A 139,862-nucleotide genomic window follows, 5' to 3' on the forward strand; every position below is an offset into this window, starting at 1 on the left:
CTCTGGTTAGCAGCAGAGGCTTCATTAAAGCCATGTTCTACTTTATAACTATGGTAGAAATGACCTCCGCTAAGGGTATTTCACCCTTTCTCTAACTGGGAATGTTGGTATTCTAATGGTCCACCCCACAAATGTTTGTTGTTTTTCTAACAAATGCAGTGTGTTCCCCGAACTTCTTTAATGAATGATAATGCACCATATTCTAATTGTTATATTTTGTGAGTCAAATTGTAATCTGCAATGTAACCAGTAACATGTATCTTAGCAGGTAAATGTAGTACTACAATGTTTCTTCTCTGAAGTAGAAACAAACAGGAAGTAGCAGGCTATACAGTTAGTTGTACATTTGTAGGCGCTTTGAGGGGCCTTTTGTAAGTAATTTCACAGTATAATGAGTTAGAATGCAACATCACAGGCCAGTGTAAGCATTAGGCAGGTGTGTTTTGAACAGGGAGTGCACTAGTATAATATATATTAACATATGTTATCACAATGCTTGTGTTGTGGGGCTCATTATGGCTATTAATAGTATCATGAATATCAAAGTAAAATGGATAGCCCATGTCATAAAATATAAATCATGAAGCCTACTATATAAGCCTACTATATTTACCATGTTCACTCAGTCCACTACGTCATCATTTTTCATATACCTTTCGGTCTCTCTAGGTAAATAGAAGTGTAACTTTTTAACCGCACGCATAAACGTGTTTTAAGGCAAACAATAAAAATATTTTGATATCCAAAAACCCTTTCAATCGATGGCGCAGACAATCGTGCTGTTGGAGTGACGACATATAGCAAGACATCGGTTCAGGCCGCGGCAGCCAATCACAGCGACGGCTCCTTGACGGACACGCGGTCAGCAGCCAATAGAAAGCCTCCGTTGGTCAGGCGGGGGCAGGGCGAGCGTTGACAGGTAGAGCCAGGAGGGAAACGTTAACATCAGATGCCCTGGACTTGTATCGGCCGCGGAAGCTGTGCTAGTGGGACTGCTGCTCAGAGAGGACACACAACATGGCTTTCCAGTTGTATGAGTTGAGCAGTAGACTGCTCGGGGACACTTTTGGGAAAATGAGCGACAACCTGACCTCCGTGGTACTGGCAGCTTCTGTCATCACTCTCGCGCTGGGATATATCTCCAAGTTGCTGCTCAAACAGTCCTCTGACAACGACAAAGATCTGGTAAGTTGGACAAACGTTTAAAAAGTGCCACAAATGGGGCCAGCTTGTATTCATATTGCACTCTTATCATGTTTCTTTTTGCAGAAATATCCACCATACATCCCCTCCAGCATCCCCTTCCTGGGTCATGCCATTGCATTTGGGAAAAGCCCCATTGAATTTCTTGAAAATGCTTATGAAAAAGTAAGTGTTGCAGCAAGAATGAGAAGAAATGTCACTGTTCCAGTTAAATAATAGACCTTGAGAAATTATATGTTTTGTATACCAAATGATTCATCAATTTATCGAGAAAGTACTAGGCAAGTTAATTGGTAATGCACATTGATGTTAGTTTCACCCTTATTTACACACAGTCTACTTGTGACACAAGTTGTATATGCATGGTTTATGACCAGCAAATATAATACGAATAAATTCCATTTAAATACGTCTTCGAAGCCGGAAAAGCTGAAATTCTATGTGAGATTAATTGTCTTGCAACCTCTCACATGATCCACCCCGCGTCTCTGCTGTCCCCCCACAGTACGGCCCTGTATTCAGCTTCACCATGGTGGGAAGTACGTTCACCTACCTGCTGGGCAGCGAAGCAGCCACGCTGATGTTCAACAGCAAGAACGAGGACCTGAATGCAGAGGACGTCTACTCCAGACTGACCACTCCAGTGTTCGGCAAAGGAGTGGCTTATGACGTGCCGAACCCTGTGAGTAAAACCACGTGTATTAACAAATCCACATGGGTACATTAAAGACAGCAACATAAATAAGATCCAACCAAGGTAAAACATGCTAAAAAAAAATACTGAATATTGCAGCTACAATGCATGCATATGTTTACAGATCTTTCTGGAACAAAAGAAGATGTTGAAGACCGGACTGAACATTGCTCATTTTAAGGAACATGTGAAAATCATCGAGGCAGAGACCATTGAGTATTTCCAGAGATGGGGAGACAGCGGGGAGAAAAGTGAGATCCTTCACAAATAACTTCATTAAAACACAAATATTACAAAATGAACAAGTGACATAATTCCCTTTCTGGCTCTGACTGAATGAACTCGTCTTGTTTCAGACCTGTTTGAGGCCTTGTCCGAGCTGATCATCCTGACGGCCAGCAGCTGCCTTCACGGGAAGGAGATCCGCAGCATGCTGAATGAGCGAGTGGCCCAGCTGTACGCCGACCTGGACGGAGGATTCAGCCACGCTGCCTGGCTCCTGCCCGGCTGGCTGCCGCTGCCCAGCTTCAGGTAGGACACATCTGTGGAAAGAAAGACCTGAAAAGAAGCTGGAGCGATGGCACAAGAGAAGTCCAAAGTTACTGCAACGTTAAAGGATCGTTAAATGTTTATTGTTATTGTTAAATATTATGCACCTCCCGCCAGGACAATTCCTACAATACATAGATGATTGTTCACCATCCCACCTGATTTGATTAAATAATAACTCAAATGTTACTGTTTTGCTTTGGTTAGGAAAAGAGACAGAGCTCACATAGAGATCAAAAACATCTTCTTCAAGGTGATTCAGAAGCGCAGACAATCTGCAGAGAAAGTGGACGACATCCTGCAGACCCTCATCGATGCCACCTACAAGTAAGATAGCTTCAGTGTCCGAGGACAAACATGTCAAATGTGAGCTCATGCTGCTGGATCACATTTTTGCTTTTTTACATTTAATTGCATTGTTAAATTACATCTAGACTTTTAAAGATAAAAGAAAGAAAACAAATCTTTACTTTTGTGATTTTTTTTGTAAGCTACATGATGATATAACTTTCTCAATTTCTTTTTTTTCTTTATTGTACATTATATAATACTTTATTTAAATATATAAGCAAGAGGCAACTGAGCTGAGCTGAGGATACTTTTTTCTGATCTGGTAAACCACACTGCATTAAATATGGACACTGTTAATATTCTCAGATGTGGAAAACTGATATCTCCGTGTTAAGTGTCTGTCGCTAAAACTACTATCAGAGAAAATCAGGAAATAGTTTGAACAGTTGTTTGTAGAACGTTCTCTGCTTAAATATTTAAAACTTGGTTACAGCTCTTTAAACTCTCATCAGTTCTGAAAATGACTCCGTTTACTCCTCAGAGACGGACGACCTCTGAACGATGACGAGATCTCGGGGATGCTGATTGGTCTCCTCCTGGCGGGTCAGCACACGTCCTCCACCACCAGCGCTTGGATGGGGTTCTTTCTGGCCAAAGACAAAGCTCTGCAGGATCGCTGCTACGCCGAGCAGAGGGCTGTGTGTGGAGAAGGGCTGCAACTCGACCTCGATCAGGCAAGGCTGATTTCACAGTGTGATTATATTGACCAGCAGTATCGCAACAAAAATAAAACACCGTACTGAATATTCTTCAGTAACTTCTTTGGCCATTCCAATGACAACTTTAGGACCTTACCAACATTTTTGTCAAACATGACAACAACTATCCAATTTAACAAAGTGATAAACAGTAATTAAAACAAGTAACGCCACAGTACAACATTGTATCATATCATTTGCAATGATATAATAAAATAAGTCACAATTGCAGCACATTGACCAAACAGAAGGAGGTGCTCTTCCTCCTGGTTGAAGGGATTTATAACGACCATTGTGTGATGTAGTTTAAAGGCCTCTGCCGTTACTTTGATCGTAGTCACTAACACCACAACCATCCAAACAGATCACACTTTCTGAAAGGAAATACAGCAAAAGTCACAGATTTTGCATCAGAACAGGCGATCTGCTGGCTTCTGACTGAGTAACAGCTACTGAGAATAACAGATACACTTCAAATGCTTTCCACTGTTGTAAGTAAGCGTTCCTCTGGGCTGTTCTTCAGAGTAAACTAATGATCAGTCTGTTATTGTCCTCAGCTGAAAGATCTCAGCTTGTTAGAGCGCTGTTTGAAGGAGACACTGCGGCTCCGCCCGCCTATCATGACCATGATGAGGATGGCTCGCTCTCTACAGGTAAGAACACCTGCTTAGTTTTTTTGGGGCGGGGGTATTTCTTTTTAGTACATAACATCAGCAAAGAATTAATAGTTGAACCCTTTTCATTTGAATGCTCCATTTCTCAGCACAGTATATGTTTTTTTCCCCCCTCCATTCTCTCAGACTGCAGCAGGGTACACCATCCCTGTGGGCCACCAGGTCTGCGTCTCTCCCACTGTCAACCAACGTCTGCAGGACACCTGGGTGGAGAGGATGGAGTTCAGTCCTGACCGCTACCTCAACGACAACCCTGCTGCTGGGGAGAAGTTTGCTTATGTGCCGTTTGGAGCCGGTGAGAAATAATCTGGAATTTAGTAAATACAGTCTCTTTCATGAAATAAGTTATTTCTGAATAACCAACATGACCAATAGAGGCCAATTGTAAATCCTAGTCAACAAAATGCTGTTAAAATTCCTGTGCTTTCACAACTTGTACGGTCTACAGCACATTTTTTATATTAGCTGTTTAAAACGGAGCACGCTAGAAATAAAATTGGCCAAAAAACTTCAAATCAAAACTGTATCCGTCTTCTGCTCTTCAGGTCGCCATCGGTGCATCGGGGAGAACTTTGCTTACGTCCAGATCAAAACCATCTGGTCCACTTTACTGCGCATGTACCACTTTGACCTGGTGGACGGATATTTCCCCACGATCAACTACACCACAATGATTCACACCCCTCACAATCCCGTCATCAGATACAAGAGGAGAAAACAGTGAGCGGCGAGGAGCAAAGACACGAGGCGACTGTCCAACTTCCTGGGACTTGAATTTAGGAACACTTAGATGAATACTCTGCTCTGCTTCAATGCCATGCCGTTTAGTTTGTGTGCTTCTTTCAAACCTATTTTCCCCTGAATGTCAACCATTGTTGAACCTTGTGTTTCCAGAGATGATTACAACTGCACGACTCTGACTTGAACACATATGCTAATATTCACAATGTGAATTCTTAAAAGTGGTCAGATACAAGGTTCATTGATGGAGGGGAAACATCTGTTGAGTGAATGAAGCCTTGAGGCCCGAGCAACTTTTATTCAGTGGATAACTGTAAAACCAAGCAGTGTCTTACGTCAGTCCATATTCTACATTTGGGTGGAAGCTTGAGGGTTTTCTCAGCAGTTATCCAGATAACTTCATCATGCCTGTGTCATAAGACAGACAAGTGAATTTGCGGCCTTTCTTGCATTAAACAAAAAACAAGCTTAACAGCGCCGTCTGTAAACAGCTGTAAGCCCCTATAGTGCACAGTCTGAATTAAGAATCAGCTGTTGTGGGATGATGCAACACTGTCACAGATAATTTTCCTTCAAAAATGTCTTAAATCTTAAAATGACCTTAATGAGGACTTGAACTTTGAATGAAGGGTTTTAAAGGTGACCTGCGCTATTTAAGAACTTTCCACCTGAACCTCGTTGAGTTAACGAGCACTGACGATCAAGAGCAAGTGAAACGGCACAAGCTGCTTTCTGTAAAATGTCTTTTCTCATTCGGTGTGCCGATGTGCAACATAATAATAAACCTCATCATAATAATACTCAGTCCCGCACAAAACCTTGCAGCGTAACTCGTCCCCCAGCTTTGCACACACAACGCGTGGACTGATCGTGAATCGTGTGCTATGATTTATCTATGAGATTTGCCCGGCGGTTTCCCCGAAAAAGAGTGTGAAAATGGCCCATTCACTTGAAGGGGGTTTCGGCGCGAAGAGATCAAAAAACACTCATCTTTGTGCCCATAGTGACGCGCTATAAGATAAAGTATACAGAAATGTTACTTTAACATATATCAATTATTTAAATTTCAAATGTTAACAAAACTCTGGACTTTATTTGGCCAAATGGGCAATTTGATAGCTAGCACAGTTTTCATGTAATCATTGTTCAAATTTAGGAACATTTCAGAGTTTATAATGGGTGTGTATTGTGCGATGTCATCGCAAAGTGAAGACGAGCAGCAGAATGTCATGATTCTTTTTCTTATTTTGCCTTCAGCCCCACAATTTTCACTCTTCATACACCATTGTTGGATAAAAACGTAGGAAATCTTATGCTCGTCGTACACATGTGTCAATGGAATCCAACAGACTTAATTATTTTTGTCAAAAACCCTGAAAGTGACATGAACTCCAACCATCTGCTCCACTCCATGTTAAATCTGACCACAATCTTCTCTCATGAAGCTGCCCTGAAGCTCTCATTTCTAAACCCCACAAACATTTAAAGGACATTTCTGCGTTCACGAGTCTTGTCTCTCTCATGATTCATATATTTTGGCATTCGGAGTCATGCTTTTTTTTAAATCAAATTTAGAAGTTTGACAGGTTTGTTTCTTTAAATCCTCAGTCTGCTTCTCCATTTAATCAGTCCCCCTCTGCCCCAGGTGCTGGCTCACCATGCCAACCAGTGACACACACAAGCACTAAGGGACACAGGTGCTTCATATGAGCTAATCAGTGCAGTTTGACACACACAAACCAACTGAAATCTTTTGGAGGCGAGGCAGAGTAGTGAATGTAATGCTAGTATGGCGCTAGCTTTGGTTAGACAGGACAAAATGGTTGACTGTGTGTATGTGTGCTTGCATGCGTTCGTGCTTGGGTCAAATCACCAAAACACACGAGGCTTTGACTGAAAACATTTGACAAACACACACAACTTGTGAAACACGAGGACGTTTCATTCTTACATCCAGGGACTTTGAAGGACAGATTATGCAGCCACTTTAAATACAGAGAACATGGAAGAGTAAAATGCATCGTTATAAAACTGAAAACATTGTGATATTCATTTAGATATTTTAATACATCTACTATCACACCATTTCTAAGGATTTATTTTCATGCATCCAGTGTTTGTTCTTTTAACACAGTTTGTGGAATTATTTAAATGTCGAAGCTAACAAATGCATTTTTATATTCACATGGATTTTTGATGAAAGATCTTTTGCAATAAAACGGTGCATCCTAAATGTTACGTTCACTGCACCTAAAACACCTTGGTGCTTATGTCTTGAAAAGAACACAATTGAAATTGGAAACGGGTTGTTTTGTACTATTCAAAGTATAGACCACCTCGCACGGGAGATATTTCTGCTCAGACTTCTTCACGTCTATGACTTTAAACACCTCGTACGGAGGAATCAGAACCTCTCCTTCGTTCTCGTATATGGCGTATAGACGTTTCCTCCCATCCACCTGAAGATCTCAAAACACGACTTGAACATGGGGGACTTGAGGTTTAACCCCGAGCTCGAGGCAAAAGAGCCGAAGCGAACCTGCGAGTTGGCGGCAAAGTTCTGGAAGGCCACGTGCATTTTATACGGTAGACGGTGAGACATGGCGGCGTGTAGGCGGTGAATCTGCTACCTCTGAGGTTTTGAATGGCTCTAGTGAGGTAAAAGTGGAGTGAGTGAAACTTGACTTGATAACGAGAAGAGAGCGTTGTGCGAGATGGACACGGCCGAAAAAGGTAAAGGAAGGGCTGGTAAGGTTTCAGTCTATGAAGATTTGATCAGTGTTTAGTTACTGTTTTACTATTATGTTTAACATTTCTGTTAATATCTAATGTGTGTGTTCTTGAATTAATAGCGTTGTGGGGACATGCTGATCCCCATAAGTTTAACTTAATTTTAGGGTTAAAGGCCTCGTACACAAAGCGGGTCACAAACAAACGTCTCAAGACCTCGTCTGCCCTTCACCCCGGTGTCCCAATCACCATGGTAACCAGTGACCTGTGTCTATGAGGCAATAGCTGCTCTCAAGTCCATCACAAATACAGAAATGACACCTCAATAACACATCTCACTACCAGTAATGTTGCTGTATATATTTATTGCAATGTCTTACGGCAGTAGCCCCCACACCAACATTTCTTGAGAAATGTTCTAGTTATGAATAATATTGTGCTCATGACATTTTGGATCATGTAATCCTTTTGCGATTTTTGATATTTTGTTCAAGAAAAAAATATATTTGAATGTTCAATAAAGAAACTGGGGAAAATACTTGATGCAAAATGTAATGAATAACTAAGTTTGGGTACAGTAACCCTTATCTTTTAGTCAGTGGACATGAAGAAGAAATGAAAAATACACATCTCTTTCAAATAATGTAGTCCTCTTTATTTCAGTTTTTGACAAAATACCCAGAAAATTCAAAGCTCCTACGCTTTACAAAAATACGTTCTCTACAAATGTCCTCTGTAGTCCGTCTGGCCTAAACAAAACACAGTGTAGTGTAGAATATCCAGTAGCAGCCTCCTTAACAATAAACCCAAACATTCTCTACATAAAGCTCCACCCATACAACACAATAACATATAAATTAATCACAAGGTCTTAAATTAGCATGAGACAAATATACATGATTGCAGTTCATCCACAACAAAGAGGCAGATTAATTTACAAACATAGCTGTTTTTCAAGTGCTGGCGACAAAAAGCCTGAATACAACATGTCGTACACCAATAAAAAAATGTGTTTTGGTCCACATGGAAAGATACAGTCCACACCAGAATGATAGAAAACAGCAGAGCGCTCAGCACGAGAAAAGGCAACTGAGTTTCTTCAAGCCAAAGTAACATGACAGCATCTATCTTCTCAAGCCAAAGTGCAATTGAGCATATGAAGAAGCACCTGCGGAGAGAATAAAAGGTAGTTGGATAAATCTGAGAATCACTTTATAGGAAATATTGGGATACTGCACAGTAATTGATGGATAATCAACACACATTTTATAAAGCCAAACATTGTGTTTCTTTGTGTGCGCATGAGTGAGAAAGTGTCTCAAAATGCAGCTGTGATTATCAGGTCAATATAAACTTTGGTATACACAACATTTAGGGTCATTTTAGTATACAACCGTAACATATGCTGGTTTCTTGTTCACTGACTAACTGTAAAGGTCTACCTGATGTCACACTCCCCAGCCTCCTCTGCAGCGCCTCCAGTCTGGAGATGTAGTCCGTGAGCGCTCGGTCTGGGTCGTAGCTCTGCAGGTGGGAACAGGTGAGAGCTCCGTGGTCTCCAGCCATGTGAAACCTACACAACACAGAACTTTCAGTATCAGAGCTGACACAATACGTCACTATAAACATATCATTACATCAATATCAAACAGGTATATCCAAAATTCAAGTCAATTTAAAAGGAATGCTAAACGCTTAGAAAAGTAAGAAATTTGGGCTGATAACTTGAATTTTTTTTGTCATTTTATTGACTAATCTAGATGGACTTAATTGATAATGAAAGTGATTGTTAGTTTCATCCCCATTTCGTGCTGCACCTGTGGTGTGTGGAGGAGACAGCCGATCGGGGAGATTCACGTCCACTTCTCCCCCTGCCGCCGGACACTCCTCCTCCACTTCCTCCTCCACTTCCTCCTCCACTTCCTCCTCCACTTCCTCCTCCACTTCCTCGTTCTCTGTACATGTCCTCGCTGCCGGGGTGAAGATAAGGTGAGTCTCTCACCTCTGTACCTGAGAGAGGAGAAGAAAAAATGATATCATTCCCGTTTAAACGATACTCTACCATGTAGAAGTAAAACCTGATGTGTTCTGCTTACCTAAAATCTGTCCTGCTCCGTTCTTGTTAACGCTGTAGGAGGTTGTGGAGCTCATCCCCGTCGTTTTGTGCCACCGCCTCACTAGGAAACGCATTCTGAGCAGAAGATGTGCAGGTTTTACTTTTAGAAAAACTAGTTTGGAAATTCTGTGACTGCATATACATCTGTTGTTAAAGTGGCCATCTCAAAAATTTCGCACACCATGCCTTTATTTCTAGCGCTGTTTGTAGCTGCGATAGTGGAGAGAAGCTGCAGTTACACTGTGCATGTGCCATACCCCATAGCTCAAGACCATGTCCCAGCCTGAAGTTTTGGAAAGCACTACCCAAAAACTAACACAGAGCAACGGCTACCTACCTGGAGAGAGCGATAGAGACTCGGACGGCAGAGCGGAAGCGCATCAGCCCCCGGCTGCGCTGGTTGAGGGACTCCGGGCCGGGGAGCGCCGGCCGGCCACCCATCCTGGAGAGGAGCGACAGCGTGGCTTCCTCACACTCCTGGAAGCCGCCCAGCAGTAACAGCAGATACTTCTTCTGGTAGATCAGAGCTTTGCGGAAGCTTTCTGACCTCAAGTACTTCCCGTACATCCTCTGGAGGAAAAAGGACAGAAGTCAAAGCATGGGATTACACAGTGTGTTCTCGGTGGAAGTTACTTCAAGCAACTGACTAGCAGCTCCTCAGATATAAGCTGAAATACAGAGTCGTGAGCAGTTTTTTGCTGACCTTCAGTGCAGCATTGTCAGCCTCAGGTCCCGTTATCTCTCGCAGGGTGTCGGCCCTGATCTCCCCTCGGAGTCGGGCCACCTGGGCCTGGGCCAGAAGTAAAGCTTTCTCCAGACGGAGCTTCTCTCTCGTCCAAGCCTCCCGCTCCTGGGAAAGTATCATACCTGACGAGTCCGCCTTCGACACTCCTCTCCTGTTGCTTAGCTGCAGGACGAAATGAAACAATAGAATTTAGTCTGAGTCTTCTGCATGAAATGACAAACAAAACTAAGTTTATATTTTATCTTTCCACATCCGGCTTCTTCTAGTATATGATATTATCTTATACTTTTGGCTGCCACATCTGTGGTAACATTGATTTCCGTGTCAGCAGAGTGTTGTAATATTTAGAATAATATCTGTACAGCCATCTCAATCAGTAGTATTTCCTGCCATGTACTCACACTGTCGCCTGATCCCAGGCCAGCCTGCCGGTAGCGTCGGAGCTCTTCCTCCAAGCGCAGCGTGTGGTTCCTCAGATCGTTCTTCTCTTCGGTGAGACGGCTGACAAAACCAGTCAGCTCGGCGTTCTGCCTCAGCAGCCGTTCCGTCAGGGAGTTGGAGGAGCTGGTGGAGGAGCCGCCCGCCAGCAGGGAAACACTCTGCTGGGAGAAGCACACAAGCAGTCACAACCATGTGTGTTCCCGTCAGATTACAGACGTTCGTAAAAACAAACAGTCGATTGGAGCTGATCAGCGATGTGGACATTCTTCTTTTGATCAAAACTAAAAAAGTAAACAGTTCCTCTTCCATGTTTTACTTCTGTATGTCATACATTTAAACTTGACTAAGCCACACAATCCACAAATATTAAATAAAACCCCAGTAATATACAAATACTAATATTATAAATCTAAATTCCTGACCTCGGGAACGGAGGGTAGACCTGGGGATTGCTGCAGCATAGTGATGACCTCATTAACATTAGACTGCACCCAAGATAACTCTTCAGCGTCGACCTCTGCAGTCAGCCTGCACACACACACACACACACACACACACACACACACACACACACACACACACACACACACACACACACAAATGACAAACATTGGGTTAATTCTATAAGGCTATATTCAACAAGTCCTGCATATAATAGTACATTTATGGATTCTGTTACAGCTTATTATGTGTTACTTCTATTAAGACTGTATTAATGCAGTACAGTTTATTTTTTGCAGAACAAGCGGTTAATATCATCACCTTAAACCAATATGGTCAACTTATTCATGTTAATATAAAAACATGAATTACCTGCCCGTATTCTTGTTCGCCATGCTGCGGATCTTGGAGGAAATGAGGTGGAGTTTGTCCAAGAGCTTGTCGACTGTCCGCCAAGGACCGTGGTGTGCTCCTCCGGAGGGACCTGTTGGAGAGGCCTCCGGGTGGGGTGCCGTGGCGGCGCTTGCTGACTGAACATTTCCACTCTTCTGCTGGAACACCCAGTCTTTGGTGCGGTTGGTGGACTGCTGTGTGGGAAATAACAGCACCGCTTAAATAAGAATGTCTGAATCAAAGCACTAATAAATAAATACTTTTATATTAAGAGTATGTGACTAGTTGATACTCACACTGTGGCCATCGGCATGCAGATGTCCGCTCCCCTCCCTCCCTCCTCTCTGCTCCGCTAACTGGTTCAACCTCTCCTCCAGTCTCTCCTTCTCTCCTTCGAGACTCTTCCTCCTTCCCATCTCTCTCTCCAGCTGCTCCTGGGTCTCAGACGTTTGCGCTTCCAGCCTCTCCAGCTTGGCCCGAGCCTCCAGCAGCGCCTCCTGGTCCCGTCTCGACCTCTGACTCCCCAGAGTTAGCTCCTCCTCTTTCCGTACCACCTCGAGCTTCTGAGCCTCCACTTGACTGAGGAGGTGCACCACCTAGAGAGGAAAGACGAGGAAGAAATACAGACTTGAGATACAAATTATTTTACTGATGAGGATAGATTTTACAAATAGTTTGATACAAGACATTTTGACAATGACTAATAATATATACTTTTTTTTTATCCCCCATCTTTTGGTCATTTGGAGCAAATTCTTTAGAACACATCCCACCTGTGCATGTTTGTCATCCAGCTCCCTCTGCAGTCTTTCTAGCAGACTCCCGTCCTCGTGGAGCCCCGTCCTATCCCCCTCGACCCGCTGCTCACTGGAGGGGCCGCTGCCTGAGGACACACCCGTCCGCAGCTCCCGCTCCCTCCCCAGCGCAGTGCTCATCTCCAGGGCCTTGGCTCGCTCCGTCTCCAGCTGGACCTGGAACTCCTGGAGGCGTCTATGGAGGCTGAGATGCTCCTGGTCGGTTTGCTGGGAGAGCTGAGAGGAGGCCTGGCGCTCCTGCTCCAGGGTCAGGGTCAGCTGGGCCACGTGGCTCTTCTGCTCCTCCAGACTGAGGTTCAGGTCCTTAGGAGGAAAACAAAAATACACTTGATTTTAGAAAGTCTAGCTGGCATAAGAAAGGGCAGGATGAGATGGGAATATAACACTAGCAGATGTGCCTCTGCCCAGGTTATCTATTTATTACATTTTTCTATTTAAATGGGGGCAATAAATAAATATGAATCAGGTGGATGGATGGAAGATTGATGAATATTGTTTTACAGGTAGAAGAAAGGCAAGAGATCTAATGTACATATGACGTCTCACGGAAGTTAATTTGTGGCCCCCCATCTCTGGTGAGCTTTCAATTCTGGCTAAACTATTCCAACATACAAAAGGCCCCAGTGTAAAGGCTCCTACCTCCAGTTCTTCTCGTTTACTCTCCTCGTTTTTCCCAGTTCGACACCTCTCCTTCTCCATGGCCCACTGAAGATCTCTGCTTTTCTTCTTGTCCTCAGTCAGCTGGTCGTTCAGTGCGTCCACCTCAGCAGCCTTCTGCGATACCTCCGCCCTGGTGACAGATACCTTAATGAGTTTAGCTGTAATGGATACTTAAGGGCTAAGAAAGTTCCAGAAATGCCTGGGAACTTTGTTGCATGTATTAACACCCTCTCTCTCCTCATATGTCCCACCTATAGCTTGACTGTAAACACAAGATGAATCCAGGTGTGCTGGTTACACGTCTGTAAACATGTCTGACCTGAGTGTGTCCAGCTCTTTGAGGTGTTTGTGCTGGGCGTTGAGCGTCGTCTCCAGCTCCAGTTGAGTCTGAAGCAGTTCACTCTTCAGCTCCTCCACCAGCAGCCCGACTGCCTCCGCTGCTCCATCAGCTCCTCCTCCTCCCTGCTCCTTCACGCTACGTTCACTCTGCGATGATGCAACAGGTAGAGCACCTAAAGGACAATCAGAAAATATCAACATCAGGACGTCCTACTTCTTGTGAGAAAATATCAAAATGCTTGAAGAACATCATCAGTAGAGTGACCTTGATGAAGCTGCTCTAGTTGACCTCGGAGCTGATGAATCTCAGAGATGAGACTGGACCTGTCCGCAGTGTGGAGCGACCCCATAGCCTCTCTGTGTTGGGTGTCCTGGATCAGGATTACAAAAATATGGTTACTGACCAGAACAAATCATAATCAAAGGAGAAGAAAGCCAAGAGAAGGTTGTTTCTGCCCAAAAATATGCAGATTTGTCTCTTCTGTTGGGTAAAAGCCAAAGATTAAAATAATCTCATATGAATCATTGAGTAGGGTTAGTTTTAAAAGCAAATAAAATAGATCACACTTGTCAACTACTTGTGCATGGTGCACTGAAAACGATACATTGCTCAATAATTATTTATTATAAAAAGGAACCAAAAAAAACCACTGTTGTTCTTTCGGACCTGTTCAGCCAGTCTGCGCTCCAGCTGATTGAGGTGGATGATGGCGTCGCTGGTGTCCAGCAGGTCCAACTGGCTGTAGAGGGCGCTCTTCAGAACGCTGCGCTCCCTCATAAACAACTGCCGCACTGCATCCAGCAGCTCCGCACGCCAGTCCACACCGCCAGACTTCTGCAGCAAGTCAGAGACACACAGATAAACACACAAGCGCACACAATCAAAACACATAGAGTTGAAAATGACAACTTGAGCTCTGACAAACGGTAAGCAGTGTTTTGTGAATACTGGTGGGGGTTCTTCTACCTGTGTTTCTCTGTGTGTCTGCATCTGGGTGATGAGGCCTTTGAGAGACTCCACAGTCGCCAGTAGGGCGTCTCTCTCCTTCAGCCAGCCGGGGGCGTCGACCTGGCTGCCCGGCTCGCCCTCAGTGAGAGGGAGCTCCGACAGAGAGAGCACCTGCATGCCCTCCTGGTGCACCTCGCGGAGCAACGTCTAAATACACAATCATGTTGTTGGATTTACCCCCATTCTTTTCATCACTATAATAATTTAAACTACAATCATAATTTAGTGTAACTATGTATTGATGAGCGCTTGGACAACATTCATTTCTAGTCGTACCTTGATCCGGTCAGGCAGTGGATCATCAGTCTCTCTCCTCGCGCCCTCTGGGGTCGACCTTAACTCCTGCTGCAAGTTTGGGAAGTCAAATCCAGTCCGCTGGCTGTAGTCTGAGCTGCTGTCTGCAAGACGAAAAACATTTTCTTGAAACAAACTTCTGAAAAAGGTTTTTGGCATTCCCAATACGACTAGAAACGTGTGAAATGAACACAAACAGCCATGACGAACTATTTTACTATTTTACGCATCTGAAATAAACAGTGAGGCAGAAACAAGAACAGAAGACTCTCAGGACTATGCCATTTATAGAACTCTAGATTATTTCTGTAGATTGCTTTTTTTCAAGCAAAATCTCAAAATGCTTAGAGAATGCTGGAGAAATAAAAATGTTATCATTGTCAGTTGTCTTTATTTCTAGTCAGTGGAGGAGATCTTAATACTGGAATGAAACAGACTTAAACATTTTAAGCGGTAACGTAGACAAAGGAGTTGCTGTGACTGTGCTGCATCAACAAGTTGTTTCTTACCACTTGTGTAGCCATCTTTGAACAGTGACGAAGGGGCCTGGAAAAGATGAAACATGATTCAGATCCTTCCTTAACTGTATCACTTAAAATGACCGTAGTATGAAACACCTTGAAAACATAACTACTGTTAATTTGTTGTATGCAGGTACAATTAATCAATTAGTTGATTGACCAATTTTAATAATTGCCTTATTTTGAGTCATTTTATATTTTTCATCATTGGACATTGTACATATTTTGGTTTTGGACTGTTGGTTAGACAAAATGAGCAATTAGGTGGGGAATTTTACGAGATTTTCTGACGTTTTATAGACCAAATGATTACCTTTGTGGAGCGCAGCTTGTCGATGACCGCTTTCAGGGCCTTACACTCGTCCTCCAGCGCCTGCGTGTCCCTACGAAGGCTCTCGCTCTCTGAAATATGCCGAGCCTCCATGTCCAGGATTTCTGCAGCGTGAAGCTCCTGCATCTGTACAATCTTCTCCTGGAACTCTCCGATCACCTCCTCAATCTCGTCTTTGTTTGCAGACTCGCTTTCCGGATCCAGGTCAGACATTTGGAGAGGTTCTGTCTGCGTGAACGAGTGTGCTACCGCCACATGCTGCTGCTCAGAGCTGCTGTTTAGTCGAGAGCTGTGAGATTTGTTGGACGACTGGCTGGAAGGGGCAGAATTTTTCCTGATCGATGGTTTATCTTTGGCACTGCTTCCTTTACCTGCCGGCTGTTTGCCTCCTTTTCTTTTAGGTTGGGTAGTGGAGGAGGAGGAAGCAGAGGAGACGGGCTGAGGAGAGGGAGATGGAGATGGAGAACCAGAATTCGCTGTCTTCATCCAGGCTGTTTGTACCTCCTGGAGCTCCTCTTTGAGCTTAGAAATGGAGAGCTCACGGACGTGTAGTTCATTCTGTAGTTTCTCACTGTGCTGCCTGTGGCTGTGGAGCTCTTGTTTGGTGGTATCCACATTCTTTCTCATCTCCTGGAGTTCCTCTTTGAGTTTAGAAATAGAAACTTCGCGGACTTGGAGGTCCTCCTGAAGTTTCTCAGTATTCTGCCTGTAGATGTTGAGCTCCTCTTTGGTGGAAGCCGCCTCGTTTTTGACCTCCTGGAGAAGCTCCGTCATGTTGGATCTGCTTACTTCAGCTTGCACCTTGAGGGCGATTGGACAGGTGGTCAGATACTACAGATACAGGCAAGTAACACATTATTTTTCATCAAAAACAATAGATCGGTTTTGGAGAAATGTAAATATACTGATGATACTGCACATCATATTTCAGTAAAAAAAATTCTGACTCACTTCAACAAGTTCTCCTTTAAGGTGAGTGATGGTAATTTCCCGCTCCTTAAAAAACACAGTTGTATGTCATTAAAATGATTAAAGAGGAGCTTATACACATATACTGTATTTATGAATAGTGATATAAAATTTGACAGAGTATGGATGAAACAAAAGTTGACACACTTAAAGAATAGTTCAACATTTTGGGAGAAACAGTTATTCCCTTTCTGAGAATTAGAAAATGAGATTGGTTCCAATCTCATACCAGTCTGTTAAATATGAAGCTATTACATGGTTTGGAGTTGGACGTGCTAATCAGTGAGCTTTAGCGGTGTTGGAAGGTGGATTTAAGGATGGCTTCGGACAGAGCCGATTAGCCCTTTCATTGTGTCCTGCATGCTAAGCTAATGGCTGCTGGCTCCAGTTGGAAAGTACAGATGTTTTCATCCAACTCTCAGTAAGAAAGCAAATGGCAAATACACGTATTTCCAAAAATATCAAACTGTAACTATCAGTTACATAAGCTTAAACTCCCCGGGAAAAAAAAATATCAACTTCAAATAAATTGTAAAATGACAACTTTTTCATTGTAAAAATCGTAAAAAATTGTAAAAAAAAAAGAGAACATTATGTTTGTGCAGAACTGAGGTTTCTAAACATGAATGTCACTGAACTCTGCACCCAAGGCGGGATGTGATTGTTTTAATTTTAAATGTCCAACTGGCTCTGTACCTGCAGCAGCTCCTGGAGCTTCTCCAAGCTCTCCCTGCTGCTGTTCAGCTCCTCTTTGGTGGCAGCTGCTTCCCTTTGAGCCTCCATTAACTCCTGCTGAAGCTCAGACACGTTGGTCTCCTCAGGACCGCCAGATGATACCTAAAGCCAAATAAAGTTGAAATATTAGAGAAAACTTTGTAAAAAAAAAAATGTAAACTGTAGTTTCAACTGTTCCTACCTTTTGAAGTTGGCCCTTTAGTCTCTCTATTGTAACGGTTTTGTCCTGGAAGAAAAGCACATGTTGGTCAGTCTCACCAAACAATAGAAACACTCTAATGTAGGAACACTAATGGACAGTCGCATACTTGGAGCTCCTCCTGTAGTTTGCTGCAGCTCTGTTTGTAACAGTCGAGCTGCTCTTTGGTGGCCGAGGCCTCGTCTCCGACCTCCTGCAACTCCTGAAGAAGCTCTGACACAGCAGCTGGCTGAGCAACAGGAATTGACGCCTGAAAAAAAAGGTCAAAGATTCAAACTTATGAGAACTGTGTGGGGCAAGGGACAAACATAGCCCGACAATTAATTACAATGACTGCTTCCGGTTTTCACTAGTTAACCATTATTAAGGGTACAGAGATAATTCCAAAATAATAATAAAAAAAAGTTTTTGGAAAAGGATTGTACTCTACTATAAATGTGCAAGTGTAAAAACAAGCTTCATTGTCTCATCTTCTCATTTAGATGAGAAGATCGATACCACTGTTGTGTCTGTATGCTAAATATGAAGCTGCAGCCAGTTAGCTTAGCAAAGCATAAAGACTGGAAACGGGGGGAAACAACTGCACGACACGCTTGGTGCTATGTGCAGGACTTTTTCTAGACCTCTATGATTTATTGGCCAAACTCTTACCCCCACAGCCGGCGACGTCCTCTGGTGTGTCCTGGACTTCATCTGACTGAGCAGATCCATGAGCACGGCCAGCCTCCTCTCGTACTCCAGCACCTCCTCCTCAGAGCTGGAGAGCAGCTGCTTCTGGAGCTCCTGGTCTTTCTGCATCCCACTGAGTCCCACCTCCAGCTCCCGAAGCCTCTGAGTCAGGTGAACCACCTTCCCTGTGGGAACTTGTCTCGTTTGACCAACACCACTGAAATCCATTTGGGGAATACCAAAGTCACCAAAGTCATAGATGTTTGACTGCACATTTGGCTCAGAAGGACTCTGATGGTCCTGGTTTTCTTTGGATCCTTGTGACTGCTGTTGCTGGAAGGCCTCCAGTGTGGCCTGGCTGACAAGAGATGCAGCCAGTTTCTCCCTCAGATTCTCCTCCAGAGTAGCGACCCTCTGTTGGAGACCAGCTGCATAGCTTTTCGTTTGCTCCACGAGGAGGAGACAGCGGCTTAACTCGCCGTCCTTCTCACCGACGTCGACCTTGAGCTGCTGGATGCACAAGTCCAACTCTTCCACTCTAGATGTTGCACTCTGCTCTAAAGCTTGAACTTGAGCCTGCATGACCACAAGGCCTGCAGTTTTCTCTCTCAAAGCGTTTTCAAGTTCGCCCTCTGAGCCCTCCGTTTTTTCTGTTTCAGCTAAAGCTTCTGTGCTCTCTTTCAGGTGCAGATATGTCTCCAACAGCATGCTGTGCTTCGTTTTGAGAGTGTTGATATCTTTGGTGGCCAGGTCCATTCTCTGCTTCAATTCATCGTATTCTTCTTGACTTGGCCCATGTACGGAGCTCTCTGCCTTGGTGTCCTCGTCCTCTTCTGTGGTCTGTTTTTGCTCGATATTGGCCAGCTCCTGCTGAAGTCTTTCTATGACTGCATTCAGTTGGTCAAGCTCCTCCTCCTTATTCCTCTTCAAGTGTTCTTGTTCACTCCGCAGGCACTCCACCTGGGACTCGAAGTCTTTAATCAGCTCATCCCTGTCATTAATTTCCTAAAGAGAAATATGCAGATATTCTTAAAACATAAACATGTCAGATTTGAGGAGTCCATAGTTGTCCCGCTATTCGGATAAACCTCTGAGTCCCTTTGGTGCTTGGAGAGATTCTTTGGACCCAAGATAATGTAGTTTTCATTGGCATTTGTATTTTAAATGTCGGAAATTTATCAAATTGTAGAAACTCTTGAGACTCAGAGGTTTAGTAAGGCACCTCACATGAGCAAATGATCACCTCACAAAAGACAATGGTGCCGTGGAATTACTTACCGAGACCAAACAAGCAAATACAACCCAGCAAAAAAAAATAAAAAATGGAGCAGACCCAAATAAAAGCGTACACGAAACACACACACTAACACGGAGCTATGCGTATTCGAAATAGACTTTCACACCATTTCGTATACGCATATTGCGTTACCTTGTTATCAGAGGCTGTTTCCATGTGTTGGAGCTTAGTGATCTGTTCATTAAGAAGTGCTATTTCCCTGTCCTTCTCCTCCATCACCTTCAAAAGTCAGAGATTATAATGTCATGGTCGTCAATGAACACGTCACGCAAAAGTCCACTCAGATTCAGTCTCGTGGTGGATGACTGAAAGTACACTGGTTGAGTCAAAGAAGAAACGTGCTGGCAGTCTTGCATGGCAGAGAGTGCAAACTTAAATTAGCAGCATTGAGCAAATATCTTATACAAGGTGTTTTCGCAGTTTAATAGCAAGAATATTAATGTTATGTGGAAAAGTGGTTTATGAATTAAATTACAATGTTCCTGTTTACAACACATGTGTTGTATTGTGCAGTTGAAGTATAAACTGATCAGGCAATGTCACACATCAGTCAACAGCCTTAAAGTCACCAACAACCAGTGGTGCATATGTTGCTCTTTAGTACAACAGTTTTTGAGTAGAAAATACGGGCTAATCATAAAACTGAAAATACAAGTGTACACAATGTGTCCAGCGTCTGTCTGATAATCACATCCACAGTATATAAGAAGCGCGGCTGCAGTACACACACAGCCAACACGACTCAACCGCCTCTGGAATTCACAATTTTACATAGATACTGTAAATGGTTATTGCAGCAGAATGAATCTTGACCTGGAGCAGGCTGTCCCTCGTTTCTAGATATTGCTGCTGGCTGCTGATCTCCTTCGTCTGGATCTCCAGCTGCATGTGAAGCTGCTGCACCTCCTCGCTCTTGTTCTCCAGCTCCTCTCTGAACTGCTCCAGCTGCTCTTCCAGGTTACAGATCTGAGGCGACAGGTAAACATGGCAAGCCCTTCAGAGGAGACACCAGACAACTACAGATGTTTGCTATAAATGTTCTACTACTCCTGTGAATGAACAGAAATGCAGATATCAAAGGATACTACAGTACGAATGTTTTAGCAGCACAGAGAGGGACATTTATATATGCATTACATCTAGTCACAAAACACTATTGAAAACTAAAAGAGACAAACATTTCATTCCCAGACTATGGTCAGATTGAAATATTATCCAATCAAAGGAAGCTGTGCCTGATCAGCACAGTACCTCTTTCTCTTTCCGCTCCAGAGCTTCTCTCTCCGTCTGTAACTGAGCCTCCAGTGTGGCGTGTTTTGCCTCTGTGACGGATGCATGCTGCTTCTTTTCTTCAACCTGCAACACGTACAACAACACACATGAGAAAAATAACTATTTAGCGCAGCAGTTATGGACAACAGTCACAGAAAAGGAACAAAGGAACAAACTCTTGTGATGAACAGATTTTCAAGAATGTTCGGCTCCAAATGCGTTTAGTCCTTTATCATGCAACTGGAGCTATGTGCCATTTGTCAGCTGAGCGGCGGCACTAGCAGATATATGAGCATTTCCTTCACTGCTCATTTTGTTCACTCACAGCAGCCCTTCACAAACACTGAGTGGCAATCTTGACAGTTGCTAGCCATCGCTCATCACCAGCAACAAAACTGCCGCGTGGGTGAAGTAGACCCACCCACACATTGTTCTCCCTCTCCGTGCATCCCAACCCTCCTCCTCAACGTTCTCTCACATACACCCACCAGCCATTCTGCACAGCTATTGTTCAGACTGCCTTTTCTCTCTCTTGTCGTCCCTGACTCAGTCTCCTGCACATCCTCCATCTCCCGTTTCTCCCCACCCTCCCCCTCCCCTTCCTAACCTTCTCCAGGGACTCAGCGCTGGCCAGCAGGGCCTGCTCCAGCTCGCGGATGCGGCTCTCCAGCTTGTCAATCTCTTCGTCGCGCTCTTTCAACTCACGACGCAGCTCCTCTGAGCTGAGCAGCAGCTCACTGCACCAATCCGCCTTCTCCTTTAGCTGGGTAGTCAGCTGGTCCACCTGGTAGTGAGAGAGGGAGAGGGAGAGACGAAGGGAGAGGGAGAGAGAGAGGGGGGTGTTTAATGAGAATCGCTCTCAGACACCACTCGCTACAGCATAGCTGGTACATGTACCAGCTATGCTGGGAGGTCAGCTGATCCACCTGAGAAAGGAGGGGGCAGAGAGTGAAAAAAGGTGCAGGGACAGAGAGATTTCATTCAGGGTGACACAAACCACAGAGCAGTACATTAGCCAGGAGGACCGCTGGCTGGTAACTGATCCATCTGTGAGACGGGGAAACATCAGCAGATCAATGAAGGGGAGGAAGAAGGGTCCACAGGAGGAAGGTTTGTTTCAAGTTATCTCAGAACGGGGGAATAACTCTATATCTAGACGGTACTCCTGCTTGATTAAACAAGAAAATAATGTTGTTTCATAAACGACTGACTGACCTTTATGTATCTTGTCGTTTCAGAAATGCATCTTTTGGGATGTTATAACAGAGCTTCAAACAAAAAGACACTGTAGTAAGGCAGATGAAATGCACTCTTCGTTAAATATTAATGTGACTAGAGAGTAGGATGGACTCTTCATGAGAGTACTTCAGCTCTGAATGGTCTATTTATATTTCTTTGAGCTATACTTCATTTGAGGATGGATTTAGGTCAACTCAAATGGGTTTCTATATGCAAGTTCTTGCTTGACAGTCTTAATTTAGCCAACTTACACAAATGAATATTGATGTAAGAAAGTACATTGAAATACTACCATGTCAAGTATGCAAAAAGTGCGTATAATTGAATCAAAAAGGCACTGCTCTTTAGGGAGGATACTTTTACGTTTGTTTACGTTTTTGCTGTTGAGTTTTATGCTGGGCATTGAAAAGGGAGAAACCAGAGGAAGGAGCAGAGTGAGAAAGGACAAGGTTTTGAAGTCGCTTTCAAATGAAGACAAACACAGCAGACGGGGATCAAACTGGAGAAAGGAGGAGGAGAAGGATGAGCGAGATGGGAAGGCCATTAATTGCTACAGGGTCGGGCGGGATTACTAAAATGCACTAAATGCTCTCTGGGGGAGATTCTACGTGTAGCTAGAAGCAATACCTTAAAGGTTACTCCATCCACCTGCAATAGCCACGGAGAGAGAAGGCATAAAGGATCAGAGGATGGACAGTTTAAGGGCAAGAGGGGGAAGAAAAAGCACTTCGTGATCAAAAAAAAAAAAAGCGTCAGGAGTCTCTGGAAATTATAGAGAGGTTATCTTTGGGGTGAGTTTAAAGCAAGAGCGGGACGATGTATAAATGATATGCTATAAACCCAAGGAACTGAACCAACAGCTATTGTAACTACAGTGTAGCATTAATCAAAGCTGCAATCATAAATGATATAATTTAGGAGGAAACAAACTGGTTAGACTGCTGAAAGGCTAACAAGCCCTTCAGTTACAAAGACATTAAGGAAAGAACAGGGATCACTATGATTCCACTGAGCATCAAAATCATTGTCCCCTAACGGAATAACTCACTTATCTTGTCAAATTATGTTTCAGATCGAGCGAGTGAAATGCTCCGAGGGCCCAAAAAAATCGCTTTGGCTTATTTACTTTTATAATATCAAAAGAACAAATGAGTTCAAACTAACAGTTTACTGTGACGGCATCATGTTTATGATAAAGATGAAACAGGGTGTGATGCATTAGTGGTAAATTACTTTGTCCTGTGCAAGGACTCAGTCGATTGGAGGACATAATTAGCGCTTCAAATGTGCCGCAATACAATGACGACAGTGTCGATCAAAAGTATATTTCTCCTTGCCCTAAGAAGTGAACTGGAGGCTAGATTGTGAGGGATGAAAAATGACAGCCAATGACAAAATCCTGGAGAAGCCAAAGAGTAACAACAGCACGGACAAAGCAAATAAACAACACTAAGGTTAAAATTGCGAGGATGAACAAGGCTGATGCACAAAAAGTGTGTCATATTGCATTTTGGTAACTACTTAAAAAAAAAAGCAGGTTAAGACTTCTATTACAGTCAAAAACTGAAAAATATGACAATCAAAATTTAAGCCAATTCAAAACAGGAAGTTACACCGATCGGACTTTTGATAGTCGTGGGAATCAAAGATTGCCAGAAAGACGAGTATATATGTGAAAGCTTTTCAGCAGAAAACAGCAGCTGGAAATTAAGTTAATGAGAGAGAGAGAGAGAGAGAGAGAGAGAGAGAGAGAGAGAGAGAGAGAGAGAGAGAGACAGACGTCCTCACTTGATCCGTTGTTAACACAAACATGTAATCACTTGAATTTAGCCTGAAAACTGTGAGCAGTTGGTGTCCTGACACGAGCATTCACTTCTTAGGGGTTAAGGATATACATTACATGTTATATAATTATCATCAAGTCACAATGTGTCTGTTACAAACACATGGCCTTACGTTTGACAACATTTTGAGTGTAACAGCGCAACGATTAACTTAAACTAATCTTATCACTCCCACTGTATTGTGTATTTCACGATTGTGTTAATAACACCCACTGTTACACAACTTTTAAAAAAGGAACACAAGGACAAACGTTAATCCCACTCCCACTTTTTGGTGACAGTGCAGGTAATTCTACCAGCTCTATTGTTCTGCTGTGTGACCCTCAGCTCAGTGCTCACAGCCACGACGACAGTGTGATGTTCAGGAAATGAGCATCTCTATAAATGCCTGGTCCTCTGACAGAGCGCAGCTTGCTCCGGTTACCTCTTTGTTTTTTAGCTCAGAGCCGGCCTGCAGCTTCTGAGGATTCTTCAGCTGTTGTTCCAGTTTCTGGATCTCCTGCTGGAAGAAATCTCTCTCGTGTTCCCGGTCCACAGCTTGTTCCTGGACACCAAAATGAAGACAGGAATATGACAATGTTGAATCACATCTTCATTACAGGCTTGCCTCATTTGCAAGGACAAATTCACCTGTTGAGAAACTGGTTTCCTTTCCGACAAACTTCTCGATTTATCTTAGTCAGAGGCTCTGAGAACAAATGTCTATGTGCTGAATTTAGTTGAGCGGGTGCAGACGTGTTTTGGATGCTGTGAAGTTTGCAGATTGCACCCCTTTGATTGACCATCTGATGAGGTAAGCACCGACATACGGAACGGTTGTCGTCACATAAATGTAGATGCATAGATGAATGGGCCGACACATCAAGTTTATAAAGTCAAAGTCTAAATTTATGTGGAAACAATTCATTTTTTTTCTGCTACACATAACCTCGGATTTAGATGACCAGTGAAAATGTTTACACAATGTAATTTACCAAATTATGGAGTTTTTCATGCCGAGGTAATTATGACATACTAAACAGACAAACGTGTTTCACTATAGATTGTCAAAATCGAAACACAAATAAAATCTGATTATATTACTGCACACTACAGAAAATATGATAAAGAAAAGTTAAAATAATCTAATTATGTTTACAAATGCGCTAATTACATATTTGTGTGTGCAACCAACTTCATGGGACAATAGAGGGAATCTGCACTCAAACCACACCGCCACAATTACGTGCCGACTCCTGGTCAAGTGGCCCAATTATAATGATGGGAACAAACTCATTAGACCGCGAGTCAAATATGAGGGAGGATCCTCCCGAAAAAAAAAATCATGAAATCATCAGCTCAGCTTTTAGATAGTTTGGATAAGCTGTGATATTAAATTGAATACCTTTCTACTTTAACAAGATGGTGTTTGAAAACAACTATTTGTTTCATGTCACTATGTATATTACTAATAAAGGATAATAAACTGAACGTAGATCAGAAAAAAGTGAACTTTGCATGAGGGACTATTTTTTTGATTAGTGGTTTGGATCAATTGGAGCCAATTTTCTGCCAATCGACTAATTAAAGTCTTTGTCACTCACATCGAGGAACCTCCGGTTCTTGTCCAGCTGTTTCTCCAGAGCTTGGACCTGCTGTCGGAGGTCTCCGCTCTCGGAGCTCTGAGTGTTCTCCAGCTCGATCACCTTGTTGACCTGCTCCTCAAGCTCCGCCTCCAGCAGCTTCACCTGCTTCAAGAGGTCGGTGTTCTCCTTCTCCGCCTGACGCTGGACCTCCACCTTCTCTTTCATCAGCTTCTCCGTCTCCTCCAGAAGGTCTACATCGATACAGCGGAGGACGGAGGGCAAGTTAGGAATCACCGGCGGACTTCAGTTCATGACTCGTTCAGGTTGGATTTCAGTGACAAACAGAATGCTGAGACAAAGCTCCTGAAGAGTCTGAAGTGTGAGCCACGTTGCCATGTTGTTATAAAGTTATCAACTTATATCTCTGAAATGTAGCAATAGTAAATGCCGTGGTCACTTTTACAGCTTGGTCAGAATACATGGCTACCTTCAGACTCTTCCAACAGCGCAGTCAACTTCCCAACATAACGCCCCGTTACCGAACATGATTCCCCGTCATTGATGCCTCTTTGGCCTCCCGCTGCCACCGGTGAACAACCCACAGCGGTTTAGCCAGGAGTGAACCCCGCAAGATTAGTGCAAAAGTAACAAGATGAGAGTGCAGATGACAGAACAAACACAAGTGGAAAGCCCAGACATTGCGATGTCCATGCCCAATAAGCATTTACAGGCAGGAGAGGGACTTCCTGAACAGCCAATCATCTCACTCAAAGAAATGCTGGAAGCACAGCATCTGCAGATCTAAAATATACATAATAATTGAAAATGTCTAGAGTGCAGATGATTGACAGTTCGGGAATAATGACTATGTATAAGTGTTTGTAGATTACCTTCATTTCATCATGCTAAAATGAGTGCTAACATCGACTCCAAGACATTAAAAATTATGAATCAGGACAAAAATCAATCAAAATGAAAAGCTGAAGCAAAGGTTAGTGATTGAACAGAGTGAGTTTGTGAGCCCATAGCAAGCAAGCTCCAAGCGTGGTTGGTGAGTTGCTGGATTAGGGTTGAAGAGGTATACTTCCACTCAGATACAGTAGACGATTATAGAGAACATACAGTAGATATGACTGAGCCATGCTCAAAGTGGACACACCTGCTTCAGGTGCTGCAACCATTGCAGCTTCAACTAGGCCTACAGGAGAATAAGAAAGCACAGGAATGTAACATGCTCTTGTTTTTGTCATGAACAGGAAAACTCTGAGATAAAGAATAGCAAAGAGTGAGGATAGAGGACGCAGTGCTTTTGTGCCTTTTTCACAGTAGGAGGTTAAAGCTGGAGAAAGGATGCTGTGAAAGGAAAGCTTCTGGAATAGCCCTCTTGGTTTATACCCTTAAATACAGAATACTCACCATTTTAATCAGAGAATGTACTCATGGGAAACCTTTTTCATAATACAGGAGTTATAATGCGAATTAGCAGATACAGTTATCAAGCGCCATGTGTATGGAGCACTTTTAGGAAAATACCTGTATTTGTAGGACCTGGGGCATTTCATTCAAAAAATACACATGTCGACTTTTTTACCCTGGGTCTGAATTATTTTCGCTGACAACGCAGTCAAGTTATGGCTCACATTTGTTTGTTATCAGTTCCATTAGGCTACAGCAACACAAGAACTGCAACAAAAATAAATCTGAGGCTTGTGCACCTTTAACATTGGACTGGAAGCCTTTCCCCAAAAGAGGAGCTGAAACAGTGATAGCTGCATGTCACGCAAACAGCTGCCGACATCGACTCTGGGTCCATATCAAGCTGTGCCGTATAATTCAAGGAACAATTCATGTTGTAATTTATGTGGATCCCTTTTTGAATAACCGTACCAAACAAACAGTTCCTTGAAACCTGAGCCATGGTAACGGAGAACGAAAAACCTTTATAAAAATCTCAGTTTCTTATTTAAGCTTATTTTTGATAGACTACGATTTCTGCAAAGCGATTATGTTCACAAAATCAGACCTATGTTTAATGTTCAGACCATGTTATATAAATACATTTCCTAACAATGATGACATTCTGTGATTGGTCTATAAAAACTCTGTACATATCTCCGGTGGGGGCGCTCTGGGATACGTACGGAGCTCGCGGGGCCCGGCGTGCTCCCTCATGGCGTCTTGTTGCCGTGACAGCAGCTCCCGATCGTCCTGCATCTGAAGCTTCTCCTGCTCCAACTCGTGCAGCCGGCTGCCTGTCACCTGCAGGAAATGACATTCAGTTACAGACGGGCACAAAACTCTAATAAATATGTTGACTAAGCAATAGCTCACGACAGGTCTTGGTATTTTAAGGGCTGTTCGGCCCGACACGAAGCTTTTGCTTTTTATTAAACGGCCATAAAGTTTGGCAATATCAATGTTTAGCAGGTGGCTTTTTTTCTGGGGATGTGAAAAGTGCATAGGAAGTCTTGGTATGTGGTTATTATAGCACAGCTATGAACCAATCAGCTTGATTGTTCATTTGTTTTGTAATGGGCTGGTGATAATCAGTTGCTCATTGTATAACTATATTTTGCTACACATTTTTGGTTTCAGCATCAAAAATAATAAATGTCAACACACTCATCCTTTTCGCGCTGTAGCCTGAATTTATACATTTGTACACATTAAGTATCTTCTGATAATTGCACCGCATGTAACTGTGCTTGCACTGGAGTGTCTACTGTTCAGCACCAGAGACAAAATAATAAAAATTGACCTTAAAGTGTTGTCAAGTCTTGTGCAGTCTCACGAAAAGAAAAAGTTAATTATCTTTCCTACTCTCTGCAGCTGGAATGCCTCACCTGCAGCTCTTGCTCGAGGCTCAGCTGGAGCTCTTCCTTCTGGCGCAACTGCTCCTCCAACCCGGCCCGTTCACCCGTGTAGCCATCAATCAGACCTGAATGTGGACGACCAACAGTTATAAAGGGCCTGGAATAGAAATCTAGAATTCCCTTCCTTCAAATTATGACACCTCCTGATTACAGAATGCAGAGAAGAACACACGTGGGCATGTCTGACCCATTTTGCTTGACATGAAGTACAAGACTGAGCTGTAAACACAATGAAGTGCGATCATTACTGTACTCTGTCACAGGTCAGCAAGCATTATGCACCAGGATGGTATTCAGCTCATAGTTATGGGTCTCACAGACTAATGAGGAACCATTGATGCATTTACTGTAACTTTGGTGTAGAATGAGACCAGTTTAAAAAAGAAGGTGGAATTCATAAATATTCTGCCTTGATTCTTCTTTGCAGCTCATACCGGCTCAATGAGCGCTAATCTAAAGCTAAGAGAGAGGCAGAAGGTAAATGTCAGGACTAGATTATCATGTCAGACTTTACACAACGCTGTGTGTAAACTTTGACTAAGGAGGGATCCCTCTACGATACACAGCCATCAGATGCACATGACTACCGCCTTTAAAAAAAAAAAAACATTGTTTACCAACTATAAACCGAGCTGGAATCTTCAAGTCACACGTACTCTGCAACATTATAATTCCACATCTTCACATTGCCCAATTAAACCGTTCCACCTTGTTAAAACATAACAAAAGACCTTTCATTCTTTTCGCTGTCATATAATATTCTATCAGTCCGTGAAGAGGATCTTTTTCCAGGTTGAGCCCATGTCTAATTCAAAACCAGTTCGAGAAGGCCACACCCTGCGTGGTTCATCCACACAATAGGAGGAGAATTTCAAAGTAGAGTAGGGACACACAGGTTTAGCAGATTCTAAGCACTCCCTGAAAGTCAATGAAGACAGGTGACACGTGACCAGATCAGGGAGCTGCAGTTTAGGGAGCTGCATTTATTCTCCATTAGCGCTGTAATGGTTAGTCGATTAACGGATTAGTAGATCAACAGAAAATTAATTGGCAACTATTTGGATAATTGACAGATTGTTTCAGTAATATTTTTAAGCAAAAATATGAAATATCTTCTAAAATAAGATAATCTGCTGCTTTTCTTAGAAAATATTAGAATAGTAATAGTTAGTCGCAGTCCTAATCTGTACAATGTTGTTTACACAGTTTACCACATTGTCACCCTCTTTGGTAATCTATCCTGTAACTTTTTATTACAGCAAATATTTGCCGTTCTTTGGCACCTCTATAGGATTACAGAAAACAAACAACATAACAGGATACGACTAGAGATGATATGCAATTAGTAAAAGCTATAAACTCACCATTGTTCAGTGTGTACATAAAGCCAGAAACAAAGAAAGGACTGTTGTAGTCTACTTTTGTCAAATTGTGAGAGAGACCGATAGTCAGCCGTGTCGACTAGTGTGTGAGAGAGCGGATGTAGTTGAAACAGTCGACTCTTGTGGACCAGCTGTTTCTGACATGGATGGGACATCGAGTTCCCCAATGAGATTTCTCACAGCGCTTAAACTGTTGACAAAAATTAGCCACTGACTTCCTGGTGAAGCGAGGTTAATGAAGCTTTAAGATTGTACTTCACACCTCCATAAATAGGCCCTCATTATTTAGTTGCCACACACGCAATCAAACATCCAAAACACAAATCAGAGAGGCTGACAAACAGAAATGACCATTTGTCAATTTCACACCACAGATGGTCTCGCACTCCTTTACTCTCCCTTTCAAACAGCTGATCCCATCACTCCCTGTAACACCCCCTCCCCCAAACGGATGCACAGACGCTTTTTCACTTCACATCCTCCTCATGCTTTCTGTTTTCTGTAATCATTCTGACATACAGACACACATTGTCACGTCATCAATTAAGAGTCCACAGGAAACAGCGAGCACTGCATTTCTTCTATAAGGAGGCTGCATTGAAGAAGATGGCTTTAAGACGTTTGAGCACAACTGTCATCACTGAGGTATACCTCAGATAAACTCGTATTTATTGAGTGTTGATTCCTAAAAAAGCTTTGTCATCAGAGAAACTCACCCTCAGCGTGGTGAAGTTCCAGAGCCAGCTGCTCGCGTGCCTGGGCCTCCTCCGACAACCTCTCCTGCAGCTCCTCCTGCTTGAGCACCAGCTCGCTCATCTCCTGGTTGTGGCGGAAGGACTCCCGCATCAGCTCCGTCTGGGTCAGCCGGGCATGTTCAAGCTGAGAGGGGAAGAGGAGAGAAGAAGAGTTAGGACTGCATTGAATGAGCTGAGAAGAACCAACATGGTCAAGGAATCGTTTGACCCAAAAAAGGTGCAATTTTACATATGAAGATCAATTTACTTGTTGTTGCAAGACAACCACTCAGCCAATAAAAACAGCTGTTTTATGCTTTTAGTGGTTGATTATGCCATCATCAAAATCCAGTGGTACAAATTGGAGGATCGAATGAAAGACTGCTTTATGGGAAGTAAGGGATCTGGTATTTTTGCTTGACAAACACTAAGAACTAAAAGTCAGGATCTCCCAGCCTTTGACCAATATTTTATAAATTGGCATTTAAAACGTCCCTCAGCTGAATGGAAGTTATTTAAAATCGTGATCCCCATAAATGTAAAGATTTGGCAATGGAGCTGGGCCATGATTTCATTCACTCACCATTTTCAGCCAGAATCATAGTGTTGAAAATTGAAATTGAAAATCAAACAAATAAAGTTTCTGAAATGATTGTTTTCTACATATAAAATGTTCAGTCTCATGTACTGTAATTCATAACACTGGACCACAGTTCATAGCTCTCGATGCTCATTTGATTATTTTACCCATAACATACATTTACAATAACAAAATATGTAAAAAAAAAAAAATATATATATATATATATATATATATATATATATATATATATATTCAACCTATTCCTGTGCATTTGAAAAACACATTTTGTCTACTTAAATACATGAGCTACATTTAAGTATAACACCAGTATGATTCATCTAAAAGCTAATTGCTATATCAAGCTATATTTTAAACTTAATTAGAAAAGCATTTGGACGTCACATTTAAGAATAAACAACTACTTTATAGAAATTATTTGACAGCACAGGTCATGTTCTTCATGCATCGTGTGCAGACAGACTGCAACATAAGTGCACAGGCCTGAGACTAAAGTGAAACTTGTACAAAAGTCAATAACAGAATGAGGTTATGTGCAGATGTAACAGAAACGCACTGAGAAAATGATATCACAATCGTTTATTGACCTTCGGGTCAGGTGACAGAAGGCAGCTTTTCTGTGTGTTACAGCTATGAAATCATCGAGCAATAACCCGTCAGCACGCTCACATTCATCCCACAGATACTTTCCATACAGCCTATCTATCCGAGCAAAGGTCTTATTGTATAACTATGAGAACCAGGAAGTGGTGACGTGACCCTGACCGCTAGAGGTAATAATCCTTCACTTACTGCTTCATAAAGCGGCACAGAAAGAGCTGATGTGCTGCTACAATGGAGTGGCATTTAACTTTCATCACATGAACAAACTAAAACAGGCGGTGGAAATAAGAAACTTACTGTATACGGAGGAGTGGGCAGGGAGATTTTGGAGATGACTTTAAGGAGGTGACCATTATGCCGGTGATTGATATGAGAGATTTGCGTATGTACCACCACAGCATTTCTTTCATTCAAGGTGCTGCATAGTGGGAAAGGTCGGGGAAGGGGTACACGAGATTCCACCTCGTACACGTCCTGGTCCTCCCCTTCCACCCACGTCTTGCTCTGCATGCCTGAGTTCCAGTAAGAGCGGTACGAATCCATGGTAAAAGATAAATGAATGAATAAAGGGAGAACTTCCAACCTCAATTTGTTATGTTGGAGCTAATTTTCTGGAGTTATCAAATAAGGTTTCCATTTGACATGATCTGCCGGGCTGAGCTGTGCAGCCACAAATGAGAGTCCAGTGGGAAATTAAGCAATGAGCGTTGTGGATAGCTCCAAGCAACAGTTTCTGTGTGTTTTCCACAAACACACAGGAAGAGTAAACAACAATTTGAGAGGGTGGCATTCACGTCCTCTCAATCACATGCTGCCTGGTGGAGATAGAACAAGTCCAGGGTAAATATTGAAGAGAGATAGTCATCCGGCAACGGTGTGAATTTTCATGATCCTACCAACAAAACAAAAAGTGTCATCCTCGACAGCAGGTGGAAGCCACATCTCGGTCCGACAGCTTTAAAGACATTCCTGAACACGGCCGCAGGAGGTTTGTAATCACAAAGGAAAGCATTTCTTCTCTCCGTGTCGTCTTTGATGATCTCCGACCCTCTCTTGCTGTTGTCTCTGACCTTCTTTCTTCAGAGTGAAACCATATCATGCCGCTCAGTAAAGCTTACACCCCCAACGCCTGCTCCGGTTTGCTCTCCTCTCTCCCTCCCTCTCTCTCTGGAGATCCATTAACAATACTATGACGCCGTAGCAACCCCGACCTGCAGGGAAGCCTCCCAGGGGCCCCTTTTAATTGTTTAGTCCGAGCGGCAGCCTGCCGAGGTTGGAATGACAGCGCTTGGGTCTCAAGTCTTTCACGCTTTCCTTCTTACTTCCTTCTAGGATTGCGGTCATTCCCTCTCCACGCATGCTCCCCTGCTCAGACTATATTATTACTCACTGAAGCCGGATCTCTCTCCTGTCAGGCGAGCTCTTCTTACCCCAGGCAGGCTAGCGTCACTCCTTTACACTCACTTTGCCTCCGTCTACACACGTGCTTTAAAAAATTCATTCAAATTCCAGACTTTCAGGGCTGTTTTCACCTCTCAAGAGAGAAGGATTGTTCTTCCACTTCCTACATTGATCCCACACAACAGGAAACTGTTCAGAAAAGTGGGAGGGAAGCAGGTGTGGCTTCAGTAATTAGAGCTGGTGAGCCAGGTAGATTTGCAAATAGATCACAGGCTCTCTCCATACACACACAAATAACCAGCAGACCACATACGCCCTTTACACAAAAAGTTGTCAAACTGGATTAAATTCCTATGTAGACGCAGAAAGAAGCAATTACGGTGTTCTGACATGCTGCCTCCTGGTCCCAGCCACTGTCTCTGTTTGGCATGTCAACAGTCATACTGATTGCACACAAACTATTTCCACGTCTCACTGGCAGATAATGGGAATAAGTAATGAGTGAGCGAACACCTTCAACAGGAGAATAATTTACAGCGTCCATTGAACAAAAGATACTTCACATTCCCGACCGGCTTGTTGAATAAATCTTTGTTCAAGACGCTGCTTCTCCGCAAAGACGTGGCGCTCCAGCTCCACTCAGAGAAGAGTAATGTAGATCAGATCAATAGCAGCAGGGAAAGCATTGAACAAACCATTAAGAGGCTTTGTTGATTACAAGTTTATTGTGCTGTTAATGGTGTGTACTTGGAAATGTAAGATGCTTATGAAATTTACAGTGGGCTTTTAATGGGGCAGCAATTAACATTAGATCTTTGAATATTTTCTTGACTCAATAAAATATAAAATGTTCGGAACAACACATTATATATTTCGATTTTTGAAGCTTTTCAATTTTGATTAATGATTAATCATTAATCAAAATGTAATACATGTATTATGTTATTATCATCAGTAGCCTTTAAAAACAGCCAAACTATTCAATAGATATTGTTCAACCAACAGTCACTCTGCACTGCAGATGGATGCTGGAACAACAGTGATGCTCGGCCTGTGATTTCTTTAAAGCTATTTTTAGATCGGCAAGATAAAAACCCATCTCAGCGTGAGTAATGCATGAATTTCAGCCAACGGGAAGATGTGCTGTGCAGTCAGTTACAGTAATACATTCAATGGCCCAGTTAAACTGGCCACGTCTCTGTGGGCGGACACTGGACACAGTGGGCGCTCTACATGGACAGCCTGAGGGGGGGTGGAGTTGCTCTGTGCAACGCTGACGATGATAGGCTGATCGACCACACAAAAGCTCCATGTAAATACAGCTCGTGTCTATAGGCAACCGCTGGGAATGAGGCGGCTCTTTTGTGTGTGAATTCTAGACCGGCCAACTTTGTAGCCGGCCACATTCTGCAGTCTCATCTCCATTATGCCTCCATGAACAGGCGTAGAAAACTACAGAAGGGGTTAACAGTGTCGAGTGTAGCCATTTACATGTTTTGTCAATGCCCAAATGTGTCACTAGAGCGTTCTGCACAAACACAGGAGCGCTCATGACAGGAGCATTTCACTTGACAAAAGGACTTAAAACTACGATACTATACATAGTTTGCATTTTGAGAAACATGCATATTTGCATTCTTGCTGAGAGTTCGATTGATACTGCTGGCTGCCTGTCAACTGGTCCCAGCACTTAAAACCCTGTTAAACTATGAATTATTGTTTCTACATGTTGGTTTGTGTTTGGATTTATTAACGAGATAAAAACATGGTGAGCTCCACAGATGTTATCGTCTCATTTTAGTCTCAGCAAGAAAGTCATTCCTATTCCTTTAACATTGATGCATTAAGCAGTTCATCATATTGGTTATGATCAATTAAAAACATTTCTGTTGAGCAAACTAAAAGTATTGTTTTGGTCCAGAAACTCCAAAGTAACATTTTCAAAAAACTACGCAGCCCACTATGAACCGTACAAAAACACAATGCAGTCGATTAAACACTATAACAGTTTCTTAGTGAGCAGAAAGTGCCATGCGCTGTCAGACAAGAAAATAAAGTCAGTTTGCAGAGCAATGCTCTGAATATGAGCAGAGAACAGCACACTGATCCCACGAGACGAAGGTTTGTACCTGGTTGGTGGTGTCTGTGATGGCCATCAACATCTTCTCCAGAGCCGTTTGGAGCCGGCAGCTGATTCCCATCAGGTACTCCTCGTTCTCCAGCTGTGTTCCCGCCCCCAGCAGCAACCTTTCCATCATCTGCTGAGACACCTCCAGACCCTCGTCAGCCTCCGTCAACCCGGCGGTCTCGCTGCCCTGGAAACCTTCTGCAGAGGGACCTGGTACGACCAGAGGAACAGAGATCAGACACACATCACACACGAAGCTGATGCAACCTACATTGTCAACAGATTTAAAGTTCACGCACTGCGTTCTGACTAATAGGTCTATCACAGCTTCTTTGAGATGCTTACAGATGTTTTTTTTAACTACTCCAACTTTAGATAAATAAACCAAGACACTAAGAAAATAATCAGCACAATCAAAAAACATCAAATTCAGCAGAAACAGTAAGTAATTAGCTTCTTAAAACCATTTTACGCTTGTGTGACGAAAATAAACGGTGTACGGCTTGGTGCAGGACAAGTGCAACCTTTAAAAAACATAATACTAAACGTGCAGTTTATATTCATAACAGAACAGGATGCAAAGCAGTGCTAAATATATAACCATAATAAGTGTTCAGGCGCATTCATCATCCGGTTCAAAAGAGAACACTACGCTCACATGACTGCGCCTTTAAACTGCAGGACGTATTCTGCATTTAGTGAGTCCACTCTGAAAAACCTGCGTTCACATTCTCAGAGAATTTAATGACAGTAGCACAATATGGCTCAAACTTTTCATTGTTTTTACATTATTTCATATAGAAACAACACACCAAGATAGCAGCAGCTCTTTTAAAGCATAGAGGCAGATTAAAGTTATTATGATGACAGCATTATGAAAGTCCCTGGTTATTATTCATTATATTCATTAGAATCTTAGGGATTTGACTTCACAATAATGGTCACAATGTTTAATATTTCAACAGGTCTATGGTCAAACCCAATAAGTCATACGCAACCAATACAATGACATGACATATTTTAGGAAATCCTGAAACAAACAAGCACTAAAGTGTTGCATCTACCTAACCCACCTATCTAGCTACAGTAAATATTAGGATTGGCCTGTTGACATGAGACTTTGTTGTCATTGGCTCCCATGGAGTCACCACCTTCAGTTATGCAGAACCATTCAGACAGCAGGCAAATCGGATATCTTTCTGACTCACAGGACTAACTGTCCAAGATATTATTTGCATTTTATCCCTGAATGTGTGTATTACAACTTAACCCTTGCATACATAAACTAACTGATGGTGTCTTTTTCTTTTTTTCATAAAAAAGAAAGAAGAGGAGGATCTACTCTTTGTTCATGCAGAAGCATTTTGTAGCCATGGTGCAGCATTTCTCCATCACAACAGACTACATCAGAAACAGAAGAAGTCATTAAATTGCAGACATGAATGCCAGCAACACCCGGGAAGTGTTGAAGTCCAATTAAAAGATTTAAAAACTCTAATAAATGTTTTTTTTAAATGCACACTTCGTAAATGCAATCTGATTCAAGAATGTTAGATACCAGTCTAACAATGACCCCAATGCTAATGCAGCTCCAATGATACAAGATCAGAAACGTGTTTTTTAAAGTAAATACTGGAGTGTTGTGAAGTGAGTTTTATAGTCTGTTTCTGATGTCTCTTTCTTCTTTGTTCACTAAACTACAAATCTCACCTCCAGCTAAATACCAACATATTTGGGTGGATGGGCTTTTGAACCTTTTGTCTAAACTCCAATCTTTTACCGAGACCTGATGTGACTTACCTGCTGCATAAGGTCTGGCTGCCGTCTGCGTGGTGGAGTCGGGCGGTGCAGCCTGCTGCCCTCCGCTGGAAGCATCGCGCAGGCTCTGCATGTGGAGGCCCATAGTTTCCTCCGCTGCTGCTGTGGTCTTCAGGACGTCAACCAGCACCTGACTGAGTTTCTCGTTTGCTTTACGCAAGACATTTCTGAAAGCAGCAAAAACAATTATGTTAAAAACAACCGCTGTGACGTTATTGAAAAACAAAATGTCAGTTGGCTAAAAGAAAGGCTTGATCACAAACCAAAATGTAGTCTATTTAGGCTTTAATCAATATACATCTTCTCTAATTTATCTACAGCACTAAAAAAACAGGTTATCATAAAGGACCAACTCAAAAGGTAGTTTAAGAAATTCAGAATGCTCTCAAAGATTCATTAGTAGAGAACAGCATGAATGTAGTTTCTGTCACTACCTTTCAGTGTCCTCATCGGAGAACTCTCCATCATCCTCTGATGACAGTTTGCCTCCACCAGTCTGCTTCACTCCTGGCCCGCCTGGGTCTTCCCCTTCCTCAAGCTCCTCTCTCTTCTTTAAGGCCTGGACAGGCAGGAGGGAGAACACAGACAGAAGCCCCGTCATGGCAAAGTTGCAGTTGGATAAAAAGACTCCTAAAAACTCTGCACGACAAGCAGCAGGGTGGCTGTATGTAAAAGTGCATTCAAATTGGCCACATAGACACGCTGCCCTTTAACGAGCACACAGACGCACACACACAAACACACACACACACACACACACACACACACACACACACACACACACACACACACACACACACACACACACACAAAGACGCACTTATAACTCGCTTAGGGCCGAGAGAAACACTACTATCTTTGTGCTGCTATGGCAACAGGTGCACCTGAGGCACAGTGACTTGCAGAGCCAATAGCGCCATCTTCTGAAGGAACAGCAGAAATGCAGCTCTGCTTCTCCAGCCACTTCACTCCCAGAATCTATGCCACTGCTGATGAGTGAGCGCAGCACTGACCTCACTGACCTCAGTCTCTTCTTTAGACAGATGAGAGCACGCTTTAAAGTTTCCGGAGTAACAGACAACATACGGTACAACGGTTCACATTTTTGACTCCACATTGTGAAGTAATGCATCAGTGGTTTCTATTGTAATGAAAGATGTTCCTCATGTTTTGTCAATCAAAATGTACATACATTTATTTACATGCCAATATATTTCTTTCATGCATTTTAACCGATTTAAAGTAGCATGAACTGGTATTACAGTTTGAATGAAGTTATTGAGAACCAAATAAGTCTTTTTGGCTCTGTAATATTAGCTTAGGAAAAACAAAAAAAGAATTGTTTCATAATTTGTAATCTCTCCACTTAGCTTGTTTTTTAAACTCAAGAATTTTTTTAAATGTTAAATCGTAACCTGCTCAACAAAGTTCACCTTGATGAAATTCTCAACAGAATTTAGATAATTTAGCAGAATATAGGCGAGAATAACATAATGCATGCAAACATCTCAACTGAGTTTTCAGGGAAAGTACAGGCATTCACTCATAACTCATCAAATTACTGAAGTTTAAGAACTTTCTTTTACTAAATTATCTTTACTGATTCGCTGTGTTGGAGCAATTAATTTCACAAAGAACACTGAACCTGACAGCCACTGCGAACACACACTTAAAGCTTAATCATGCAATAAATGGTTAGTGAAAGCTGGCAGGTCCTGGGATTAGCTCTGCAAGGCAGAACAATAACCCCAAATCATCATGAGGAAACCAGTGCATGCAGCGTAGATAGAAGAGAAAGTATGTACGATAAATATACTTCCTGTGAAATCATTAATAGTTTTTCAGTCTCTCACAATAGTTTTGATATGGATTTTGGTTGTTTATGATTATTGAAAAGAAAATGTCAATGCTAGTTGGTTTCTTACATCAGTAATACATCACAACTGTGATAAGTAAGTAAGATAATTAGGATGCTGTACTCTTTTTAAAAAGAAGAGAAAGTGTGTGTGCATCCACATTGTGTTCCTCGCTTTTGAAATAAAGGGTTCAGATGAAAGATATGCAGTACATGCATTTGAAATACTAGGTAAACAACTAAAGGAGGCTAGAATATTTGTGTGCACATCCTCTAAACCTCAGTGGATTAATACTAAAATAATCATGTAATGATGTTATGAATAATGATTACACCTCAAACACAACATGATAAAACTACATAATTATTTATAGTATTTAAAAAAAATATTCATCGCAACCTTCGGTCATTTTAGTAAAAACGCATTCACTAATAATCAATGGTGGGAATCGATGCAACACCTGCATTGCGACAAAGTGTATCTGAAACTTAATTCTGAAATGTGTGATGTGGTGAAAGTGAAATCAACACGTTTCGTCTCGACAGCTCAATGACACCGACCTGCTCAGGTCTTGATTCGGTTTTCTGCAGCTCCTCTTTTAACTTTAGGATCTCGGCGTTCCTCTCCTCCAGCTCCCTCTCCAGTCTCTCCTTCTCCACTTCCTCCAGCGAGGCGCCCGGGGTGAGAGGAGCTCTGGGAGTCATCCGCTCCACGCTCTCCCTCTCCTCCACCTCCTCTTTATCGGACCGGGTCTGCATGGCGGCGGTCCTCTGGCAGGCGTGCTTGTTGATTCGAGCCAACTCAATCTGCTGTGCGAACTCCACAGACATCTGAACTATGGCCTGTCAGAGAATATGGACACAAGCACAACGTCTCAGGATATTGAGAATCAGACTACGGTAAGTAGTGCTGATACAATGTGATTAACATTTCTGGGATAAGACTTTACAGAATAACAATGAACGCACTGTATCTGGGGCTGCACCTAATGATGATTATCAATTGTTTTGTCTAAAAGACATCAAAACATCACATAAAAGTGAGCTCAGATGATATTTTTTTTAAATGTCTTGATCTGTCCAACCTGCAGTCAACAACCCAAAGATATTCAGTTAAAAAGGATAAACAGCAAATATTCAAATCTAAGAAGCGAGATTAGCCAGTTGAGTTTGGGAATGATTAATCAAATGTTAATTAATTGACTATTAATACAACTTCAACTGTGTCATCACATCTCTTAAGGCAATTTATCCATTACCAGTTGACTGACTAGACAAGACTGCAGTAAGAATAAATACATGGCCACCTACCTTGGCAACTTCCTCCTCCACTCTCTCCCAGTGTTGCTTGTCTTCCAGCCCAGCCTGCCCAGCTGCCCCGAGGCTCTCGCTGGAGCTTCTCGCTCCGTTAATGCCGTTGAGATCCTGCCCTCTCCTCTCTCCTCCCTCTTCCTGGCCTTTCAGGCCTGCAGACCTGCCGGGCCAGCGCAACTCGCCACCTCCCTCTGACAGCTCCTCCTCACCCAGCACCTGCAAAGAGGGCGGAAAGCAGAAAGGGAAAAGTATAAGTTAAAAAATGTAAACTAATGTGGCAGATCACAACAGCTGTAGTGTGTTGAAATAAAAGTTCCTCGAGGCTGATCCTGAAATAAACCTCACTTTACTGTAGCCAGAGCCCACCCGCTCTTTAACCACCATTAATACACTGTTTTGTTCCCTGCACCCCGCAGGATGATAAAGAGATGACTTGCATTACAGCTACATTTCCCCCAAAGACAATACCACCCTGTCTTGTGATGAATCCCTTTCAGTAATTCCGCTTCTTCAGTACCACTCGCCTCAAGCCAAACATTTCCAATCCAAATGTCTTAAAGACATTCAAAGAAGAGCATCGTGCCCAGTTTCTTTCAGTCTCTCCCCCGTTGTGGCTCTTCCTGTGCTTCCGTCAATCCTTTACTCTATCTTCCACTCCGACCTCAGCACAGACACGCGAGCTGTGGAAACTTTGTGGTTGGAGGGAAGGGAAAGCAAAGTTGGAGTGACGCGAGTGAGAGACGGCTCCAACGGAGTGCAGCTCATTCACGCGAGGCAGAGTCCTGCATTCATGCAGCCGAGTACGTCGGCTTGGTTCTAGAGTAACACACTAAAGCGGCAGATTATGCCCAACCCTTTTAAAATCGTTTATATAGGACCGTTCATGACGCTGCTTCCGAAGCAAAGCTAGAGAATTCAGGGCACGTTTTAGCCTAAAGGCTGCAACTGCCCCATCCCACCCCCCCTACTGTCACAGCGCCTTAACGCCTGTACACGTATCAGCACGTAGTAAGATGGGATGCGTGCGACATAGAAGATTTAGATGAGGACACAATGTAGCAGCCAGACCTTAAGCTCCTCTGCATCCTCCTCCATCCGCTCACAGCTGGACTCTGGAGCACTGGATAGCCAGAAAGAGAAAACGAGAAGTCAAAAATCGACAACATCAAATAAATTTAACAGTTTTTCTCGTCTTTCCTGTAATTAGTAAGTAAAGTGTAAATTCTTCAAATGTTCCAGTAAGGACCATAAAGCAGTTACTGGTGCTCCTGTTTCTTAAAACATTAACCTTTATTGCATACTATTCTGCAATAGACAACAATATGTTGAAGGTGAGTGTCCTACCACACCTTCAAACTAGCTCAGCTCAGTTTACGTGCTTTTTGGATGCAAAGTATGAAAGTGTGACAGACATTTGACCAGCCATCCTCAAGGATAATATAACAAAACAATGCCAATAAGACAATATTACATTACTAAAAACATAGATTGCACAAGTATAAAGACAAACTAAATTGGGCTGACTAATGATTATTATATACCAATCCAGTGATCACATTTACTATATCAAACAGTGGAGAGCAGCATCACCTCAGGTTTCATAGAAACAGAAGGACGCTGTGAAGGAGCTCACCCACAGTCATATAGTTTGGTTTTGGAAAACTAAAGTTATAGTACATGTATGTACATAAACATAACATAGATATGGGGCATCTCCAAATTGATTAAAGTTGTATTTTAGAGACCTGGAGTCGTTCAGCAACCTCATATAAATCAACATAATGAGTGCATTCTTAAAAGGTCATATTCATCTTGTTTTCTACACAGCACATCGCACGGTAAGCCGCCTGGAGACGATACCTTTTAGGTTAGTGGGCGAACAAATAACGTGCATGAATAACGTGAATATTTCATCAGTTGATGCTTTGTTTTCAACTGAACTGGGTCAGGGAGCTTCCACATGCTACAGCGGGTGTGCATACCAGCCTCTAGTCAAAGTTAGTCTGCTGTTCTCTCTCATGTGTACTTTAATCAATCAAGTGGAGGGAAACGATGAGCATAGGTGATGTGTGCGGGAAGCAGTTGAACAGTGGGAGGCTGTGTGACTCCAGTGATAGTGCTCAACAACAACAGCAGCAACTAATTAGACAGCATTTGAAGTTACGTTGTCAAAATCAAAGAAGTATAAATACTGAATGTTTGAAACAGTTTTAATACAAATTTTTCACAGTAACGATAAAGTCAAACCAATTATCCTACTTACTGTTTCAGTACCATTTTAAAAAATATATTCTGTCCCATTAAACAAAACAATGGTGTATCTAAATGTCATCCTATGAGTTTCCTGTGGTTAAATTGTATTTTGCACTTATCACTATTTACCTAAGGAGATCCTGCTGTAAATTTCCCATTGCCGTAACCTAAATGCATACAAATCGATCCCATATGTGGAAAGATTAATGTCATTGTGTAGTCACGGCGTCGTCACCTGTCGTGGGTCCGAGTACTTGCAACCTCCTGCAGTCGCTGCTGCAGCATGAAGAGCTCGGTGGCGTATCGCTCCTCACTCTCTGTGGCCTGCTGCTGGTAGTGAGCTCGCAGACGCTCCATCTCTTGTCTGTGACTCTCCTTCAGCTGGAGCTGCTTCTCCTGCTCCTCCGCCTTCAGCTTCTGTAGCTCCTTGGTGAGGGAGGTCGATGGTGCGCCAGCCCGCTCCTCCAGATCTAACCGACAGAGAAGGGGAATGAGAAATTCAACACACATAGCTGGATAGCGTTAGGAGGTTAGAATCAATTACATGAAACTGTAATGTTCCTACTGGGAGAAACCTGTCACTGCAGTAAAAGATAAGAGCATCTAGTAAGACCTGAAAGATCAGAGGAAGGTGAAAGAAACACATCACAGAAAACAACAGGGCATAACACATAAAATACATTAGCAAACCCCTTTTGAAAGAAAAGGAAGAGCAAGTTGGCATATGCTTGTAGTCTACAGATAAACATATTACATTATATATACACACACACACAATATATATATATATATATATATATATATATATATATATAAAATATAATCAAAGTAGCGAGTGTTTATTTTCTGTTTGCTGCTGAACACAGAGGTAAAGATGTGTTTGGACTCAGAGACCAGACATTAGTGATTGACCTGCTAGCTTTTCCTTTTCTGCAAAAGAGGATAACGTTACATTTACCTTTACTTGTAGAGGGGCTTGAGCTAGAAACGAGCACACGCAGGTCGGAGACCTCCTTCTCACTGCTGCTCTTCAGTTCATCGTATGCCACCTGCAGCTCCGTCATCTAGGAGACCAACAGATGTGTTAGTTCAGTGGTTCTCAAATGGGGATACGTGTACCACTGAGGTTACATGAAGGCACTCCAGGGGGTACGCAAGATTTTTTTAAATATATATTTAAAGTGAGCATCCATTTAAAAAACCTTTGAAATAGTTATTTAATAAATATTCAATAAAATATAAGTGTAAGTTAAACTAAATTGTACATATTCTATATGAAATAATATATATATTAAACAGACTCTTGGCACATCGCTGTGAATTACATCTTTTTTCAACCAAAAATGCTTTGCACTGGTCAGGGGGTACTCGGCTGAAAAATATATTTCACAGGGGTACATCACCTACAAAAGGTTGCGAACCACTGTTAGTTTGCCTCTGATTGTGTTGTTATCCTCTCTATTCCTCAAACTGTATGCCAATCTCGTACGACATGCTTAATACAGCACAATACAGGTAACATTGCATGCACATCAAACTGCTGTTTTAAATCTCACTGCCAATTAAACTTCATACATATACAGACATTGTTTTGTGTTTTGCAAGATGTACTGGTAATTTGTGTTTTTCAAATTAACCTTTGTTACAATCCAACATTATTGTATTACTTCTTCCAGCTCTGAGCTGCTCCTTTTTTTGCGAAAAAAAGAAAGAAAGAAAATATATAATAAATTAGCATATGTTATGGTATTGAGCCACTTGAGCAAATGTGTTTTTACCTTGTTGCCATCAGCTCTCAGCAGAGTCTGCAGCTGCGACAGTCGATGGTGTTCCTGTTCAATCCTCTCCCTCACCTGCTGAAGGTCTCTGTAGAGCTCTAGATGAGAGAAAATCATTTAGATTTTTTAAAATTAAGTTGTAAGGGTTTTAATGGAAGCAATTACAAATATTTTTTTCTTGGCATGTACATTTTTTGTTATCGTTTCAATATTCAAAATGTGTTGTGCCATTGGTTGCAACTTTGTTTTTTAATCTTAATAAACATTTGATCGCAAACAATATATGTCATCTAAAAGCCCTCTGTAGGCACAATGGGAATTAAATAATTGCCGACAGTGTTTCTTACATTTGAAATATGTGTTATGTGTGTAAATATACTCTCGTAATACTTCTACAGTTTATTTGAGAGACAAATTACCTCTGGCCTCCAGTATGACGCAGCTGGATTCACTAGTGTCTGGTCTTTCTATTGAAGAGGGCAGCCGGTCCTCTGCAGCAACACTCAAAAACTCTTCACCAAACATCCTTTGAAAACACTGAGCACAAAATGGAGCGAGACAAGGTGAATTGATTTGGTAACATGGCAACACACATGAATAAAATTCATTCGGAAAACCTCACTTTACGTGAGGTTTTCCAAATTAATTTGTCTTCAGTAATTACCTGAATGATCTCACTGCATTCTTCCGACACAGCTTGTAACATGTTTTGGTATTTGAAGATTTTTGGCTCATCTGAAAAAAATTATAATTGAAAATTGTAATTAATTGAATAATTAAAATGTTTCACACAAAGCAAAAACAGGGTACAAAAACAATGCTAGTTACAGCAACTGTCTGTGTTGATCCATCATGAATGATAAATGAGACGATGCTCACCCTGGTCACCATGATCTTTCCAGTGCTGCAGTTTCAGCTCCAGCGTGTGTGCGCGGGCGTCCGAGTCCACCTGCAGCAGCTCGAGTTGGGCTGCGTGGATCTGAGACAGGCTGATGCGCTGGGCCTCCATCTGCAGCCGGCACTCACCCTAACCACGGGAAGAAATATCACCGCATTAGAACAATGGATTAAACCACAGGGGAACATAGATAATGGGACTTTACATTGGGAGTGTTGTCTTAATATATTTGGAATAGTTTGGAAAACTGTAAAAAGAAAAAAAAGGTACATGTCACCAATTTATCAAAAATTTAATTGTGCAGCATACTACATCCATTTGGTAATTAGAGGAGATATACAGTATGATTAAACAACATCATTCCATCAATCCTATTATTTCTATGAGCGTGCAGCAGCCATCTGTGTTCGGGATGAGAGGTTGACTATTATCACGTCTGTAACAGAACAAAAGGCAGACGGGGCTCTTTCTCTGATTATGCATTAGCACAAATTTGTTAGGGTTACAAAAAAATGAAATTGTGATTCATTTACCTTTGATGTGAGAAGGGTTTTAAAGCCCACTCTACATTATAATTAGGCTGCATTTAAAACGCTTTGTTATGATACAATCTCAACATCCGCACTACACACGTAGTGCGGACAGTCCTTTTAAACCTGCAACCGCTCAGATGTTGCAGCTTGAAACATGCAGATGAGCATCACAAACACACAGCAGCTGTGTTATGATGTGCCGCTGCTGCTCGCACAGCAACAGCAAAAACAGAATCAAATGAAGATTATTCGGTTTACTAAGAAACAGAGCACCTACTATCTGAATAAATTTGTAGTTTTAATACTGTATGTCACCAAATTAAAATATAATAAAATAAACTTAGTAGTTTGCCCACCCCTGACTTTGAGACGGATGTTTTGAGCATCTATGTCGAATCATTCCTTCTTTATTTCTGTCACTCTGATAACTTTAATACCACGACTGACACCAACCAATAAACAAACAATATAACAAACTTCACAGATATCTAACTGCAGGACTTTATGTTCTTCTTTTTACTCTCGGGTAACAATTTGGTCGATGAAACTTGTCCACTAACAGGTAAACCTTGTAGAGCATTTTGGGGGCGTGAACAATTTAAATCTCATGACCGCACAGCTTATCATGAACATGTGCCATTCAACAGGTTAAAAGGCTGAAATTACAAGATTGTTAAATCTAAGTAAAAGCTATTTAGGACAGGACTATGAATATGTTCATGCCTTGTGTTTCAGCTGTATGAGCACCAATTTATAGACCTTTACACCACAATGTATGATGTTTCAAAGCAATACTGAAAAGCAAAGGGCAGGATGTGAGCTTAAGTGACATTTACATGCTCAGTCGTCTCTCCCTCGGCTCCCCGACACACGACAGGCTCTTTGTGGTGATCCGTCCCATGTCTGCTCACCTAAATAAGCAAGCAAAAGACAAATATTGTACTTTACTTGAAACCGCCTCACATATTACCCCCCGAACAAAAGCAGATCACTATGACATTGATGAACAGAAAGACAAGATGCGCCATGATCGATCACTTCCTGAGGGGGAGTAGAAAGTATCTGTTCAATTAAGTGCAGACATTCTTCTTCTTAGAATGATTCACTATGATTTACAACAAAAGAACTCTGAACATCATCTAGTTTGCCTTTATTTCAATTTAGTTTAACGAGTGTTGTTTATTAAGATTTTATAACAGTTGATCTGTGCGTTTGACAAGATTGAACCTCATAAAACAAAATATAAAAAACTGCTTTAAGTTCCTTTGTTGATTGTAATTTCCCCATGCCATTAAGCATGGCAGGCACATTTTACAACTATCTTGAAAGACTTAAATACATTAAACATGTCATTCTGGACCATATGTTGTGTTCCAACCCAGGACGTGATCAAAAAAAATAAAAACGAAATGAAACATAGATATGAAATGGCAGACAGACACTGCACAATATCTTTTGACTGGTATAATTGACACAGCTTGAAGTGACAGACACAGAAGTGACTGGGGTAAAATGGCTTCTCACCTCAAACCCTTTACTCCCTGCAAGATGGAAAGAAACTAGAATGTACACATTTCAAGACAATGGCAGTGATTAAACGTTATCAGAGGACTGTGGGTGATTGTTTTCTTTTCGGCCCTTTTTAAAAACTCAACATCAAATTCAGTTTGAGGACAAGCAGCATCAAATGACGGCAGATGATACATATTGTAAAGTCAATGTCGAACTGAGCAGCATGTCAATGAGGTCTTGACACATCACCGTTACGTGCGGGCTGTACTGCGAGTGCATTTTGTCTTTTACATAATTCTTCCCACAGAAGAAATGTCTGCACAAACTTAAAAAATATATAAATATGTCTCTCTTTACATGCAACAGTAAGACTGCAGCCTTGCTTTCTAGGGCAGCGTTGAGCAGCACAGCCACTCCTGACCGACACTAGAGAGAAAACATTTCAGTACTAAAATGCCTCAGTCAGGCTCAGCTTCATCTGTAGGACTTAAATCCACACATTTGTGACGAGGCAGACAACAACGTCAAACATCGCATCATTAATTGTGAATGTGAGATCTTGGCAGCATGCGATTTCAACTACGCTTTATTTATTTTTCTCATGCACAGTTTTTGAAAAACCCCTTTAGTAATCAAACATGTAATTTAATCAGACTTAAAAAGGAAGAGCGAGAGGCAGCGGCTGGAGAGCGGTGAAATAGATGCACGAGAGTGCCTACCTGTTTGTTGATGCCGTCTCCGTCTCCCTGGCATCCGTCAGTGGAGTCCTTCTTACCGGCTCTCTCTTGTGAACATGACATAACCGGGCGCTCCATCTGAGGCTGCATCTCCTGCTCTGCAGCACTTGTTGCTCTCTCGTCCTCCCCCTCTGCCTCCTCTGCCTCCTCCCTTTGTTTTTCTTCTCTGCAGTCTGAAAAAGCAGTGCCCAGTTTGCGCTCCTGCTTGGACTTCTGCCGTCTCTTGCGCCGGCTTGACCCTGAGGCTGCGGGCTTGAGCGGGGAGGATCGTCCTTCAACAGGTCCCTCCCCCGTGGCTGCTGGAGATGGAGCCTTTGAAAGCCTCTGGAGCTCCGAGGTCTGCCGGATGCCGCCTCTCTCGGATTCAGCTGCCTGTAAGAGGGACTGAAGAGCCTTTATCTCCTCTTGCAAAGACTGAATCTGAAGGTGATGGCCGTCAAAAGAACAAACGGGTTCATCGGCTTGCTCTTCTTGCTGGAGCTCAGATTGTCTCTGCGCGTCCTGCCCCTCCTGCCCCCACGTCTGCTTTTTCATAATCTCTTGCTTCTGTTCCAGTTCTTTCCCCAGGCTTTCTCTTTGTGTGATGACCTTCACACTTGCTTTCCTCACTCTCATCAGCTCTTCTTCCAGCTGTCCAACTTTGCTCTCTGTAAACATCAGTTGCTCTGTAACTTCGGAAAGCCTCCCAGCTAGGCTTTCCTTCTCGCTCAAAGTAACATTAAGCTTCTCCATTAGCTCAGTAGTATCTTTTTCTATCACAATTTGTTCCGGTCTCTCTGTATTCATGTCCTCCGTTTTTACATCTCTGCTGCTCTCCCCGAGCTCCTGAATCTGTGACTGAAGGCTGGCAATCTTTGCCTCGAACTCAAGTGTCTCCTTCAGTGTCCTCTCCTCCAACTGTGTCTTCGCTTCAATAAGACACGAGTATTCTTCCTTTAGCTCCTGATAGTTCACCTCGAAATTCTTCTCAGCAAATGAGAAAGTAGTCCTCTGAGTTTCAATTTTCTCACTAAGCCCAACTACTTGTAGCTGTATTTGATTGTTCTCTGCTGCGAGTGTCTCAATTTTCAGAATTTTGGAGTCCAACTCTTCTTTCAAAGTGTCATTAGATTTTATCAATCCCTCTTTTTCCAATTCATGCTGTTTCCATTTGCTCTCCCAACATTGTTCTCTCTCTTTTGTCTGGTTGCCAAGCACCTCTGTCTTTTTAAGTAACGACTGAATTTCATTTTCCAGTCGAGCTCGTTCTCCTCCTCCCTTTCTCAGGTCCTCAAGCTCTACCTGAAGCTCTTGAAGCTGCTGGACAAGTGCATCTGCTTTGGAGCTGTGCAGAGCAAGCTTGAGATCTTCCTTTAGTCCAACAATTTGGTGAAAAAGTTCATCTCGCTCTGTGGCAAAACTTGCCTTCTCCCTTCGTAACAAATGCAGTTCTTCTTCATAACCAATGCGCAGCTTATCCAGCGCTTTCTCGTGTTTGATAGCGGCTTCACTGAGGAGGTTTTCTGTGTTTAGGAAGCTCTCCCTTTGCAAATCTTCCTTAAGAAGAGTTAGCTCTTCCTCATGACTAAACAGAAGCTTAGTCCTCAGTCGGTCCAGCTCTGCTTCCTGTGACTGCGCCATGCGGTCCAGCACGGCGTCTTTCTCCCTCTCCAGCATCTCCAACTTGATCTTGTAATTAGTTACTTCAGAGTCGTGTTGTATCTCTCTTTCTTGTGCTGCTTCCTGGGCAGCAGCAAGCTCGCTCTTTATATTGTCGATGGTCTCTTGGAGGCGCTGCAGTTCACCCTGTTGGTTTTCCCGAGAGATAAGACTGTGGGAGACCTGCTCCACTTTTTCTTTAGAAGAACGGAGATCTTGAAGGAGATCCTCAACCTTGGCCTGCAGGTTGAACTTATCTTGGGCGACTTGGCTAAGCTCATGTCTGGCTCTATCCTGCATTTCTTGGGATTGCTCCAATGTCTCTTGAAGCTCTCTAATCTTAGCATTGAGTGTGTCCACCTCGACACCAACAGCGGAGCTCTGAGACAGTTGTTGTGCTTTTAGAAACTCGAGCTCGGCTCGATGTTGCTCGGCCATTTGCTCCACCTTTGCTGCATGCTGCAAATTAACCTCCTGTTTCATCTGGACTATTTGCTGGCCGTACATCTCATCCAGCTCTGCCCTGAGAAGTTCGAGCTTCCTCAGAGTCTCTTCCTGCATTTGTTGGATGGAGTCACTCTCAGACAGGCTGTCCTGGTGGCAACGCTTCTGCAGGTCCTCTACAGTACCCATGAGCTGCATGATTTCATTGGAGGACATTCGCTCTTTCTGTCTGGAGGCTGCAAGTTCACCCTTACAGCTCTCCAACGCCGCTCGCTCTTTCTCCAATTCCAAATTAAAACTCTCTATTTCCCTTTTACAGCTTTTTAAGTCAGACTTACTGCTCTCCAACTCATCCATGCATCGTTCAAGCTCCGACTCCCTCGCAGCCATTCGCTGTTGGAGGTCATGCAAGCCCTTTTCAGACGACTCCAGCTCGTCCTCGAGCTGGGTAAGGGAGCAGTCGCGTTCTGAAATGACTCTCTCTTGCTCTGCTAAAATCAGGTCTTTCTCATCTGATGGGCTTATAATATTCTCATCAGTAGTCCGTCCCACATGAGCAAGTTCCTCTCTGAGCAGGGTCAGCGACAGCTCGTGTTCTGTGATTATTGCAGTTTGCTCTAAAATAAAGTGATTTTTCTCCTTCAGTGTTTGTGCTAAAGACTGCTCCGTCGTCCTCAACTCGGTCAGCAACTGCTTCTGACCCAAAACAAGTTTTTCTTGTTCACCAATTAGCAGGTCCTTTTCATTAATCCTCAGTGTGAATGATTCTTCTGATCGTCCCCGTGACTACAAGGAAAAGCAAATTATTAGAAATGCAGGGGCAACATTGAGAGCATACTGTGTAACTACTTATATTTAAGAGAGCATGTCTAAAGGATCACACAAGGCAGCTCACCATTTCCATCTCACTGAGCTTGAGCTGGAGCTCTTCCAGCTGTGGTTGGTACTGAAACAGCTGCTGCCTGGCCTGCAGAAGATCCGCTGCCCGACTGCTGTGGCTGGTGTTCCTCAGCGTCTCGCCCGCCTGCAGCTGGGAGTTTCCCATACACAAAATGATTTCTTATTGAATATATGGACAGCAAGTAGTAGAGCAAAATGATAATGCAGTGACCTGTGAAGGTAGGAAGTATATGACAGTCTACACTTCGGTTATATTAGATATTCTTAGTCCCTACCTGCTGGAACTGAATATGTAGATTTTGGCTTTGCTCTGTTAGTTCCAGGAATTCTTTCATGATTTCGTCTTTCTCTTCACGAGCCTGCTGGAGATTAGCCGTCAGCTGGGTGATGATGCCATCTCGCTGCTTCAGAGCAGCCTCAAAGTCCTGCAGCTAAAGAAGTAGAATGCAATTACGTAAAATCCCCTTTTATAGTGAGATAAACACACACGCTTGTCAGGCTGAATAGGTGTTCTGAAGAAGCAACGAGTGCTAATTGTTGAGGCGACAGAGCGTTCTGATAAAGGAATAAACAAGTGAGTGCCATTCAGAGATACAGATCTAACTGCTGGAAGACAAATAATTGGGTGTCATTATAACCTTTTGAGATTTAAAGCCAAAGGGAAGATAGGTTCATGTGTAAATATTTCTAATCACTCATGAATTCATTGCAACATTCACACCAACAACAATGACAAAAGAAATGAAAACAATTCTAATTAAACCACCTAAGTATATATATATACTTATTTATGTAAATGTCAATTTGTAAAATATTGTGGTATTCACAATAGTTAATATAATCTCCCCCCTGTGTATTTTCTATAAAGCACCGACAGAAGTTAAGCCCTAATGGGGAGAAGAAAAAGAAACCGTGTGCTCTATAGTAAAGCAATAAAACACGTACCTGCTGTACTCCTTCTGTGCCAAAGGCAGCTCTGATTTCTTCAAGCTCTCGACTCAGCTCCTCCACTGCCTGGGTCTTGGCGGCTAGAGCATCCTCCATCGTACCTCCCTTTGTCACCTGTTGCAGGGACTCCACCTCCTCCTAAACAGGAAAAATAGCACTTTTCTTTTAAACAGGGTTTTGGCAAAGGAACCAAGATGAAGGTTTTAAGAATGAGCTTAGCAATAAGTCACCGACATAGAGCGACAGCAGTTAGTCACAAGAGCCAGGAGCCACATGAAGGAGCGAGAAGAAAATATGTGATTGGTATCAAGTAATGCCTTTCAAACATTAGGATTGCTAAAACCAGCTTGCAACGGCAATAACCCAAAGCAGTATAGGCAAAGTCTGTTAGTTCTATAAGGGGAGTTAAAATAGCCTGCAAAGGTAACTAAATACCTGAAGATTAAACCTAATACTGTCAATGAAAACATGAAGTTGTGGGTCAAGCAAACTTAAGTCTGAACGTGGACAAGAACTACGACAGTACTCTTAAAAACATATTCATCCTTTCCCAGTTGTCGTTAATTTCACAGATTGCTGACAGATCTGATTGTTGTAGGTTCTCAAAGTAATTAAAAAAGGGACAAAATTAAACTCCAACATTTAGCAAGATAATCATTTACAATCATCAATTGTAAAACACGGTTTAAATATTGCTGTAATTGTATCCCTTCGATTCATTTTTAGAACCAGAAAAAGTATCTGACGAGTCTGAAAATCTGCACCAAATTCAGGAAAATTAAAAAAGGTGTGTATTGATCAGCACCTCCTTGGTTTCTGTTTCCTCTGTTAAAATATCACCTCAGTGAATCTAAAGCCAGAAGCTCTGTGTGTGACTGTCCTTTCTACTCGTTTATCATTCATCTGAATCTCCTCCAGCTTTCACAACTCAAAAATGCCACAAAGCCCTGTTCGATCCCCAACTCCTTCGTCATTTGAGCTTTTAATATTGTCCTTAACATAATTCTTTATCTTTTCCCCCACTGTATAGCTTTCAAATGCCGAGCATATATGTAGGTTTATAGTCGAGGTAGTACAGCGTAAAACTCATTGGTTAGTAGGTGACAAGAAGTCTTGCAGAGGAAGTATAAGCAAACAGAGTTACGTCCAGCAGCCGGTGGGTTTGCTAGCAGAAGAGAACTGCTTAATCAGATTACTGTACCCAGATAAAATCCTTCGAAGGCATCATTAGGTTCTCTGTCATCTCATCCTGGCACCCATTCACCTGTTAATTCACAATTCTGTCAGTCAACATTAAGATTTGGGAGTCGAGACGGAAAAGTCCCCTATAATTAAATGTCAGATTTTCTTGACAAAACAACCTCAAACGTCAGCTATATTAAGGACTAAAATCACATTTAATTTATCCTCTAATTGATATAGATTCTTAGTTCAGTTTCAATTTCAAACCGTTTCCCTTACTCAGACAACAGATGATCGTCTTTTAACATGTAGTTACAATAGGAAGCATAATAGCAGAAAATCAGAAGGTAACGTTTGAATAATTTTTGATGATGCTTGTTTTACGTAATGGCATCATTACAAGCACAGTCTTCATCTGACTAATTTCATTTATGTAGCATCTTTCAAATGCAAAATCCAACTCAACATTCATCACGGACATATTTTAAGAACAAGCAAAGAACTAAAACTTTGGCATTCATTGATTTATCCACCACAGAAAGGTTTCAATAATACCACATGCTAGTAAAATCTGTCTAGTGTAGTCTACTGTGATCTGCTTCCCTTGGCTGCATCAGTTCTCCAGTAACATTTCCAAATAAAACAACAAGTCAAAGAATCTGAAGAACAAGCTGTTACTATGAAAAACAAAAGTATCTTCAATCACCGGCGTGACCATGAACACAACCACTCCAGCAGCCCTTCAATGTGCAAATTGCATCAGTGTAAACTTGGCATTGTTAAAAACATTTGGAGTGGAGGAAAAAAAAAAAGGTTCATACCACAAAGTAATATATATATTTTCAGAAAGGTCATCTCACCTCTGACGAGTAATCTTCAGCAGTAGTGGACACTTCGCTTTCCGGCTGCAATCGAGAAGATTAAGAGAATTTCATCAATAATGAATGTAGAAAACTAACGGGATAAATGCGCTTTGTCAAACAAGTGATTTCAATCTAAACACACAACAAGTTAAACACATGCATAGATAGAATATGACAGCCAAAGCATCACAATAAAACATCATACAAGTCAAATATGTCTCTGCTGAAGTATACATCGCTCCACTAAATCTTTACATCACAAATAGTCATATATTGTAGCTTTAAAACAACTAATGCAAATTGTATAAATAGTCAAAGCAGGTATTTCAATAAAAATACAACAATGTATTTCCAAGAAAACTGCAATCTCTGCCCCACAGCTACTTTCTCCCCTCCGGAGTAATGACGACCTTTATTGAAGTCCTTTTTCGGTTAATTAATTGGTCATACATTGAAACTGTGTGGGGTCCAGAACAGGAGAGAAATCACAGGTTTTACTTTGACTGCAAAACTGAAGAGGAAAGTGCACGAAGAAAAATATTGTCCCAGTAACACTTGACGTATGAACATTACATCACGACCTTGTTGATTGAAGGAACGTTTACTTGCAGCTGCGGATGTGTACGCGACATCAATGAGTCAACACACTTGTATTTGCAATTACTTAAACTGTAAAAGACTTGACAATGGAAAACTGTGATGCTGTTGTGTTTCCACAGCAACCACTTCCTGCGCACTCAGCTGCTTCACTCAAGAAATCTCTGAAGAGAATTGAGCCACGTGACCCGTTGGACGTGAACAAAAGCATACGAAAAACATCATTTATGCACATAAATAATTCTCACGCACTGGATGGCGCAGTCTCTTAAAGTCCACAAGTTTCATAAAGCGACACAGAAAAGCTCCCAAAAGCACAGGATGTCCCGCAGCCTTTATTCACCGCACTGTAGCTCCCAAGGTGAATCATTCGTTCTTTTTCTTTTTGCTGTGCAACAAAACATTCAATTAACCCGAAGGTCTGCTAAAAAGTGTTGCAAGCCTACAGAAATTGGTGACACAGGCCGACGCATCTCAACCTGTTTAAAAAGGCAATTGTCTGTTTCCATGGCAACTAGTAGTTTTGTGGGCATGTACCGCATCAGATGTACAGTGGGGTCAGCGACGAGAGGCTGCACCGCGACGATAAAGAGACTGAGAGGACTCGAATGATTCTGTGCACATGTTTCAAACTGTTTTCTAAGAGCTGATGTTCTGCTCAATATTTATCAAAATAATTATGGAGCTTAATGAATGGAATTTATTACAGGTTTGAAGGTCAGGCATGTTTGTTAACAGACCCAATACCAATTATCCTTTCAAACCATGTTTGTAATTAAAGCAGGTGTGGCTTGCTGCACTGCAGGAATATTTGTGTGGATATAAAATTAATTCATAGAACAGATGTCTAGTTTCAAAGAGCATGCTTGATGAAGGTATCGGTCAGGGATTTATTAAGCAAAGGAAGCACTAAGCGGTGGAAAGTTTGGCCAAATCCCCAGGACATTCAAAACCCTTCCAGAAATTTGTGAATCTTTGATTTTTGAAGAGTGGGGCAGCAAACCAGCAGTCTTGTAATGCAGCAGCAGAACACGACTATTCAAGTTCTCGTTTCAACAGCACGGCATTAAGTCTGCAGCATCCTTCAAGCAAAACGTCTCAGACCCAATACCACTAAAACAAACTAAAAGCGTGCACAAACATCTCCAATGTCATTTTGAGTTGTCCAAACCTTACTCTTGGGATACAAAGTCTGGTAATATGTTTGTTTCTATAAGAGGATGACAAAGTCACTGGAGACTTGAATTTCTACAAGTTTGGGCTACCATGAGTTAATATTTGGGTGGACTCAGTAATTTGATTTTTGGGAATGTGCATTTTGGTCTAATTGTGAGAATCCATAATTTTGTTTGTGGTAAGAAAAACTCAATACCGATTACAACGAAGACTAAGAACATAAGGCTTTTCTTTGAAAGAAAGGTTCCCTTCAAACCAAAGTAAATATTAATTCTGGGAAATGTTATTCTTCATATATATGTTAAGTGTATGCTTGCAGACAAACATAGTAGGCAGCTTTCATCCACCATTTTAAGTGTACTAATTAGTAATTCCATATTTGTTCTTGTTTAGTTTTAGTTAAATTGTGTGACTCAATAAGGCCAAACATTTAATGAAGACAACATTTTTAAGTTCTGAAGGAAATAAAGTAACAAATATTTTATTTACTCATTCATTCTTTCTTTCTTTCTTTCTTTCTTTCTTTCTTTCTTGTTGACATTTCTACATCATTGCTCTCTAAAAAGGTTTCAAATATGCCCGATATAAGCCAAATTCATGACTAAACATGATATAATTTGTGAAATTGTGTGTGACTTGTGACTCCTGTTTTAAAGCATTTAGACAGTGAACTTATTATTTGCAACAAGACAGACAAATCTCTGAAGGGATATTCTGGAGGCGCCATACAAAAAATAGCTTTAGTCATAATGTTATAAATAATTTCAAAAAATAAAGTGGCATAATAACCTAGTCTTATTGTAACAAGAGGTCTTTTGCAATATTTGACATGGCCATGAGGATTTTACTCGAATTGAGGTATCGCTCACTTGTTTTCTCAGCGGCTACCTTTGTATTTAAAATAATGAAAGAAAGCAGCAGAAGAGTTCTTATCGGTTTACTAATCAGAGGTGAATGTTTATCTTTCTCACGTGTTTCAGAAGGTTGCTTGATGAAGTCAAATAATTATTCATGAAGTAAAGTTGTTCACATTTTCTCCATAAATGAACGTCTCAGTTCAGATTCTAGGGTACTAAAATTCATTTAGATATCATAAAATGTCAATAATTTAATATAAATTTGATCCAATAGTGAATTAATTGATAAATCAATCCACAGAAACTATTTTGATAATAATTTTAAGTCATTTGAGCAACAAAACCAAAACAAAGTCTGCTTCTGAAATGTGAAATGTTGCTGGTTTTCTTAATCTTCTTTGATAGTAAACTGAATATGTTTAGTTTTTTTACTATTGGATGAAAAAAAAAAAACGATGTGTCGACAACCTTCAAGAACATTTTCTGGGTATTTTTGTAAACTTTCTACAGAAGTCTGTAAAATGTCAGAAATTACTAAAAATAATGCCAATCATTATTAGTTGGGTCACGAGACTAATAATCAACAAATCAGTTGATAATGAAAATAATGATTAACTGCAGACCAACAATTGAAATTAGTTTGATCAACTTTTACTAACATAAACAGTTTGCCTTTCTTTCATAGTGTTTCTTATGCATTAAACATAATAAATGGGGTTCTGTATGTGGGAAGAGCAAACTACTGAGATAAGTCGTCTACCTCTATGGTGTAGGTCTGGTCATGCTTGACAGTCTCTCCACTCCGCAGTGTCCGGGCAAAGGTAAACTCCGTAGTGGGTGGGTCTGTATTTCCTTCTTGTGATCCATCTTGTCCTCCACCGGAGACCTCCTCTCTTCCCAAAGACTGATCCGGTTCGACCTCCACCCTTCTCGGCAAATCCCCCTCCGAGTCCTCTCCCGGCTTCTTTTTCTTCTTCTTTTTCTGTTTCTTCTGGGAATCCGCGTGAGCCTTTCTCTGGCGATACTCAGCCAACTGGATAAGGAAGAGGGGAAAAGGAAATATTAAAGATATAAATAACACCTGCTGATTCAATAGTGGTGGAAAAAAAGAAAAAAAACATTTTAAGCATCCTCTGAATTATTAGTTATTCTAGCCTACATGGTTGTAGCCTATGGTCCGACCCTAATGCTTAGAATCTAGAGCAAGAACAACCTGCTTTTGTCTAATTCACAGTTTCAATAGTCTGCCTAGCAAAGAGGTTATACTTCTAACAAAGAAAAGAATAGAAAGGTATGAACCCACTCTGAGTCGAACCAGTTTTGTGAAACTCAAGTGAAACATTGTGTGTCCCAAAAAGGTGCCTTCCTCACGCCTGAGTCCATATGACACATGCCTCTTGCTCTGCCAGGCGCTAATCCTGACTAAAAGGATTGCATTTCTAAACTATGTCAAAGATCTTGTCTGAACAGTGATAACACTAATCTCCTTTGCCATCGTCAAAATGGTATTCTCCGCTTTATTTTGCACCCAAACATTGTGCCGTTTAAATTGTTAATATTATCGGATTCATGACAGAAACAACTTTTTGGTGGGTACAAGAACCAGTTTCCACTTTACATCAATGTTTCGGATTTGGGATTAGACTTCATTCTTCTCTCGTCTTCACAACAGTATCGTGCTGCATTATCGACCAGATTCAATTCTTTGTGTATTATGTTTCTCAGGATAAACTCAAACCTTGAAATACAAACTTATAAGTATTTTGTCTGTTAAAGAAATCATTTAATTACAGAAATTAGGGCTGCAACACTTATTTTCATTTTTTATTAACCTTTCAAATAATAGATTTGATCAATAATTTACTCTATTAAATGTTACAGAATAGTAGAACATCTTCAAATGTCTGTTTTGAGAGCAGGCAACAGGGGAAGGACGGAGCCGCGGACAAAAGCAGGCTCACTGGTGCGGTTAAATTAATTGTTAATCAACAGGCTTACAAACTGAGACTCCAAGATGGAGGCCGGTAAAGGGCAAGACAACGACGACAAAGGGGCTGCTATCTGAATGACTGATTGGGAAAGTGAGAACAGGTGAGCGGGAGATCTGCTCAGAGCAGGGCTAACGAGGGACAGGTGAAATTAATTGATGTCGTGAATAAAAGCAACAGGAGGACTTCACACTAGTTGTCACCAATGATGACACTACTTACTACCATTGTATGTGTTATGTGTGAGCGGCCGGGGACAGCAAATAGACGGCAGAGTGAGCAAGGCAGACAGCATGGGCTGCAGGTGTCACGGCACAGGTGTTGCACGGATTGCCATAGATAAAGACAGACTGTTACGAAGGATACCGTGCTAATACCTGCTTACCTGTCCTAGAAATGCCTGTGTAACCGGTGACAGAAATCATGACCTTAAATGCACAGGAATTCATGATTATGCCAATAATGGCGTCCAATCCCTACATGTATACACCTCGAAATATGAAAAACAAACAATCGATTATCGAAATACAAATAGACTAATTACCTGCTGCAGTTCAACTTTTCCCTCAATAACTAGAACATGCAGCGCAAACCACACTCCTTTAGCAGCAAAGTCCCCATAAAAATGAAGCACTTTGACAGGTTTGGTGATGCTGCACAAAAGGTTCAGGGTTGACATGACAGAGCTGAGCGTGGGCGTCGTGGTCACATCCCCCACCTACAACGCACGGCTCAAAAGCAAAGGGCTTGTGATCTGTGCCTCTGCACCTCCACACTCACACACCCCAGGCCTCATCTAAATATACCCATCTATCTGTACTTCCACAAGAGCTTTTATCCATCAAATACCAGGGGTGAGATATGAATTAATGTCTTACAGGACGGCGAATCTGCCGATTACGACAACAGAGAGGCTCTGAAAACACAACCACTAAGCCATCCTTTAATTCTGACTCAATCAGAATCACACACTGGTGATAGTAGTCGATATGCGGTGGACCTGCCGGCAGGAATCACCCTGAGTTTTGGAGAAGTCTTGGGGAAACCCGGGGTTTCGTTGAGCTGCTTATCATCATATCAAGCTGCCCTATTTGGCTGGGCACCGCAGAGCATATGGAGTAGTGGAGCCTGTGTACTGTAGCTGTATCGCCATCTGGGGATAGAGACTACGTAGGTGTATCATCATCTGCTGTCTGAAAACATTTACACAGGCATATGTTTTACACAGGTTGTATTTTTTATAATACATGCCTTGATTATTGATACAGGGTTATAAGCAACAACAACTGAGTGTGTCTGTGTGTTCATGTATGTGTTTTCATTTGTTTTAAAACAAAAAACTCTATTTCAGTTTGACATTACACAAACAACACATTTCAGTAGGGTTGAGATGAGATGATGAAGAGTTTCTTGCCATGAGAGATTTTGCTTTATCGTTCATGCTGGACTGGCTATTTCTTTAATAAGTCTGAGTGTATTAACTATTGTGAGCAAAGTTGGAATCAATTAAGATTGAGCACTGAAAATATATTTTTTAATTGTTTATCAGTTGATTTAATAGAGCATATACTATTTAATGAGATATATCAATAACATCATGTTTATGAATTACAAGACCATTAAGAATATTTCATCCACTTTGCGTAAACCAAATTTGTATCTGAAAGTTTTAATATAAATGAAAACAAACATATGACTGCCTTATGTGATGCATGATAAGTGAGGTACACAACTGACCAATAACTAATGCCTCACTTTGAAAGGAAATCAAAACTTTTGTGAATCAGTAAAAAAAAAAAAAAAAAAGCATACTGAATGCACAAGTATGTTCAAAACACTGAACATGTACTACACATGTTTAATATGTAGTACATGTAGTGCTTAATATACTAATGACACAAATGGCATTTACATTTGTGTTATTAAATAACAATATAAGTAAGTGTTTTTCTGTAGTTTGGTTGGTGCATGTGAGACACACAGCTAAAAATACGGAAGCAACACTGATATGTAGTAATGCAGTGAAACGAGGGGGGGGGGGGCCTCACAGCCTCCAATGTCATGTGTCAATGAGGCTGTCAGCAACATTGTGTTAGTCAACACTCAGCAACTACAGAGCAAAAACCATGTGCTTTACACACACACATACATTCCAGTTAGCGATCAACAATAGCTAATCGGCCTGAAAACGCAGCAGCAGCAACTGAAGGCACCTCTGCCGCACCGCCTCATGGCGGGTGCAGAATCATCTCTGAAACATTCAAGAGGCCAAGCACAGAAGCAGGAATTGTCTTTATTTGAATATGTGCATATATCAAATCTCACAGAAATACAATGACCTGTATATGACTCCTGTCCTGAAGTCTCTTCCCACTGCTAAAGACTGTTCTGAGAGGAGAGTAGAGCGTCATGACGGTGGTTTATTCTGATTCTCAGCACGTGCAAGTTGTCCGTGAACAATGAAATTTGGTTCTGTTTATTCTGCAGGTCCACAAATCACCCTTGCTTCTCTCAAGCAATACCCAGTTTTCTCGGCTCTACGTGCCTTTGCAGTCAATAAATCTAAGCCATGATCAAAGTCAAGTATCCTTATAACCTCTAATGAGAATGAGGTGCTCCTGCAGCATCGTCTTCTCAATGACAACCGCCGCAGTCTTCCTCCCAACCTCAGAAAAAAAAAACAGGGCATTGTGGCTCCTGGCCCATTGGAGGGCATGGCCGTGCAACATCCTGGGTTACAATCTAACCTGTAGGATGATTGTTGTATGTTCCCCTCCCGACTGGACCTCATAAAGTTCCTTTACACAAAATCATAACATCATGGGACTGTTGCTGTAGCTTGTTCAAAGTACAATTAATCTGAGAAACAATTGTGACTTTCAAGATTGTTCGGTGGAAACCACATTTGCATAAACACTGTAAAACACAGTGAATGACCTAATAAATCAAACTGAAAGACTGCAACAACAAAAAAAATCTGCTGTGTAGCTATTTTTGGGCATACTAAAAAACTTTTCTCTCTCACAAAAAGTAAAGTAAAAATAAAGTGAATCACAACTAGCCTCTTTCGTGGTGTGGTATCTCTATACATTAGTTATTAGCTGTGGTGTGCAACTGCAACATCAGATTACTTTTATACTTTCCTGCTTCTCTGGCTTTTCTGCAAGATGCTAACTGTTTGAGTGAAAAACAAGTTTTGGTAAATAGAAATAGAAGGGAAAAGACTCCCCTCCAGACCTGCACAGGAAGTTAGGTTTAATCTTCCTCCAGGTTGCTGCTAATTAAAACTGGAAAGCTGTTTGTCTATCACATTCAATTAATCACTTGGCAATCCAATTTCAAGCCGCACAGCACGACATTACATAAGCTTCAAAAGCATTACATGTTATATATTCAAACATATCGGGGTTATAAAGACTGGAGGCAACCCCTCCAGTGTCAATAAAGCCAATTATCAAGATGAACAAGCCATGGTGATCAAAGTGGAGTCATCATGTAGAGCTGTGCAGGGCGACACACATGATTCACCTGAAGGATTAAACATTCAGGCCTACGCTAAGTAGATCAACTTGTACCTTTGCTGTCCTCAAAGCCTCCAATGCGGACAGTGACGCTGAGCTTTAGGCGATTTGAACCTCAAGAAATCCTACTTTAAATTCCCTGTGGACGCAGTATTAAAATGTGCTGCGTTCTACATAGTTTAGCGAATGGTTTCTCCAATTTAGGCTGAGTATATATTTATTACTACACAAAGTTTGTTAGGCAATAATATATTGTAATTTGTTTTGGAAATACTGACATTTTTCACATCAGAATGAGCACAAACAGAACTCAATAAATCAACAAGTGCAGAATTACAAATGGCATTGTGCATCAGATATTCACTGACCTGATGCCGCTTTCTGCAGAATGATATCAAGCTTTGAAAGTAAACAAAAATCAACCAGTCAATCTATTACAATGGCAGAAACTGGAAGTTACAAACATTGTAATCAGTGACCAGTAGACACATCAGAGAAACTAATAAGCACGGCCGTCCTCCCTGAATGATGCACGACTCCCTTGGGCCAAATCAAAAACACTGCAGTGCCCTGCCCCTCAGCCGATCTGTGTGATTCTGAATATGCTGGAACAGCAAATGAGCTGGCAGATTATTCCCTGAAGTTTTATTTTTTTTAAACAGTGCAGTTCAACGTACTGTGTGGGCCGGACTAATGGAAAGACTGATCAACAGACCAAAAGAAATAAAATATTACAAAGGAAAAACATTTAAAGTTAAAATTATATGGAGACACCCCTCTGACAATTAAAGAAGCCAACATGTCAACCTTTACTGTTAAAATAAAACATCCCTCTCTGATGTTTCAGTAGATCAAATGGAAATGCACCAAACTACACAGGGAGTTCACACAATGTCTTCCTTTGTGTGTTACCATATGGAGACATTAAGCCTTGTGCAAGCATCTGCAGAGTCTGGGTTTACACGGCGAGGACCTGAAAGAGGCAAGAGACTAGAAAGGAAGTAACCCAGAGATAATGTTTGAGTCCCCGCAGGTGGAACATCCGAGCCTGTGAATTTCTTTGACCTCACACAAAAGCGTCCCACCATCTAGAGCTCATCACGGAAGTGTCTCAAAGATGTCCCACTCAAAGCCTTGTGTGCCATATAACTGGAGTAACTCCTTTATGCTGGTAATGCGCTTGTCGATATGGTCAATTTTGCCACAGAGAGAAGTCAAAGCAACAATACGTCTGCAGCTAATGGCTTGGAACAAATGTCCTGGTGACACCAGCCTACAAGTAACGCTTCTCTGTCTGGTATGACTCAATAGCACTTGCTTGGGTCGGACGTCATTCCAAGCCGGCTGTACAAAAGATGATCGAAGGTTCTCTTTCACTCAGACAATAATATAAACTCTTCCCTTTACCTGATTTGAGAAACGCATTACGCTGTCACTGGTCTGGTTTTCAACAGCAGCTAATCCTGATAACGCTATTAGTCATTTTATTTCTAAAAACAGCTAGTTTGATTATGTCTGGAAATTCAGAGAGGCCGTTAGTCAAGTCACCATCTCCATTCTGACTTTTTGAGGCTATTAGAACAAATAACAATGCCCTGGACCTGCTAACCACTGTAAATGTGTTATTCAGTGAAATAGCTTGTGAAGTCTCTCCCCTGTGTCTTTGTGTGTGAGGACATCATGACATAGTACTGTGTGAAAAAGAAAGAAGAAAACTAGAACGCAAACCCTCCTGCAGTACAGAGGGGTCTTTTATAAACCAAAATGCCAAAGCCATATAACCACGGAGATGGTGTCTCTCCCACTATGCAAACCTAAAAGCCAGAACACCGGCTTCAATATGAAACCTGGAGTGACAAAAAGAGACACCAAATACAACCTATTAGATGTTAAGGATGGAAAGAGTTTGGACCTCTTCAAGTCCACCTGAAAGAAACCATTCCTATTTTCAATATCCAACTCTTTGCAAAAGTATGGGTTCAGAGGGAATAACAGCTGGACATAAACTGCATATTAAATGGGATGAACAGTGAAATAGTGATTTGTGAAATATAGTGATGGATAACTATTTGTGATGATACGATCAAGACTAATTGTCCAATCACTAGATTGTTACACCGACCAGTCTTATTGAATTCCTCTCTTTGTTGCACATATGCTTGATCCAATGAGCAACATGTCTGGAGGGTGTTATTATCACACTGTACATTATCTATGGCATGTTCATAGTGAAGGTTGGCACACCACATCTCGTTAAGATCTTATAACCAAGATGTCTGGGTACAAAAGTATCATCAGCTGAGCTGCTGCAAGGTCATGCAACAGCTCACCAGGCAGAGCTACACAACGTGAGTTAGCCTAGCTCAGACAGACCAGTGCACCATTTATTTCATCATTAAAAACACTCATTTCTATTACTTTTTTTTAAGATGACATGGACATCAGTCCAGGTTTACAAGGCCAAATTAAGGTTAGCACGACCCTGTTGTAGCAACTGTATTTTCCATCAGTCACTGGGTGGGTGGGGGTTGTCCTACCGACCTAGATGTTGATGCTGCTGATTGATAAACGCCATGAATGCAGCACAAGTTTGGCATGCGGGGCAATGTTTGCTCCAGCTAGTGGGGATACACGTCTTGTAAATCCTGTTCCACCAGCCTGTCCGCCTCACCTCAGGGAGCTTTCTAACAAGTCCCGCTTGACTCGTGGGTGATTCAATCATATGTGCACACACATACGCGTTCCGGAAAAGTAAAATAAAACGCTGCTTTGACGTTAGACATGCAGCATGACAAAGGGGGTCTGTGGCGAGCAGCAGCGGCTATGCTAACTGCTAACACCCCCCCCAGCGAGCCAGCCAGCCAGCCAGCCCCCACCCCGGCTGTCAGAGCGGGGCGCATGTTCGCTGGGACTGACAGCTGAGAGGGGCAGCCGAAGAAGGGGAAGGGAGGAGGAGGCAAAAAAAACAAACAGCTGACAGACACAGCCGCGAGGAAATAAGTTGTCGACAACATGGATTTACTACTTTACAGCAATGATAGCAGTGTTAGTGAGTTATGCTAACACCGAAAAAAGAGAATCCTACCTTTGCTTTGCCGGCCTCTAGCTTCTTTTGCCTCTCCTCGTCTTCCATCCCCGCGGTCTCTGTGGCTGAAACGAAAGGGCAACGGCTTCATGCGAAATACCAGCGAGAAGAATCTAAAAGCTAACGGTTTAACGTGTGTCTCGTCCCGGCTGCCCGCTCGCTGCCAGTCGCGGTTACTAAGTGTAGTCTCCTTGTTGGTAGTCCGCCGCCATGTTTTCCACGTAAACATGAGACCCAACTATGATGACGTCGAGTAGGTAGCTTCACAACCACGCCCCCTGGCATTCCACCAGTGTTGCCTTCACGTGCTGTCAGAAATGTCGAAATTATGTCAGCTCAAACCAACAAGTGCTACAGTTTTAATTAAGCAGCGGTTGAGGAGGCAATTAGACCTTTTACTTAAAAGTAGCAAGGCCATGGTACAAGAGTGTTTCATTACAAGGAAAAGTCCTGCTTTCATACATATCGGTAACAAAATGTACTTTAAGTATCTAAAGCAAAAGTATTTATTACGAAAAATGGCAATATTCCGAGTGTCATATTTATTACACACTTTATTGGGCTACTACTATTGATGAATAAACGTGTAAGTAGCATTTAAATGTAATTGGGTTTCATTTTAAACACTATCTATATTGTTTAGTATTTGATAACAACCCAGCATCAAATGGAGGTACAGTACTATAATGAATGCTCTAGTTACAATCCACCACTTTAGCCGAAACAGTTGTTGGCTGTCTAAAACGTCTTAAACAAACCACATGGCTCTATTATTTGTTAATATTTACTTTATCTTTTCTCATATTTTTGATCTATGTGTTTTGGAAGACAATCTGAATTCATAGAGACAATAATGACATTTCAGAAACCTTTTTCCTGTATGTCTTGATGTACAGTGCTTTTGTTAATACTCGTTAATGATACCATCAAGACATCTAAGGATTTTCATAATGTCAAAAGCTCACTGTATTTATGCAGTCTGAATCCTTAAAACGTCTGCTCAGTTCCTATGGTAACGGGAGGAGAGGTTGCCAGAGCTGTCCCAGATGAGATGTTTCTTTTTTAACACTAGATATTTTCATTTCAAGGCTGTGTTTTTTTCTCCTAATAACCACTTCAGCCATCAGCTCACATGGTACAGCACGGTGCTTGATTGGACTATTCTGAGTGCATTTCAAACAACGGTGGCGTGTTCTGTGAAAGGGAAACATATGAGCCTCCTTTAATGGGACAGCAGGTAATACGATACTGTCATCAGCTTCTAGGACAGATGGAGGATGACACAATGTCCATTATCTAATTTACAGTCAGACTCCAAGTGAAATTGATCATTAGTCAAATATATCATCATAACTGGTTATAGAGTTGCATCTGTTTTGCAGACATGTTAAGAATATAACTTACAATTGTAATTTCAGTTCACTTCATTCATTGATGCTTCCACATGAATTGCGTAACATATTGGAGATGTAAACTTGAGATTTTAAAGATGCTGAAGTCATTTTTTTTTTGTGTGTATATTGGTTTATATTGTTTGTTTTGTCAAGGAATGTTGCAAACATGTATAGCCTACAAATAAATCAATAATAATACAAATTAAAATTCAAAATAGCTGAAAATCTAATTAGGCGCATTTTAATTTCACGGATTACTTTTTTGTAGAGCAGTCCCACCCGGACATGTGTGCAAAATTTCAAGTCAATCGGCCATAGTTGGCAAAAAGCGTGGGCTTTCAACCTAAAGGGGGCGCTATAGAGACATTTTCTCCGACACACAAATTAGATTAAAATTTTCGCCGGGTCGGATGGGTGTGCACATTTCGAAGAATGTAGGTTTATCCCAAGCACCTCTTTTCCCTGCGCAATGGCGAAGAAAAATAAACATTTGAATAACAATAGGGTCCTCGACCTGACTACGTCAGTGCTCGGGCCCTAATAAACATTGTGATTTTTTTATTAGGCCTAAATTCCCCACCGTAACCTCGCCCTGAAGAGGTAACAATAAAACATTTTTAACCAAAGAATGTTTTTGAAGAGATAGTCTCCAATATTACATACTAATCATTAAACCTTTATTCCCCCCAAAACATACAAAAACATACATTATCTTGAGTCCCAAAAGATGTGGAGCTTGTGTAAGGTTATTTGGAAAATGTAAACTCAACTCGTGGTCGTTGAAAACATCCAAACTCACAAACATTTAAAACATACCAGCAGCAGCAGCAGGAGACGATGCTCTGTGTCTCCGGCTGACAGGAGCCGAGCAGCTTATAGTCTGGCAGATTTTGAATTCCACCCATCTTCTTTTAGACATTCTGACCAATTTGATCCCACCTGTGGATGCTCGCCGTTTCTGCAGCAGCGTTTACAGGAACCACTGAGTATTTGAAAGTTTCTGAATTATTGATTCACTGAAGGAGTACTGTGTCAGCAGTTACCCAAGCAACTTCTCCAAGTAGACCACAACAGAAATCCATTTAATATTGAGAACACAACAGCAGACAAATTCACGAGGTAACACAGAGAAAACTATTATTAGCCATAAAGACATTATATTTTGTATAAGTGCATCTCTGAGGGGGTGCATAGCTATTAATTGTTTATTGGGTACACTAATCGGAAATGTATCCAGTCTAAACAACAGCCATGGAATATAATACAATCGTAAATAGAGTGAACTGAACAATAGAAATCTTAATAAACACAATTGAAACCCTATCCATCTCGAACAGTTCCAACAAAATATATGGTATAGATACAGCCCTGCAATATCCATTTGTTTTTGCACTGTGCCATTTCAATGATAGAGAAATTAAATATTGAATGAAGTTACTTGGAGAGGAGGAAAAAAAAGTCCTTCATCAGGATAAACCTACGCTTAATAGCCTTTCTGATACTTTCTGCTTGGCTTACCTTTTTCGCTGAAGGGCGTTTTGTAAACCCAAATGTCTGTCATGACATTACAATTTGACGTTATACATGGCGGAAAAAAATAACTTGGTATTCGACTGCATTATAGTTTCAGCTGGGTGTCCATATTAATCCATGGAGGCAGCAATGAGCTACTATAATGTGCAAAACATGAATTGTCTCAGTATAGGAGCAAATTAAGCTCTTCTGTCTCATGCTTTTTTCTCTTTGATTGGATCAAGGCAGAAACACTGGCCATAAGCGTTGCTCCCTATCACATCATTATGCAAACACAGGCTGAAGTGCCTTGGACAAGTGCGAGGAAAGTGGAACTGTGTCTGGTAATGACAAATAAACCGTGTTGATGGCTGAGACCAAATTAAACTGAGACCCTATCATGGAGTAGCCGTTTCCACAAAAACACCACGCTCACTTCAATCTTGGAGCAGTGGGGTGAAAGCTCATGTGCATGATGAAGATATCACTGTGTTCTATTCAAATATTCATGAGTGGTGGGACTCATCGGTGAAGAGAGGCAATGGGTCAGTAGGTTTTTCAGTGCTAAGCTGTCAGCCACAACACATGGCAAATGTGCTCTTGTGCCTCTTGGGCATACAATGAGGTCTGCTGTGTGTCTGGCACAATAAAGTATTAATGCCTGAAACAATCCATCCAATATCCAATTTAGTATTTTTATAATTCCACTGAAAGCATTCAGCTGTCCACATAATACCGCTATGAACGGACTTGAAAGTCTTATTGTAAACGACTGAATACGTTATACATTTTGTGGACAATGAAATTATAGAGGGTCGTCTGAGAAGGTTAAGCTCTTTATATTTCTGTCAATTTGATAGTTTTAACAACTTAAATCGCAGTTCACATTATACATGTGCACACACATGATAAATGGTGAATTTGTATGGATTAATCCAGCAAATATTATTAAGTTAAAATGTTATTAAAGAATGTATTATCTCTTTACCAGAGCTACATCTTGGCATTGTTGAGAAAACATTAGACATGTATGCCATCAACAATGGAGATAACATATATAGAAAATTGAATTGAATTGATAGTATGAGAATAATCTTAATACAATCTAAAATCATCCATTCTGCCCTGAAACCATTACTATTGAGTGTATCCTCTGACAGGTAGAAATGTGTAACCGTTAAGTAATTTGCTTCTCTGTGGTGGTTAAAACCACAGTCTGTATGAGCAGAGCGAGCTTTTAAACTCCAAAACACTAGATGTCAGTAATCAGCAATATTCGTCTGGATTTCTTTTTTCTTGGACTGCTAAACCTCGCGAGAAGAGGTTCACGTTTCCGGTTTTATTCGCGCAGGCTGCTTCCTCGCCCCCAGAATGTTGATGGCAAAAAGAAACCAAACGTAGCTACATGGTATGTATTTTTATATATTGTCTACAAAAAAACTATGGATTGAGATATTGAGACATTGATAATGAATTGTTCATGGTGAAAGTTGTAACGCTACAGTTAAGAGTAGACCTGGACTTTAAGCTCGAATAAAGTTTGTAACAGTTGAATATTTAAAGTAGCGACGAGCCTGCAGACAGACTTCATTCTGTCGTCCGTCGTACAGTATATCACTTAAATGTGAGCTTGTTTCTTAAGGCATAATACAAATGTTGGTGACTTGCTTCAGCAAGAACAGGCTCAGGGGGAGTAGGACAACTGTCTGATTATGTACATTGACTAGTAGGAAAAACAACAACAAAAAACACCCATTATTCAGTTTGTAAAGTATATTTTTATGTTTCTTTTTATTATCTGTTTTAAATTTAACTATTATTTAGTTACTTTATTATTATGGGATGGGTGAACATGTCTGCTGTGTATTGTTTTGTTGATATTCAATTTGATGTGACTTGCAGACTAAAAATCAATAAATACATTGTTTAAAAAAAAAAAAAAGTGAGCTTGTATGTAATAACGGTTCCTGTGTCAGATTGTACAGTAACATGACCTGTTTCCTCACAGTTAACACAAACGCACGAGCTTGTATAGAATATGCAAACGGAGACATTTTGAGTGATATATCAACACTGCAATGGTGTCAAGAACTAACGTTACAATTAAGTACAATGTTGCTGTACTATATTAGACTACTTTCAACATATGCTTCTTTATGTTTATTTGTACACTTTTTACTCTTACATATATCTGACTGCCTAATTGTTGTCATAAGTAACCTTCAGATTTCTGGGATATATTTATATATATACACACACACACACACACACACACAAACAATGCGTTGTGTTTAATTGACCACATTATTAATCAGATAAATATGTTTATTTTTCCTTCAGGTCCACTAAAACTGGCCCTCATTCAACATGGCAGCAGTAGCTGCATTGGGGGCTCTCCGCAGCTTTCATCGATCCGTGACGTTGCAGCGCAGTTTTGGGCACAATCTAGCGCAGTCGGCTTCAACCTTCCTCCCCAGGAGTCTTTGCAGCGGCCCTATAAAAAGTAATGAGCCCAAGCCGCCAGGGACCACAGAGAATGAATCTCTGCTGGAGAATCTGAATCTCATGGGCGTTGATGTGAAGATGGCACGCCAGCGTCAGCCCGGGGTGCTTCGTAAAGTCTTCACTAATGAGCAAGGGCTCGCAAAGTTTATGCAAGGTAAAGGTGCCAGCCGTAAAGTCATCGCCAGCATCATATCCCGTTACCCCCGCGCCATCACTCGCTCGATCGATCACTTGGAACAGCGCTGGGAGCTGTGGAGAGACATCTTCCAGACTGATGCAGAAATTGTGAGCATCCTGGATCGCTCACCAGAGTCTTTCTTCCGCTCCAGTGATAATGGGAACTTGAAGAAGAACATAGCTTTTCTGACCTCGCTGGGACTGAACGCCAAAGACCTCCATCGGCTGCTGACCACAGCGCCGCGGACGTTTTCCAACAGTTTGGAGCTCAACAGGCAGATGGTGGAGTTCCTGGAAGACATCTGTGCCGAACTCGGCGGAACAAATCCAGAGCAGTTTCCTAAATCTATCATATCCAGAAACCTTTATGTTCTCATCCGAAGCACGAAGAGAGTCAAGACAAACATTGATATCCTGAGAGCTTCTCTTAAGTTGAGCGATTCAGAACTGCTTGATCTTCTTGAAGGCCCCGGGGCAGAAATACTGGATCTTTCCAATGAATATCTGAAAAATAATTTTAAAAGTCTCCAGCGGAGGATAGTTTCACTTGGCTGTCGGAAAGCTGACATAAAAAAACTAATCCTCAGCTATCCAATGGTTCTGTACATTGGGTCGGACACACTGAGCTCTAAACTGGACTGTCTCCTAAGCGGAGGAATAACAATAAAGCAAATCCTGGAAAAGCCCAAAGTTTTAGAATACAGCACACGGAACATTACAGAGCGACTCGGGGAGCTAAAGAGATTGGGGTATGACTTTCAGAAGAATGGCATCAACATCCTGGACTCTAGCCGAAAGCGGTTTGATGCAAAGATGGGAAGACTTTCTGCCTCACCAGATGACTGAGTGGAGCTGTCTGTATTATGATGTTACATAGTGTTGGATGCTGCTTTTACTTGAGCTTTGCTTCACGGCAGTCATTTTCTCTTCATGTCGTAACTACAATATGATTTCTGACTTTGTGGATGTCTCTTTTTGTAATGTTTCAATATATGTGGTAGGGTTACAACAACAATAATTTAATTATGGATCTATAGAGTATTTTTCTCTCTAACGGTCTCTAAAATAAAATCACAATTTTCTATACTCCAAAGTTTCATTTAAATGTCTTCTTTTGGCCAACCAATAATCCAAAAACCACAGAAATATGTTATTTACAATCGCAGAAGGCAGCAAACTAAAACAATGAATCAATCATAAGTTTCTGCATAATTATCTGCAGCGCTAATCGCTTTGTTGACAGACAATTTTTTTTTTACATGTGCAGAATTTTTTTACTTGGCCAAAGATGTAAAAATAACATGTTGGAATTCATGTGAGGATGCAATATTGAAATAAAAGAGATGCAGAGGCATCTTACTAAATCTTACCAAATGTTTTCATTGTAGTTCTTTTTTTTGTACTCATACGTATGTAATTACTGAAAGGAGGTAGGTATTGTTTTTAGTACTATATATACAGTAGCATTTATAAACTGAAACAATTACATAGTAGTCGTATTATACTTTATTGCTGGATTACCAGTATGTATGCGGAACTAATGTTCGTCGGCCAGTAGCGACACTCCGGACGTCTCAAACTGTAGCACAACTGTTTCCTCATGCAGTCGGATTGCATGTTAAGGCGTGAGACAGAAGTAGAATCTACGTTTACTGTAATCGTTTAGTATTTACTTAAAAAAATAAAATTAATTAGCGTCAAATGCACTCGCGAGCCAAAGTGGTTCGTTGAGTGTTTGCTTCAGCAGCCTTCACGTCGGCAGTTAGCCCGCTAGCAGGGTCCACGAGCGTGCTGCAGTAACGGGGAACAGTTGCTGTTCATCTGGGCAACTTTGACGAACAGGTGAGCGACTCCACTCATTTTTAACTGTTTAATCAGGCAGGCAACCAGAGAGGTACATGGAGCGGCTTGGCCTGTAATTAAGTCAACTTGTATGAATGACGTATGCAGGACAGAGTTTAGTTTAATAAGGTTACTCGTAGCTCACGCGCACTCTTCGGTGAAGCGGTACGTTAGTTAGATTCAATGTGATAATCTGTTGCGTCGACATTTTTCAGGAAAAGGGATTTGGAGACGAGGCTGCGATGGACAAAGCAACAGAGGAAACTGTTCAAAAGAGTCCGGATGTAGCCGTGAAGGGCGAAGCTTCAATCAAACCAGAGTAAGTATGGAGATCACTGCAAACACTCAACTGTCGTCCAAAGCCTATGTTTGGTGGAAGAGTCTCGAGTCAGACAGTCTCAGGTTGACAGCTGCCAACACTCTGAACATCATGTCTTCACTGTTTCCCTGGGAGTAGTTGAAGTTGTGCCTGAAATCCCTGTTCTGCACCATGTCTCTTCACCGTGACAGTCCTGTTTTAGCGCATGTGTCGGAGCTGACATCCCTCCAGCCTCCACCGTGTCCTCATCGGTACACCTAGAGAAGTCCTACACTTGGGTTACAAACCGGTTTAGAGTAATTCCACCTTGAAACCTTTGAAATTCCCTGTTACATGTTACATGCTGATGTTGCACTATTCCACACATTGGTCGTTCCATGCGCACTTAAAGTAACACATTGTATGTCGGGTTGTTGTATTGTCAAACTGACGGGTCATTGCATTTATTTTTCTTCTTGTATTTGCAGATTCCTGACCACCAAAGACAAATTTCATGGGTTTGTAGACTCTGAGTGGCGGGGCCCAAAGGGGGAAAAGGCCAGCGATGGGGACAAAGTAGAGGAGACGAAGGCGACCTCTGTCGAGGAACCTGAAACGAAAAAGCTCAAACTAGACCCTGAGGAGGGGAACAAGGGCGGCAAACCAGACGGTAAACGTATCCGGGGACAGAATAAGTCACGGCCGCACACAAAGCCTACCGCCTATGAGGAAAAGCGACTGTGTCTTTCAGTCATTCAGGTATGAAACTTTCCCCAACCGTTCACAAATGCCGCACGAGGTGCCCTTCAATCACTATGTCCGCTGATGGTCATTGTCGTGACTTTTCCCGTCCATGCAGGACAACAGGGAATGTCCCTTCGGAGACAAATGCAACTTTTACCACAACGTAGCAGAGTACATGGCAACGAAGCCCGGTGACATCGGGGAAAGCTGCTACCTCTATGACACATTTGGAAAGTGTGGTTTTGGCCTCTGCTGCCGCTTCGCCATGGCGCACACTACACCCGACTTCAAAACCATGGTGAACGCGGAATTAATTAAGGCCAACGAGGGCAGGACGGCGGTCAGGAACAGTCTGGCCAAAGACCTCCAGATCCGTCTGAGGAAGCGTTCGGTGAGCTTCAAGAAGTCGGAGGAGTACCTCAAAATAATTTCAAACAACAAAGACAAAAGAGAACAGCAAGCGAATGGTAAGACGACTTCATAGATTTAAGATGGAAGTAATACACACTTATACATGAGCTATTGGCAGCGCAAATGCCCTTCAGGAATATTAATATTCTGCCACTGTTACTCCTAAGAAAGAAGCTGCCGGTCGTTCTTGTTCTATGAGTGGTTTAAAGTCATACAGACACAGAAGATTATTGGAGCTTTCATTTAATCAGCTCATTGGATTTGAGCTGGGCATCAACATGCATGCCATTCTTTATCGCAGGAGTTGAACAGATGTAGATTTAAACTTGATCTGACAATCCATTCTTTTGACACACTCAGGTGATGCTTGTGCAGCGGAAGTATCTGCCGATCCAACAGGAGGGGAGCAGCGTGTGTCTACTGAGGCTGAAGTCCAGGTACATATTCCTGCTACTACTCCCTCTCTTATATGGTGGTATATGTGTTTTCAAAGTATTCTTACATGTTTTCTCTGTCACAAGCCACAGGCCAGCCCAGTTAAACAGCCCCCGGTGAAGACTGTTGGGCCTCTCACTGACGAAGATGTCATCAAGTTACGCCTGTGTGAGAAGAAACAGGTGTGTGTGTGTGTGTGTGTGTGTGTGTGTATATATCAGCTAACCGTCTCTCCTCCAAAATTATTTAACATGACACAAGGAATATCATATAATCCTGTTTCTCTGTTTTCAAGGTGGACTTTCAAGACAAGCTCTACCTGGCCCCTCTCACAACTGTAAGTACAGCCAGAATGAATCGAGCACTGAGGGTTGATGTGTTGTTGATATAGTAAAATGCTGCCCAAACAAATCACATTTGCTATCATTCTAGACAAGAGTTAAAATGTTACTATAGAACCAGTAACGCACCGAATAAATAAGGTTTTGACCTGACAAAATCCATTCGTTCTCTTTCCTCAGTGTGGGAATCTACCTTTCCGTCGCGTGTGCAAGCGCTTTGGAGCAGACATCACGTGTGGGGAGATGGCCATGTGCACAAACCTGCTCCAGGGGCAGCAGTCAGAGTGGGCCCTCCTGAAACGGCACGAAAGTGAAGATGTTTTTGGCGTCCAGGTGACGTCATCATACATTATTTCAGACTTGTTTAATTACTTTGTTGTCATGAACGCGGCTTGTAGACTTGTGAAGATGGCTTCAGTTCTGAAGATCTCTTTGTGTCTCCAGGTGGAAGGCTGCTTCCCCGACACCATGACGAGGTGTGCAGAGCTCATCAACAGCAACATTGATGTTGACTTTGTGGACATCAACTCCGGCTGCCCCATTGACCTTGTCTACAAGAAGGTAAACATCACAAACAATAAAACCATGTTTTTCAGACGGGAACAAAAAACAAAAAAGATTGGCAATGCAATATTAAACATTAATATGACACTAGCTGACAGATGGTGTTTGTTTACTTTCCCGCACCAGGGCGGAGGCTGCGGCTTGATGACACGCACCAGAAAGTTTGAACAGATAATCAAGGGAATGAACTATGTAAGTTTGTCTGAATTTGGTATCTGGGTGAATTTTGGCTTTTAACAGAAAATACTGTCATCATTTAATGTGTATGTACAGTATGCAGGTGTCAAACTCGTTTTTAATAATCCATCCAGCAAAAATGTTTGACACAGTTTATGGACGAGTGATAAGTCTTTTTTCCCTCCTGAAGGTCCTTGACGTCCCTTTAACAGTCAAGATCCGCACTGGTGTCCAGGAGAAGAGCAACATAGCACACAAACTCATCGCAGAGATGAAGACGTGGGACGTCTCTATGATCACAGTAAGACTTGTGTAAAAGCAGCATAAATAAATGTGAAAAAGTGTTGCAACTCTTTAAAGAGGCATTGGTTTGAGTCAAGAAATACATGAAAACAATGGAAGTCAAATTGAGTCTCATTTCCGGTAGTGTCTTTTCAGACTATGAGGGGTGGACACTTCTGGGTGTATGGCACTTGCTTAGAAGATAATAAATCATTAATTAATTAAAGTTGCTACAAACTTCCTTTTCCTTTGGCATTTAACAAAAGCCCATAACAAATTAGAGAGGAATGACTGAAAATGCAGTGTTGGAGCACCAGCTATCACTCTTTTGTTTGATTCTTATTAAATGTGCGTCGTTGTCACAATGACAAAGATTCATCCATGAGATGTTTTTCTAAGCCCCTTGTTTTTTGTGCATAATACTTTCTTCTCCTCATTTTGGTATCTGCAAATGAATTCGAGCTCCGTTTTAAAGTGTGACACAACACTGATGCTGTAGTTTTCTTCTAGTTGCATGGCCGATCCAAAGAGCAGCGCTACACTAAGATGGCTGACTGGGACTACATCAACACCTGTTCCAAGCTGGCTAGTCCGGTCCCACTTTATGGTATGTGAATTTGTTTCCCTAAGATTTTAGCTGCATACGGTTCAATGTGTTGGTGATGAGATGAACTAAGGTGACCTCTGTTTATTGTCCAAGGTAATGGAGACATACTGTCCTATGAAGATGCCATGAAAGCAAGAGAGACCGGAGTTTCTGGCATTATGATTGCAAGGTTGGTGACACTGAAGTGATGACACGGACAAATTAACGGAAACTCCGATGTAAATGTCACATTATTATGTGGTCGACTTCAGCTATTCTCAACCACTGGGCCCCAGAGCGCTCTGGTGGAGAGTGAGTTGCTGCCAAATGGATACAAATTAGATACAAATACATTTTGGGAACACACAAAGCTACCGGTAGTTATTTTAATATTAAAATGTGTTCAAGAACTTCTATTTAATTAATTCAAACGAATTTGAATATCACCACACCAATAGCAAACACATCATCAGGTCGAGACAAATCTGTGATTTTGCGACTGTCGGCTAGCTACGTTTAGAAATTGTCAGCGTTAAGGCTGACAGCTAATTTGCTCTCTAGCGGCATTGAAAAACTGTCAGTGACATGATTGTGCTTTCTTGCTTTTACAGTAACTTAAAGCATAGTAACCACACAAATAATCCTGACATGGGGAATCATTTAGTTTTACGGAGACCAGTTATCTGTGTAGTGAACTTTGATTTTGTATCTCTTCAGGGGTGCTCTCATTAAGCCTTGGATCTTCACTGAAATAAAGGAGAGCAGACACTGGGACATCTCGTCCGGTGAGCGACTGGACGTCCTCAGGGATTTCAGCAACTTCGGTCTGGAGCACTGGGGCTCTGACACTCGAGGTGTGGAGAAGACCCGCACCTTCATGCTGGAGTGGCTCTCCTTCATGTGCAGGTGGGCAACAACACGCACTTCATTATATTTCTTTCTGCTAATAACAATAAATATATTTATGACTTGCCATTTGATCCAGAAACACACTTATTGTCATACTGTCTCTGCCTCGCAGATATATTCCAGTCGGCCTGTTGGAACGGGTGCCGCAGAAGATCAACGACAGACCTCCCTACTACCTGGGCAGGAACTACCTGGAGTCACTAATGGCCAGTCAACATGTTGGGGACTGGGTCAGGATTAGGTGAGCAGGAAACATTTAAATTAAACATTTAAATCATCAAGAATCACCATTTAAAACCAAGCTACACTAAGAATAACTGCTAAATTGATGTGTTTACTGATTATAATATCTTACTTTTTCCTCTCCAGTGAAATGCTACTTGGACCAGTACCAAAGAGTTTCAACTTCTTGCCCAAACATAAAGCCAATGCCTACAAATGATTTTCTCTTCCTCTGAACATCCGGCCCTTTTGATTTGTTTGTTTGTTTTTATTTGCCGCAGAGAATATGATTTAAAGAAAGATAATCTATTGTTTTTATTGATTAAGACTTTTGAGTAGTCTGTTCATTCAACCTGTGCTGTGTTTGTGTACTTGAAATATATGCAATAAAGTATTTCGCCACACTAAGTCATCCCCTTTGCTTGACTCTTTTTTTACAATGCACCTTCCACTTTTTAAAACTATTTTAGTGCATTAAGATTTGTCGCCTGATCAAGTGATGTCAGACTAGTAAAACTCGCAGTGGACTTGGTATTCATTACTACTGCTTAAGGCAGTAAATGTGCATTTTAAACATTCAGTTGCATAGGTGCATGTTTTCTTAATGGTTTATTGTATGCCATATATTTTCATCCAGATCATAACGAAATATATATATATATATATATATATATATATATATATATATATATATATATATATATATATATATATATATATATATATAATTTGTTATGATCTAGATGGAAATTTGCCCGTTCAAAATGAAATTTCTTTATTACGTAATTTAAGTAGACTGGAATGCTGGTAGGCATGTAAGATTAGATCTGGTGAGATGACTTCAGGGATTTTGTTACGTGTTCAATGTAATGATTACACCACCACTTTTTTTGGCTTGGCAAACCTGCACTACTTTTTACCTACAGAAGCTAATCATGGGCTTTTATGATTGATGTGTAATCAGCCATTCACCTCAGAAACCCTTGCTGTATAAAATATACAGCACAACACATTTATTCAAGCACATCTTATGGTTTACATAATGAAGCATAATTTGTATATAGGTTATATATGTATTATTCATGGGGGTCTGATCGCTTACATTTGTGCTGTTTATCAGATTAGGAATCATCTATGAACTGAATTGAACTAACCTGAAGGAAAGGTGTTCAGATTAATAATAGAAAATAACAATGTATTGATCCAAAGGAGGAAATTCACAAGTTACCAGTAGTAGTGTATACGGTAATGTTTTAGTTGTGTACACAATAATGCACAATAATCATAATTCAATGTCCTGTACATTATCCCGAAATGCGCCAGTCCTCAAAATTAAGTTTTTTCTACTTAAAAGTCTATTGTGATAATACTATTGTACTTTTAACTTTTTATTTTACCTTTGACTTATTACAGAATATTTTTGCTTTGTAGTATAGCGGCTTTTACTTTTGCATTTCATTTTAAATGTAAAATGTTTTCCAGTTTTTATTCATCTGTTAAAATGTTTTAATTCCACTGAAAATGTAAGTACAAAACGTATGCACGTAAAAGGAAGGTTAACTGTTTTTATTTATTTAAAAAAATCTGTATGCAATGTGCTATATAAATAAAGAGTATTATCTGTAAATGTAGGTAGGTTTGTTAGAGAGGGTCGCTCTCCTCTCTCGACTGTTTCTGGACCTCATGGACGATCATGACGAAGCATCTGTCTCTCACCCACAATTCTTTGCGCCGTGAAAACAATCAAACAGCCGCCGACGTTCACTGATGTGAAGAAGTCTCTCTGCTCTCTCTTATTCCGTGCGTGGAATACAACTTTAACCCGTGTCAGCGTCATTAGGAAACACAGGAAGTGTCTGTCAGGTGAGAAGAGTCACGTGGCAGCTGAGTTCTCATAACTGACCGGGTTGCTTTAATAATGCGTCTACATGCGATTCAGAAATGAACAGCGCACCATCTGTCTGAGACAGGCGAACCCGTTCATGTGACGTATCGTCACGTAAAGTCAGCCGGCTACTGTGACTATGGGACAGATTCAGCCGGTTAGCTAGAGTCACGCTTTTAAGTCATTATTATGAGGCTTTTTTGCCTATTTTTCTAAGTTGAAACTAAAACTTAAAGGGAGGGCAGTGACCCGTGTGCTATAATGGGACCTTTTTTTGTGACGTAACTTTCTACTGTGTGTCTGCTTTTCTGTTGATTAAAAAAAATCGAAAGACGCATCAAGTAGCAGCTGTGTACCACAATGTTGCAAAAATATCACCAGCTCAACTTACTGATCTGAAACTTGCTCTTCTGACTCTGCATGCATGACAGTACAATACTGCAGGGCTCAGCAGGTTCGCAGCAGGGCGTGGCTTATGTCCTCCTATAAGACAGCAAAGGGCTGAAGGTTCACTCTCACTCCACTTTGCCTTTTAAACCCTCAGCCCCTGTCGCTGGAAAAGATGGCTCATCTCACTTCACTTTTCAAGTATGTGGACGAACACCAGGATCTGTATGTGCAGGTAAGCTCATCCTGTATGACCTCCTTGTTATAGTGCATTATACAAGAACCATTGTGGTTAGATTGCAGTCAAACGTCTGTCTTCTCTTGATCAAAGCGCTAAAACACAGGCTCTGACTCCACTTTATAGTTTAAATGGAGCTTTAACCAAATGTGAGCCTTAAACTTAGACATGCTGTATGAAACCCCTTTTGTCCATGTTTTCTCAGACGGTGTTCAAACGTACGTGCATCTTTTCTTGTGTTTCCTAGCGTCTTGCAGACTGGGTCGCTGTCCAGAGTGTGTCTGCTTGGCCAGAGAAGCGCGGGGAGATCAAGAAGATGATGGAGATGGCTGCCAAGGACATTGAGAAGCTGGGGGGAACAGTGGAGATGGTGGACATCGGCAAACAGAAGGTGTGTAAGAGTATGCTGTTGTTAATGTTGGGACATTATCACTGATAATGCATTGGGTTTTCACTGCTTTCCCTATGTATACGGTTTTGATTCAATAGAATGGGCCCTCTTTGTAAACTTGAACCTGTGCTAAAATGTCGGCTGTTTTTGTTTTTTTGCATGCAGCTTCCATCTGGAGAGGAGATCCCCCTGCCGCCTATTGTCCTGGGTAGTTTGGGGTCCGACCCGGGCAAGAAGACTGTGTGCATCTACGGCCATCTTGATGTCCAGCCGGCTAACCTTGATGATGGCTGGGATACCGAGCCTTTCACTCTGGTAGAGAAAGACGGTGAGAGCAGAAGGTTTTACTATCTGTTTACCCTGAAGCTGTATTCAATAGGATCTGGAAAGTTTGTCTGTTAGAAACAAAACCGGCTTTATTGCATGTTATTGAAGTTGGCTGGAATGTTGTTTTTGGCATGTAAGACGAGGCGGGACGAGGTAGGCTTTGGGATTTGTTTTCTCAAACTTTGATGTAACGATTACGCAACCTTCAAAATACAGTTTCACTTTGCACTGAAATAAATGACCGATTTGTCCTGCAGTGAAGGCCTGATGGCAGAAACAAAGAGCACGCTGAAAGGAAAATTGTGTTTAACTGAGCCATGACAGAGCTACAGAGTAAAATGAAACTATTTATTTAGTATCTGACAAGATATCAAATCAATCATCTTTCTTTGGTGAGCAGAGAGGTTGTTTTTACTCATCATTACTCAAATGTAACGTCTAATGCTCTTTGAGCTTTTATCAGCTTTGTACTTTTGATCATATCACCGTTTGCAGCACATTACCAAAGTCCAGCCCAGTATAGTCTTAATCATGTCTTATCTACAAACCTAGCAGGTCTAGTTGAGGAAGGGCAGTTTTATTTACCAAGTATCCATTCAGCTTTGCAGAAGGCAAAAGGCCTTGAGTGAAGCCTTTTTACTTTGTAAATGTATTACACGGTGATAGATGTTTAATCATCTTCTGCTTCTCACCAACTTGGCAGCTGTTATCTTTACAATCTACTCAATGGTGCAAATCTTGTAATGATTGTTATCTTTAAAGAGGTATTTACTGTGTGTTAATTGTCCCAGATTGACTTAACTCTGCTGTGTAACGATCAGCACTAATGACCTCATTCCTTTTTCTTCTTCTTTTTTTGTGATAATAATTCCAACACCCAATATGCCTCGAGTGTGGTAAAAGTCAGCTGACAGAAAGTGCCACATCCACTTCCTCCTGTGTCGTTCCTGTCTGCTCAGCTCTGTTCTTTTTTGCTTACGTTGTGTTTTACTATCCAGTTGTTTAGTTGCCACTAAAAAGTTTCCACTTTTCCTTCTATGAAATGGTTCCTTAACTTTGCTGGTACTACTAGTAATTACCTTGACGTAAGATAATAAATTAATACATTTGTTCTTATTGTGTAACATGTGTATATCTTATCTTTGCAGGTAAGCTCTATGGAAGAGGTTCAACTGATGACAAGGGTCCAGTGTTGGCTTGGTTTAACTGCATTGAGGCCCACCAGAAGATCCAGCAGGTAAAGTTCCCATCACACTTTTATTCTCTAACTTATGGAATCTTTCTTTACCCTTTTATTTCCTCTTAATATGTTTATTATATGCACCAAATGTGAACAACTACTTGTTAATAAGCCACATTCTGATTATGACTCAGTGAACACATATTGATTATCAGGGACAAAAAGTTTAAATTGTTTCCAGGGGACAAAACCAAAGCTGCATTGTCCAGTTTGCAGTAATACGTCTTGCTTCAAGAACTCTAACCTCCTTGTTGGTCCAGCAGCAGCTCCCGTAAACTATCAAAAATTAAATAAAGTACAACTCGTGTGATTGAGTAAGTGATGTGGGACCAAACCTCTGTCACAAGACCTTGTGTGTGTGATCACAGCTCAGCCAACCGGTTTCATTGATTATGGTGTCACAGAGCCTTTCACTGTGAAGATAATAACAACAAACCTGCTTTGGTTTTATGTGACGTGGCAAATTTGGTGCAAATCAACCAGCAAGAATGTTGCTTGGAATGAGGAAGTATGCCGAGGTGATTTTCTAACGTCTACATGGAGCCATTGTTTGGGATTTTATAGAAGGAAGATGGAATGACAATTGCAGGTTAAATCCATATATCATGTACATTCACAGAGACTATTTTGGGCAGCATGTAAACGCTACTACTGAGCTACGTGATGCTGTGGGTACAATAATAATAAAGACTCTCGTTACATTACTATACAGTATTGCTTTAGGTGTTGTGACTGACTGATTTTCCTAAAGGATCCTGCATCATGCCTAGACATGAATGATCTCTGTATTTAAGTGCAGAGCTGATTCTGTAAAGGCCCATTGATAATTTTAGATCTGTCAGCAGGGGAGGTGGTCAAAGGTCTCTGGATGAAATCAGTAGTCGCGTCTTATCCAGCCATCACTTAATGATTAAACCAAGTCACATGACCGTGCGCGTTGTTTTGAATAACTTTCACGTCCTTCTGAAACAGTGGAACAGCTCGTCTGAGGAAAATATCCCAGTGACATGCTGTAAGAAGCTTCAGTCAACAATCCCAGCATCTATTCTATGATCAATATAAAAGTTAATTTCTAAATTAAAAGGTCTGATGGTTGTGTGCGCTCTTTCAACTTGGCAACAAAATGAAATAAACTGTTCTTCCATCCTACTGATCTTCAAACTTTAAACACAGTGAAGCCTGGGGATTTACAAAGAGTTTTTTTTTTTTTCACTCACTTCCTGCAGGAGCTTCCCATCAACATCAAATTCTGCTTCGAGGGGATGGAGGAGTCTGGATCTGAGGGTCTGGATGAACTGGTGTTTTCACGAAAAGACTCCTTCTTAAAAGACGTGGACTATGTCTGCATCTCCGACAACTATTGGCTCGGCAAGACTAAACCCTGCATCACTTACGGCCTGAGAGGAATCTGCTACTTCTTCGTTGAGGTGAAGATTGATTGTTGTGCCGTTTTAATATTGTAGTGTATTAACTTCAGCTGCAGCACGAACAAAACATAGTTCTATACTAATGCAGTTCTTCCAGCGTAACGCAAATGTCTGGTTAAGCACATTCAAATATGTTTTTTTATTTATTTAAAGGTGCAATGCGGCGACAAGGACCTCCACTCGGGGGTGTTTGGTGGCTCTGTCCATGAAGCCATGACCGACCTGATCACACTTATGGGCAAGTGATGCTGATAATTGAGCCATAATCTCATGAAACAAGTTTGAGTCTTTGACCCGCGCTTTAGACGTTTTATAGCAGTGTTTAAATATTTTGCTTGCGTCTCTCTAAACAGGAACCCTCTTAGACAAGAAGGGGAACATTTTGGTTCCTGGGATGAGCGATGGCGTGGCCGCTGTGACGGATGAGGAGAAAAATCTGTATGAGAAAATAGAGTTTGACTTGGATGAATACTGCAAAGACGTTGGAGTGGGAAAGCTACTGCATGACACCAAGGCAAGGCATTGGTTTCTGTTGTCACTTAAGCAGAGAAATGTGCCATGCCATACTGGATTACTGCACGATAAGTCATGATCATTTAAGTGTACTGTTCTTCTTTTACAGGAGAAAATCCTGATGCATCGCTGGAGGTATCCATCTCTGTCTCTTCACGGTATTGAGGGAGCTTTCTCTGAAGCAGGAGCCAAGACCGTTATCCCCCGCAAGGTCATCGGCAAGTTCTCCATCCGCCTCGTCCCCGACATGGACCCCGAAGTGGTGGAGAAGCAGGTAGGCCCAGAAATATCGTAACACCGATACTAACGCTGTCAAATGGTAGAGGTCATGTGACTAGAAGACGTTGAAGGTTGTAGTGTGGGAAAAAAAACGACAGTCGCTGCCAGTGGAATTTCAAACTTGATGACTCGAGTCTCTCAGTTGTAGTGTGTCACAAAGATGTCACTTTTCTTTTTTTATTGTGAATGTTGCTTTTACAATGGAAATTTGACAAATTAAGCAGATTTACAGAGTAACCTAGGCCTGACCTACCAAAAGTACTATTCTTGACAAGAAAGCAGTGAATACCAGTAATTCTGTTAAAAAACAAGGTTGAAAATATTCATAATTGTTTATATAAACCTTATCAAAAAGCAAGTTTGGTAAGTCATTACCAAGGCTGCAATCGAGGAGAAATAAATATGATATATATAAATTAATGTTGTTTTTCATTATTTAAATACAAAACCAAAATGACTTATCACATGATGTAAAATTGCACCTACAGAGTAATACAAACAGAAGACAATGATACAAATAAACCAACACACCCTGTTGAATGATAGATGTTGACTACTGAATGGTGATGAGGGTAAACCAATTTAAATCTAGGTACATTATAGAAACATGTAATACCATAATGGAATCCAACAGGAGATAAAAACACAATGTAAATCTAAGTTTATGATGGTAGTATTCAAATGAGTCTTTTAAAACTGACGCTGAATTGGCTAGCATTAAAAAGAAAGGCGTTTTGTCTTAAATGACAAAATCTCAACTCTAGCCTGGACCTGTCGTTCATGTTTTTTCTTTTTCTCCATCAAGGTTATCGATCATCTGCAGAAGAAGTTTGCTGAACTGGGAAGCCCCAACAAACTGAAAGTGTACATGGGCCACGGAGCCAAGGCCTGGGTCTCTGACTTCAACCACCCACACTACATGGCAGGCCGAAAGGCCATGAAAACAGGTACAGAGCTGTCTCCGGTTAAAAGATCCGTTCACTCAAAACACAAACTCCTACTCGGCGTAAACACCAAAAGACAAACAACTTATGAAACTCTTTCCTCATGTTGTAGAGATTTATTTATATTAACTATTCTTTCCTTCTTTCCTGCTCCTTGCTGTACCAAAGTCTTTGGTGTGGAGCCTGACCTGACCCGTGAGGGTGGAAGCATCCCCGTCACTCTGACCTTCCAGGAGGCTACGGGACGCAACGTCATGCTGCTCCCTCTTGGATCCTCTGATGATGGAGCTCACTCACAGAATGAAAAGCTCAACAGGTATGTCACAGTCACTTCCTCATGTCCTTTCTCACCTGAATCACTGAGAAATTCTGCAACAAATTTAGATGTGATATTGTAGGAACGAAACAATGTTATTCAGAAGATTTAAGATAGTTTAAAGGCTGTTAAGTTATGTCTTTCTGCCACATTTTAGTGATCAAGTACCAAGTTAAGTTCTTCTAGCCAAAAGTTATAATTAAAGTGAGATACAACAGCTTGAGTTCTTCATGAATGATCTTTACGGTGGATCATTCTGTTACGTTTTGTAATAAAGACAAGTATTCACCGGTTAATGAAGCTCATCACTATTTCATCTTTCCACTTTCAGAGTCAACTACGTTCAGGGGACCAAGATGCTCGGTGCATACTTCCATGAGGTCTCCCAGCTGGAATGAAGTGATGTCTAATTAGGAAAAATGTAAAATATGTCCATCCACACTATCGGAGTCGTAGCCTTCATGATTTACCTTGCAGCAGTTTTATACCCACTCCCCCTGATAATAAACGTGTTTTTCTTTGTTATTTTGTTGTCCTTTTTTCATGAATGCATTGATTTTTGTTTTGCTGTTATGCACTGCATCACTTAGCTGCTTGCAATGACCCATAATGTCATTGGATTTAGAAAATAATTATTTATTTTCTGTTAGTCTGCGTATTGTACCCAGTGAAGTCGTGATTAAGCCGGTATTACGTGTTCAAGGCCTCCCTGATAAATAGACTGACAAGAAGACCTGTAGTTACAGCGCTAACCATTTTTCGGTCCAGGCCAACAGTGGTTGGGAATGATATGAAAACTGAACAAAACATGATACACATTTTGGATAATTAAGTTAATGCATGAATAAGGTCGTCATGCACATCACAATGGACACTCGCTGGATAGTCTGAGACTACCTCTAGGTTGAAGGACCTTGACAAAGAGTTACAGCCCTCATTCCCAGAGCTACACTTTGTTTCACACTGTATAAACACACTGTAATAATAACTGCATGGTGTAAAAACTACAAATAGTAATTTATTTCATTTTTCATATTTTGTCACATTGACATACCAACAGCAGAAAAACATCAGGAACATTACACTTTAATGTGTATTTATTACACTGTCTTTGAATTTGAAGATCAAAACCTCAAGTGCTATGACTGTACAGTTTATCAATATACAGTACATTTAGTTATCACAAGATTCTTTTTTAAACAATAGACAATGGGGGACTGTCGTGGCTATTTGACTGATGCATCAAAATCAAACATAAATCAAAGGGCCACTGGCGCACCATGGTTTGTGATTTCTCAAAAGGAGTTATTCCTGCAACATACATTCCAATGACCTAATGAAATTAGGAATATTCTATGTGCCATGTATTAACCTTAAGAGAATCTTCTTATTGATAAACCTACAACAAGAAAAAGAATGGAGTGAAAATAGAGGTAGAGAAAGCATCCTCTTGGAGCTGTGGCGTCCGCAACAAGGACCATGGCTCCAGTAGTGAGGCTTCTTCTTGGCCTTGTCCATCTTTGTCTCTCTTGCATCATTGATAGAAAAAATCTATCTCTTCCAGAAAAGTTGATTTGCCCTTTGACATAAGAATGTGGTTTAATGTGAGAGCTTCAAGGTCATCTGGGGGGCAACACTCTGCTAAGGCAAGTCTGCCATCTTCTGTTCCCCAATCTTTCCTCTGTTGTGTCTACAAACAACACAATCAGATATGACTTTCCTGGCAGCAATTTGCGTTAATGATCCAGTACGTTTGCCGTAATCTGGACAGCATGTGATTTCTCCCTGCATGTCCCAGCTGGGGATGGATATGGCTCAAAATGAGCTTTGATACATGCAGGTCTTTGGATAAAATGACTGGATATTTGGATTCCGCTGGCAATGCTGCTCTACTCAACTGACCACCAACTCGCAGGATTTTGTCATCCATGACTGGGTCCACTTTGTACAGTTGACTTTCTTTGGGGATGTAATTTCAGCTGTGAGCTTGTGTCTTTGTACGTGTTCAACTATTGACTGCTCTGTCTTTGCAAGGCTTTGTCTTTTGAGTGTGGCTTTAAAGTTTCTGAACTTTTCTTTCCACTTCCTGCTCCTGAATGTCCAGATTGTTCTTCCTGAGGCCTGCAGAAGCACAAAACACCTTTCTTGTTTAACTTTACACTTGACACATTAGAAGCACGTTCTTCAGGGTTTATTTCAACGTCTTCATTTGACCTATTTCAGAAAGCCAGCTTTTTACTTTTTCAGTAAAATCATAGAACATTGTCATTTTTTCTTCGTGGTACTGATTTTCTCTTCATCTTGTGGCAAAGGTAAGTTCACAAAGGAGTCATGCATGTCATTTGTGTCTTGGTAACACTTGATGAGGAGAGAGGAAACGTTTCTCTCGTCCCTCTCCCTTTAAGAAGCAGACGGAGTGAAGTGGATCCTGTCGGACGGGATGCCTGATCTGTGCCTGACAGGCTCGATCCAAACCCAAACATAAACTGGTGTATTAGAGATTCAAGAGATTCACTACTGTTACACAGACTATTATTTAAATGTGTCTTTGTGTTCTTAATGCTATAAAAAGTGTTTCACCTTGATTAAGTCCCGTGTAAAAACAGAAACCTATGTTTTGAATGGGGGATACATGAAGGAACCTGGCAACACATACTGTCATGTTCCGGCGCGGGAAAAATCGTAAACAACGCAGCAGAAGCAAGCCTTTTAATGCAGTTGTCTAATATGCTAGAAACGCACTCACTCTACATATGAACGGTTCCGCCTGTTTGAGTGGCTTTAACTATATAGATAAGTAAAGAAGAAGATAAAGTAACTCACGGTTACTAAAAACAAAATGTCTGAATTCTGAAAAACTAGAAATAATGTCGCGTTTATAACGCTCGCTAGCTATCGTGTTGCTGTAACGGTAGCTTCCGCCTGACAGACAGTCTAATTATCTAAGTTAATCAATTAAAGTTATTTAAATTGGACACGCAAGACGTTATAATGGATCGATACAACGAGGTGAAACTTGAGCTGAAAAGCTGGGAGCAGGGGTTTGTAAAAGACCACCAAAGGAAACCGAACAAGGTAATTTAACCTCTAAACGAGTCTGCAGGCAGCAAAATGATGTCAACCCTATAGATATATAATGTAATTATATGGTGACATATTTGTATGCATGTTGTTGATGTTTCGTTAGTCTGTTGGTCCACAGGACATGTCACTTACTGCAACAGACAGTGTTGTTGTTGGTTTGTTTTCTCTTTTTTCATAATATTCCACTATTACAATGCTCTTCCGTTTCCAGGAGGACATTGACCAAGCTCCAGAGGAGACCAGAAGTGAGGATCCAATAACTTGCAACACCAATAAACAGAAGTTTATAGCATTAACAATCTGTTTAGAGACATAATTCATGGTGTGTCTCAATTCCAGACCTCTATAAAGAATACCGGGGTTTGAAACAAGCCAAAGAAAACAGCAGCAGTGATGCAGCCAGCGGGCGTGCTGAACGGGCCATTTCTACACCTGGGGTTGACGCAGTCCAGAAGGTATGTTGTGACAAACATAGACAAGTAAGACAATTAGTTTTGTATGTCGGTAACTATCTGCTTGTTGTTGATCTTCGTAGGAGGCGGACTGTTGGGGTGCCCATCTGAACCGCAGTTCACTGCCTACACCTTCTCCGAGGCTGACAGCTGAGGACAGAGACAATCTTAAGGCTTCTGCCCAGTACTATGGCATGAAGCTTAAAAGCAACCTGGCGACACTCGGTAAGGTAAGGCAAACTTTGACCATACCACATTGTGGTAAAAGACAGAGAGAGATAACTGTTGTTTTCCATTATGCTAGGATAAAGCAAGAGACCTGTCACAGTAACAAAAAAAGTCTTTGTTTCATTTTTATATTGCAGGAGAGACCTGTCTCACTGAAGAAATCTGGTCTTCCTGGCCGGGTGCCTCTAAACTCCTTGAAAGATGGACAAGCTGGACAGTCAAACAGCCCTGTCGCTGTCGCTGTCAAGATCACTTCCGCTGACCCCAAATCCAGCCCTTTCACACCGAGGTAATGAAATGCAAGAAGGTATGGGGATGTTAGCTGTAAAAAAAAAAGATGATGATATCTGTGCATTTTTTGCTGATGGATATGTAGCACATTTGATTAAAATATCGATATTGTTTAGTATATGAAATATATTTCATATATACCAAAGTCCAAGGTGAGATCTACAATATATATTGTTTTGTTGGACCAACAGTCTAAAAACCCAAATGTATTCAGCTTAGAATGATACAAAAGAGAGAAAAGCAAAACAATCTTCATATTGGAGAAGTGACATCAGAGAATTTGTGGCTATTTTTGCTTCATGAATGACTGAAAGGTTTAATCAATTATTAAGATAGTTGATTTTTATCTTCTTCAGTCAATCAATTAATTGAATAGTTGTTTCAGCTTGAGTTGTAATATTATTTTCAATACAGTACACTGAAAGAGATTTTTTTCAATCATGTGCTAAACCTAAAATACTCTCTTTGTTGTGATTTGCTTTATAATGCTGTTGTAATATCTTAAACAGCCACCACTTTGATGAAACAATTGCAACTGTTTCACAATTTTGAAAATGAGATACCTAATATTGTATTAATAATGTCTTCTAATGCTCTTAATTCCTTGAGCAGCCCAGCTATGTACCCCACATTGAATTACATTTCATGCTCTTTTTTTAACACTACTCATAGTTGTGCTGCTGCCATTTCAAGTTTCCAAACCTGCCAATTAAAACTTTTGTTTGAATAGAAAGACCAGCAATGGACCTCAAATGTTTATTGTGTCCTTCTTTACAGAAGATTTAACACTGTCCTGGGGTCCCTGGTTTCAAAGACACCCCAGAAAGTGGAGCCTGAAGAACCATTGCAACAATTTGAGCCTGTCAGAGATTCTTGTGAAGAACCTGCAAGTGCTGCCAGTAGTTGTCGAAGTACTAGTAATATTAGTATTAAGAGTACTACTAGTAAAGTTATCAGTTCACAAATTCAAAATGTCTCTCGCCCAGCTCCCTCTCCAGCTAGACCTTCTGCCTTGTCGTCGTCGTTATCTTCTCCACGTAGTGGAGGAAGTTCAAGAGGATCCGATGAAACTACGAGAACTTCAGGAGACAAAAAAGAAAATGTTGAAAGTTTAGGAACGCCACATAAGGATTCTGGTGAGCCAGGTGTTGGAAGTTTGATTAGCTTGAGAGGAAGCCCTCAGGTTCGTGGAGGTTTCAGAGGAGGAAGTGGATGCAGGAGCGTTGGAGGACATTTCTCTCCTGCTAGCAGACTGAGTTTTGTTGACAGGAAGTGGCTAGAGAGGTGTCAGGTGTTTGGCGAGATGGGGGCTGAGGTGAAGCCTGGAGCAGGGAACCAGGAGATAGCGCTAGAGGGAGGAGGTGAGGGAGAAAAGGGAAAAGAAACTGAAGGGAAAATACAAATAGATGAAAGAGCGGGAAAAGAAGAAACGGATGCAGCGGGAGAAAGACGAGAGGCAACGGACTTGGGAAGAGACGAAGGGTTTAAGAGCATCACAAGTGACAAAGCAGTCAGTGATGGTGCATCGAAATCTTCTCGACAACACACTGGGAAAAACAGAGGAGATGGGGAAGACAAGGCGAAAAGTAATGGCGGTGAGGAGCTGGAAAGAGAATTGACGCCACCTTTAACGGTAGAAGATGACAATAAAACTAGTCATAGGTCCAAAGATACAAAGAAGAGAGGGAGGAAAAGGCAGAGAGAGGGAGAGAACACGGAGGGAGAGAAGTCAGAGGAAGGAGGAGTGAAGAAGAGGCGTAAGAATGGCAAAAAGAAAGAGGAGGGTTCGGATGTAAACCCCAGCCCAGTTAAAGTAGGAAAGAAAAAAAGGAGAGCCAAGAAAAAGGGAGACGAAGATGAAGAGGCAGGAGAAGAGAAAGAACCCATGGAACCAAAAAAGGTTAGTTAGTCAGTTTGTATTCATCTCCATAGACTGTGCATGCTGTGCAAATGAGTTGAATGCAGTATTATTCCTCTCAAGGTTCCTCAGGAGAACTTGTTGGGAGAAATAGAGGAGGATCATGCAGCCAGGAGAATGCATCGCAACCAGCCGGTCAGAGCCAGGTGAGACCAAACGCGTCCTGCTGCAACGCTTCTCTGTTTGTATTCTGTGTACAAACAATTCTTTATTTTTCCAGTGGCAAGAAAGGCTTAGAGGGGAACTTTGTGAAGATCAATCTGAGGAATAAATCTCATGTGAAAGGATACGCCGTCAGAGGTGCAGGTCTACGGAAACAGGTACGGTTTGTGTTTGTGGCACTGATGTGTCCCTAATGTTTAGAAAAAGTCATCAAATCAAAACATTAAAGGTAAAACTGAACTCCCTGACTGCTCACTCAGTGAGTGATGCGCTCAATTGTGAAACTAAATCATAAAACACACAAATCAGCTTTGTTTCATGCTAATTCAAAATAAGACTAAATATGAAAGATCTGTCTACAATATCCTTCTGAAGAATGAATGAATTTGTGCGCTTTTGTCGAGGAAATCTAAACCACCAGTTTCCCTTGACTTATCAGACTTATGGTGTATCCAGAGAGACAGAAGTGTGTTGTCATAAATTGTCTGTGCGTGTTTTTCAGTTGTACATGCAGAAGTTCCAGCTGAAAGGCGAACCTTTTGGTGGAGGTGGAGGATTTTTTGGCAGAGGAAGGGGAGGGTTCAGAGGGGGCTTCAGAGGGGGCTTCAATCGACAGGGTGACACCTGCTACAAGTGTGGAGGGACCGGACACTGGGCCCTCGACTGCAAGGGACCAGGTGATGCAAATAAAAACAAAGAATTGTTCAATCATGTGTGTTTGACAAATACAAAACTAGCCAGACTCAAATCAGTTTCAGTGAGACATCAAGTTCCCTGAAATATATTTGATCATTACGGAGGCTTCCTTCATCGCCTCAGTTAATATACTTTTTTGTGGTGTCTGACAATTATCAACTAAACCATACTGATGACATCAGCCCATTAATGCACCAGCTGTAGTATGAGCTGAACACGTCATGCTGCTGCTGAGAGATTCAGCGCTTTTACAAGAGACTGTAAATATCTGCTATGAATTGTTGGTGTTGATGGACGGATCTGTTTTGCAGCCCCTCCACCTCCTCTTCCAGAGGACCAGCCTGCTGAGGAGGAGCCCTTTGAACTGCCCACCCTGGAAGAGGTTGCCAGGGCAACAGGCACACTGCAGCCTCAGCCACTGGGTACGCCTGTTCAAAATAATAGAAAATATAATAATTCAGGTTCGTCTTGTTTGTTAGATAAATCATATTGTATGTTATTATTATTTTATAACAACAATATATTCAACAATATTTTATGCAACACAAATCAACCACACTATTCACCCAATCACGTTTGTAGGTTTACATCAACATGTTTCATGGGGAAAAACTTTTTTTCTGTCTCAAAAAGACAGAAAGGATTGAAACAATATGTCGACACAATTAGTCTACCTTCGCTCATGGAGGATTGACTTTTACAAGCATAAGTCAGACATGCATTCATCAATGAAATAACATTTTCACTTTAGTGCCATATAAATACAAGATTTTTTCCCCTTTAGATGCAATTTAATATGTCTTTCACTTTAGCTACAGTAATCAGTACAACTTTGTAAATCAGCTCACAATTTTCGAGAGAACAAAAAATCAATTAGTTGCAGTAATAAAGATAAGGGTTAGACAGGGTTTCTGCCCAGGCGTTTAAATCCAGATGTGTTTGTGTGTTCCAGGGGCGTCTCCCAGTACCACAGAGGAGAAGGACCAAGAGAAGGCGGGGGACAGTAACCATAAAGACGAGGTGCTGCTGAACGTGATCCGTCCTGACTACGAGCGTCCCGCTCCTCCTCCACCAATGGAGCCACTTTATCCTCTCGGAGACGATGGGAAAGTCCAGGGTAAACACTTGTTGCTTATAATAGAGAACCGGAGGAAAATTAGACAAACTGTACATTTGTTCAAACGTTAATGTTTTCTTTGTGCAAATGTGTTTGTGTGTGTTTAGAAGCACCTGCTGAGGTTCACGCAGCTCTGAGAGACATCGGCTATCAGTCATTTAGACCAGGACAAGAGGAAGCCATCATGAGGATCCTGTCGGGTACGCACAGTACTCTCGTATAAAAACACACATCCGTACATCTATGCTCTCTGTGTTCATGTTTGTCTCTCTCACTTGTTCCTCCAGGTCTGTCTACCCTCGTAGTGTTGTCAACAGGGATGGGGAAATCATTGTGCTATCAGCTCCCAGCCTACCTGTACGCTAAGAGATCGAAAAGCATCACTTTGGTCATTTCACCTCTAGTCTCCCTAATGGATGACCAGGTAGTCACCTTCTACAAAAAGACTTCACATAAAGTTAATCAAAACTGAAGGGGTTCTCACTAATTTAGTTATGAATGTGTGTCTGTGTGTGTGTCTGTGTGTAGCTGACTGGCTTGCCAGATAATCTGAAGGCGGCCTGTATCCACTCCAACATGACGATGAAACAGAGAGAAGCTGCGATAGAGAAGGTAACAGACAGAGACGGTGCATTTGTAAACTCCAATGTACTCGACAAAAACTCCAACATCTTCCTGCGTGTCTCAAAGAGTGAAAAATTATACACAAAGTAAAATCTCGAGACAAAAGCCATGCCTACCAAGTTTCAAAACACTTCTCCCATTCATTTGCTTATAGCTTTAATGTTAAAAGGGTTTCCAAAAATAGTTCTCTTTTTTCTGTAAACTACACAGGTAGTACTACCTTCAATAGTAAAATAATGCAAGGGTTAAATGTTGAACTAGCATGCGTTATTATTATATGTTAGTAGTAATATCGGTCTAACACGTGTCCTTTCTTTGTTTCTCCAGGTGAAGTCAGGCCAGGTGTGTGTGTTGCTCCTCTCTCCAGAGGCTCTGGTTGGTGGAGGCCGTTCAGGTTCAGGGTGTCTTCCCTCGGCTCAGGAGCTCCCCCCTGTGGCCTTCGCCTGTATAGACGAAGCTCATTGTGTCTCAGAGTGGTCTCACAACTTCAGACCCTGCTACCTGAGACTCTGTAAGGTGGGTTAATGGTAGCACTTAGACTGTTTTAGTCTCATTTGAAAACAAAATCAGCTCCATTAGAAGAGATTGCACAGATTTTTATTTAGAAAAATATTTAACATTATGATTGACAAGTGATATGTGATGCAACAAACATCAATGGTTAAGGTACAGGTACTTTAAGAAGAGATGTGAACAACCCAAGTTAAGCGCATATTAAACTTAAAGAGTTTAGAGCAGGGGTGTCAAACATACGGCCTGCAGATCCAGCCCGTCTGGAGGTCCAGCTCGGCCCGCCAGATAACTGTTAACATTCTTTTTTAAGTGACAGTCTTTTGCCAACATTAGCCTAACGAGGAATACTGCGACGGATAGGATTTCCGATCTTTCAGCAGATCTGGATAGCCGAAAGAAGCATAAAGTAAAGTCATTTGTAGAATTTTCAGTTGCAATCGATGAGAGCACTGACATTACTAAAGATATTGCTCAACTGGCCATATTCATTCATGGTGTTGATGAGATTTTGGCGATCACCGAGGAGTTCCTTGAGTTGATACCTATGACGGACACCACTACAGCTAATTACAGTTCAGCGCTCTCGTTGGACCGGGTCGGAGTGGACTGGACCCGTGCTCTCAGTGAGAACGTACAAGCTGCAAATGGAGGATAACGTTTTTGAAAATGTCACTGTATTTTTCACCGCGAGGCATTGTGTTGCAAGTCGTTAAAAATGGATCACGTCATGAAAGTGAAACCTTACAATAGGGTTTATCATCCAAAAACCTTCACCAATGATTTAAACATAGAGAAATATTGTCGTTATGTATGATGCTATGATTTTACTGGTCTGGCCCACTTGAGATCAAAAATGGGCAGCATGTGGCCCCTTAACTAAAATGAGTTTGACACCCCTGGTTTAGAGTAAAGGATTGCAGTGTACATAAATCTCATTGCAAATATTGGGTGGCACTAGCTGACTAGTTCTCTCTGAAATCCGGTTTGAAACCAAATGTCACTAAAACTATATGATGTACGTGTGTTTGTAGGTACTAAGGGAGCGGTTGGGAGTGCAGTGCTTGCTGGGACTCACAGCCACGGCCACGCAGTCCACTGCTATGGACATCGCACGGCATCTGGACATCACTGATCAAGACGGCATTGCAGTCCGATCTGCAGCTGTGCCTCCCAACCTGCATCTGTCCGTGTCCATAGACAGAGAAAAAGATCAGGTGTGATGAGTAGCATGTGTTTCTGTGTCCCAGTGCAACACAAGGCAAATTCAATTATTGTGGGTCTAAATAGTCTCCGACCTCTGTAAATGTGTAGTTGTCCATATCAACAGATGCCGTCTGCCCCCGTGTGTCCATCTAGAAGCAATCGCAACTTTCTCAGTGTTTCTCTCCGTCTCTCCTTTCTCTTCTCTTCGTAGGCTTTAGTGTCCTTGTTGAAGGGCGATCGTTTTGGTTGCCTGGACTCCATCATCGTCTACTGCACCAGAAGAGAGGAGACAACTCGCATGTCGGCGCTGCTCAGGACCTGCCTGCGCAGCGTGCTCGTGAAAGAAAACACAGAAACCAACAGCAGCGGTCAGAAACACAACCCCGTAGGACAGAGAAAGAAAGACCTGGGTAAAAGCAGAATGATTCATATTTTTGATTGCAAAGTTGCCTGAATCCGTCGAAAAGCATTTACTCCATTGGATATTTTTAACTTCTCCCACTTTGACTCAATGTCTCTGTCTACTGTTGTCTTACTATCCTGTGTTTCCACATTTAGCGAGGAAGAAGATACGTAAACCGCTGAAATGGCAGGCGGAGTCGTACCACGCCGGCTTGTCTGCGTCTGAGCGGCGTCGCGTCCAGAACAACTTCATGTGCGGGGAGCTCAGAATCGTGGTGGCCACTGTGGCGTTTGGCATGGGCCTCGATAAATCTGACGTCCGCGGTATCATCCACTATAACATGCCTAAGGTAGGTAGAGGTTTGATTTATTTCAAGCAAAAACAAACTAATCTAAACTAAACTAATAAGTCTGCTGACATTTTTGAGAAAACATAAAACATAGATGTCAGATTTAAGAAATACATTTTTACCACAAGGTCCATTTAGGAGTTGTTCTGGAGCTTTTGTTCATATCACATACTCTTTATCAGCAGATGGAGTTGGCCCAATTGTCATGCATTTTTAATGGTGAAAATAAAAAAATGGTTTTCTACCCATTAACAATGTAAATAGATACAAAAGGTACTTTGGCGAATAGATTCCATTTGATCTTAAACCCCAGGCTGTGCTAAAACTAGCAATAGCCTTTGTCTCTATCACTATTCCTGATATAGCTAAAACTGTTTTACTGTTTTACAGAGCTTTGAGAGCTACGTTCAGGAGATTGGGAGAGCAGGAAGAGACGGCGATCCAGCTCACTGTCACCTCTTCCTGGACCCGGAGGTGAGGCCGCAATTATTTGTTGTTTGTTTTGCAGTTTCAACTTTATGTTTAACGGTAAATACAAATTAATTATTTGTTGTGAATTATTTTGAATTTTTTGCATACATATTTATGTTCTATTATGTCAGCTGTATTTCACAAAGGCTTTCATCTTTGTTCTTTGCAGCGCATCCTTTCTTGTCACAGTTATAACAGTAGAACATGATACAAATGTATTTACATATAATTCAATTCAATACTCTCTGGTGGTCTTCTCTGTGCCATCACCTCCAGTACACAGTATATTTTGGGTATAAATTCTTTGTGTGTGTCTGTAGGGTGGGGACCTCCATGAGCTTCGCCGTCATATCTATGCAGACACAGTGGACTACTACACAGTAAAGAAACTGGTCCAGAAAGTTTTCCCTTCATGCAAATGTAAACAGATTCACCAGAAACAGCAGGAACAACAGGAACAACAGGAACTTGTAATGGTAACTCCACGTGTGTGTGTGTGTGTGTGTCTGTGTGTGTGTGTGTGTGTGTGTGGTTTAAATACTGTTCAATAAGGAGCTATGACACCATGGTAGGAAAACAACTAAAGTAAACTGTCTGTGTGTAAAAGGACGTTGAAGATTCAGAGCTGATGGAAATGATGGACGCGTGTGACCAGGAGGGCCTGAACCCTCACACTGAGCAGCACGCCGTACATACAGACGCACCAGTACCGGCGACTGCACAGGTAATTTAAAATTAAAATGCTTGTTTTTGTCTATTCTTTCTTCTTCACTCTTTCACCCAATAATAGACCATTGAAATGTATTTTTTTTTGGTAGTGATTTGTAAAAGAAACACAAAACGATGAATGACGTACCCTTGTTTTCATTGCAAGGATCCGTCGCATGCCGATGCAGCGGGGCAGCCCCTCCAAGACTGTAGAGAGGAAAAGGAGGAGAAGAAAGAGGAGCAGACCGCTGAACGTGAAGCTGACGGTTCGACGAAGCACAGCGACGTGGAGGCAAAAGGAGCTGGTGATTGGCAAAGGGACCAGGAAGAGGAAAGCAGCGATTGGCCCAGAGAGCGGGTGTGTCTCACGCACGAGAGAGCGATTCCCATCCAAGAAACCGTGGAGGCTCTGGACATCACAGAGGAAGGTAAGTGGAATGAAACGCGCACAGGAGCATGTACATGAATGAATAGCTTGAAAAACTAAAAATAGTTTTGCTGATGGACAGATTCATTCGATACATTCAGATATAAAATGCGGTGGCTTTGACGCTCCAAAGACACTAAATCCAGTAAAACAGTTATGTGAGAAACACTGAAAAAAAAAAAAGTTAACAAGAATTAACTGTTGAAAATGTCCCTTTCTTTCTTTCTTTGCGTGTTTGTGTATTTTAGGTGTGGAAACGCTGCTCTGCTATCTGGAGCTGCATCCCCAGCGCTTTGTCGAACTTCTCCACCCGACGCTTTCTGTGTGTAAAGTCAGCTGCTACGATGGACCGAGACAGCTCCAGAAAATCACTAAAATGTATGACAACTTTGTGTTTCTGTCAGATGCTCTGATATTCAGCACTGAAAAATATACATAGTCTGTACGTGTTCATATAACAAATACACATCAGATATTTAAAATGACATGTTCATTGTTCCACAGATGCCCTCCGATCGCTGTGGTGTTGGCCAGAAAGCGGATGGCGGGCGAGCGGGTGGAGACCTTTGATGAGCTGGAGTTTGATGTTGTCGAGGTTGCGGACACTATGGGATGGCAGCTTCCTCTGGTGAAGAGAGGTGTCAGACAGCTGGAGAGGAACAGTGGTATGCGTATGCACTAGTTAAACATCTTAAAACATGCATAGCTCTTTTAATCTTTTTTTAATCCGTTACTATTTTAATGTTAAATGTGGGTTTGGATTTTTCAGGGTCTTTGTGTTTCTTTTGTTCTTTTTCAACAGAAACAAACAAAACACAGCTAGAAAACAGATTTTGAAACCTATTTTGAATGAAATCGTGTCCCACTGTAGTTGATCGTACTGGTGTAGTTGAACCGGTCTTACTCAAACTGTCCACCTCTAACCTCCTTTCCTGTGTTTTCTGTTACTATAGAAACTGGCAAATTAACGAGTAGAGACACTCAACAGTGAACCCTAAATGTTTGTGTTCCAGTTGGGGGACGTAGCGGTGTCCACGTTGAATTGTCCTCCTTATCATTCTACTTCCGTTCCTTTGGCGACCTCAACGATGAGGAGATGGACAAAGTTTGTCAGTTCCTTCATAATCGAGTGCTGGACCAAGAGAGGACGCAGCTCTACCAGCTGACCGCCTGCTTCAAGGCCTTCAAAAGGTTCACACCTTCAGTGAATTGTATCATTAAATACTACTTCCTTTTCTTTTTAGACAGCCAAAAGATACATTGATGAATTGAAAGATAAAACATTCCACAGCAGAGACAATAAAAAGTCCTACAAAATGTCTCAAGCATTCAAAGAAGAGGAACAATGATTATGAAACTTTGTGAAATGTTAATTGTAATTTGGCTTGTTTCTGTCTGTCCGCATGCTTGTCTACGTCACCTTGTGTCTGTGTGTAACTTTGTGCGTGCGTTGTGTTGCAGCGTCGCCTTCCAGAGCGCATCGTCCTGTCTCGAAGATCTGGACGAGAGTCGCAGTCTCCAGCTGAAAAAGCTTCTCGCTGAGTACTTCGACAAGAGGCGCGACCGAGGCCTCGTGCTCGCACCCGTGGACATCGAGGAGCTCGACAAATACAAGGTCAAACGCACAGAGTGGTTGTCAGGAGTTACAGTAACAGCTGAATTTCTGTCTTGAATGTTCTGGATGTTGTAGTTTACTGTGTGTGTTTGCGTGTCTTTAGCTGTTAGACTGGGAGAATCAGATCAGAGCGGACATCAGAGGTTTTCTCTCCAACCGAAGCGATGAGAAGTTTTCTGGAAGAGCTGTTGCGAGAATCTTGCACGGCATAGGTGAGAGCACACACAGCTCAGTTTGACCACAGGTTGAACTCTTCCTCACAGGATACTGCAGAGTGCATCATTGTGATTGGTTCAAAGACCGTAGAAACCAGATGGCTCTGTTCTATAACAATTCTGTGCCTCAAAACCAAAGCTATTCAGTGAAAATGACCAAAATGACTCTTGACCTCTAGAGGGTGTTAGAGGATCAATGAACGCATTGTGAGCCCTACAGTGTTAAATGCTGGTCTCAGATAGCAGAACATAAACAAAAATAAAATCCTTTTTACTTTTGAAATGCACCACCTTTATTGTTCTCTTTCACAGAGGCAGATTTTTTTAGAATAATAGAGTAGAATTTTAACTCTCCTCTATGCACGTGGATGATGAGTACGGTTATCTTACACAGGTGTGCTCACACCTTCTCAAACCTTCATCTCAGCTGTCCAGCAAACCCGTAGCTTAATCCAGCTTTGTTGTCGTTATTTTACAAGTCTGCTCTTCTCTTACTCTTCATTGCAAATTAAATGTATATTTATATATTTAAATGAATATATTAGAATGTCAATAAACCGGCTGTGGATCGACACACTGTATGTGCTTCATTTAAGCTGTCATGCGATCTCTGTTTCAGCCAGTCCTTGTTATCCGGCTCAAATCTACGGCAGGGACAGACGCTACTGGAGGAAGTACATCCGGTTTGACTTCAATCAGCTCATCAAACTGGCCACTCAGGAGATCATACGCTTCAAGTGAGCGACCAGATGCACATCCACGTGTCTGCACACCGTTCACTTACTCCCTCACTCGTACTCTTCGCTCTGGCTTCGATGGATTTGGCCTGAAACAGTTCTCATATCACTTTTATTCAATCATGTTGAATTATTTAATCTGTGCTGTTTTCTACCATGTTAAGTGTACATACAAGTGTCAAGTTAAATATAAAAAATATATACTTTTTGTTTTTTTGAAGACTAATTAAATAAACTTGTTCTATTTTCCTAGATTGGTCTTGCATGGACATTTATTTAAATACTTCAGGAATATCTCTTCAGAACAAAACTGCGATGTGTCGCATAGATGAAAAGCTCTTATCTTGTTTTAGTGGCTTTTATTGGTACATGAACTCAAACTTCAGAGAGAATAAAATCCGTAACCCTGAAATGATTTCATACGAGGAAGTAAAAATAGAACAGTAAAACCACTTTCTCTTTTTATTGTACCGTCCCACTGTAGCAATGTCAGTTGACTCAAGAAACTTAAAACACATGTTAATAATGCTACATGTTGTGTAATGTTACTTTCTGAAGTTGAGTGTGAAACATAATCCTCGGTTTCTCTGATCTTTGTTAAATATTTACTCCACTTCAGCAGACATGTATATTATAAACATTTAGAAAACAGGGTTAAATCGTGTGTCGTAACTATAAAGAGCAGCAGTGGAATAAGAAAGCTTTCTTGCTGAGCGTTAGATGTGAAGCTATCACATGTACAGTAAATGTGATGATTTAGCAATTTTTCTTCTATAACAACTCGGAGCAAACCATCTCTTGGCTCCAGAATATGCGTGTTTCCCATAATATGATTCTGGAGACCTGAACAATTGTGAACCCGTTGAAAGGAAGACAAATGTCCAACATGCAGCCTGTTCGAAATAATTTAGTCATGCAAATGAATCCGGTTAAAAGCTACAGCATGCTCTTTAGAAGGAGGCAGTGTGTCACCGTGTTTTAACAGTGGACTCTGGCTTTCAGATATCTGCTGTGACTCTGACGGCATGTCATAAAATGTGGAGAAATCTGCTTAATGAGCATATATGTATGTACGTATCCCAGGAGTTTTTGTCTACCACATAATAATATACTGCATCACTGTGGGACAAACGGGAAATGAAAAAACTGGGCCATGAAGTCCGCCCTTTTCTGGTAAAGGTCAGTGGCCGTGACGTTTAATAATGCATAATCAACAGTTATGTTCTTAAATTGAATGCGTCACTTTGGCAGCTGCAGAGTCAACTCATCAGAAAACAAAACGCAAGAAAGAGCCTCGCTGGAAGTGAAGGGACGGCGTCGAGGGTCGCCCTTTTTGAGTATGCTCGAATGGTTGGCGGCCAATATACAGTTCAACGTTTTGAAAAAGAACGCATTGATGGTCTGAACCGTACAATAATAGCAGATTTGTAATTCTCACCCACGAAGTAAAATGAATCAATCATCCTCGTGCTCTATGACTAAGCCTTACTAACTATAAGCCTTTTGGCAAGTTCAGACCAGGCTTGTACTGGGTTTGTGTGTCGTATCCCAGAGATTGTACTTATACAGGCCGTACTTTGAGCGGACGCATCAAACCAAAGCACTGGATTGGTTCATTCTCTGGGGTTCATGAACGTCTCTGTGGACTGACAGACTGACTGTTGCCATCTGAGTGATGCCACTACATGGCTTCTTTAGTTGGCAGGGTACAGTGATGTAAGACTTCAACTCATTATATTGCTCGTGCCCTGCATGCTGTTACTCAGCTGACCGCTGGAACACTTCCAGTAACTGTTCTAACCCTGATGTCACCATCAGCTCCTTCACAGCCATTCACTGAAATACTCACTTTTTGATGCATCTCTCTATCACTGCAGCATCTTTATGAAGTTGTAAAACCACAAATTCAGCCAAAAGATGTGTTATGCAGTAAGATTTATGATAAGCTCAAAGGTCCAGTTTGAGAGGTATTTTATTGGGAGAGTAAGTAACGTGACTCGGGGGGCCTCGTAAAAAAAACCTCTGAAAACATACTGTAGACAGTGTAGAGGTTCAAAATGATGGATGGCTTGTGTTGGAGAGCTGACTGCAGGGAAATCCATTTCTCTCTGTCAGCAATCTGCAATTGGTGTTTTTACGGCACGTGCTTAAAGGATCAGTATGCGACCTAAATGTTGTCATTAAATGGGTAATTTCACTCTGAGAGAACGTTGCCCTGCTCCTGGTCACACAGGTTATGAACCTCATGTTCATAATGTGTCTCCGTCTCTGTGCGGTGAGTTGTCAGCGGACTCTGTCCCTAATGAAGACGGTCACTTCACCTGCACGCTGAGCAGATTAGACGAGCCCGATAATAAGACAATCTACGACTGCTTTTCGCTTCATTCACATAGAGATTAGGAAAGTAGGTTACAAAGGGTGAAGGGTAAATCCACGACTAAAATTATTCACAAACTGATAGGTCTCACATTAATAATGTGATACATAATGGGTTTTGAAAGAGCTTTCATTTTCCAAACTAGGCAGAATATGAAATGTATTGTCTACTACCCCAACATATATGAACACATTTTTCTACATTTACTGTCACCACTTTGTGTGGTGGGATTTGTACTTCAGCAAATACTATGAACTCAAACAACTGCATAGCTTCTTTTTCAATATCATTTATTTGTGTATGTTTTCTCATCAACAGACACTTTTAATAAAAAGCAAAAAAAATAACTGTACAGATGTATTAAATGTTATTGTAACGTTTGACATTCCTGCAGCTATCTTCGTTATTAGTCACCAAGTGGTTAGCTAGTAGCTCCTAGTAGCTAGCATTTCACGGGAGAAAAAGGACAGACTACCATCGTCTCTTTGGTCTGGGAACTCACAAGGACCGTTTATTTTAGAGCATGCGCACAACAGTACAACATTACACATCCTCCCACGTGATCACTCAACATGGCTTTGCTATTCAAAGGAATATGCTCAACACTCCCACTCAAAGACATGTGAATAGCTCTCTATGGTGGTAAATAAAAAACAAAAATACATAACTCCAAAATACAACATTTTGCATACTGACAGTGTTCTAAAAACTTCAAAAACATTTACCTCTGTCAGTTCACATTACTCACCAAACAAATACCCTTTGAAACTTTCAAACTTATTCTTTGTCACTGGCTTGGTAAGAACATCAGCTACCATGTTTGCAGTAGGACAGTATTCTATAGATATTTTCCCTTCTGTGTGTGCAGACCGTATAAAGTGATACTTTATATCTATGTGTTTGCTTCTCTGTCTGCATATTGGGTTCTTAGATAAAGCTATCGCCCCCTGGTTGTCCTCATATATCTTGACTGGTACATGCTGGTTACTACTATCTATTCCTCTAAGTAGTTGCACAAGGTACATACTCTCTTGAGTAGTGGCTGCAAGTGCCATATACTCTGCTTCGCAGGTGGATAATGCCACCGTTGGCTGTTTCCTACTCTTCCACGATATAACTGGACCATTCTCAGTTAAGCTGAAACAGTATCCACTTGTGCTCCTCCTATCATCCTTATCGGCTGCCCAATCAGCATCACTATATCCCTCTAAATGTAGTAGACTTTCCTCACATTTTTGGTAGTGTAGTTCTTGATCTATAGTACCCTTTAAGTACCTCAGTACGTGTTTTGCTGTAGCCCAATGCTGTTGCTTTGGTTCTGCTAGGTACTGAGATAGTTTACTCACAACCCAGCTCAGGTCAGGTCTGGTACATGTCATAATGTATATCAAGCTACCTACGATCTCTCTATATCCTGTCGAATCAATAACTTCACCCTCACTGTCAAAATTTAACTTTTGCTCACATGGGGTGGATCTCGGTTTGCATTCGGACATTCCAAATTTCGCTAATATTTTCTCTATGTGTCTCTTTTGAGTCATTTTGATCTCTCCCTCACTCTGTCTGAAATCGATACCTAGGAAGTGTTTAAGTGGACCCATATCTTTCATCTTAAATATTCTCTTCAACATTTCTTTTACATCACTGAGTAAGGTGTTGTTACTCGCTGCTATGATTAAGTCATCTACCCACACTAACAGAATCACTTTTTCGTTCTCAGATTCTCTGCTGTAGACACAATGATCAGCATCATTTTGCGCAAAACCATTCTCTGTAAGGTGATCATGCAGTAACATGTTCCAGTTCCGCCCGGACTGTTTTAAACCATACAATGACTTATTGAGTTTACACACTAAGTGTTCCCCTGTTTTTGACTTGATCTCAAAACCTTCTGGTTGCTCCATATATACCTCACAGTCTATTGGAGCATGGAGGCAAGCAGTCTTCACATCCATTTGGTGTAGGGTAAGATCCTCCTGTACAGCCACCTGCATTAATGCTCGTACAGAGGTCATGTTGGCTGTCGGTGAAAAAGTCTCTTTATAATCAATCCCTTCCACTTGACTATACCCCTTTGCGACATATCTGGCTTTACAAGTTTCAGATCCATCTGGGCTCTCTTTCACTGCATATACCCAGCGACCTCCCACTGCTTGTTTGCCTCTTGGCAGTGGGGTCAGAGTGAAAGTATTATTCTCTGTCAAAGAGTTCATCTCCTCTGCCCACATTTTTGACTTCTTAGAGTCCATTGCCTCTTTAAGTGTTTTAGGTACATCATAAGCCACTCTGTAGAAATAATCTACATTTTCACTTTCGTCATTATTACACTCAGCTTTACACTGGTACTCCTTTAAGTATTCTGGAGCCTTTCTCTGACTCATAGGGTATCTCTTTTCTCCCTCTTCTCTCTGAGTACTATCTGTCTGGGTTGGACCTGCCTCAGCATTATCCTCAACATTTGACTCTTTACTCTCCTTAGGCTGTCCCTGACCCTGGTTGACTATCTTCGGTGATGTATCTCTTTTCTCAATATCTTCCCCCATGTCACAATCTGTCTGAGTCTGGCTATCTGCGCTACCTTTGGTGAGGAATTTCACCAGCCTATGTTTGAGGACTTTTCCTGTCTCGGGATAATACACGTTATATGCTGGACTATTTTTGTCATAGCCTACAAGGATCCCCTTTTTGCATCTAGAATCCAGCTTTTTCTTATCCTGCTGATATACGTAGCATTCAGAGCCAAATCTTCATGTTAGATAGGTTAGGTGTTTTTCCTGTGAAAACACAGTAAGGTGTCTGCTCTAGCCGCTTACTGTAGCACCTTTTGCGGATTTGAGCTGCTGTCTGTACAGCATATGTCCATAATAGCTTTGGGAGGTTACTCTCCAATAGCATGCATCGAGACATCTCGAATAAGGTTCTCCAACCTCTTTCGGCAGTTCCATTTTGATGAGGCGAGTAGGGTGCACTCTTCTCATGCCTTATCAAGTTACTCCGAAGTAAAGACTGGAACTCCTGCCCGGTAAACTCTGTGCCGTTATCAGACCTTATGCACTTTATCTTTCCATATGGAGCTACATCTGCTATGAATTTTTCTGTAGCTTTTGTTGTGTCACTCTTTGCTTTAATAAAGTATGGAAAAATCATCCCACTGTAATCATCAGTAAATGCTATTGCATATCTGTATCCATCTTTATCTGCTGGTTCTATCGGACCGCATAGGTCTGTGTGTACTAGCTCTAATACGGTTGTAGCTTTAGCATCTGCCTGTCTGTTTCTGCTTTGTGTAAACTTGCCCTGTGTGCATATTTCACAGTTTTGGTTGGACTTGTCATGTTTCCCTTTTATAGACATCCCTTCAACCACCTTTATCAATTTTGGGTTTGTCTTTTCCCGCATAGTGCTCGCGAAGAATATTCAGTGCTTTTCTTCCGTCACGTTTCGCGTCCCTCATTACCAATGACAAGCTCTTGTTGTCTAGACATTGCACTAATTCTGCATATGCCTCACCGTTCTTTTCCTCGTCTTCCGCGAGAGCTTCTTCGTCATCCTCAGCTATCTCCGGGTCTTCCGAGATAACTTCTCTGAGGCGACGTAACTCCATGTGCGCGAGGAACCTCGTTTCCCAAAGCTCGTAATTTTTCTCATCACCGTCGAATAAAAGTCTGAACCACCTTTGGCCTGATTGACTGGGCCCATAACCTGTAACGTTTGACATTCCTGCAGCTATCTTCGTTATTACAGTCACCAAGTGGTTAGCTAGTAGCTCCTAGTAGCTAGCATTTCACGGGAGAAAAAGGACAGACTACCATCGTCTCTTTGGTCTGGGAACTCACAAGGACCGTTTATTTTAGAGCATGCGCACAACAGTACAACATTACACATCCTCCCACGTGACCACTCAACATGGCTTTGCTATTCAAAGGAATATGCTCAACAGTTATACATGTAAGTACTCTAGGAAACTCAAGGAGAAAACCATACGGGTCGTCTGAATTTTAGGGCCATTTTCACATTTTATGGATGCTGAAAAACTAAAAAAACTAAACAAAGAAAGAAATTGCTTCAACAGCCAGAAAAACTGCCTCGGGTTATAGGGGCCATAACCAATCTTAGCATTTGTAAAAAGGTAAATTTGGCAATATTTCTTTTAACCAAAAATATTAATGCTAAAAGTTTTATTTAAAAAAAAACTCTAGTATGTACACTGAGATTCTAGTTGTATAAGACCACCACAGAGGTTCTGTAATAAATCCTACTTTATACAAAATGTAATCATATTATATCGAGTCAAATTGTATAGCTCTACTGGTTGCATTTCATGGTGTTGCTGTATTGGAAGTTTTTCTCTAATATTTTGCCCATAAGCCTTGGTGTAATTAATACAATGGAAATCCACTGTCTTGCTAGAAATATACAGGAAAGTTCACAAGGAAGCTGCTGTGCATGTTTTCTGCACAAGCTGTTAGTGAACAACATTTGAGAGATGGTCAAATAGACACAAATATGGTCGAGATGTTTTGGAGTTAAAGGCATTTGGGTGGTACAGACATTTTTTTTCAATTTATGTGACTGGATTAGTTCTCCATCTGACCGGCTGTTTATGCCTAGAAGACCAAAAGTCTCACCCTGGTCATATACGAGGAATGTCCATAAACACCCAGTCATGTTACTGTGATCTTCATAGATTATATCACAAGTAAGATGAACCCATTTAACAGTCTTGTTTTAAAAGCTGATTCTCTCTTCGTAAAGTGACAGCAGCAGCAGAGTGCCCCACCCGGTCAGAAGGCCGAGGTTCTGCAGCAGAAACATCAGCCAGGGTTTCTTGTTGCTGATGTGGACCATGGTGGGGAGCTGGAAGGGAAAAGAGGAGAGATGGGAGTTCCTTTTGATGCCAGTCAAGGTGTGTATTGTCTGGCAAGTTGTTCTGTAATGACAAACACTCACCATGTCAGCCAGCCCGACGTACAGGAAGAGGCCTGCAGAAATGGCCGCTATCCACTGTTTGGTGGCGAGGTCAGTGGCCACGGACAGAGCGATGTACATGCCGACGAATGAGGTCATGGCGCTGCCGACGTTCAGAAGCAACGCCTTGCGGACAGACATGCCGCTGTGGAGCAAAATGGCAAAATCCCCTGGAGAGGGGAAAGAAGAAGAAATTATCCTTTATTAATCCGCTTGGGGAAATTGGTCTCTGCTTTTAACCCATCCTTATTAACTAAGGAGCAGTGCGCTGCAACTGCGTGTTCAGTGTCTGGCTCAAGGACACTTTGACCTGCGAACTAGGGGGAGACCAGGGATTGAACCGGCTACCTTGCGGCTACCATGAACTACAGCCGCCCTCAAAACACAGGGCGATGGTAAGAAATCTTTGATGACGGAACCAGACGCTGCCTCGTCTTTGTGTGTTTTCTTTACCCAGTTCATGTGGTAGCTCATGGCAGAGGACAGCCAGTGATGTGGCCAGACCGGACTTCCATGACAGCGAGAAAGCTGCGCCCATTGCTAAGCCGTCTGCAAAGTTGTGGATGCTGTCGCCGATAGTTATCATATAAGGCAGCAGGCGCTGTTCTGTGGAGGCGGGCAAAGTAGTCGTTAAAGGTTGAGTAGCCACGAGGATCGGCACCATCACAATTTGATGATGCTTGTTTTTTTGTACTGGAAATAAGTTGACTTGCCTCTGGTGCGCTCTTTTGGCTCTGAAAGAGATTTCTCATTGTCTTCATTGCCAACCTGAAATGTGCACGTTACATTAAACATTCAGTAACAAGTCCTGTTATTGACATATCATGCTGCATTCACATGGAGTCAGGCAGATATGCTGCTGATGGAGATATATTACTTAACTCCCTCTCACAAGGAGAACGTTGTTTAAGTTTGCAATAAAATAATAAGAGAAAGATTATTTTTTTATAGTTACATGCATTACTAGAATAGTTCAATAAAAAAGTAAATATATCAAATACAAAGTTGTATTTGATATATTTAATTCCATCAACATGTCATCACTAGTGTTTGGTTTTCTGTCGTTTCTCTGTTTGTTGTCTGCGGCCTGATTTCATGTGAATGCAGCATTGTGACCCTCACACACTTTGAGGGTCACTTTCATTTTCTACATTTCAATAGTATTTTTTTCTCCAGAGATTAACATACTTAAACAGGTTTTGGTCAACAGGTTTAAAATCTTTTGATTATTTGTACTATATTAAGAGGTGCCCTCCCATATTGGTGCAGATGAATTAGAGCCCCTTGAAATAAAGCAGCAGCATTTGCATGTTGCTGTACGTATGTTCCTCACCAGGTCCACTCTCGATGCTGACTGTGACTTGTCTTTTTGTTTCCTCTCCTGTTCATACATCTCTAAAACCTGACCGTGGTCACAGTGGTGAGGCTCTGCTTCTTCCTTAAGAGAGAGAGAGAAAGAGAGAAAGAGAGAGAGAATTAGTAACTTTTTTTTATTGAAGGTCAGGATCCCATTTAGGTTCCCTTAATTACCAAAGCAATGTTTGAAAAGTCACAACTGGATTTTATGTTTGTTTTTTTATTTGTATTTACCTATTTCTGTGTATTATGTTTCTCTTACCCCATGATGATGTTGATGATGGTGATGATTATCTTTATATGCAACCAGAGAGAAGATTGTTTCCATCAGATAAAAGTAGTAGATCCCGCCAATCAGTACCAACATCTTGTAAATGTAGTCTGGAGTTTCTTCATGGTAAGCATGTGAGTGCTTGTTGCTGTTGGTTTTGTCTGAGTGCACATGTAAACCTAAAAACTGGACACGCAGTCAAAATGAGTATATGCTGCACGACAATCACCATGATTGTTGATGCCATGACAAAACGTCCTGGTGTGTTTATGAAAAAAATCCTATCGCTGCAATACATTTCAGCTAAAAAATAAATAAAACATAGCTTTAGTCAGAGCTTTAAACATGTGGAAATCACTCACCATGGGTGTCAGGTGGAGTAAGGCATCTCCAGTCAGTGAACCTACAGCCAGGCTGATGCAAAACTGGATACACAACTGGAACACACTGGTGCAGGCGGTACAGAGCAGCACGACAATGCCAAACATGGACGTCAATGTTATCACCATATTGGCAATGGTTGCATAGACGTATTCTACAAGAGAAAGAGAAGAGGCGGGTGAAGGTCAGTTATCAACATGTCAAGATGACATGGACTTTGTTACCCGGATAGCTTTATTGATATTTTGCTTGTGGATCAGAATGGGTTCTTTCAAGTGCAACCTTTGTTCTTAATTGTTTGGTCTTTCAGAAGATGCACCCTTACTCTCAGTCGTGGTGAGGCCATTTGGTGTCGGTGGCTCTGTGATGTCCGCACACGCTCCGCTCAGGATCTGCTGGACGAGTGCAGGGCTGAGCCGAGCCAAGTCCGTCCGACCCAGGCCCGAGGAGAGCGAGCTGTTGTCCGTCAGGCCGTAGATCAGGACCAGCTCCTCAGCTGAGGCGCAGAACTGGGAGAAAAGAAAATAGTCTGTTAACGACTGGTTAGCTCCAACAAACTGTATGTGTTACCTTGCATTTCTCTGTGAAGATGAATGGAAACAAGGACATTTATCATGCAGTGAAATCCATGAGAGACCTGCTTCTATGTGTTGGTATGTGTACCTGATTCCAGGTGGCGTTTCCTCCATTCCTCTCTTGATGTTCAAGGCTGCTCCTCTTCTTCCGTCTTAAGCCACTGTGATCGTGATCAGCGTGATGGTCTTCCTGGTGTTCGTGCTCATGTTTGGGGAAATGTCCGATGTTCAGACTGCTCATTAAAGACTCCAAATCTACACAACACAAATACAACATTAGCAAAACTAGTCCTATGTGCCTGTTTTTCTGTGTTTTCTGTGTTTCTGATGGACATTTATTTACCCGTGATGGTGAAGTTCTCCGGCCCCAGACGGTCCATGATGTAGTCCAGGAAGAAGCTCTCCTCAGGCAGGGAGCGGCTAATGAAGCAGTGCCCTTGCAAGGCGTGATACAGGACGCGGCCCAAAACTGCACCCGCTTCCTGTCTCTGATCTGGTGATGATGGGTCGACCTCTGTTGTGATGTCAGCGGCTGTTACACAGCTCTGGTTACCATAGGGATAAGGGAGAGGAAGGACACAGAGCAAAGGTAGGGATATAACCAAAAGACAGTTTTACTCAATTAGAGCTTTAAGAGATTTTTAAATGAATAAGGTCAAACATATTCCAGGCTCAGCTTCCCATTTGTGAGGACCTAACAGAAAACGTTCTGCTATTTTTGTCTTTATTTAATTCTAAATTAAATATCTTTGGATTGTTTGATGGACAAAACAAGCAATTTAATGACTTAATCCTTTGTTCGAGCCACAACTCAATTACAATAGAGTTGACATTTTGTTTAGCAAGTAGCATCTTGTTTTGACCAGCTGTTTTGGTTTATGATTGAACAGTTTGCCAGATAACTGCATACAACTATACCAAATTCTTGACAGAACTTTCAATAGTAGAATATTTAATATTAGCTTTGGGAAGGTGATTCAGTAATGTATGTTTATGATGTCACTTCCAGAAACCTTTCTCTTGCTAATCCTGATTCATGAAATACACAATTGAACCAGTGTGTGTTGTTAACTCCTTATTGTTTTGTCTTCAGCTATAAATAATAATGTTGACTTAAAAAAAAGAAGACATTAAATCTTGTGTCTCATGATAATGACAAAACCTTTAAAGAGGGCTCTTTTCATCATGATGATGGTGGTTGCTACAGTGGTGTGGCCGAGTACAGGGCAAAGCCTTGTAGGTCTACTGTTCGCTGATCAACCAAGTATGATAAGATATGTAGTGCGATATATACGGCCATGAGCCCAGTCACCCTGTACACATAATAACCCACACCCAGGAAGGATACCGTCAGAGAACACGGAGGGTCGTAAACACGCTGCCCGGTTGCCAAGTAGTGAATTACAGTGCCAATTTTCTAGACAGCATAACGCATCGTTGCATAATCAAATTCACGTGTTGGCAACCTTTTTTAGCTAGTGGCCTTCTACAGCTGAACTATGTCCTCAGGCGGAACCTCATCAGAAATCTGAGACAAGCAATTTAACCAGACTAATGTTTCCTTTGCAAAACTTACACTCAAGGAAGTTCTTTGAGTAAACATCAGTATTTGACAGGGAAAAAGCAAAGTCTTGAGAAGTTATTTTAAACATTACAAAGCAGTAATGTTTTGTTTTTCATAGAACAACAATTGATGAAAAGACATACAAAAATAAGCACTTCTAGTTTGGTCTACTAACACCCACTTTGCTGTTGTCTTATGTTTACCTCTCTGTCTGAGGGCTCATAGTGGTCGTGAAGCTCTTTTAGCAGGACCTTCAACTCATGAACATCGATGTGCACGAGTTCACGGTCCTGGTGCCGCTCGCTCTCTTCCTGGTGATCCTGGTGTGATTTTTTCCGTAGGAAGCGTTGGGCCTCCTGTCCCCATGTCCCCTGCCTCGCCGCGGTGCAGACCAGACCAGGGGAGGAGAGGTACAGGACGCATCCAGCAGCGAGAGCAGTGAACTGAGACACACTGATGGTTTCACTTTTTCTGCCCTTTTCGGTTTTATGCTCTCCGTGGGTGGAGTGATCGCTGATCAGCTGGTGAAACGCCTCCGATAGATCACACTACGCCCAGGGAAAAACCCAAACGGATCTATGTTAGTAAAACAATACAGTTACTAATTTAGTGATTTTCACAACAGCCTAACAACTTATACAGAAACAAAGACAAGGTGTGATTCATTTAAAAAAGAGATATGCACATTGCATTGATTGCAATCCTGTAATATAATGACTCTGAATATCGGTTGCTTTTATTGCCTTCTACAAGAAGCAACTTCTTTAGATAACAAGAAGAGGGTGACAATATAAATTGTGACCTTCCTCGGGATTGGCCCTATCTTGTCCTTGTTGCTGGCTGTGTTCCATCCTTTGCTCCTGGAAATTGATGGATGGAGCTGAAATCTTGTAAGAGATGCAACACATCTAAGCAGGCTAAAGGCTTTAAATCAGACCTGCAAGATCCTTTTGGTCATTCCTAAAGTGCATTGTGGGGACTCCGAAAATGCACGTCCCCACAAGGCGGGTAGAACATGCACTCACACACAAACTCCTCACACATTGCAAACATTGCCTACTGACTTGACAAACACACCCTATTGTATTACTTACTTAATTGACTCAATAAAAGGTAAAGTTACTGTGAGGAACTTCTAACTTTCAGCTCAGACTCCCGCCGGTCTGAGCGGGGCAGACTGCCAGACACTGCTGCAGTAAAATGAGGAAAGGGAATCTGCTGCTCGGAAAACACTATCGCTTTTGTCCACAAGGACCGCTAAAATCAACACAAAATTAAAGTTCCTTAAAGTAAAAATGTTTCAGTATTTACAGACCGCGTGTTCTGCCTTTGTCACGTACTTTTGAGCCAGATTGTGACAAAATGGGGTCTTGGCTGTCCTCATTGTTTGGTTGTGGAAGCTTGCTGTTGGAACAAGTACTATTTGTGTCACCTCTGTCTTCATCGCAAAGCTGCTCTAGTAAAGATTGTGACAAAATCAGTATATATAGAGATATATTTATATATAGCCTATATACATTAACTCTATAGGCTGCTAACAATCAATCCTGTCTCAGAAACTCCCACAGGAGGAAAGAGAAGAATTAAGAGTTAAAAAATATAGTCTTACAACTTAAAAAAAAAGTCTGTCCTGTAAAGAGGCCTATTACTAACTAAATCTATTTAAAAATTCCTATCAAGAAATCTACTTTAAATATGTGAGAGTGTGCCGGTGAGTTAATAGCCTTTGGACCTCGACCTCTTTCCGCACCACTTGAAGTCAGCGACCTGGCTCTCTCGCCTGGCTGCGAGTTAAGCCTAATAAAACGTACCTTTTCACACGACACTTCGCCACACTGCACACGTTTCTCCAGTGTATTAAAGACAGAGCCGAGGGATTCCCTGTTCAGATAATGCTGTCCTGGAGACACAACGCTGAGCACAGCCCTATACACTTCCTCCACAGAGGGAGACCCAGAAACAGAACTGAAGAAACCCCAACTGGCAAGAATCATCAGCGTGGGAAAAAACATCTTAAGGCTTTCTTTAAAAAATGCTTTTATAAGAATTAATTAATTTGAATGAAAAATAATTAAAGCAGGCTGACAGAAGCTGGTACAGTCCCAAGGTATTTCTACAGAGACATAGAGCTGTACAGAGCTCAGCTCACGGCTGCTATCAGTTTTAAACCACTACACGTTTGCTGAACCTGTATTGTGATTGGCTGAGACGTGGCTCGTGCTGTTCTATACCGGTTTATTAAACCCCTTGTCACCTGCTCAGCCAACACACCCTGTAGGCATGCAGGCTGAAAGATCAAATTTCAAGATCGATTTGATTTTTACAGATTTGCACCTAATGCCCTTTAAGCCCCATCCCACACACGCATAACTATTTACATGTTTTAAGAGAGAATATGTTTATATTTTGCAATGATAGTTGTTTCTTACAGTAGTTTATTATCAGGGGTCACCAGAGACCCCAGTAGTCTTTAAGTCCTTGTATGTTGGTAGGATGAGGTAGGATGAGGATTAAAGAGTTGTATTCTGTGCTCCAACCATATGAAATAAAAACCTCTAATGGTCAACCTCCACTGTGGTTTGGTTTCACATGAGTATCCTGCTTATGTGTTCTATTCATCAGAACGGATGCACTTCTGTCATTCAATTGGCCCATGTTTCCTGAGTTCCTTTGGGAAAACCAAATATATCCTCCAGTAAAGGAGACTCTGAAACATCCAAATGGAAACCAAGAAGTAAGGAAGGTTCAAACATTGCAAACAAGGACTGTTGGACAAGTGAGTCTCACTGACCGTAGAGTTCTCATGCTGGGCTCAAGTTATCCGCACTCCTAAAAGACCAAATCAAATAAACGCTCCACTGTAAGTGAACGACAATACTAAGAGCTTGTGATCATCAAAACACCTGCAAAGACAAGCATATCAGGAAGAAACAAAGACACTTAGCAAAGGGAATCTGCTACCAAGCAACAACAAGCTATATCATCTTGATGTCTCGACAGAGATGCTGTGCTCAAGGTGGGAGGAAGACTTCTGTACATTGTTCAGTCCTTCCTCACTCATTCAAGCACCAGCCAGTCCTCCCAAGGGAGCAGCATCATATCACACAATTGATTATTGCACACTACCAGGAAAGGGTTTAACAACAAGGCTGTCAATGGAATCCAGTCCAATGGCTATTGGATCCCAGGATTACATTGATCTGGTACATCCTACATCCTGGGAGAACTCCTGTAACCTCCCGAGAGAACAAAAGGAACCCTCTCCGCTTAATTCAGCCTATTCCTGACTAAACAAGGTCAAAAGGAACACAAAAGATATGGCCTGCTCTTTATATGCTTTTCCTCTAGTGCCAGTCATGTTGAGATGTCCAATGATCTGTCAGCTGATGCTTTCATCAGTGGCCTGCAGTGCTTTATAGTGAGGTTCAGTCAAGCAAATCAAGCGTAACCAAAGAGCCAACCTCCGGTGTTGAGAAATGAAGCCAATGCAGAAGTGACAAAAACAGTTCCTCTAATGGCCACTTGAGGCTAGTTCCAAAAAATAAAAATAAAATGCCCAACTTTTCAGCAAAGTATGTATGCCTGGCTTGAGGTGCCGAACGCATAGGCGGACGGCCGCAGGAGTATAAATCAGGTCTTAGATAAAATCATGTAACGTGCTGTGCTGTGGTTTCGGAGCATGTGTCGATTATTCCAGGACGTTTTTGTGAAGCGCGTATCGAGGCTTCTATGGTTTCAGACCTTTACTGCATTACTCACAAGACAATTGGTCTACTGGGGAAAAATACATTGGCCTATATCACAAATGACATGGTTGAGAAAAACTGTAAGACATCTGCCTGTTTTACACTTTGGCCAACAGGTTGTTTTGTGAGCATATGAAGCCTCAGGAAATAAACCTTATTGCGAACCAATTTGCTGGAAATGATTCATGACACTCATCTCAGAATCACAGATTAGATGACAAGCAAAACGCTACCTACAACGAGATACGCATATGCTAAGATTATACATACTTTACGTGAATCTTGAACCACCACAGTATAAAGTAACTGTGCAGAATATGTGGTGAGCTCTAAAGCTGTGTTACCATTTGCATACTTTGACTTTATATTCTGCAGCTGACCTTTAAAAGTATGGTTTATTGCATGCAGTATGTATTCAATTAGGACATGCTGCTTCTTCATAACATGGCTTCGTGAACTTTGACCCTCTTGCTCACTTATCTGCTATCTTACATATTGTAAAATGTGATAACATTCTGTCAAACCCATGACTAAATACACAACATAAGTAATGATGCACACTTCTCCATACATCCCTGAACTGGCCACCAGTTGTTGTGAAGTGAATGCAATGGAACAGGCAAGGTGGAGTGCAACATCTAGTGGCTGAATGTTATTAATGTTGTCAATAGCATCCTTAATTTCTGGTTAACTCTTATGTTGGTCAATGAAGCTGATGAAAAGTAGAATAAACAACATCAGTCCATCAGTTCAGTCCGACAAAACACCCAGTTGTCATATTCATTTAACGCGGAAAACCTCATAACATTTCTGTACCGACTGTTCACTTTGTTTTATTTATTTAAATATATTTGATATTTGTTATACAACATATACAAATACCTTTTATTATACTTGGTTAAATGTACATAAGTTAATTGTGTGACAAATGTGAAGTAAGTTAGGTACGTATGTACATTGTGAAGAGCGAGGCTTAGCAGGAAATAGTCCATGAGTCAAGTAGTCTTTTAGCAATTCTGACTAAATGAAACCAAGTTTCATTCAAGTCTGATTAAGGGGGAGCAAAAACTATTACTTTGAGTGTATTTAAATGCTGAACACACTGTCATGATGAAACAAGTGTGAGATTGCTCTCACTCCTTCTTTAGACATAATTAAACCAACTGAAGGGACTTTGTTAAACTCTGTGAAGCCCGATAGTCGCTCACTGCTACTTGTGGCTTAGATTTTGACAATTGAGCTGCTTCCTTTTGTTGGCTGGGAGAGGGTTTGAACCTGGGATTGCCACTTGCAGCTTTATTATTGTAATACAAAAACAACATATTTCTATTTTTGTCACGTTTTTACTTCATAATGCTGTGTGTCAGGGTTTCTCTGGACTTGTTTTTTTTTATTTGGTAATCCTTGCCTTATGTGTCCTGTGTTTGTGGTTTTCCCTTCTTCTTTTATCACCTGTGTTTAATTAGTTTCGTCAGCCTCGCTCTGTTACCATAGTTTCATTGCAATCAGCTTGCCCTCATGTCTTCCCACCTGTGTCTTGCTGTTTGATTAATTTATTGTGTATTTATAGTCCTGTCTTTTCTCTGTTGGTAGTTGGTTTATCTGCTGTTTTCTGGAGTCAACTCTCATATTACATATACCTGTGTATCTTATCCCTTTTTCAGACTTTTGGTTTGTTGTTACAGATGTGGATCCACTGATTTGATTTTAGACTGACCAGCCTCACTCCCTTTGTAGTTTTGTTTATAAAAACCAATCACCCATATCATCCTCCTGCTCCCTGTGTCTGAGTTTGGGTCTCACTCTTTTTCCTGCCTGCTGCCTTGTGCAGCCATGGCAGTTGTGTGTGTGCTGTACTATAGTCTGCTTCAACACGTCCACACACAAGATGAACCTGACCTCAGCAAAATAAACATTCTTTACATGTTTCATTAAGTTTATGAGGCTAAGACACAATGACAAGGAAAGCGTCAGAACAAGAGGGGGAAACAATGACTGTATTAACCACCAGGTGGTGCAGCTGCTCTGTGTAATCACATCAAACATAGATGTGAGATGCAGTCTTGCCATACTTCTGAAAGCCCCCCCCTCCAAAAAAGAAAAGAAAACAACATGTGGTAAAGTGATCAACTCATTTTTGAATGAGTCCTGTCCAGGTTTTTGATAGCCGAGGGAAGCTCCTAACTTTTAAAATTGTAATGAATAACAATTAATATGCTGTATTTGTTTCATTTTATTATGTGATATTAGTTTCAAAATGAATGGCTGTTCATTTAGAAAAAAAGAAAAGATTGTTAGAAATGTGTTTATATTTTTGAAATATTACTCTGCTATACTGTGAACGTGATAAAATACTACTCATAACATAATTATTGCAAAAAATCAAGAAGCTGGTTTTTCCAAGGAGTTAATTGCAGGAGAAAGTTTTTTCTTGTCAGCTACCAACAGGAACAGTTGTATTCAGAAAAATGGCAAACTTTGCTCTGCATTCAACAAAGCAGTTATAGTATTGTTTTGTTTGAACTCGGTTATCTGGTGTGGTGAGAGTCAAAGATTCTGACTTTCTGTTGCTTCGAGTCAAAACCAAAATCGCATCAATAGTCACTCGCCGACAATCTCAAAACCACTGAAGGGAAGGATATTGAGTTGATTGGCTGCACATCACTTCACACACATGAACAGACAGCGACACACACACACAAGCTCCCTTATGGCATGGGACCCCGGACATCTGCCCCTGCCACACACACACACACACACACACACACACACACACACACACACACACACACACACACACACACACACACACACACACACAGTCATGTTGTCCCCTGCACTGCTAATCTTTGAGACAAAACACACACTGTCCAGTGACCTGTTTTTACACCCCCCATCGTCCTGTCACTCTCTGTTACATCGTCTGTCATGCAAACCTGTAGATGTTCTCGACACACACATTCATCAAGTCGAACACTGTGACCTCCCTTGACACGCACACACATATGCAGAGTATATATCAGAGTACTGTACACAAACACACACAAAATTGCAAAACACAACACAAAAACACAAAGACTGATTTAATCCAAACTGTACATCTTTAAGTCAACAAACATATCACTTAGCCTAATAACATAATTAGAAGTAAACAGTATATTAAAAAGGATATACCAAATTCTGAATCACTTATCCAAATAAATGGTGTCATACGGAAAACCTACATCGCTGGAAGCCTATTCAGAATATTAAACTTGTGTGCCCATATAATTAACACTTAATAAACACTTGATGCACTATCCTTTATCTCAAGAGGGTTGCAATACATATTTCAAAATATAGTACAGTCAAATAAATAAATTCTGCCATTTCTCTACAGTCATTCAAAAAAATGCTCCAGAATCGATTGATGTTCAAGAAATCAATCTACCTGCTTTGAAAATAAACCCCTTTCTCGAACAAAATAATAGGACAATATAACTGTTTGTGTACCACAGAGGAATATGTGGCTCACAGAAAAGCTTCAAGGGTCTTTTGCACCTCCTGCCAGAGACAGAAACAACATGAAAGCACCAGAAAAGATGAACTGTTGGTTAGGATTTCAGATTTTTGTTTTGTTCTTTTACTTAATTACTTCTTAAAAATACTCTTTTGTGTGAAGTGTGTGATCCAGGGTTGGAAAATACTATTTTAGAAAATATTCTTACACTGCCAGTCACCACTTGGTGCAGTAATGAAGCAAACATGAAGCATCTTGGACAATGAAGCTCCTCTCACAGTATACACAGACACAGACACACACACACACACAGACACACACACAGACACACACACACACACACACACACACACAGACACACACACACACACACACACACACACACACACACACACACACACACACACACTATACGCACACGCACTTGCTGCTTGCCCTCAGCCCGACTTTCTTTCTGAGGCTGATGTTTCCATTACAGAAATATAAGCATGACGGCTAATCCAGTTATATGTTCCCTGGACGACACCCACACCCACATGTACACTCGCACAAACACGCACACACACACATATGCACAAACCTGCTGAAACACAGGCAAATACAAAGACATGCATGTTGAAAGTGGACAAATACAGACTTGCATAGAGACACAAACATACTGTTAAACACACACAATCGTGTTTTCATGACATTTGGGGACCTTACACTGATTTACTTTCATTTCCTGGAGACCTATCCTGACCTGAACCCTAACCATGACCACTACCAGCCTTACCCTAACCATAACCTAATCCTAAAACTAACTTTAACTGTAAACCAATTTTCACCCTAAATTGTAACGATTTACATTCTGGGACCTGCATTTCGTGCCCATAAGGAGGGCGGGTCCTCACAAGGTGACTGTGTAAACAGATATATCGCCCCACAACCTGGGTAAGAACATGGCCACCCCCACCCTCCTACACGCACACACACACACACACACACACACACACACACACACACACACACACACACACACACACAGACACACAAATATCTGATTGAAGTAAGACCCCCTGTAGTGAAAGAAGTCAAACAGAGCTTTCTGGAGCTCTGGAAATAAATACCAAACATCGGTAATCCACACACACACGCACACGCACACCTACACACACACACACACGCACGCACACACACACACACACACACACACACACACACACACACACACACACACACACACAGACACATACACACACACACACACACACACACACACACACACACACACACACACACACACACACACACACACACACACACACACACACTGATAATCTCCCAAGATAGTTTCCTACAGAGCTGCACATTCTTCCTGTGGAGAAAACGATCGGGAGAAATGAGGTAAAAGAATGAAGGATCTCTCCCAGTTGTAATCCGGATCACCCCACTTTTCTCTCTTTTTAATTAATAAAGAACACCATTTAGAGTTCATAGTCATCCAGATTTAGAGGTAGGAGGTAGAATAGAAGTTACAGTGTGGATGGATTCAATCCCATCATGACTACATCATATATCTGTCTGGACATACTAAACAGCAGGGCAGACACTTTTCCCTTTTTTAGGTTCAGTTTTCTATAAAGTCTGGTCAGAAACAAAGCAGTTGACGCCAACGTATTCAGAATTGTTGTTCAGGGTTTGTGTAAAGCTCCAAAGACCTAATGGATCCCGTGATACAACTGGTCCGTCTTTCCCTGCCTGTTAGTCATGAGCATATAGGCTTTGATTTAAAAACATGTAGCCCCCAAACTGGGATTATGAGTGTTTTTTGAGACTAAGATGGAGGAAGGTGAGGATGAGTGAAAAACAGTGACATTTAGAGAAAGAGAGAGAGAGAGAGAGAGAGAGAGAGAGAGAGAGAGAAAGGGAGGTATGTCCTACATGCATGGACACTCAGGTCATTCCAGATAATTATACTACCTATGGTGTTTCCTCTCTCTCCTCCATACATTTATTAATTTACTGTGTTAACCCTCACATGCCCGACCACAAGATAACAAACACACTCTCTCTCTCTCTCTCTCTCTCTCTCTCTCTCTCTCTCTCTCTCTCTCTCTCTCTCTCTCTCTCTCTCTATCTCTCTCTCTCTTTCTCACACACATTATCCATTCAGGTACTGTATATTTGAAGTTTAATTGGTATTTTGGTGCTCTTTAGCGTTCCTTGATTGAGTTAATTACGTCCTTAATGAGGAAACAATTTCTCCCTATATCTATTTAAAGGGTAGGGACACCGCTTAGCTGTCAGTGTCCTAAAAATGACCGGGCAAGTTGTACATTGAGTTGGATGGATGGATGGATATATACTTTATTTGGCACCAAACAAGCGACAGACACAGTTAGCGACTGGCTTGTGGACATTGGGGCATGCTAAAGAGATACCGAGCTACAATACAAGAGAGAGAATATTAGAGTTACATTCATCCACTGGACAAAGGCATGACTCCGAATGAAACATGATATTTCTCCATGACTGCTGGATGTATGAATAGGCAAGTGTCTGCCATCAAGTTCCACATCTCAATCATTAAAAGGTGATCATATGTCAATAGTCTTCTGTGACAAGAGTTTTCACCCAATCCCAACATGTTTTATTGTAATTATTCTTGAGTGTTGCAATTGCTGGCGATCCATACTTAACCTACCTCTGTCTCGTTTGTGCTGCTGCAACATTTGTCCAAACAGGCGCTCCCCCATCCCCCTGATGAAGATACTACTCGTTTTAAATGAGCTCAACAGGAAGAGTTCTAACTGTGTGCTTCAATCCCTGGATGAGGTGAGAAACTTTGCACAGTTGAAGCATGATTAGCATAATACATATAGTTTGTGCAAATCTACATGTATTAAGGATTTTTTTTTAGAGATGCCCTTTTCATTCAGGGTGCCTTGTGGACCCTCTGAGTGAATACTTTCGTGCGGACTTGTGAATGTGCACCTAGATGGTGTCTTAGTGCACGGTAAGTAAGCTTTTTTAAGACTCCTCAAAAATGCAAGCAAGCACACACACACACACACACACACACACACACACACACACACACACACACAGACACACACACACACACACACATGTTGGTCAAATGTTAATGCTTTATTAATTCATGGATTTAAATCTTACGGTGTTGAAATTTCTCATCCATACACATGGACAGAATACTGATTGAGAGAGAGAGAGAATAAAAAGAGGTGGAGGAAGGGAAGAAAAAGACCGATGGTAACGACGGAGAGAAAGAGGGAATTAAAAAAAATTCAGTACTTAATAATAATAACCATGTCATGGCCTGATTGGTTTGGTTTCCTCATATTTAACTCAGTGGACTGGGAAATGAGAGAGTGACAGAGAGGAATGGAAGCAGACGGAAAGAAAAAAGTGAGACAAAAGACATTGAATGAATAGAGTAAAAGAGAGCAACAGAAAACAAAGCAAAGGGGGATGGGAAAAAGAGAGAAAAAGAGAAACAGAAGAATAGGAAGATAAATGGAATATGGATAGTTTAACATAAAATCACAAAAGGTCTATTTAACATTCGTGTCCACGTATGGATTAATCAAACAAGATATAATAATTTGTGTAAATAAGGCAGTGGGAGATTGCTAGGTCCATTTTTTAAACTTTTGATAGAGCCTGACTATATTCCAGACTTGATGCTACGCTAAGCTAACCACAACGTGAATCAAGCTCCGTACTTAACACACACAAGATTCATGTCAAATGTTCAATCATAGCTTAGCAATTGTATATAGACACAACATGACTTGGAAGCTTTGGATTTGTGAATTTGTGCTGCACCAAACCAGCACTGCACTTCGATAACATTATTGGACTACGGGATGGATAGTCTCTTTGCAAAACCTGGCTCCTACATTACCCACAATGCAACTTGGTCCCTGACGCTTCATTGGGAGATTAAGCTTTGTGAATGGTGAGTTACACGTGTCCTGTAGATTTGACTGCAAGTTAGCTGCAGTGTGGATGGGGTCAATACATTTCAGGATTTACATTTACATCATGGTGTCCAAATGCTGACCTTTGGACAAAAGGACTGATTGCTTGAAGTTTTAATTAACCAGCTGCCTCTGAAGAGAAACAAAGTTGGAATCACACAATGCCATGTCGAGAAAAGGGTGTCAACTGTTTTCTTCACGTCTAAATGAATAGTATTGAGTCTTATCTTGCTTGTAGTAAAATATCTATGTCAGCTGAGGTGTGAGCACAAAGGAAAAGCAGAGTCCACACCAGAAAGAAATGAAAGCTCTGGTTTGCCTCATTACACCAGCCTTTAGCCCGACCTCCGACAAGAAGTAATGAGCAGCAGGACAGCAAGTCATTAGCCTAAATAGCTGCAATGGCAAAGCAAAGTCATGTCGCTTTCAGATGTCGACATTTAAAACTCTGTGAGAAAATGTTGAGCTTCCCCTCGGGAAAAATGATTCACGATTACACTTCAAACCTCTCTGAATTAAACATGACACTGGCCGCATTCCCTACAAAAAATATTCTCTTTAATTGATTGTTATTACTCCTAGGTTGGCAAAGACATAACTTTTTTATTGCAATAAACTTTTTCGCAGGTTATAATCAGATCTTATCTAGTATTCACATTGAATTGATCTCTCTCTCTTCCTCTATAAGTACTGAGGCTTAAACTGCAGGTCCAAAAGGAAAATACTTAGAGTGGAAAAACTGTAACATGAACTTTGATTTCATGCTTCTGGTGCACGTGAATGAGTCGCTGAACTCTGATTTCACGCCTCCAAGAGGCTCTGAAGCGAACGATGATCTGCAGAGAAACTGGGAGGAAGAAAGAAGACAAATTCAGGATTATAAACCCATAATACCCGGAGGAGGGTTTCCGTCCTGATTGAATGTTTATTGACATCAAATCTGTGTCGCTGCTGACAGTGGTGGGAGGTTGAGTCATTTTACAGAGGGACAATGTCATAATAAAAACAGCTCACCTGACAGTTTTCATTGTTAAAAGAAATGATATTTGTTCCTGTTTTGGGGGAACTGGCTTGAATAAGTACATTTGGTTCTAATTAACCAAGAAACGCTCAAATGAAGAACCCTTTCCTTTGTATGTTCAGCCTTAGATGCTGTTGCTCACAGGTCTGCTCTGACTGGAGTTTCAGTTCTGTTTTAAAGGATACATTTACCATTATCCTACAGTTTTCTCATCACTAGCAAAGACTAAAAGACACCAATGATTTAGTCGCTCAGCTCCTGCTGGCTACTGTAGTTGTCAGCAAACAATAGTCAAACAAAAGTAAATTGTACTTTTATTCGGGACTGTTTCTAGATGCGAATTAATACACATTTGGTGTACAGGCTACGGCAGCAGGATGGCGTTTGTGGGATTACCAAATGAACATGATGCACTCAAACAATTTGTTGTATCACAGTGCATTTTCTTTGTAATTTTACGTAGTTTTAAGACTCTTTTTGCCGTTCTGTTTGTTTTCTTCCTCCTTAAGCGGTCTGTTCTACATTCACCAACACAGATTCATTTCAGCCTCTCTCTCAGTGGAAACATGCTGACTCACCCCCTTCTTTGTCAGATAGAGATCTTATACAGACTTTCAGGGCAAACCCTTCAGCAATAATTGTTTTTTCGCTGGCACCATATGACTGCAGACTTTAGGCAGAGTGAATGTGTTATGAGCTGCATCAGGTTGCCATCATCCCAATAAAGATGAATTTACAACTGATTAAGAAAACACAGTAGTGAACCCTTCATGTTGTATCCTGTAAAGTAAACAACCGTCCTCTTTGCTCTACCAACCTCTGACCTGTCCTTACAGCTCTTTTACTTCCCCGTCTCCTTCTCTCTTTCTAGTTCCATTCCTAGTTCCTCCCTTGTCATTACCAAATCTTGGGTTAACCGAGTTAAACGAATACCAACGATTGAATTCCTTTACTACATTTCTCATTCGGAAAAAGACATGAAAACAATCTATTACAACTATCGGTTCATTATTTCTCCATATTACACAAACAGTGCTCTGTATTGACCAACATTGTAGACGTCTAAATCCAATCCACACATAGACTCTGAACCCAAACAAATGGTCTGTTTACTTTCCCTGTTGATGCCTTAACAAGAAGCCTCTTCTTCACATTCACAGGTGAGTGTGATATGACTTCATGACTAACAAATTGTGGTGAAAATGTTTATTTTATTGGTAACTTGAATGATCAAACATATTATCCGTACTTCCAAATGAATGTCTTTATTTCAATTATGTCATAATTTCTGTTGCATTCTGTCAAGGTAATTTAAAGTGATATTTTATTAGTTATTGACTCCCTGCACATGTTTTTCCTTTTTATTTTCGCACAGTCAATTCTCTGCCCCTTTAATCCAGCCTTGACACTATTGTGAATTTTCCTTTTTTAATTTGATTTTCAGACGTGACAGTGCTTTCAGTCATGATGAGGAGCTCTGTGTTGTTTTGCCTGGCTGTCAGCTTTGCTATGTTTGGATTTGGTAAGAAAAAAAGGGGTTGAAGAAGGAATCAGAATTGCTTTTGCTCGCTGTTTATTTTTTCTGCTCCTGAAAAGCGCAGCCAAGTGGGGCTAAGTCAGAGAGATTATATGTTTCGCAAAGAGAAAACATATCAGCCTGAGGGAACGTTTTGGCACATCAGTGTGCAGCTTGCTCGTTCTGCTCCCTTGTCATGTGCCTCCAGTTCACACTATACAGAGTCAGTGATAACTATTCATTCATACTATTTTCTTTGATCTTTCAGGACATGCAGTTTGCTTTGTGCACAGTTGTGTCGTAGCTTTTTGCTCTGGTTCATTGACAAGATTGTAATATACAGTATTTATGAAATACAACATATCAGGGGCATGTTTTGTGAAGGATACAACAATAAAGTCCTATATAATTTTTGTTAGGATTTTTACAGACAACCATCCTTTAATTTATTATAATTTACACAAAGGGAAGAAGAATGTACCATTTTGGCTATGTCTTCTTCAGTGTTATTCGGTGAAATTCATCTAACTTTTCAGTTTTTACAATATCAAATTCCACAATTTTATCAACCAAATCAAAATACATCCCAAAACTGTACACAGACCATGAAAGCAAACACCTCCAGTATCTGACGTTAATAAATAGTTTGACATTTTGTAAAATAACCTTAAATTCGCTGTCTTAGCACTTGGTAGTATCCATCTTCTCGTCTCATGAACATGACTTTGCATGCGGGAGCACTGGCTGCACCACTTCAGTTTTAAGCGCTCTGTCTGGATCCTCCAGGCCTCTCCCTGCAGTGTTACTCCTGCCCCGACGGCCCCTCCAACAGCTGTGACGTCAAACAGGAGTGTAACCAAGATGAAGACAGCTGCCTTAAACTCACCAGTTTTGGTAAGAAAACATTGTTAGCACAAGGTCCATTCTCTGGAACTTTTCCCCACATCTCATGGGCTTCATCAGGGGACAGAGTTTGCTCAGTTGTTGGATGTTGCAATAATAATAAATCCAGTATGTTTGCAAGTAAAAAAGACACTGGACTTCATTGAGCATTATCCAATTATTTAAAATACTTTTTTGATTCATTTTATTTCTTCAAAGGGATTGATGGTTATCTTCTCGACAAATCATATTTGGAGGAAAATACTTCTGAATATTTGTTTGATTGGTCTTTCTTTAAATTGGCAGTGCCTGCTATTGTCCTTGAAATGCGAAATGGTTTATGTTCTAATGAATGTAATGCTCACAAGACTAATGCTGTGTCTCTCACCTCCCCTCAGAAAACACCTACACTAGATGTATGAGGTACGCAGACTGTGACTTCATGACTCTGGCCGCCAGATATTCCGTCGCTGACTTTGAATTTGACTGCTGTCAGTCAAAACTCTGCAATGGCCAAGAAAAAAGTTTTCTTCAGAAGTTTAAGGATTTGTTTGGTTAATTAAATACAAACAAACGTAGATTCTTCCATGTAGCGCGTAATTGTGGTCCCACTGATGAACATTGTTCACACAACAATAAAGTCTTGATAACAAATACATTAATGTGGTTAGCAGTTACAATATCAACCCTCTTTCTAGAGGAAGTGTACCTTTAAGTTCTGAGGTCAGCAAAGCAACAGCAAAACATGTTTGACTGATGTGACACATAAATAAACTGAGGGGTCTACTGGTCATGTCTTTCTACATTTATTGACGCTGCAAACTATTTCTTGTCTATGTTGCTTTATACAAGTTGTATTTACTGAAAACATTCTGAAAATACTGAAAACATATATTTTACAATTATTGTCATCTATCTTGATTTAGGTGCTGCACTTTGTGATATTCAGCATTTCTTTCTAAAGATCCTGAAAATACTTGATTTGTATGTGAGAAGAGTCAGAAGAAGTAATGCTACCACTTTTATATTAAGGCACGATTTATAAAGAGTTCATAAGTTGTTAACATTTAGATTCTAACTTAAGACGATGAATGCACTGCATAGAGCTCAAGTAAGCCCCAGACCCTCTGCTCGCCAGCCTGATCTCACTCCCAGTGCGTCAACTACTGACTCTTGGGCAGTGGCACAGATGCACCTTTAGCATATGAGACGCTCCGGCTTTCAACTAACTCCAAAAGCCATATGCTATCTTGAATGGGGATACAATTATTTAATTGTGCAGCTTTCCAAATGTTCAGACCGAATTGATCAATATCCACAAAACAGAAGCGATGGAGTAGCTTATGGCAATATATATAGCTATCATCCGAGAAAGTGATAACATACTGAGAGACAGATAGACAACGGAAAACAGATTCTGTAGACAGAGCATTGGAACTGGTGAAGCACAACAAAAGCCTGGAAATATTCTGAAGATCTTCAAAGTCCAAGACTGTACGAGTGCCTGCTGCCGCCCTTGAACATGATTAAGATTAATTTTCCAAACAAGCTGCTGTATTCCCTCTTCAGCCGATTATAGAATAATGTGATGTTTCTGCAGCAGTGAATGAGAACAATGTATTGTTATGTTGATTTTCATCAAAAAAAGGACAACATGTTACCTGGAAAAATGGTGTGTTTGTGTGTGTTATTCTAGCCTAAGGATGTCCTCACAAGTGACAAAACAAGACTGTGTGTGAGGACATTTACACTGGACACAAAATATTTTTAAAGTTATAAAGTCAAAGTATTATAAGGTATCATTCCACGTCAATGTGCTTGCAAGCAAGTGATGCTATTTTATGCAAAATGTGTGCGTGTGTGTGTGTGTGTGTGTGTGTGTGTGTCTCTGCATGCTACAACCCTGTCCAGGTGGCTAGATAATTAAAAACATTTCTCACACTTGAATTTACATCAAAATCTCAATGATAACATCTGGCTGAGCACAGGAGGAATAGACCAGGTGTGTGTGTGTGTGTGTGTGTGTGTGTGTGTGTGAGACTGAGAAAGAGCAACTAAAATGAGCTGTGTTGGGTGGAATCTGTGATATTTTGGCTATGTATGGATGTAACAAAGTGAGATATGCATAAAAAAAAATAGCTGGCTGCCATTTGCACGTTGTACAATACCAACAAAACAGGACACACTGCACCATAGCGCCACAAGTGGTCAAACACTCCCCATGGTACCTTTAAATAGTGGTATGTTGAGCTCTTGAGGCCACTGTCATCTTGCCACCAGAAGGAAAAGAAGAGAACTGGAGATCCGTCTTGAGATGGGATCACACCAGCTGCAACGCCACATCAGGCCAGGGGTTGTGAAGGCCCCTCGCTTGGACCACGGCCATCTTTGAACTCAAACTCCATTTTAAACCTCAACTACACACCTGTGTAGTTTGAAACTGCATCTTACATGGTTGGGATGTTACGCAATGACAGAATAACACTCACAAGTTGAGAACAATACCGTTGCTAGTGATGAAATAGGAAATGTGTCAATAAACAACAGTTTCTTGTAACAAGTTAGTTGGTTGTTGGTTCATCTGCTTGTCACATGTACAAGTGCCTGTGATCAAAACCCTCTTGAAGAATATATTTCAGAGGCAATGATGGAACAGGAAAGCACTGATGTCTCAGCCTGTCTGATCAGCCTGTAAGACAGACAGGGACGAAAGCTTCCTGCTTCAGAGTCGAGTGCATTTCACAGACGAGCCAGCAGCGTGACACCGAGTTAAAAAACAACAGCTGACACGCTGTTAAGCCTTTGTTCAAGCACTGAAATATACACAGAGCCGGATTCAAAGCCTGAAGCAGCACATGAGCGTTATTGCTGAGATCCATAAACAGCAACAACAATCAGACAGAGTATCAGCTACTTTTTGAAAGGTAGAAGCCTGTTTTTAATTAATAGCAGATGTTTTTTGGGGCGTTGAAACAAGTAGATGTCTCAGCGAATAATTGAAGTTTAACATTTTTGAGAAGTGTTCTTGTTCACACTGTGTGACGCCTCCGGAGCTTTCTGTCTTCTCCACACCTCTGCCCTCTTCTTATTCACCTTCTCCTTTTGGATTTCAACATAGTTATGAAGACCTAAGATGATTTTTTTTATATGAAAGATATTTACTGGCTTGAGGAAAAAACAATGACAGTCCTCCCACTGTTGACAGTTTCTGTGATTAATGCAACCAATTCAACTTTTTTTATGGCATCACTTCCTGCAAAAAACCCTCTATCTATCAATATGTCATAATGAAGTTTTCTATTTTTAAATGTCATCATTCATCGAATCTATCATTTTAATATAATATACAGGGAATGTTTAACAGAAAACCGAAAACAGATCCAGATATAAAAGGAATAAATGCATGTTGCTAATGAGTTTGCTATCAGTATTGCATCATGAAGCAACACAAAATGAACGTTCTTGCAGAGAGTCAGAGGAGTTTGCCACTTTTGTTTGACTACATATGGAGCTGGAGCCAGGAGTTCATTAGCTTAGCTTAGCATTAAAACTAGAAGAAAGTCAAACAACTTGCTTGGTTGAGAGTGAGCTACGAAGTCCAGTCTGAATACATTCTTACTGGCGTTGGCGAGGGTGTGTTGTTTCCAGTGAGACGTGACATTCGATCCAGGCTGATTTGTGTGAATGATCTATGAGTTGAAGGCTCATCACACACTAAAACACTGCACAACCTTTTATTACACTCAGAGACACATTTAAAGAGCGATATTACAACCATCTACTGTTGTAATACACCAGGAATGTATGCTTGCAAGTATGTGTTCAGTCTCTTTCAACTGGTTTGTGTCTTCCTGGTAATCAAGGCAGCAACTGGTTTTATTTTCTCCCCCTGTTGCTGTTGCACTGTTGCACAGCAGACTATCACCATGGAAACCGTAGACCTGTGGAGGGCTTTGTATAATTTTTTCTGTAGTTTTTAAATATAATCTCCTCTAATCCTGGACCAATTAGTTTCAGACCAGGACAGAGAGGAGGAACGTCTCTCTCTCTCGCTCTCTCTCATCTTCCTTCGATGATTTTCTTTTTGTCTTCCTCGTTTCTCCAAATCTGTCTCTCCCTCTCTGTGTCCGTCTAAATCTGTCTTCCTTTCTCTCTTCATATTTTTTTGCTTTAGGCGCAACAACTGCTGCATGGACACGCACACATGAACACTCATACACCAGATTATCCCACATCAATTTGCTTCCTATTAATCCAATTAGCTCTGAGAAATTGTTTATTTTGCTTCATCTGTTCTCTTCTCTTGTGCCTCTTTTTTTCGTGTCCTCTTTTTAGTCCTTTCTTGATTTCTCCAGATAAGTCCAGTAACACTACAGCAGATTCTCTAAAATAATATTTTCATGATGAACAATTTATCTGCTGTTGAAACCAACAATACACATATATATATATATATATATATATATATATATATATATATATATATATATATATATATATATATATATATAAAAGTCCTTACATTCAACATTGTGTAAAAGTATCCCAGAAGTACAGTACAATAACACTCACGAATAATATATATATATATATATATATATATATATATATATATATATATATATATATATATATATATATATATATATATATGTATATATATATATATATATATACATATATATATATATATATATATATATAAATATATATATATCATATCAGCGAATACAAGAAAAAGGGTTTCCTGGACTATTTAACAATACTGTAAGACAAGACAAGTGTATTCATATTCCCTTATCATAAACAAGTGCCATTAAAAATGCATTACAGGCGAAGCAAGTATAAGATACTTTTTATAAAAGCAGGGGCAACTTTAAATATTAACATAAAAAAAAACATTAAGCTGTTTTTTTTTTTAAATGGCTAGAGTCTGGGCATATAATAGTTCCTAGGAGAGCTGATTTCTGCATTGGACAACATAAAAGCTGAAAGCCGTTTCACCACATTTGGATTTAATGCTGGGCTCCAGGAATTGACCACTCACTCAGATCTGAGAGACCGATCCGGCTCGTACTTAGCAAACATATCCGTGAGATACAGAAGAAGGAAGGCCCAAGTCACCCTTCAGGCAAAAAAAGTTGAAAAGCCTTTAATCAGATGGCTATTACATTGTGAAAAACTAAACATAGACAGTGCTGTTATACCTATAGGATCGAGCTGTGCTGCAACCCACACACAGCGGCACAAACAGTCACCAGGTTGAAGCCTGCAATACATTTTACTCACTGTATGAAACCTTTCTGTTACGTGAACAGTGTGATACGCAGAGTGAAACTCTCCAGATGAAAAGGTTTTATATGTAATGTAAGTTCAGTGTTTTTCTGCCTGCATTAATTTCACCTCACTGTTCAAAGTTCAGGGTTTGTTGTGTTTGTCGTGTGCATGTTTAGGGTTTGTGTGCATGCGTGTGTGTGTGTGTCGTGTCCTCCCAGTGTGTGCATGTTGCAGATACCCAGGAGACAAACACCTCATGGGAACTTTGACACACACATGCCTGAGGGCCTCCAATAGAGCAAAGAGTAAAGACAAAGAGACAGATGACTGGATCAAAAATGTGTTCTTAAAAATCCACGCAACTTGATCTGTGGGTGAGGATGAAAAACATGCACACAGGTTGATTATTAAGGTTGTTGTACTACAGATGTATAAGTAGTAATAGAAGAAGATGAAGAACTGTTTGTTTCTGTGTGGGTCACAGTTGAACATGTGACCCACAACCTGCCTCACACGGAGTGCTACTATTTAATAACTGCGAGACTCATCGTGGGTGTCCCTGCATTTGCATCGGTATGCTGGTGAGCTTTATCTGGCTGGGAATTTAGATGTAACTAATTAAAATAAAATAACCTTTACCACCATCATCCCAGAATTAAACAATGTCATTGCATTAATTCAAATTGTATCAGGTAACATTAAGCTTCATAGTAATTTGAACTCAACACAAACACACTCTCTCTCTCTCTCTCTCTCTCTCTCTCTCTCTCTCTCTCTCTCTCTCTCTCATCCGGTCTCTGACACACAGACGGATTTCCTTTTTGTCCTGCTGATATGTAATAACCATTCAAGCATGCAGGGCCAAAAGAGCCGAGGTCAAAGGTGAAAATAGGCTGCTTCAGCAGCGTGAGTGTGTGAGCAAAGATGAGTTTCCCTCACTGAGAACAACTAACACACTTTAGATCCACAGAGGACATCAGGGCGCTGCCGACACACCTGACACCGTTATCAGCACTGAACTTAGATCAGCTCTCCATGTTGAATTGTTGCAGGAGTCCAACTAACATGTCATGTTTATTGGTGAAACTGCAGCCAGATGCTGTCGAACACATCGCGAGTCACTGCCGTTAAACTTCAGGAAATAGGAAGAAGTGATGACACGTACAATATCATCATATATACTTGTAATTATTCTTGCAAGAAGTAAACTGTAGTAAACTCAAAGTAGAATATTACTGCAAAAGAAAATGTAGCTTTAAAAGTGGTAAACTTGGTGCAAATGTTTTAAGAAAACTGATAATATAACACCCTCTAATGCAGGCTTACTAATACTAAGTTAGTAACAGTTGTTATCCATGAAACTGTTTTTTTTCTTTTGTTTTCTGCATTAGGTTTGTTAACTTAAAACTCTGATACAAGTATAAAACAAAAGCAGCAGTGAGTAAAGGTCTCCAAAGACATCCGAGACTCAGGGTTTCACGACAACAAAGGAAAAGACAGAGGTGATGTCCTGGAGTGGCACACACACGCGTGCACACACGCACACACACACACACACACACACACACACACACACACACACACACACACACACACACACACACTCCCACCAGACTCTGGTCCCCATATGGACTCCCTCCAGAGAGAAAAAGCTATCAGGGAGGCGTGTATGTGTGTTTTACGACATGAATGTGTGTATGAGCAGAAGAGAGGCCAGTGCACCAGTCTGGAAATAGGGGACACATTAATCTTATTTGTCATAACCTGTCCCTTGAGACGCTTGGACCCCCCTGTCCCCGAACCCATCCACCCACCCACCCACCCACACACCCACACACACACACACACACACACACACACACACTGACCCCCCTCCTGTGTGCTATCGGTATCTGCGACGGACAGAGAGAGTGAGGCTAATTACATGTGAGAGTTTAGACGGTGGAAACAAGACAAAGACCGTGCTGCTGCTGCTCCTGCTGTGTGTGCGTGCGTGCGTGTGTGTGTGTGTGTGTGTGTGTGTGTGTGTCCATGGCCTTTGTTTGGGTTATATTATAATTCATTTTGTGTCCTTAGCTGTTACGATATCTCAGTAACACAAATTACTCTTACTTCTCATTAGTCCATGTTGGTGTCCAAACTTTGTGCGTCCTTGTCATTTATGTGTGTCTGTGTGTCTGTGTCTGTGTGTGTGTGTGTGTGTGTGTGTGTGTGTGTCATGTATATGCGTGTGGGCAGGACAAAGGGACATTATCCAGGACTCACTTTTCTCTCCGTTTGCCATGGTGGTGTTGGCTAAAAGATCACACGGTTCTTGTTGTGAACTCTGCAGCATCAGAAAAAACATCAGAAAAAAGCAATATCAGTGAGAAAACAGTATTTAATTAAGGTTGAACATGTTTGTGTCTGTAAAACTCAATTGAAAAACAAGACTTAAAGCATTACATCTTGATACAAGTGGGCGAAAGTAACATTGTGCCTGCTCAGAAAACTCCAGTTATTGTATCTCTTTTCAGGTGTCCAGCCCGTCCTTGTCTTGTTCCTCTAGAGGCGATAGTGTCACTGTAGCTGCCCTCAGTCCAGAGAACGTACTAGTAGCGCTGCACTCTATTGAGTGATTGTCAAAAGTACATTCATGGTCCGAGTACGTGTTGAAAGTTTGTGTGTTGGATTAAATCCAAAGTGACAGAAACTAAGCACCCCCAGTTAGCAGTTGGCAGTTTGTTCAAATTCAACCAGTGCAAACCCCAGCACCAATGATCTGATCCATGAACGTATAAAGAGAAGTGAATACACTCGTTCATTTCTATGACAGTTGCTCAGTGATACATGAAGCAAAACAAGTTTTAATAATAATTCAGATGAAAATACTCTGAGCTTCTGCGTTATGGAGCCCATGGAGCAAGCACACTATGTTTCCTATAAGCCCGTCTCCCAGCCCTCGGTCCAGCCTCGTTCACATAAACTGAGGAATTCAGCTCTGGATTAGTCTATTTATTTTGTATAACCTTTAGGACCTAATGATCTACCGAGGGTTATTCAAGTGATTGCACTGGGACGTTGAATCACCTTTAAAAAAAAAGAAGATCCGCTGAGTTACAGACGTCTCTTTCTCAAAGTAAGTCTGTGAAAAAACAGTATTTTTGGGGTCTAATTGCACAAGTAAAATACTTGGAAATTGTAATTGAACTGTTTGGCTGTTTCTGAGGTCGTTGTGGCAGCTGACTGCGTGACGGTCTCCCAGAGCTGCTGAGTGCCGACCACTCTCCTAGTACTAGTGGCACAGTAAACACACAGTTGGCTAATTATAAACTATAGGCCGACGGCACACGCAAAGATTACAGGACAGCGGTGTTATTTTGACAAGCTCTCAGAATGTCAGCAGTTTGGATGACATGTATGTATTTTTGCTCTCCTGTGAGGTATAGTGAGGCTTTTTTTTTAACAACATGATGACTGAAAATATAAATCATATGGACCCAGTAGTAGAGGTGAAATGCTGCCCCCTGTTTCTTTGGAGCATGTGGCTACATTTCACCTGCTTATACTCACAGCTTTGTTCATATACCTGCTTTCCACCAAACACATCTTTCAAGATTTGCCTTTTTCATAAGGGGTTATTAACTGAACCAGTTGGGTCGACAAATAACTTTATGTAGAGAGGTTCCTGAAAGAAGAAGTCCTTTAGGCAACTCCTTTGACACTCTTACATCTAGTTTGTAACCAGCAAAGGAATGTAGCTGAAAGGCCCACAAGGAAAAATTACATCCACTTCTATTGTATTTTGGTAATCTTATACACAGATGTCTCAAAATCTGGACAAATAAACCAAAGTGGATGGAAGCGGAAGACAATAAACAATTTTTCTTTAAAGACAGCTGTGGAGATGTAACATTTCTGGCACCAACATTTCATAGAAAAAAAAGTCCAACATTGTCAAAAATGTATAAAAAAAAGAAGCAGTGTAAACGTCACCTCTTGACATCCGTCTCTATCATTTTATGTTTGTCTTTCTTCTCTCTTCTCTCTCTCTATTTACCTCTTTGTCACCCTCTGTCACCTCGTCTCCTCCCACCTCTCTCCCTTTTCTATTCCCCACCTCGCCGCTTCTGATCCCTCTCTATCTTTCTCCTCCTTCAGGCCAAACCCCAGCCACAGATTTCTCTCTGTTTGGTTCTTTTCAATTAGACTTGCTAGTGTGTGTCTGTGTGTATATGACTGTGTTTGTGTGTGTATGTGTGTATGTATGTGTGTGTGGCACCTGAGGAAAAGGCACCATGGTGAATTCTATTAAGAAAGCGCTCATTTTCCAACACTCAAAACGCAGCAAGTGTCTGCCCACTCTTTTTCTCTTCTCCTCTCTTCTCTTCTCTTCTCCTCTCTGACTCACTCCATTAGGGCAGATGAGAGCATTACTGGTGACAGCTGATTGCATTATAGGTGATATCATTGCATGTGCACATTGGGACACATTCCATCTTTCTTTCCCCGTTAACAGCTCGTGGTTACAGACATAATTTAGACTGAAAAGAACATATTTATTTGTTTCCCCCCCCACAAGTTTTAAGAGTTAATTTGAGTATACAACCAATAAAGAGAAGTGTCTATTTATGTTAATTATGCCAAACACGGAAAGGGTTCGGATAAACTTCTGCAGATAATTATATTCCACTTTTTGTGTGTGTGTATGTGCTTTTTTTTTTTTTACAGTAATATAAAGTAAAGTATATTGAGTGTTGCAAAATTTTCTGGAGCAGTGTTTCCATCTATTTGTATCTTGAGCTCTGCTTGCACATACGTGGACCTCAGCATGTGTGTGATGCAATGTGGACCTCAACATGCGTGTGATGCAATACAAAAGTCTGCCAACTGAGGAGGGCGTCAATGGGAATGTGTTGTGCAGACAATCGATAAAACATGAAGAAGAACAAAACAAATCTAAACAGTAGGTCTAAACCAGAGGTGGGCAAACTACGGCCCGGCGCGCATTTTAATCCGGCCCGCCGAGTATTATAATTATTATAACATAAAAAAAAAAAAAATAAAAAAAAGTTATAGTAAAGACCGCTGTAGCGCTTCTCCGTTCCCAAGTTCAGTTTCCCGAAGCACGATGACCACAACAGACCATGATGTTTCTTCATGCTTATTTATTGCACAGCGCTCTTTTAGGCTTTTCGTGTGTTCTTCTGCAGCAGAAAGACCGCTGCAATGCCTTCTGCTGCGCACACGGCTCTGCTGCAGAAGAACACACACACGAAAAGCCTAAAAGAGCGCTGTGCAATAAATAAGCATGAAGAAACATCAACGCTGGTCTGTTGTGGTCATCGTGCTTTGAGAAAATCAAGTCGGGAACAGAGAGGCGTTACAGCAGTTTGTACGCGCCGTGCGGACCGCTGCCTGCCGTGTTCTGCTGAACTAGAGCGACACACAACACTTGCTGTGCTGCGCTGGTCAATTCCACCCCTCCCCCACTGATCCTACAGACAAGGGCGACACTTTTTTATTTTTTTGTTACCGTAACATACCGCAAAACACTGAAAAGCTCCACTTCTTAGCGGTCAGAATCCTTTTTAATGTCGTAAAGCGTTAACTTTAGAAGCATTACGGTAATATGAATCACTTTCTGTCGCCGGAGACAGGGTTTGTACTACAACAGTTTTAGAGTTGTAAAATGAACTGACAGCTGCATGCAGAGTATTTTTCCTCAGTATAACTAACATAACTAACCACACTCAACCCACGGAACTGCGCCACCCTGCGCGCTCATGTCACGTGACATACAGGGTTCTGTCTGTCAGCCTCCTGCCATCCTCCTGCATTGATCCCTTCAGTCACAATGAGTGGACCCACGAAAAGAAAAATCGACAGTGAGTGCAGAGTCTTTAATGAGTGGACTGCTAAGTATTTTTTCACCGAAGTACGATCAGAGGCAGTATGTCTTATTTGCCAAGAAACCATTGCAGTATTCAAAGAATACAATATTAGCCGCCACATTTCCGCCAAGCATGCTAACTATGCTAGCCAACAGTCAACGACAGAACGGGCGGCTACTGCTAAGGTTGGCAGCCAATTTAAAGAGTCAGCAAAATATTTTTCTCTGCCAAACTGCTATACAAGAATCAAGCACCAAGGCAAGTTTTTTTGCTAGCATTCAAATTAGCAAAAGCCAGCAAGCCTTTCTCTGAAGGAGAGTTTTTGAAAGAATGTATGGTAGAAACAGCAGGTCTCTTATGTCCAGAGAGCAAAAACAAATTTGAAAAATTGAGTTTATCACGCAGAACAGTGACTCGGCGTGTAGAACAAATTGATGAAGATTTAACCAACGAGTTGAACAAAAAAGGAGTCATTTACGTTATATTCTCACACCGCCCCCTGCCGGCCTCGCCGTCGTCCAGTGTAGAGCCACGGGTCTCACACCGCCCAGCACCCCCTGTGGTGGACCACAGGCTCCCCACCTTCCCTTTGGCTCCAATAATCTGTTTTACCAGATACTCATACTCTCATGTGGTCTGCATTTGGGTCCGCAACATTGTCCTCCCATGACAGGTTCACACAAACACTCTCCATCCATCTGATACTGGCCCGGCCCATCTGTCAATTTTTTTTATTCAATGTGGCCCCTGAGCCAAAAAGTTTGCCCATCCCTGGTCTAAACAGTATATATACAGTAGGTCTAAACAGTAGGTCCTCCGAAGAAGAACGACAGCATCAATTGTTTCAGCGTGTTTACACTCACGCAACAAATCCCTCTCAGATCATCGGAATATCAGACTTTAATACACAAAGCTACTGTTTTTTTCCTTCGTAAAGCATAACCAGGATCGTACCCTGACCTTAATTATACTCTTAGCTAAGTATCATTTGAACCCAACCAATTATGTTGACCTAACCTTGTCAAAGCACTTATTTCAACCCAAATTATGATCTTTCTATTTTGCTATAACTCTTTCATGTACTCAAATGGGAACACATACAACCTTTGTAATTACTGAACAGTAGTTTCTATATCATCATTTAGTTATAGCTTGTCCTGCAGCCCAACAATAATCTTTTTTTCGGACGTACATACATTTCTAGTCTGTGTTTCCTGGTGAGCTATCCATCATCAACACGAGTGAGCCGGCCAACCCCCATGCGCCATAGGATGGGTAAAGATTCATAAAAAAGATGCTTTTGGTGTCTTCATTTGATCATTTAAAATGTTTGGAGCAAAGCAATCTCACTCTCAGAAAAAAAATGATTGCAGACAAGATGTGGTGTGTGTGCGTGTGTGTGTGTGTGTGTGTGTGTGTGTGTGTGTGTGTGTGTGTGTGTGTGTAGCCTATAAGACAGCCTGAGGGTTAATTAGAGAATAGTAAACAGAACACATGTGGCAGCTTAATATCCCCTCTGCCTTACAGCTTATTTCACACCCCACCCGCTCTGTTGCTCACTCCCTGTTGTGTGTGAGTGAGTATGTGTGTGTGTGTGTGTGTGTGTGTGTGTGTGTGTGTGTGTGTGTGTGTGTGTGTGTGTATGGTCGGGGTCATGGGCGTTCCCCCGCCACCTATCCCAGAGGCACTCTCCCCCCTCTACACCCACACACAGCCGTGGTGCTGCTGGTGCAGGTGTGTGTGTGGTGTCGAGGTAATTTAAACCAGATGAGGTGGTGTCTTTCAGCCTGTGGCCCCGTCACTTCATCAATATCTGAGAGATGGAGGGACGGTGGAATGAGGAGATGGATGGATGGGT

The 139,862-nt window shown here is 41.4% G+C and overlaps 8 protein-coding genes across 8 annotated transcripts; 6 read left to right on the top strand and 2 right to left on the bottom strand.

Moving 5' to 3' along the window:
* Nucleotides 1–1,717: 1,717 nt before the first annotated feature.
* Nucleotides 1,718–5,689, top strand: cyp51 (cytochrome P450, family 51). Its single transcript, XM_079232328.1, has 8 exons — nt 1,718–1,885; nt 2,022–2,148; nt 2,254–2,428; nt 2,654–2,773; nt 3,279–3,471; nt 4,053–4,148; nt 4,296–4,464; nt 4,715–5,689. The coding sequence occupies exons 1-8, from the start codon at nt 1,733–1,735 to the stop codon at nt 4,891–4,893; spliced, it is 1,212 nt and encodes a 403-aa protein (XP_079088454.1). The 5' UTR covers nt 1,718–1,732; the 3' UTR covers nt 4,894–5,689.
* Nucleotides 5,690–8,279: 2,590 nt separating this feature from the next.
* Nucleotides 8,280–67,466, bottom strand: akap9 (A kinase (PRKA) anchor protein 9; the record flags this gene model as incomplete). Its single annotated transcript, XM_079231603.1, has 56 exons — nt 8,280–8,808; nt 9,083–9,213; nt 9,458–9,650; nt 9,737–9,831; nt 10,094–10,326; nt 10,460–10,663; nt 10,903–11,103; nt 11,365–11,470; nt 11,756–11,970; nt 12,073–12,372; nt 12,550–12,894; nt 13,231–13,381; nt 13,571–13,763; nt 13,856–13,961; nt 14,258–14,425; nt 14,558–14,746; nt 14,876–14,997; nt 15,403–15,439; nt 15,728–16,546; nt 16,697–16,741; nt 17,411–17,551; nt 17,631–17,675; nt 17,758–17,898; nt 18,300–19,322; nt 19,747–19,833; nt 20,428–20,580; nt 20,866–20,970; nt 21,494–21,670; nt 24,394–24,513; nt 25,553–25,785; nt 26,694–26,732; nt 27,676–27,793; nt 28,378–28,472; nt 30,506–30,668; nt 35,258–35,466; nt 37,057–37,241; nt 37,509–37,633; nt 39,491–39,772; nt 40,241–40,459; nt 41,312–41,363; nt 42,732–42,966; nt 43,455–43,560; nt 44,275–44,372; nt 44,694–44,811; nt 44,939–45,009; nt 45,163–45,301; nt 46,542–46,616; nt 47,937–50,822; nt 50,932–51,066; nt 51,212–51,367; nt 51,882–52,022; nt 53,086–53,148; nt 53,927–53,971; nt 57,320–57,592; nt 65,154–65,212; nt 67,364–67,466. The coding sequence occupies 56 exons, from the start codon at nt 67,464–67,466 to the stop codon at nt 8,765–8,767; spliced, it is 12,312 nt and encodes a 4,103-aa protein (XP_079087729.1). The 3' UTR covers nt 8,280–8,764.
* A 2,960-nt stretch (nt 67,467–70,426) lies between these two features.
* Nucleotides 70,427–71,587, top strand: mterf1 (mitochondrial transcription termination factor 1; the record flags this gene model as incomplete). Its single annotated transcript, XM_079231522.1, has 1 exon — nt 70,427–71,587. The coding sequence occupies one exon, from the start codon at nt 70,427–70,429 to the stop codon at nt 71,585–71,587; it is 1,161 nt and encodes a 386-aa protein (XP_079087648.1).
* Nucleotides 71,588–72,825: 1,238 nt separating this feature from the next.
* On the top strand, nt 72,826–77,900 carry dus3l (dihydrouridine synthase 3-like; the record flags this gene model as incomplete). The annotated part of the gene is made up of 15 exons (XM_079231772.1): nt 72,826–72,902; nt 73,370–73,640; nt 73,741–74,092; nt 74,397–74,473; nt 74,558–74,653; nt 74,767–74,808; nt 74,993–75,145; nt 75,257–75,373; nt 75,503–75,568; nt 75,744–75,854; nt 76,346–76,442; nt 76,536–76,611; nt 77,139–77,327; nt 77,443–77,571; nt 77,700–77,900. 15 exons carry the CDS (start codon nt 72,826–72,828, stop codon nt 77,770–77,772), a joined length of 1,926 nt encoding a protein of 641 aa, XP_079087898.1. The 3' UTR covers nt 77,773–77,900.
* Nucleotides 77,901–79,323: 1,423 nt separating this feature from the next.
* cndp2 (carnosine dipeptidase 2) lies at nt 79,324–86,024 on the top strand. The gene is made up of 12 exons (XM_079232467.1): nt 79,324–79,415; nt 79,982–80,059; nt 80,310–80,453; nt 80,619–80,781; nt 81,929–82,017; nt 83,247–83,447; nt 83,601–83,685; nt 83,801–83,961; nt 84,070–84,234; nt 85,045–85,186; nt 85,352–85,499; nt 85,831–86,024. Exons 2-12 carry the CDS (start codon nt 80,000–80,002, stop codon nt 85,895–85,897), a joined length of 1,425 nt encoding a protein of 474 aa, XP_079088593.1. The 5' UTR covers nt 79,324–79,415; nt 79,982–79,999; the 3' UTR covers nt 85,898–86,024.
* A 2,466-nt stretch (nt 86,025–88,490) lies between these two features.
* Nucleotides 88,491–100,796, top strand: recql4 (RecQ helicase-like 4; the record flags this gene model as incomplete). Its single annotated transcript, XM_079232011.1, has 28 exons — nt 88,491–88,574; nt 88,795–88,828; nt 88,923–89,038; nt 89,119–89,265; nt 89,401–89,552; nt 90,332–91,454; nt 91,536–91,618; nt 91,693–91,792; nt 92,137–92,311; nt 92,642–92,752; nt 93,283–93,447; nt 93,555–93,647; nt 93,735–93,871; nt 93,976–94,059; nt 94,399–94,587; nt 95,616–95,798; nt 95,999–96,197; nt 96,346–96,539; nt 96,930–97,013; nt 97,331–97,486; nt 97,618–97,734; nt 97,885–98,146; nt 98,394–98,523; nt 98,650–98,810; nt 99,159–99,336; nt 99,607–99,760; nt 99,864–99,972; nt 100,595–100,796. The coding sequence occupies 28 exons, from the start codon at nt 88,491–88,493 to the stop codon at nt 100,714–100,716; spliced, it is 4,842 nt and encodes a 1,613-aa protein (XP_079088137.1). The 3' UTR covers nt 100,717–100,796.
* Nucleotides 100,797–107,817: 7,021 nt separating this feature from the next.
* slc39a4 (solute carrier family 39 member 4) lies at nt 107,818–122,187 on the bottom strand (the record flags this gene model as incomplete). The annotated part of the gene is made up of 13 exons (XM_079231524.1): nt 107,818–107,946; nt 108,040–108,227; nt 108,511–108,663; nt 108,771–108,825; nt 109,391–109,495; nt 109,676–109,870; nt 110,047–110,219; nt 110,391–110,574; nt 110,729–110,895; nt 110,984–111,185; nt 112,408–112,752; nt 114,016–114,227; nt 122,136–122,187. 13 exons carry the CDS (start codon nt 122,185–122,187, stop codon nt 107,818–107,820), a joined length of 2,160 nt encoding a protein of 719 aa, XP_079087650.1.
* Nucleotides 122,188–125,920: 3,733 nt separating this feature from the next.
* Nucleotides 125,921–127,413, top strand: LOC306749013 (CD59 glycoprotein-like; the record flags this gene model as incomplete). The annotated part of the gene is made up of 3 exons (XM_079232255.1): nt 125,921–125,978; nt 126,759–126,866; nt 127,253–127,413. 3 exons carry the CDS (start codon nt 125,921–125,923, stop codon nt 127,411–127,413), a joined length of 327 nt encoding a protein of 108 aa, XP_079088381.1.
* Between the last annotated feature and the right edge of the window lie 12,449 nt (nt 127,414–139,862).

The sequence above is a fragment of the Taurulus bubalis genome (genome assembly GCF_910589615.1).
Source record: "Taurulus bubalis genome assembly, chromosome: 16".
NCBI classification, from domain to species: Eukaryota; Metazoa; Chordata; class Actinopteri; order Perciformes; family Cottidae; genus Taurulus; species Taurulus bubalis.

Bases quoted from the DNA above. Each gene is read 5' to 3' on its own strand.
- cyp51 (XM_079232328.1), top strand. From the start codon at position 1,733: ATGGTGGGAAGTACGTTCACCTACCTGCTGGGCAGCGAAGCAGCCACG. The intron at 2,774-3,278 runs GTAAGATAGCTT...TTTACTCCTCAG, and splicing joins CTCATCGATGCCACCTACAA to AGACGGACGACCTCTGAACG. The intron at 4,149-4,295 runs GTAAGAACACCT...CCATTCTCTCAG, and splicing joins GGATGGCTCGCTCTCTACAG to ACTGCAGCAGGGTACACCAT.
- cndp2 (XM_079232467.1), top strand. From the start codon at position 80,000: ATGGCTCATCTCACTTCACTTTTCAAGTATGTGGACGAACACCAGGAT. The intron at 80,454-80,618 runs GTGTGTAAGAGT...TTTTGCATGCAG, and splicing joins TGGACATCGGCAAACAGAAG to CTTCCATCTGGAGAGGAGAT. The intron at 83,448-83,600 runs GTGAAGATTGAT...ATTTATTTAAAG, and splicing joins TCTGCTACTTCTTCGTTGAG to GTGCAATGCGGCGACAAGGA.